The 130460-nt window shown below is 46.4% G+C and overlaps 2 protein-coding genes and 1 long non-coding RNA gene across 4 annotated transcripts; 1 reads left to right on the top strand and 2 right to left on the bottom strand.

Moving 5' to 3' along the window:
* Positions 1-46164: 46164 nt before the first annotated feature.
* LOC308647773 lies at positions 46165-50050 on the bottom strand. Its single transcript, XR_014021703.1, has 5 exons — positions 49902-50050; positions 49471-49562; positions 48563-48625; positions 48228-48296; positions 46165-46363 (listed from the first exon to the last, which is right to left on the bottom strand). It is a non-coding gene; the product is annotated as an uncharacterized lncRNA (long non-coding RNA).
* A 187-nt stretch (positions 50051-50237) lies between these two features.
* On the top strand, positions 50238-77321 carry ZNFX1 (zinc finger NFX1-type containing 1). 2 transcript variants are annotated; one of them, XM_081292242.1, is made up of 15 exons: positions 50238-50631; positions 51471-51655; positions 52883-52995; positions 57654-59462; positions 61415-61546; positions 63092-63240; positions 64426-64575; positions 65840-65954; positions 68033-68280; positions 69709-69848; positions 70873-71027; positions 71396-71541; positions 72466-72576; positions 73096-73191; positions 73833-77321. In XM_081292242.1, the coding sequence occupies exons 3-15, from the start codon at positions 52914-52916 to the stop codon at positions 76272-76274; spliced, it is 5775 nt and encodes a 1924-aa protein (XP_081148368.1). In that variant the 5' UTR covers positions 50238-50631; positions 51471-51655; positions 52883-52913; the 3' UTR covers positions 76275-77321. The 2 variants fall into 2 exon arrangements, with proteins under 2 accessions (XP_081148368.1, XP_081148369.1); XM_081292243.1 differs by lacking the exon at positions 51471-51655.
* A 1344-nt stretch (positions 77322-78665) lies between these two features.
* Positions 78666-97033, bottom strand: DDX27 (DEAD-box helicase 27). The gene is made up of 21 exons (XM_081292244.1): positions 96895-97033; positions 95572-95718; positions 94910-94969; positions 94505-94685; positions 93978-94021; positions 93802-93888; positions 92860-92965; positions 88610-88783; positions 87441-87591; positions 86010-86109; positions 85720-85861; positions 84495-84648; positions 83691-83772; positions 83412-83589; positions 82123-82229; positions 81899-82001; positions 80380-80474; positions 80165-80288; positions 79705-79792; positions 78991-79065; positions 78666-78854 (listed from the first exon to the last, which is right to left on the bottom strand). The coding sequence occupies exons 1-21, from the start codon at positions 96985-96987 to the stop codon at positions 78836-78838; spliced, it is 2310 nt and encodes a 769-aa protein (XP_081148370.1). The 5' UTR covers positions 96988-97033; the 3' UTR covers positions 78666-78835.
* Positions 97034-130460: the final 33427 nt, after the last annotated feature.

The following is a 130460-nucleotide window of genomic DNA, read 5'->3' as shown; positions in this document are numbered from 1 at the left end:
CAGGTGTGGCAATGCCCGTGGCCTGAGCTCATGGTCTGTTTGGGGACCAGCTCCTCTTGTCAGCCACATGGCCCCACAGCAAATATTGGGAGAGCTGTTTGTGCAGAGCCAGCTGGCGGTGCGTCTGGAGGGCCAGCCTGCAATGGTGGGGGCTGGTGACCGCCCCTGAGAGGGCATTGCAGGAACCGGCCAGCACACCATCTGGGCTTTTTCTTTTCTTTCTTTCTTTTTTATTTTCTTGTGTTTCTTTCTTTCTTTCTTTTTTTTTTTTTTTTTTTTTGATTTGTTTGTTGTTGTTTTGTTTTGTTTTGGTCCTGGGGATTGAACTCAGGGGCACTCAGCCACTGAGCCACACCCCCAGTCCTATTTTGTATTTTATTTAGAGACAGGGTCTCACTGAGTTGCTTAGGGCCTCACTGTTGCTGAGGCTGGCTTTGAACTCCCGATCCTCCTGCCTCAGCCTCCTGAGCCACTGGGATCACAGGCGTGCGCCACTGCGCCCAGCTGGGCTTTTTCTATAAACACAAGCAACCAGTTTATTCCCATCCCTGGCCTTTGCAGCGGGGACCCAGGGGGAGGAGTCTGCAATGGCAAAAACAAAACTCCTGAAGAACTGTGCTCCCCAGTCTCCAAGTGGAAAAGGGCACCGCACTGCAGACAGGAGGAGAAGGCTCCAATGATACTGAAGTCAGATGCGGGGGCTATGAGCCCCGAGCTGATCAGCAGGATGTTGCTAAAGAGGAAAGAGTCCTAGGGAAGGGTTTCAAGTTGCTCTCAGCCCAGGGGTTCAGACTGAATCTTTGGGATCCGAAGCACCTGAGTTCAGATTCTGTTCACACTGTTTCCTTGCTGTGTGGCCTGGGGCAGTCATTTCCCTTCTCTGAATCTTGGTGAGCAATAAGGGAGCCGTTGTTTGTTTCCACGGCAGACCAGGGTGTCGGTCTGTTCCTTCAGGAGGACCTGCTCCCAGGCTGGGTGCCTTGCAGGCCAGTGGTCACAGAGAACACAAAGCCACACTGATGGACACTCATCGAGCACTCACTGTCCGTCAGGCACTGCTCCCAGCCCTTCACCTCATGGGCTAACTCTGCGGACACAACCTAGGCAAGCACCATCAGAAGTGTCACAATAAAATGACCATTCTCAGCCCCGGGAACTCACCATCACCCTTAGCTTACTGACAAGAACCTGTATAGTTACCTACCGCTGTGCATCACATTACTGACACTAAGCAGCTTGAAACAATAAACATTTATTATCTCACACAGTTTCTGTGACTCATGAATTTGGGAGTATCTTAGCGGGACGGTTCTGGGACAGACTTCCATGAAGCTGCAGTCAAGGTGTGGGCCAGGCTGAGGTCCCCTAAAGCTGACTGGGGAACTCAAGGTGGCCCCCTGGTATGGCTGAACGGTTGGTGTGGAGGGCGGGCTGGAAGCACCACCTGACTCTCCACAGAGCTTCTTTTTATTTATTTATTAGTTGTAATTGGACATAATGCCTTTATTTATTTATTTTTGTGGTGCTGAGGCTTGAACCCAGGGCCTCTCACCAGGTGAGCACTGAGGCACAACCCCAGCCCTCCACAGGGCTTCTTGAGTGTCCTTACAATATGGCTGCCGGCTTCCCCCAGAGTGAGTGATCCCAGAGGCTAACAGAAGCCACAATATCTTCCCCCTCCCAGTATTTTTTTGGGGGGAGGGGATAACCAAGAATTGAACTCAGGGACACTCAACCATTGAGCCACATCCCCAGCCCTATTTTGTATTTTATTTAGAGACAGGGTCTCACTGAGTTGTTTAGCACCTCATTGTTTCGGAGTCTGGCTCTGAACCCATGATCCTCCTGCCTCAGCCTCCCAAGCTGCTGGGATTACAGGTGTGTGCCATGACACCCAGCCCAATATTTTTGTTATGGTCAAATACATATAAAATTTTCCATCAGAAACATTTTTGTTTGTTTTTTGTTTTGTTTTCATTTGTGGGGTTTTTTCTTTTAATTTGTTCTAATTAGTTATATGTGACAGTAAAAAGCATTTGGACACATTGTTCAGAACATTTTTATCAGCCTCAACATAAACTCCGCACCATTAAACAGCAGCTCTCGCCTCCCCCTCCCCCTCCCCTCCTCACTCCTCCCCCTCCCCCTTCCCCTTTTCCTCTTCCCTCCCCCACCCCCCAACCCTGGCAACCACCACTTGCTTTCTGTCCCCACCAGCTGGACTGCTCCAGGCGCCCTCCTGAGTGGGGCCGTAGGCCTCTGTCCCTGTGACTGACCCGCCTCACCAACAGCAGGTCCTCTGGAGTCCTCCCGGCTGTGCCATGTGTCCCAACTGTCTTCCTTCTAAAGGCTGAATAACAATCCATTGTCGCAATGCCTTTTTTATTAGTCAGCCTTGGGAGTCACACCAACTGTCCCTTCTAAAATAGCCCATGGGTCACACAGGTCGGGGATCACATAGAGGGGTGAGGACTGGGGGACGAGCCTCACCGGGCTGTCTTTGGAGCCAATAACCACAGGACTGAGCCCGAGAGGTTGAGTAACTCACCGAAGGTCCCACGGCAGGCAAAGGACACACCAGAACTTGAGCTCGGTCCACATGGCACCGGAGCTATGCGCCATTCCTGGGCATGGCTTCCACAGTGAAGGGAGAAGCCCCTGGTCAGGGGACCCTGTCCACCTGGAGCCTGGGGTCTGACACTAAAGCACCACGTGACCTCGAGCAGGCACACCCCCTCCAGCCTCAGCCCCCCCGTGGTCAGACAAGGAGAGATAACTACCTACTTGAATAAAGACAAAAGAACCTTACAGAAAGTTCAGTCCACAAACACAAAGAATTTGCCTTCTTCTAAGTGCTGAAAATGTTTATTTATGAGATGATAATTTCACAAGGTGCTCAACTGAAGAGCACCTGCGAGGAGCGTCCCCTCTCCACTGCCCTTGGCCACCAGTTCTCTCCGAGGCAGCCACTGTTTCTGGGGTCTGGTTGGGATGTCTTCTTCCTTTATTTCCTTAAGACAACCTAACTCCCAAGAACCTGCTGTCACCGTGTCTGTTGGGTTAAACGGCTCACAGAGAGCCCCTGTCCCGGCTGCCCAGCCTGCGTGTCCCCTGGCAACCCGGCACGGGTGGTGTTGGGAGGCACGGTCCCAGCTGTCTGGTTGTCCACCATCCAGCCACATTGGTGACTTGGGGAAAGGTCTTTGTCCTAGGCATGGAGAAGGCTTGGAGCCGAGTCGGGGAAAGTGCTAGAACTTGAACCCAGGCCCAAAGCCTGAGCACTGCATGACTCCAGCCAGCTCAGGGAATGGGCTCTTGCAACACCAAGAGAGCCTCAAATGACAGTGACACAACAGCCCAGCGATGAGGATAGCACTGCCTCTCGCGGGAATAATGTGTATTACTGAAAACTTTAACTCTGGGCGGGTGGAGATATTAAAAATTATTAAGCTATATGTAAAGTTAAAAATAAATGACTTCTAAGCACATCCAAGGCACCATGTCCTCCAGGGGGCCTCTCTCATCCCTTCCCCCATAAAATGCTGAATCCATGCTTCCTGCTGGCTCCTAAGCCTTCAGAGTCCAACCTCCACCATATCACAGCCCTCCTGGCACCAGGCTCCAACTTCCTGTGGCTTCTGTGAGCCATTTAACCCAACAGACACGGGTGACAGATGGCCGAAACTCAAATCCTAGCCCTTCTATTCTCTAGCTGTGGGACCTCAGACAAGTTACTTCACCTCTCTGTGCTTCATGAACTGATACAAGTAACAGTTGCAAGGTTTGCATTTAGGATTAAATGGGCTGTCTTTTATAAAACCCTTGTCACATTTGGTAAGTGTTAGTAACTGTAGCTTGTCCTTCTGCACCAGTGTGAGCTCCAGACAGGCAACAATCTCGCTTGTCCTGACCTGTGCTCCAGGCGCCCAGCTCCAGCCTCAGGAGCCTCCCAGGGGCCGCACTCGGGAAGGCGGACCCAGGCGCTCACTGCACGAACACTTGTCGCGCACATTCTCTGGGCCAGATCCTGGGTTTTATATTCTCAACAGGAAGTTGGCCAACAGACAAACGGGCAAATAACTAAACAGGAGAACAGGCTACCTCTCAGCACCAAGAAGAACATGAAACCAGTGGTGTGGCAGAGAGTAACTGGGGAGTGTCACTCCCGAGGGACAATCAGGGAAGGCCTCCCTGAGGAGGCAACTGTGAAACAAGACCTGATTGACACGAAGGAGCCTGCCATAGGAAAGTATGAAGAACAGCCTTTCAGACAGTGGGCATAGCAAGTGCAAAGGCCGGGTGGCAGGAGGCTCAAGGGAGGCTGGATTGGCTGAGGATCGAGAAGAGAGGTGGGCAGGAGGTGGGCAAAGCCAGCAGGGGCCCTTACATAGCACCTCCTCAGGCAGGGTGAACACCCAGGGCAGCAGGCAGCCAGCAGAGGATTTGAGCCAGGGAGCCACACCGTCCTCACATCCAGAGTCGCAGCCTGGAAAGAGGGATCTGCTCCTCCTGCGGCTCAGCCTGGGCGGCTCAGCCCAGGAGCCATCCATCCCTGTCTCAGCCTCCTCTGCAGTCAGACTCCAGACCCCATTAATATAAATGAGGCTCTTCCCTGACTCGATTTCCACATGAGCCCAGACGTTCAAGATCTCGATTCCAGGAAATGTGAAATTTATGTAACAAACGTTAAAAGAGAAACTGGGCCGGCAGCTCCTTAAGTGCCAGCTTCCTGGGTGAGTGAGTCAGGCCCTGCTTGAGTCTGGCAGAAGATAGATGAAGTGCCACCAAGGTCCATGGGGGCCTGGTGGCAGGAGAGACCCAGGCCACCGTCCTTCTCCAAAGGAAGGGCAATGGTGGCAAAAGTGGGAAGAGCTGCTGGCCTGGCCCCTCCGAGCGCCCCACCTGCACACGCCGCCACGTGACCCTTGCGGGGGCAGACACGGCCGTGTTCCTCGGGTTACAGGACAGGACACTGACCAAGACACACAGCAGAACAGGGGCCACGATGGGCTCAGGAGGACTCTGCAGAGCTGCCTGCCCAGAGCCCGGCCACGTGGAGTCAGGAAGTCCTCGCAGTCAGAAGGACCTGGTTTCACGTTCAAGCTCCAAGGACAGCTAGGAAACTTCTGAGTGATCTTGGACAAATCCACAGCCCCCACCTCACAGGATTCATCCCTGAAGGAAAGGAGGTGACGTGTGAAGAGGCCAAACACGGCGTCCCTGCCCGCTCGAGCTGGTTAAAACATAATGATCATAAATATCATAGAACTGGAAAGTCTTAAAGATTTCAGGTACAGCTGGATCCAGGGGACACTAAAGATGGCAGAAGGGCTCAGTTTCCTCTTTCCTTGTAGCAATGGCCCCTAACCAGGGCAACGTCTTTCCTACAGCGAGAAATATTAGGGAAGCTTCCAACACGGAAGCCAAGTCCCAGGGTTCACGCTGATTGGGCCAATGTGGGTCACGTGGTGCATCCCTTGCCTCTGCTGATTGGGCTAGCTGGGCCACGCCCCCGGGGGGCCTGGAGACCGCTGGGAAGGCCCAGGCTGAGCCCTCGGAGTGCGGAGTGCGGCGAGGGAGGCTCCCCGCAGGGAAGTCAGTGCTGCCACCGGAACAGCCGGGCCTGTGCCTGGCCGGCGTGAGCGCCAGACGGTGCTGCTGGCACACAGTAGGCCCTCCTCAGACATACGCGCATTTGAATGAGCAAACGTCTACGCAGAGAAGGTTGTTAGGAGGGAGCAGAGTAATGTATGCCGAGTCCCTGGCACATAGTCAGCGCGGAATAAATCTGGTCTGAAAGGAACGAAGTGTCCCCCGCCCGGGTTCGCCCCGTGGTCAGGGAAGGCCCCGGCTCAGCCAGGCCCCCACCTGCGCTCATCCCCTCCCGGGCAGGGCCAGGGCAAAGGGAGCCGGACACCCGCCTCGGACGCACGATCACTAAGGGCACCAAAAAGCTGAGAAATCGAGGTCGATCACATTTTAATGCAATATTTTGGGAAATCGATATTAATGCAAAATCCAAGGTGAACAACACATCCCCATTTTAAATAAAGACGTGCGCACGCCCCCCTCTGCAGACCGCTGACGTGCTCACGCCCAGGAGCGCGGTTCACAGACACGCTGATGTGGGTGGACTTACATGCAGGTCGCACAGCTCCACAGGGTCCCCTGCACCACAAGCTCCTGAATGGCTCCCTCCAACTGGCACAGGTCCACAGGTTCTGTGGTTGAAGGGAGCAGCCACGTGCGTGCACAAACACACGCATCACCACCCACGCGCCACGGAGCAGTGCACACGCAGACACACCCGGAGATGGAGTCACATACTTGCTCATGTTCCTACCTCAGGGCCTTGGCACTTGCTGTTCCCTCTGCCTGGAGGGACCTTTCACCTCAGCCATGTAGCTCAGAGGTCACTTTTTCAGTGTCTTCCCCTGCACAGTCGCATCCCCCATCGCCTTCTAAAACCGCAAGACACTCCCCCCACACAGCCGTTACCCCTGCCCTGCCCTGTGTTTCTCCACATCTGACGTCATGTGGTCCTTTTTATAGTATTTAATGTGTGCTTACCCCACTAGAAAATCAGCTCCACAGGGCAGGGAGGTCTGTCCACTTCATTTACTGCTGTATCCCCAGCCTCTAGAACAGTGCCCAGCACATACTGGGCGCTCAATAAATATTCGTTGCATGGATGAAAGAAGCCAGGTGAGTAGAGATCCCTGAGAATGCGATTCCCCAGACCCGGCAGGAAGGCACCTGGAGTCCAGTGTAAGTCGATGTCAAGACCCAAGGAACAATACAAGGGGCGTCCTCAGTGCTGCTGAGGTGCTATCCCTGCTCCGCATCTGACATAGGAGGAAACTAAGGCACTGAGAGGTTAATTCACTTGCTTAAGATGTCACAGCACAGAAGTGGCAAAGCAGAGATTCAAACCTGGCCCTCCCCCCCCACACCCACCCCTCCCCCCTCCCCCTCCCCCCCCCCACACACAGCCTGGACCACACACACACACACACAAATAGTACCACCAGCCCTCCCAGTCCTGAGCAACCCTAATAAATAACTCCCTTCCCCCAGTTGAGTGTGTGTGTGTGTGTGTGTGTGTTGGGGAGCCCCTCCCTTCTGCTACTGCCCCCCACTGTGTCCTTGCTGCATCCCAGCCAAAGTGCAACCTGCTTCCCTGGTGACGCAGGAATCTGTGGGCTGTCCAGTTGTCATGGTGACGGCCGCCAGCCCCAGCAAACAGTCTCACCTCCCGGCTGCCAGGCTGCCTGGCTCTCCACCCTCAGAAGCTGTTCCCGGCCTCACAGCACAACGGACCCCTCTGGGTGGCCGATGAGCTAATGTCCTCATGTCCACCCTGCTCCCTCCTGCAGGGGTGGGGCGAGGACAGCATGCCAGGAAGCAGAGAACCAGAGTCCCTGCATCCCTCCTGTCCCTCCCTGCCATGTGCCCTTCCTTCTCCATGTCTCAGGTCTCTGGTCCCTCTCTGCAGGGTGGAGCTGAGCAGGTAGTGAGTTCAAGTTCCTCCTTCCTTTCTTCCGTCATTCAACAAATAATTCTGGAGCAGCTACCATGAGCCAGGCAACGGTGCAGGTGCTGGACATAGAGCAGTGACCAAGAGAGACCAGGCTCCTGGCAGACAGACAAGCTCTGGGAAGAAAATAACGTAGGTGAATGCCCACTGACAGGTGACAGGCTACTCTTCTTAGGGTAGCAGGGCAGGCTTCTCGGAGGAAGGAACATTTGAGCTGGACAGAGTGAAAAGACAGCTAAGCAAAGAGGAAGGAAAGAGGAGTTCTGAGAAGCAAGGGTGAGCCTAGCCCACACCTGTCATCCCAGCCACTTGGGAGGCTGAGGCAGGAGGATCGCAAGCTTAAGAACAACCTGGGAGGGCTGGGCATGTGGCTCAACTGGTGGCGCGCTCGCCTGGAGTGCGTGCGGCCCGGGTTCGATCCTCAGCACCACATACCAACAAAGAGGTTGTGTCCACCGAGAACTAAAAAATAAATATTAAAAATAAAATTCTCTTCTCTTTCTCTCTCTCTCTCTCTTTAAAAAAAAAAAAAAAAAGAACAACCTGGGAAACTCGGCAAGACCCTATCCCAAAAGAAAACTAAAGTGGGACACCGTTGTAGCTCAGTGGTAGAGCATTTGCCTAGCATGTGTGAGGCCCTGGGTTCCAAGCCCAGCACAGAAAGAAGGAGACAGATGAGGAGGTAAAGAAGAAGTGTAGCCTTTGCAAAGGCCCTGAGGTGAGTTGACTTGGCCTATTTAAGGGGCAGAAGACCTCTCCCTAAAAATGATGCTTTGCATTCTGAGCTGCAGGGGTAGGAAGAGAAAGTGACATTGCCAAGGGATGTCACACAAGACGGCAGGAGGAGGAGGCTACAGTCAGCTACTACAGGTCCAGCCTCCAGCTCCTGGAGGGGCCAGCCTTGGACTTCACCCTCACCAGGAGACAGTGAAAGAATAGCAAAGACAACACAGTGTGTTCTAGATACCTGAGGTGTATTCCTAGTTTAACCCTCAAAGCCTTCTGGCTGGTATCATCACCGCATTTGACAGGTAGAAAACCAGGGAGCCGCTGTCCACGTCTAGTGCCTGCGGACTGACAGAGCCCAACAGCTCACCGGCTGCAGAGCCCACGGCCCAGCCACCGTGCTCTGTAGATGAGCAGAGGGACTTGGTCCAAGTCTCTAGGGATGGTGGGGACAGCGGAAGATTCCCTGTGAAGGGCACCAGCCCTGACCCATTGCGGCAGCATTGGAGGACGCACACTCTCGATGGCAAAATGAGCTCATTCTCTCTCTCTCTCTCTCTCTCTCTCTCTCTCTCTCTCTCTCACACACACACACACACACACACACACACACACACAGAGCTAGATGTTACATGCACTCTCCTGATTTGAAATGTTGGCTTGATGGTTATTTTCAATATCTGACAATCAAATAAGACAGGCTCTGAGCAGATGAAAACGTGGGGTCTCTTGTTCAGAAACCAAGAGTTTCAGGCCATGCAGCTGAATACGTCCAACGCAGGGTCCTTCTGGGCATGGGCCCTGCATAAGTGCTCAGGCTGCGTGTGCACGAAGCCAGCTCTGCCTCCAACGTGGGCACGTCCTAAATGCTCCTTGAATCACGTGGACGGGAGGGGAGAAGGGTGGAAAGTGACGGTGGGCCTGGCTGGGTATCGGCAGAGCTTTGTGAACTAGCTGACACTGGTAAAGCACGTTGCCCCGGGGATGGCCCGACGCACTTGAACTTCGTGCCAGCACTGTAAGACATTGCCGTTAGGACGGTCGCTTCTCAGAAGCTGGATGAGCCCTCAGAGATCATCACTGTCAGATGGGGAGACTGGGGCTCCATCTCCCTCGCTCATCCATGGAGCATGGGGCATGGTGGGTGGGGCCGTGGGCTTTGCAGCCAGAAAATTGGAGCTGGGGGAGGTGAGGGCATCAGGTCATGGCTGAAAGAAGTGGCCTGGGGTGGCAGGGGTGAGGCAGGGAGGGAGCGGGAGAGCCAGGCAAACGGAGGAGAAGCTCTCGGGCCTGTTTCCCATGCGGGGCTGTGCTCAGGTGTCTGCCAAGACCATGTGGAATCTGGGGAGGCCCCCGCACCCCGGAGAGGGGCCTGTGGCATTTCTGAATCACAGTACCATCCGCCCCAGCTTGGCTGCTCTCCGGCGATCCAATTACTAAATGTAGCCGCATTCTTTAAAAATGTCTTTCCTCTTATGTAATGCAACAGTGACAAACGCCAAGCAGATGGTGCTTTGACAAGCTCCATACAAGTTGATTAGGAGCTCATCTTTCAAAATTAATGTATGGGCATTTAAACGCGCTCAGTCGGCCACAGATTCCACCAAGAATCCAGATGGGACAAACCGCTCCAGGGACTGGCCGGGCTCCCCTCCTGCCCGGCCAGGCTTTGAAGTGAGCATTAGGGGGACGTTGATAGCGCAGGTCAGGGGGACGCCTGAGCATGGTCCCCTGGCTTGGAGCAGGAGGAGAAGTACAGGCCTCCCCAAGGCTGGACGGCGCAGCCTCCTGTCCGTTTACCAGGACCTTTTCCTCCCCCTAACTTTTACCCTGTCTTCAAGAGAGCGACGTCCCTCCCTGCCCTCGTCCCTCCCTGCCTTCCATAGGGAAGCAGGTTAGTCACCAACCATGTCAGCTGCGCCAGAGAGCTGCTCCCCCCACCCCTCCCCAGGGCCCCGATGAGATCATTGCATTTGGAGCCAACTCTAGAAGAGGATCGCGGGTGGGAAGGAAACCTCCAGGCCCTTCCCTCCACCCCCACAGGCTGCACCCTCGGGATGGGCAGGAACAGGGGCCAGGCCGGGCCGGTCAGCTCCCGGGTATGTGAAGACCACATGTGCCCAAGCCCCAGCTGGGAGCAGTCATGCTACAGGCTGGAGGAAGTGTGTTGGCCTCCAAGGGTCAGGACTGGAACAGCCCTCAGACATCGTCACTGCCCATGGGGGAAAGGGCTCAGAGCGGGAAGGTGGCCCACTCACAATCACGCAGCAAGCTGGTGCAAAGCCGGGTGGGTGGACGGCAGCCCCTCCACCTGGCATGAGGAGGAAGCCCAGGGTCTGGAACTGCCCAGTCCCTGTCCTGCAGCTTCTGACGCCAGCCTCCAGTTTTCCCCAGGGTGTCAACCCTCCTCATCTTGGTGCATGTGGTTCAAGGGGACCACCCTCCCCCACTTTCCCGAAAGCCCACCTGACCCCAGGGCCAGCCAATCAGAGCTCACTCACCCCACTCCTCACCCCACCACTGGTTCAGGAATATGAACCAGGGGTACGGGAAGAGGTAAACCAGGTCCGTCAGCAGCAACCCCAGGACCTTAGCTAAGGCTGAGGCCACTGGAAGATGCCTCCTTCCCCTCAGTGGAGACAGACTGGGAGGAAGACGGCCTGGAGATGCTGGCAGCACTCGATGCCACCACAAGGTACCTACCTAAGAACAAAGCTGACACAGGAGAGCACGAACAACCAAAAGAAAGTGACTCCCAGCTTCAACTTTTAAATCCCTGGGTCCAGCTGTACCTGACTGCAGCCTTACCCTGAATATTTCTTTTTTTTTTTTAAAGAGAGAGTGAGAGAGGGGAGAGAGAGAGAGAGAGAGAGAGAGAGAGAGAGAGAGAGAGAGAATTTTTAATATTTATTTTTTAGTTCTCGGCGGACACAACATCTTTGTTGGTATGTGGTGCTGAGGATCGAACCCGGGCCGCACGCATGCCAGGCGAGCGTGCTACCGCTTGAGCCACATCCCCAGCCCTACCCTGAATATTTCAATTGCATGAGTCAATTAATCTTGCCCCACACAGGGTTTTCTTGAGATGGGGTCTCGCTCTGTTGCCCAGGCTGGGCTCTAACTCTTGATCTCCACCCTTCAGCCTCCAGAGAAACTGGGATTATAGACTCTTGCCACCACCCCTGGCTATAAATTCCCCATTTTCCTAAAATAAGTGAGTCCCATCACTCACCTCCCCCCAAAGAGCCTCAACTAATGTAAAGACTTGAGATCCTTCGCGTGGGGCGAGCCTCCAAAACAGGCCCTCAAATGCTCCCGCTTCAGCCCCAACCCGCCCATCTTTTTGTTTAAGTACCAGGTGGATGGAGACCCCGGCCTCTCCGGACAGATTCCCTGTGTGAGCGCCAGCCACACATCCCAGAGCCCTGCGCCCAAGAGCTGGCCCCCAGTGGGCTGCTGCCCATCACAGCATCTGCCTTCCGTTGGGCCCACAGCACGATTCAGACCCCAGCCCCCACCCAGCACCCACGCTGCCAATCACAAGAGTCCACATGTCTTTCTGGGGCCTCGGTCTCCTTAACTGTAAATGGGACAGATCACCTACTTCGCAGGGTCCGGTCCTTGAGGGCATTAAAACAGGGACCACGATTTAGGGGCTGCAAAAGTGACAGCTACCAGATGCTCCAAACTGCCTGCACAGAGCCCAGCAGTCGCCCAGCCCTTCAGCCTGCGAGGGACAAAGGCCCAGGCCAGGGAAAGGGCTTGGGGGGCCTGTCCTGGAGGCTGCTCCCACAGCCCCTTGCTGGCCTCCAGGTTGTCCGCTCCTCCATCCCCTCCATCGCCCCAGCTCCCCAACTCGGAACAGGACACACGGGTGCTGCCAAAATGTCACTCGGTGACTCACTCCACAGCCAGACAGTGGGAACAGTGTGGTTGTCAGGAGCCCTGGAGGCCTGATTTAGGAAGGAGGATCGAGTGGCAGCCTTTGGGCCAGTTTCTGCCCAGCCCCAAGGACAGCTGGTCATGCACCCCGCCCAGCCCCGGGCAGGGAAGTCTGGGTCAGTGTGCCCAGGGTCAAGGCAGGCACTGAACCTCTGCCCGGGGTGGCAGGGTGCTCGGGAAGCAGGAGTCCCCAGGGAGGCTGGTCTGGGAGGCCCAGGGCCCAGCACAGACCCGCTCTAGGGCGGAGGCACCCGCAAGCCTTCTCCACCTGAAAGACGCCGGTCCTGGAGAATCTCGAATCCTGTGGCCCCATTTATATAAAGTGCCCAGAAGCAGCAAATCCATAAAAACAGAAAAAAAAATAGTCATCGTTTAGGGCTGGAGGAGTCAGAGGAATGAAGAGTAACAGCTAATGGGGACAGGGGTTCTTTGGGTTATTTTTTGGAGAGGGACTAAAGATGCTCTAAAATTAGACTCTGGTGATGGTTGTACAGGCCTTGGGATACCCTAAGATGACTGAGTGGTATACTTACAGTGGGTGAATGGTGTGGCAAGTGGATCCTATCTCAATAAAGCTGTCAAAAAATACAGCTGGCCGGGCACAGTGGCACACACCTGTAATCCCATCAGCTCAGGAGGCTGAGGCAGGAGGATCACAAGTTCAAAGCCAGCCTCAGCTACAGTAAAATACAAAATAGGGCTGGGGATGCGGCTCAGTGGCCAAGTGCCCCTGAGTTCAGTCCCTGGTACCAAAAAAAATAATAAAATAAAATACAATTGACACTCAAGGGGAGAAAATTAACCACCTTTGACTCTTGTAACTCTTCTAGGTTGTCCGTGAGGACCCCGTCCCTTGGCCCCTCTCCAGCACTGGCAGTTTGTGTGAGAAGAGAACAGGCATCAAGCTGGGCAACACCAACTCACTCAGGTCTGCTGGGTTTCCTGTGTTTATCTTTCTGATTGTTCTCTTCTCATGGCGACCGATCGTTCACGTATGCATTTGACATATTCCTTGAGCATGCTTGTGTGCCAGGCACCGTCTTAGGCCCAGGGACGCACAAGTCAACGAACACCTCTTGTCATGTTGGTGCGGGGAACCCGAGCAGTTGGTGTAGCTCGTGGTTCAATCCTGGCCCAGCCATTCGCTAGCTGTTAACCTCAGGCAAGTGGCTCAACCTCTCAGGCCTCAGCTCCTCAGAATTGCAGCCAACTCGGTAACCCATCAGGTGATACGTCAAGAGAAGTGCTTGCCCCACCAACAGGCTTAATAAGTGTTGACTGCTGTGGTTTATTGTCATTTATAATTGTCATCAAATATTTCCTTCTTAAACGTGTGTATTCAAGTTTCCTTTTAAAATAGGTTTATTTAAGTATAAAAGGAGGTGGAAAGTCAATTCTAAAAGCTAAGTAAGGAGCATAGAGCACAGATCACAAGAGCAGGCTGAGGAGGTGCGACCTGGAAGCCTGGGCTGAGGGAGACGTTCTCAGGGATGGGGCCACCAGCTCTGACTCTGGCTCAGCCGCCCTGCGGGATCCCACCATCCTATCCAGGACGGGACACTGCGGGGCAGGCACAGTCCTGGAGCTGCCCGGCCTCTCCCAGGTCCCTTGGCACCCAGGGTGACCGGCCACTTGCCACAGCACTGGCTGGTTCTGCAAAATATGGGCTGGCTCAGTGTCACCAACTCCCTGGGCACCAGCGACCTTCACCCTCAGGGCCCTCCCCAGTGGTTATGGCCGCACGGCGTGGAGAGCGCAACCCAGGCTGGACTTGCTATTGGAGATGCATGATTACATTAGCTCTTTCTTCTTGTTTGAAAAGAAATTAAAATTAAAACATCTTTGAGCGCCCTACAGGTGTGGGCCCTGGGCTGCTGGAGAGGTTGACCTTGGAATGGCCACAAGCTGCTCAGCCCTGAGGACACACAGGGTGATCCCAGGCAAGTTCCTCAGCCTCTCTGTGCCTCCTTTCCCTCCTCTGCTGGGGGACAACACAGCATAATGGCCAAGAGCACAGGCTCCGCGATTACGTAAGGACGTGGCGCAGCTCCTGGGAGCTTCCATCTCTTCCACGGAAAATGAATGTAAAGTGGAGTCCAGGGCCACGGCGCCCGCCTGGAACCCCAGCTGCTCCGGAGGCTGAGGCAGGAAGATCGTAAGTTCAAAGCCAGCCTCAGCAATGGCGATGCGGTGAGAGCCTGTCTCTAAATAAAACACAAAATAGGGCTGGGGATGTGGCTCAGTGGCCGAGTAGCCCTGAGTTCAGTCCCTGGTACCAAAAACAAAAAAGAATCGAAAGCGGCAAATGTGAATGCGGGGTGACCTGCAGATTCCACAGGGAGCTCAGTGGCTGGGTCCCCAAGGGCGCATCCTGCAGGGTCTCATTTACAGGAAGTTCAAAGTGAAATTCCACTCGGAGGCAAGTAAAGCTACCAGGGAAACAGGACCCTAAGAGCAAGACTGTGAGTCCCTCTCAGAGGAGGAGGTTAAGGGGGACCTGGGGTACGGGGCTCAGCTGCTGTCCCTGACGGGTGGCGACCTCGCTGCATCTCCTCCCCAAGCATCCACTGACCTGTTCCTAGACACTTCAGCCAATTTTCTGTAGAAATAATGTAAATCTTTTTTTTAAAAAAAAGGCAAAATAAGGCCGGGGCATAGCTCAGGGGTAGAGTGCTCAAAAAAATTCATAATAATGAGGCAAAATAATAACAATAATAAAAAAAACCCTCCGACTGAGCACCTATCATGCGCCAGCCACTGTGGTCAGCTTCTAAGCACGGCATCCACAGGGAAGAGGCGCTTCACAGAGGGTAGCATTTAGGTACTATTACTGCCATCATCATTACATACAATCAAGTTCATGATTCTTGTCCCAGAAGGGTGTGGGGGCCTTCATGAGAAGATTCTCAAAGAACCTGGCACACAGTAGGTGAGCAGCTCACAGGCCATGTTTCTTCCGCTTGGCCCCAAACTCAGAGACTCTTCTTGGGCTCCACAAACCCTTCTGCAATGCGCGGCTGGCGGGCTGAGCCCTCTGGGGACCGTGCCCTTGGTGCCCACTCTCACCAGCTGCCGGCTCAGCCCATTCTGATCTGCCCCCCTGCCCGGGCCTCCTGGTGAGCTCAGGCTCCTCAGAGCTCCCATCGCCTGTTGCTGCACCTGGCCCACATCAGGCTGGCTCTCCCTTCAGCTCCTTCCCATCCCTGGTGGAGACGGGTCCCTGTGACGGTCCTCCAAGCCTCACCAAGTACCCAGTCCCATGTCACAGAAGTACATCCAAAAACAGAAATTTGGGATTAATCAGAGCCTTAGAGCTGAAAAGGCTTATCCAAAGATGGACGGACAAACTGAGGCTCTAAGAAGGGGCCACCCTCCCAAAGAATGAACTCGTAGTCAAGAATCTCAGGCCTGCGACAGGTAGTGGGAGGGAGGCTGGAGGGAGGCTGGAGGGAGGCCGGCAAGAGGACTTCTGCAGTGTGACAATGCTCTCCGACAGTTATTCACTGAGCACCTACTATACACCAGGTCCATCACACCTAGTACATCTCATTTCCACAAGTATCATTATCCCTATTCTATGGATCAGACACAGAAGCTCCTACTACTGAGTACCTGCAAGGGGTCCTGCTGGGCACAGGGCTCAGGAGCCTGCCCACAATCCTATGTGAAGGACTTGCCTGAAGTCACACAGCTGGGTGACATGTGCAGCCAGACCCAATTTTCCCCTCTCCAGAAGCCTTTTAGGTAATTCAATTCACATCAAAAGGTTGCAAACAACAAAAAACTCCACTCTGGTTTTATGAACATTTAGAGGGCTTAGCGCAGGTCCGGCAGGCCCTGTTCTAAGCACTTTCTACAAAAGCCTACACAGCCCAGGTCTCATTTCTCTCCTTATTAGATTGCCCGCTCCACAAAGGCAGAGATTTTTGTTTTCTACTATGTTCAACTCCTAGAACTCCACCTGACTCAACAAAATTTGTTGAACAAATCATTTGATCCAATGGACCAGGGAAACCCTGGGAGGTAGGCACTGCCCCGGTTTACAGATAGGAAATCAGCAAGGGTCCGAGCAACAGATCATAGCTGATAAGGGCAGGACCCACCCCTTAAGACCCTAATTCACTCCACTGCATTCTACAAAAGGTCTTATCTTATAGGAAGATTTTCTGTGAGATTATTTAAAAGGGAAATTCCGAATTCCAAGGTATCTGAAATAAGACCCAGTCTGCCAAAATGTTCCTTCTCCCCAACTTTATCTACAAGTTCACTAGCAGTCCCTAGCGCCCCCTGCCGGAGGGCAGCCGCTTGGCAAGGACGCGCGGCGGCTCTGTGTGGCGCTGCTGCCCCCTGGTGGCTGCAGCCTCGGGGAGGCCCGAGGAGCCGTGACGGGCAGCAGGAAACCTGTTCCCGTCCCGGGAGGGGACCCCGTCGTCGGCCAGGAGCGTGTGGTAACTGGAAAGGTCTTCCCGACACTTGCCCTTCAGGTGGCTGGTTGGGGGAAGTCGTGACCTGGCCCGGCGGGGACAATCACCGGGCCCACACCTGTCACTAGAGCGGCCGATGGTGGGAGCTGACCAATCAGAGGCCCCGCATCTCCCCGGCCACGGCGATTGGCTCAGGGATGGCCCCGGATGCCAGCAGGACCAATCAGAGGCTCCTTCCTGACCGACGGACCGAGACTCGAGAGGGAGGGCCTGCGCCTGGTCCCCAAGATGACCACTGCAGGGACGGCGCCTGCCGGAGAAGGAAGGCAAGCCACCGAGTGAGGGAAAGAGGGAGGGCACGTCCGGCGTCGTTACGGACGCCCCTGGCTCCAGCCCCGCCTGAAGTCACTGTTTCAAATTCCCCTCCCAGTCACGACACCACGCGGCTCCTTTCCACCCGGGGCAGCCTGGGCTGAGTTTCTGTCCCGTGCAATCAAAAGAGACCTACTACGTTCTGCGGGCCCCTCCACCGCTGCCGCCTCGGGTCACCTTGTTCTCTCCATTGGGGTTTACTGAGTAGGGCCGGGGACCTGCCGCGTGCTGGTGCCTCCACCCTGCAGCCCCCGCTTCACCAGGTAACAGGGCCACCCACACCCTCACCTGGACCCCTGCAGCTGCCTCATCAGTGGCCTCCCTGACTTCCTCTCTGCAAACTGATCACCAAATAGCATCCAAACTTCAGTCAGATCATGCTCCTACTCTGTTCAAAACCCTGCTGTGATCCATCTCATGAAAGTGCTCAAGGCCTTACCACAACCTACAGCCCCCCCTCCCCACCAACACCTTATCTTCCTGACCTAATTTCTCCCTGCTCTCCAGCAGTCCTGGTCCTTCTGCTGATCCATGAACACACCAGGCCTGCCCTGCCTCGGGACCTTTGCACTAACTGTTCCCTCTTCCTGACATGTTCTTCCTCCAGGTCTTCATTCAAATGCTATCTTCTCGGTGAGGATGCCCCTGGCATCCCCACCCACTTCCCTGCTTTCTTTTTCTCCATTGCACTTAGCAGTATCTGACCCATTATTTATCTCTCTCTTCTCCCATGAGACTGTGGTGGCAAGTATTGCTGTCTTTTTGTTGTTTCTTGCTGTGTCACAAAGGCCCAGCACAATGCCTGTCACATAGTACTCGCTCATAGTGTTGAATGAAGGGGTGAATGAATGAAGTCGAAGAGGCCAATAATTGCAGAATTTTTTTTTTTAATAGGCTTTTTATTTTTAAAGAGAGAGTGAGAGAGGAGAGAATTTTTTTAATATTTATATTTTAGTTCTCGGCGGACACAACATCTTTGTTGGTATGTGGAGCTGAGGATCGAACCCGGGCCGCACGCATTCGAGGCGAGCGCGCTACCGCTTGAGCCACATCCCCAGCCCCAATAATTGCAGAATTTGAAATCAATGTTAGTGAGGTGCAGATGTAACAAGGTGGTAAGTGGGGAGATGGTGGAGTGATCAAAGTGAGGGACATGTAGTAACAGAAATTTAGTTCAAGGAAAAATGTTTATGAATTCTAATTTGAAACTCAGGATTTGCTGGCTCCACTTATCCAACTACTCCTGCTCCTGGGGAATAACTTCACTGTTCCCACTCCTTGCCATAGCTGCCCATGGTTATCAGAGCAGGGATTGCAGCAGAAAGCAGAGTTAGGTGATACAGTGCCCCAGGATGTGGCCACATAGGGACACCAGGGCTTCATATCCCTGGTATCTGAGTCACTTATGTGATCGGAGTCTCTAAGGAGTCCACAAGATCTGGGAACTGGTTGGTGGCCCCATGGGTACCCTTTGCACAGGGCTGGAAGCAGGAGCATGCTTATCTCTGAGACTCCAGGCCTGTTGCATAGTGAGTCTCAAAAAGGTCTTTTGAATGAGTGATATGGTGAACGAATAGGTGAGTGATCAGGAAAGAGTCAATGACTGGATGGATGGATGGATGGATGGATGGATGAGTGGATATGTGGATGGATGAGTGGATATGTGGATGGATGGGTGGATGGAATGAGTGGATGATGGATGGGTGGATGGTTGGTTGAGTGAATGGGTGGGTGTATGGATGACTGAAACGATGGAAGAATGAAAAGAAGGAAGAATGGATGATGCTGAAGGGATACATGGAGGGTAGAGGGCAAAGAAAGGGGAGTTGGGAGCACAGAGATGAGTAGGAGACTGGATGGTGAAGAGATGATGAATGGCCAGGAGGAATGAATAGGTGACAGGTGGATGGCAGCTGATTGGATAAAAGAAATGGATGGATGGATGGATGGAAGAAGGAAGGGAGGGAAATGGCTGAACAGGTAGATGGATGAAAAGATGAGTGAGCTAATGGGAAGATGGAAGGAGAGAATAGGAGGCCCCGGGTTCAACCACAGCACCACACACACACACACACACAGTAATAGTATCCCCCCATAGGGTAGCCTGGGCCTCCAACTAGATATGACATATCAAGGATTTGCTCCCAGCATGCAGCAGGTGCTCAATAAACACTAGCTAAGGCTTATAGCAGTGAAAATGACCCATAGCTACACTGCCCACAGTATGGAGTTGCTCCCTTTCCCAGTAGGAAAAGGAGGCACACCACCAATGTGATGCAATTTCTATACAGTTCAAAAACCTGCCAGGTGTGGTGACACACACCTGAAATCTCAGCGATCCGGGAGGCTGAGGAAGGAGGATCACAAGTTTGAGGGCAGCCTCAGCAACTTAGCAAGGCCCTAAGCAACTTAGTGAGACCCTGTCTCAAAATAAAAGGCTGGGGTTTAAGCCCCTTCTGGATCCAAACCCCAGTACCAAAAAAAACCTTGCAAAACAGAACTATAGAGTGGTATAGAAAATACATGAATATATTCAGTCAACCCCACTGTTTGCAGATTCTGTATTTGCTAATTCACCTATTTGCTAAAAATTATTTGTAACCCAAGTCAATACTTGAAGTACTTTTCAGTTACTTACTGACAAACAGAGTGAGCAAAAATTTCAAGTTGTCCAACAGGCACACTCCCAGCTGAAGTCAAACAAGGCCCTGCTCTGTCTCGTCCAGCCTCATTCAGAGATGACCACATGATGGAGACCGCAGGGGTGGAGCCCGGGGTCAGGGGGATGGACCTAGTGGGGCACCTCAGGCATCACTTAACACTTATCCCTCTGAAGGATTATAGACCTCCCAGCAAGCCTTAAGATTGCAATCCAGGAAGGATACGTGTGCACCTGTTTCCTCTGGGAGTCGGTTCAGCATTCATTCAGCGTTTTTAGACTAGAGCACCATGAATCTCGAGAATGGCCTGCAAGTGTGTATTGATATATTGATATGCACACAAATATGATAGGAAATACAAATGCCTAATTCAGTGTGTGTGACCTCTGAGGAGAGCAGCGAGGAAGGGGTGGGAGGAAAACCAGCTCCGGGGGCCTTTGTCAAGGTTTGTTTCAGAGCCTCCCTCGTAAAAGAAGGCAGGTGCTAGGGATCCGTGTCCTTGAGATGCTCCACACAGTGGGACATTCCTGATGATGGGGCCCCTGGCCCTTCTGGTCCACATTCCAAGTCCACAGTCCCCAGTCAGGACTGGAGACATCAGGGAAAGGCAGGCTGGCAGAACCACGGAACAACTCGGAGCCAGAAACATGAAGTCCGCCTCCAGGAATCGCACACCAGCTGCCAGACATGTCCCTGGTCAGCAAGGTGGAATGTGGGGAGGGCTTGCATCCAGGACCTGGGGTCACTGCGCTGCAAAACCGGACAGCCTTGCTTCTGGCAACTGCAAGTTTTGTGTAAATTCTAAGAGGTTTAAAATTTAGGCTTCCAGCAAGCCGTCTTTTAACCTACCTATCCTGGCAGAGATGAAGCACTCAGAGGAGGGAAGGAAGGAGGGAAGGAGGGAGGGGGGGAGGAAGGGAGGGAGGAAAAGGAGAGGAGGGCTCCCAGGGCTCCTACTGGCCAAGCGTGTGTGTCCGAGCGGTGTCTATCCCACACACACACACACCAGAACGCTGGTGCAGGGTCCCTGTCGCCAAGCACAGTGTTGTGCAGTGGATCCCAGGGGGACAAAATCTTGCTTCACAGCGAAGGATACAAACAGAGGCTGACATCGCCCAAAGCCACCGCAAGGTGGCGCTGTTCCCACATCAAGCCTGCCCAGTTTTTCTCTGATGAAATTCTAGTGCAATAGAAAAGGGGACAAGGGGCGGTGAGGCAACTGCTCCTGAAACCCTGGAGACCCAGATGACATCGTGCCTGCTGAGCTGGCAGTGGCCAGACCGAGTTTCCCCATTCTCCTTAGACACGCTCTGCCGCACCCGACAGGCCCAGCTCACCAGGACGTGCCTTTATCAGTGGTCCAGGCTGATAAAGTCCTCTGAACCTCACGGCATGGCCCCCTTGAGGTCCACCCTCCTCTCTGTCTACCCAAAGGACTTTTCTAGAACACAGTTCTGACCTGTCACCTGAATTCCCTTGGTGGTGCCTTTTTTGATGGTGGATCACAGATTAAGAACTTCCAGCCCTAGTGGCTGAAACCCAGATGCTCCTGAGAATTGTTCAAGTGTCAGCAGCCCTCCTATTTAACAGTTTACCCTAACTAGTTCTCTCATCCCCTTCAGCCTGCTTCCAGGGAAGGTGAAAAATTACTTTTCGGGCTGGGGATGTGGCTCAAGCGGTAGCACGCTCGCCTGGCATGCGTGCGGCCCGGGTTCGATCCTCAGTACCACATGCCAACAAAGATGTTGTGTCCACCGAGAACTAAAAAATAAATATTAAAAATTCTCTCTCTTTCTCTCTCCTCTCTCACTCTCTCTTAAAAAAAAAAATTACTTTTCCCCAGGGTATAGTCACAAGATCCTGGCTTGGCCTCACCCAGAACGGGGGGGGGGGGGGGGGGGGGGGGGCGGCGGCGGCGCAGGTGCCAAAGGAGCAAAACAGGAAGATAAAGCTCTGAGGCTCCCAGGCCCATCAGTCCTGCTCCATAGGAAGGGGACTGAGGGAGAGGGAGAGCTGATAGCACCGTGTGGCTCTGCAGGCCTGATCCCCCTGCCTGGTCCTGCTCCTGGACCCCAGGTCCCAGGCTATGGCAGCAGAGTCCCTGTGGGTGGGGCCAAACTGGGGCTTCAGCTCTTCAGCCCTGGTCTCCTCATAGAAGCAGACAAAAGTTGGGGGGTTTTGTTTTGTTTTTGGTGCCAGGGATTGAACCCAGGAGCACTCAACCACTGAGCCACATCTCCAGCCTTTTTTTTTTTTTTTTTTTTTTTTTTTAGAGAGAGACAGGGTCTCACTGAGTTGCTGAGGCTGGCTTTGAACTCGCCAACCTCCTGCCTCAGCCTCCTGAGCCCTTGGATTACAGGTGTGTGCCACCACCACACCTGGCAGACCAAAAGTTTTTCCAAGACATTTCTTCCCCAAATTCAATCAGGAGGAAGTCTCATTTGCTATGATTTGGGAAGAAAACACACTCAAAATCACTCTTTCCTGGCGCCTGCAGCCTGGACTCCCACCACTCTGAGAAGGCAGACCCTGTCCCTATGGATCACTGAGGGGGCCCATGCCCTGCCTGCTTCTTTCTCTCTCTCTCTCTCTCTCTCTCTCTCTCCCTCCCTCCCCTAAAGGAACCTCCAGCTATCTGGGTCTCCTCCCTGACACAGAACTGGGTCATATCCACTTTACAAGGGGACAGAGTTCAGACATTTGTCCCTGTGGAATTTAAAAAGGACCCTCCCTACTAGCGACTCAACTAGAAGATCCCCCTAATTTCAGATCCCAGTGGGTGGGTACTGAGGGACTTTTACAAGAAATGCCTGGACCCACCGGAGTCCCAGGGTCACAGGACGCCTCTACCTGCCCGTTTGCTTCACGCCTCCCTGATGTCGCCTTCGCTCTCCTCACCCCTCCGCCCTCCCAAACCCTCCCAAGCATCAGCCCTTTCCGGGCTCCTGATCACCTTCTCCGTTTGCCTCACGACCCCCACCCCCTCCTGCAAAGTAGCGCGTGCGTCCCCTCCTCCCTCTGACTCCGCGGTGCCCACCAGTCGGGGTCTGTGTTGCCCACGCTCGCCCCTGAGCTCCCGGGCTCAAGCGATCCTCCCACTTCAGCCTCCAAGTAGCTAGGACCTCAGGCTCGCGCCCCCGCGCCCCAGCCAATGATTTACAAGTATGTCCTATAGGGTGTTCAGGTCACGCCTAGCCTTAAAGAGGTTATTAGCGAATTGTCTGAAATTCAAGTTCAACTGGCCGTCCTGTATTTGTTACGCCCTAAATCTGGCAGCTGACCCCTCTCCAGGCTCTCCCAGCCCCCAGTCTCAAGTTTCACAAGGTCCCCCTTGTGAAGGGGCCTGTGCCCTCTTGCCTGCGCTTATTGCTCTTGGCTCCGGCGCCCTCTGTGCCCCCCACTTCTGTTCCAGCCCCAGCGCCCTGCGCCTGTGCTGGGACCCGCCCTCTCCAAGTCCCGCGCGCAGTCCTCGCGCCCAAACGCCCTCAACTCTCCACCTTCTCATTCCCGAGACCCGCTCGCCCAGATTGCGGCCCCGCGCCTCTTTCTCAGACGGCCACGCTTTCCTCCTAACCGTCGGTGCCCCGGTGGCCGGCGCGCTCTCCTCCGGGTCCCCTCTGCCCCCGGCTGGCGCGCCGCTTCCACGCCCTGATCCCGGCTGCGCCGCTCCCCCTCGGCGCCCCTGCCCCACTCCCCGCCTCGGCTCCCGCTGCGGCCCCGGGCACAGCAGCGCGTCGTCTGCTCCGCAGTCCCGCGCGGAGCCGCACGCCTAATCGCGGAAGTAACGCGGAGGCCCTTGGGCGATTAACGTCGGGTCGCGGCTACACGGCACCGTCCTTCATGGGCGAGAGAGCGGCCGGCGGTGCCACTACGGCCAGGATGAGCTCCAGAAGCAGGATCCGCGCCACGCGCCACGCGCCGCGGGACCCTGGCCGAGCTCAGGCAGTGCATCCGGACCTCCAGGAGGACCGACCCTACGGGGCCTCGCTGAGCCAGGGCGGAGGCTCCCGGCCGACCCCTCCGGACCCACCTCCTACCTGTCACCGGGCTGAGAGCCACCATGTTCGTCCTGTCCAAACTTCGCACAACTCCTTGTGGTGATGAAATGCGAAGATAATAGTCTCCATAACTTTGTAGAGCCCTCATTGTCCCCTAGTCCCGGAAGATAGAGGGATACAGGGGTCATCCAAAAATATTCTAGAAATATATTCATAAGGCAATGTATTTGTAGAAAACCACAGTGCATTGTTGAGGCAGTAACAGTAACAGCCACTGTAGTATAATAGCCACTGTTCTCTAATGATAGCAATACTACAAGAGTCACTGCTACTATTAATGAAATAAGAACAATAGCCACGACAATCGCCAGGTACAAGCCAGGAGCCAGGCTGTGTACTAGACTCTAATGTCATTACTGTCGCCCAAACCTGAGTCACCTGCATTTTTGCCACATTCCTACCATCTTAACTATCTTTTCCAGGATATTTCTTTTAGTGGACTCACTTTTTAAACTTCAAACAATTTAGGATTGCTTTAACTATAAGAGAATGAGAAAACAAGCCACAGAAAATGTCTGCCCCCAAAAAAAGCACATCTGATGAAGGACTGCTATCCAAAATAGACAGAGACATGCAGAGCCGAACAAGAAAACAAACAGCCTGATTTATACAAGGGCAAAGGAACTAAACAGACACCTCACCAAAGACGACGTACAGATGGCAACTAAGCATTTGAAAAGATGTTCAGCATCATATGTCATTAGAGAATTGCAAATTAAAACAACCAGCTACCACTTCCTAACTTATTAGAATGGTTAAAATCCAAAAAACGGTGGCAACACCAACTGTTGGCAAGATGTGTAGCAACAGGAACTCTTGTTCATTGCTGGTGGGAATGTAAAATGGTGCAGCCACTATGGAAAACAGTTGGGCAGCTTCTTACAGAACTAAACGTCCTCTTGCCATATGAACCAGCCAGCCTGCTCCTTGACATTTACGCAGAGGAGTCACAAGCTTGTGTGCCTTCAGACATTCACACCCAAATGTTTATAGCAGCTTTATTCATGATCACCAAAACATGCAAGCAGAAAAGATGTCCCCAGTAGGCAAAACAAACGGTGGCACATCTACCCAATGGGAGAGGAGCGCTAAAAGAAATGAACCATCAAGCCATAAAAAGACATCGAGGAAACTTAAGTACTGATTACTGTAAGAAAACAATCTGGGGCTGGGGCTGGGGCTCAGCGGTAGAGCACTCGCCTAGCACGTGGGAGGCCCTGGGTTCGATCCTCAGCACCACATAAAAATAAATAAGATAAAGGTATTGTGTCCAACTACAACTAAAAAATAAATTAATTTTAAAAAGAAAGAAAGCAATCCGAGTCGGGCACAACGGTGCACACCTGCAATCCCAGCTATCAAAAAGCTGAGGCCAGAGGATCCCAAGTTCAAGTCAGTCTGGGCAACTTAGCAAGACCCTGTGTCAAATGAAACATGAAAAGGGCTGGGGATGTTGGCTTAGCCTGAGAGCCTGGGTTTGATTCCCAGCACTGCAGTGCAGTGACACTATTCTGTTTGATACTATAATGATTGACACCTGTCATTACACATTGTCAAAACCCATAGAATGTCAAGGGACAACACCAAGAGTGAACCTAGTGTAAAGTGTGGACTTTGGGTGCTAACAAAGTGTCCCTGTAGCCTCATGGATATAACAAAGGTACCACTTTGGGGAGGGGTATCGATGGTGGGGAGGATGGGGGGGCAGGGGCTGTGAGGACTCTCTGTACTTTCTGCTCAATTTTACTATGAACTTAAAACTGCTATTAAAAAGATTGTCTATTTTCAGCCAGGTGCAGTGGTGCACACCTGTGATCCCAGAAGCTTCAGAAGCTGAGGCAGGGGGATCGCAAGTTCAAAACCAGCCTCAGCAATGGCAAGGCCCTAAGCAACTCACTGAGACCCTGTCTCTAAATAAAATACAAACTAGAATTGGGGATGTGGCTCAGTGGTTAGGTGTCCCTGAGTTCATTCCCCCATACCAAAAGAGAAAATAAAAAAAAAAAGATTGTCTATTTTTAAAAAGAAAAGGAAGAAAGATAATTATCATCATAAACGGAAAGCCTGCAATATTTTTTATAAACCAAGGGAGACAGAAGGTGGGTAGAAGGCAAGAGGATGATGCTCAATGTGAGCAAAACCCTCATGTGTTGGGGCAAAAATCAATAGTTAATATCTAAATCTGTTAAATCAACAAATGGCCACATAAGCTCCAGGGAAATAACTAGAAGAAACAGCTACAAAGGGCCAGAGCTGTGGCCATGACAACTGTGCCTAGGAAGAAGCTCGATCCCCTGGTAAGTTACTTTCGAGTGTAGAAGTGCAGACACATTGTTCCACCAGCCCAGTCCTGGAGACCTAAAAAGTTGGTCTGTATTTGAGGAGAACTGGGAAAGAAATGGAAAGGGGGGGACCTTGAGCATGAAGCTGGCAAACGAGGACATCAAGTGCAGTCTTTTTGGAGGATAGAGTGTTGACATCAAAATTACAAAATCCTGTACCTTTTGATTCAGGAATCCTTATGGATGGGGGGGTTCGTGTCTAGAAAATGTGAGTCCAAGGTTACCTTTTGCTCTGCTGTGATATCAAAAGTTTGGAGTCTATCTCGGAAGCTGGCCAAGGAGTGAGGGTCCATCTCTGGGTCCATATTATGAGCCCCTGAACATAATAAAGAAGCTGTCTATGCAGTGATCAGGAAGACCTCTACAATGCATTATTAGGTGACAAAGCAAGGGGCATGATGCCATCTCTGTTTATCATCTCAGGCTGTTTATATTATGCACTGATTTCAGTGCAGCCTGTGTCTGGAAGGAGATGCGAGGTTGCCCTTCAAGGTGGGGACCAGAGTAGGATGCTAGAGATGGAGGAAGAGGATCCAGCTTTTCTCTCTTTACCTTTGGTGGCTTTTGACATTTTAATCACATGCTTTGTATTATCTCTTCAAATAAATGTGGGAAAAAATGTAAAGTCATTGCCTCTGGAAAACTGAACAGGGAGTGGGAAGAAAGGGGTGGCTGCTTTTAATAGAGAGAGAGCACATATTAAAATGCAGTTTACAAATAAAGATTTACAAATGTTTCCAGAGAGAGGTCCCAGCAACACGGAGGCCAAGTGAGGACACAGTTAGGACCTCCTAACTGGGGTGTGTGCCCGAGACACAGCCCTGCGGTCTCCTATGAAGTCCTCAGCCTCCTTCGTCTGGTTTCTCTCTTTCCTGCCAGATTTGAAACATCCAAGTGACTGGTGACCCAGTTCCCAGAAAACCTCCTTTGCTGTCCTTTGCAAGGGCCCTGGGGGCTGCGAGCACTTGGCAGATGCAACATCTCCAGCCACAAGGAGAAACTTATCCTCCTGCCCACTGGACAGGGATGATGGACACACCCAAGTGTGCAGCACCCTGTCTCCGTGGACCTGGGCTGAGTGGGCTGTGCTCCGGGCGAGGGCAGGGTCCCCTCAGTCTCCTTCACTGTTCATTTCTGTGTCCTCATCTACTGCTGTGTAGTGCGCCGCCCCAGACCTCAGAGGCTTCTTGTCATCTCAGTGTGCTGAGCGTTGACAGGGCTCTACTGGGTGGTCCTCACTCCAGGGTCCCCCACGCAGTTGCTGTGGTAAAGTGGCTGCCGCTGAGGTCCTCCCAAGGCTGGACTGGGTGTCCAAATGCTTTCCATTTTCACACACATGGCACTTCTCAAAAGGTGGCTGGGACAGCCAGGGGCGGGTGGGGCATCCTTTCCCGTCAGCAGGGAAGGAGCCCGTGCACTGGGGTGCCCCAAACAGCAGTGAGACTTCAGCTTCTCCTCTATACAAAGGAGCATCTCAGGGCTGCCAGGGGTATCCAAAGCAAAACTCCAAATGTTCCAGAAGCTACCAGGAGACAGGAGATGGAGCAAAGGGTCATTGTGGGTAAGGAACTTCTTCTATCTTCAGCGCCTTTGGTGTCTTGGTGTCTTGTCTTGAGCTGACCCCTGCTGGGAGCATGAGTGGGGGACCACCTGCCTGGGAGCCAGGCGCTGGAAGCAGCTCAGAAAGAGGCCATCTTTTCTCAGTTTAAAAGAGGATGCAGTGCTTGAGGCTTGAAAGGAATCATAACAAAAAGACTAATTTACACGGCACTTTGAGTTTCATTCTTCATAACCACGACGGCCACACAGGGCATGGAAGGCAGCATTGAGCTTACATCTGTAAGAACTCTTACTACTCTGCAAGGATTCTGGCTGTGGATATGTACAGGGCAGCGCTCCTCTGGGGAGCAAATCCTGGAGGGTAACAGGTGACCTGTTATCCACATTTGGAGTATTCTATAGTTTCTCCCTGGAACTAGTAAGATGACTAATAAATGCTCAATGCCTAGCTGCTGTGGTAATGCCCTTCGCAAGGAGGCTCTCTGCTAGAGTCTTGTCAGCCAGGACCTTAATCTCAGACACTCAGCCTCTGGGAATAAAGGTGCTTTCTTAGACCACACCAGTGTGTCACTGGGCCTAAGCCTGCCCACATAACAGTCACTTTATACAATGAGCAGTATGTGCTAATGACCTCAATGACCTAATGTGACCTATGGATGTGAATAAAGCTGGCAGCTCAGATGAGCCCTTTTTACTTTGCCCTTGCCCCTTGCTTGCTTCTGTCTCTCTTTGTTTTTATCTACATTACTCAATAATAAGAAAGCAAAAAACTCAATAAGGGAAAGAAAACAAAAGTTGAATGGATGCTTCACAAAAGAATATATTAAAAAATTGGGCTGGGGTTATAGCTCCGTGGTGGAGCATTTGCCCAGCATGCACAGTGCCTGGGTTTGATCCCTAATAAGGAAAAGACGAAGAAAAAAGAAGGAGGGGGCTGGGGATGTGGCTCAAGCGGTAGCGCGCTCGCCTGGCATGCGTGCGGCCCGGGTTCGATCCTCAGCACCACATACCAACAAAGATGTTGTGTCCGCCGAAAACTAAAAAATAAATATTGAAAAATTCTCTCTCTCTCTCTCTCTCTCTCTCTCTCTCTCTCTCTCTCTCTCTCTTAAAAAAATATTAAAAAAAGAAGGAGGAGAAGGAGAAGGTGAAGGAGATGTGAATGGCCTATAAGCTCATAAGAGACGTCCACCAGCTAGTCATAGGGAAAATGCAAGTGAAAATCACAATGAGACAGCATGTCACACCGATTAGGACACTTTTAATTAGACTGATCACAGCAGCGCCAGAGAGGATGTGGAGCCCATGGAACTCACTCACAGCTGATGCCATGCAGAATGTGTCAAACCACTTTGGAAACCAGCCTGGCAGATTCTTGAAGAGTTAAAAATGTATGTTTCAGTGATATGACCCAACCACCATATCAGACCCAACCACTGTACCCAGGGGTGTCTGCCCAAGAGAAACTATAACATTTTTCCATGCAAAGGTTTGTATACAAATGTTCAAAGCAGCTTTATTTGTAATCCCCACCCTACCCCACTTCACTCCCAGAAAAAAAAAAAAAAAACAAAGAGCTGGTGATATAGCTCAGTTGGTAGAGTGCTTGTCTTGCACACACGAGGTCCTGGGTTCAATCCCCAGCACCACACATACACACACACACACACACACACTTTAAAAAAAAAAACCTAGAAGCAAACTAAAAAGTTCATCAACAGATAAAATAACAGACAAATTACAGCATACCCATACCATGGAGTACTACTCAGCAATGGAAAGGAACAAACTGTTGATATCGACAACATGCATGGCTCTCAAAATCATGAAGTGAGTGAAAGAGGCAAGGTGAAGATATGCACATGCATGTGTTGCCTGATTCTATTTATATAAAATCTACAAGGTGCAAACTAATTGGTAGTGACAGAAGTAATTACATAGAGGAGGGGCTGTGGGAGGGAGGAAGGGATGTAAAGGGATACAAGGAAACTGGGGTGCTGCAGGGGTTCTCTATTCTGATTGCGATGATGATTTCATGGACAGATCTACTAAAAAATAATCAAATTACACTCTTCAAATATGTGCTATCAGCTGGGGCTGGGCTCAGTGGCAGCGCACTTGCCTGGCATGTGTGAGGCACTGGGTTTAAACCTTAGCACCAAATATAAATAAATAAAGATCAAAAAAAATTTTTTTAATGTGCTATGTCGTGTGCTTCACTGATACTTTAATGAAGTTGGGGGGAAACTGAATCAAAATTAAAAAACAGCCAGGCACGGTGGTGCACACCACCCAGAATCTCTGGAGGCTGAGGCAGAAGGATGGAGACTTCAAAGCCAGCCTCAGCAACTTAGCAAGGCCCAAAGCAACTCAGTGAGACCCTGTCTCTAAATAAAACACACATTAGGGCTGGGGATGCGGCTCAGTGGTTGAGTGCCCCTGAGTTCAATCCCCAGAACCAAAAAAAAAGAAAAGGGGGGGTCCAGTTTTTGCCCCCAAGCCTCAGCCCATTGCTCAGGAGGACTGCCTCAGGCCCCCAAACGGACCAGCTCAGTCTTCCAAACACAGACACCTCCTGGCTTTGAGCCCAGGGTCTCGGGGAACAGATTCCCATCTGGAAACGATGAAAAATGTGAAGGCTCAGACAAGAACTTTACTTACACCTTCTGTCTACATTCCAGGAGGGCCACAGAGCAAGACTGCCCAGGGAGATAATGGAGTCATTAATCTCTGTCCAAGCAGGGCACCCCCTGCCAGCTTCCATCTGGGCAGTTAAACCAGCCGCAGCCCAGGGTCAGCCTCCATGGTGTCTGCCGGCAGAGGAGGAGGGCACCGCTGGACCCTGCGCATGGCTGCTCCAGACAGGCAAACCTCTGGGTGACTTTGGGACAAGCAGGCTGAGCCGTGCATGAGTCCTCAGTCCTGACTGCTTAGTAAGGAGACCCAAGACTCAGGCGGACATGGCCCTCCTGGGCAAGTCCTGGCTGGAGCAGATGCCTGACTTCAGACTGGTGAGAGGGCCCATTTGGGCACCCCTGTTTCTCTAACTTGACCCTAAATCTTAGCTCTTTGAATGCTGCCAGGTTACCTGGCTCACAGCTAGTCCCTGTTCCCCTACTTCCTTCTTTCCTCACTAACAGCACCGAGAAGTCTCAGGAGGTGCCCTGTCTCCCACCCTAGACAGCACACCTGGCCTAAGCTTCCCACGCAGAGCCCAGTCCAGCAGCCACAGCAGCCCTGGGAGTGTGTGGGCAGAAGCTCAGGGACCCCAGCCCAGACCTGCTGCATCTTCACCCTAACAAGACCCCTGAAGATATGCGTGTTCATTCACAAACCTGACTGAGCAGGGAAAATGCCTGCAGAGTTTTTACGGTACCAACATCTGGAATCCTCCACCAGAGCTCTTGCTGAAAGGGTAAAGTTTCTAAGCTGCAAGGCCTGAGTTAAAAAGTGAAGGACCAGGTATTGTTAAGTTCCTCTGCTACACCCAGAACCTGAAATTCCTGAGGCAGTTAAGACAACGCCCTACTGGCCATTTAGCCTAGGGCCCTGTGCAGCTTGTCACGTAGGCCTACAGGGCCCGAACCAATCTGTATGAATGTGTACCCTGCTTAGGAGTGACCAATCACCCCCGCCGGACCTGTTCCTGCCAATGAATGTGCTAATCATGTATGAGAGTTGTTGTTCAATTTTCCCAGCGCCTCATGCTGATTTGTTCTGATGTATGCAAAGCCCCCCCCCCAAAAAGTGTACTTAAGCACTGCTCGACCCCTCCCTGGGGCTGCTGGAATGGATCCTCAATAAACCCCTTCTGCAATTGCATGAGTCAGTCTCTTGGTGGTCTCTTCCTCCGACTTTTCGCCGGACCCTTACATTGTTTGAGTGGATCCAGAATATATCTGGACTTTAGTGTTTTTGAAGGTGGAGTGCATATAGTGTGTGAACTTTCACAAGACCCCTTGCTATTTTTTTACACATATATGCTCATTATCCACCACCCAGGCAAAGGCATAGAACCTTACTAAGACCCCAGAAAGTTCTCTCTTGCCCCATCAAGGTAGGATGACAAACGACCCGAAAGGTCCCTGGCAAACCAAAACAAGTCGGTCACAGTACTTCAAGGTCTGGACTTTGTTGGGTGTGTCAGAGTCACCTGGAGACCTTGCTAAACCAGATGGCTTCGCCTCAGCCTCAGAATGTCTAATTCAGTAGGTCTGAGGTGCAGCCCCGGAATCTGCACTTCCAGCAAGTCTCTCAGGGGATGCTGTGCTGCTCCCCCCCCCACCCCGACTACTGACTTTTTCAGAGATGAGATGAGGCTGAGATGAGTAAATTCACTTGCCTGAGGTCACCCAGCCCAAAAGTACAGGCAAGTACAAAAAAAAATTTTCCCCCAAGCACTAGGGATTGAACCCAGGGGTGCTTTACCACTGAGCTATATCTTCAACCCTTTTTAAATTTTTTTTTTTAAATATTTATTTATTTATTTTTAGTTTTCAGCGGACACAACATCTTTGTTTGTATGTGGTGCTGAGGATCCAACCCAGGCCGCACGCATGCCAGGCAAGCGCGCTACCACTTGAGCCACATCCCCAGCCCCCCTTTTTAAATTTTATTGTTATTTTGAGACAAGGTCTCACTAAAGTTGCTGAGGCTGGCCTCAAAATTGTGCCCCTCCTGCCTCAGCCTCCCAAGTAGCAGGAGTTGCAGGCTTTCCTCCTCACGCCCAGCCCATTGTAAATGTTTGTAAATGAGGGTGTTGAGTCAGTTAATGCCTGACTTGGGCCTTGGATCAAGATCCCAAAATGTTCAATGTGGAACAGCCACTTTTTCTGGCTGCCTTCCCGGTGCCCTTTGTGTGTCTATGTTTTAAGTAATATGTTTATTTAAGGACACAACTAATTCTAGGCAAGGAAGTTACCCAGGTGATGTCCTGCCTGGCTGGCCATGGTCTAAGAGACAGATGCCTGATCCAACGAGTTTTCCAGCTGCCTTTGGATAAAGCCCAGCCCCTGGTGCACATGGCACCCTTGGACATACAGGCAAATATTATTTCACCATTTTCTACCAAATGCTGAGCTGGCTGCACTGGTAAATGATGAAGTTTAGGTTGGAGCTGGTTGCGGCCCTTTCAATGGAAGCTTAGCTTTACAGCTCAATTTTCCTTCTTGACAGAGAAAGTCTGGGAAATTGGAGCCCCATGATTTAGAGATCAGCAAAATACTTCCTGCGCAAAGGAAACCTGTTGAGCCAGGTGTGATGGCACACGCCTGTAATCCCAGCAACTTAGGAGGCTAGGCAGAAGGAGCGGAAGTTCAAAGCCAGCCTCAGCAACTTAGTGAGGCCCTAGGCAACTCCCTGAGACCCTGTCTCTAAATAAAATACAAAAAAGGGCTGGGGAAGTGGCTCAGTGGTTAAGCACCCCTGGGCTCAAGCTCCAATTCAAAAAAAGGAAACTTGTCGAATGTTTTTGGAGAAATGTTTGGGGTTTAAAGTTTTGGTTCCACCTTAACAAATCCAGGTCCAGATAAGCGCGTGTTTGATGTTGGTTATGTGCATCAAGTTCATCATGGACAAGTTCCTCAACAGCTGTAGTAGAATGCAGGACAGAGTTCTGTGCGACTTCACCAAGTTCACTTCCATCTCAAAGCCTTTATCCGCCCTTCCTTCCTTCCTTCCTTCCTTCCTTCCTTCCTTCCTTCCTTCCTTCCTTCCTTCTTTACTTCCTTCCTTCTTTCCTTCCTTCCTTCCTTCTTTCCTTCCTTCCTTTCCTTCTTTATTTTTGGTACCGGGGATTGAACTCAGGGGCACTCAACCACTGAGCCACATCCCCAGCCCTATTTTGTATTTTATTTAGAGACAGGGTCTTACTGAGTTGCTTAGCACCTTGCTTTTGCTGAGGCTGGCTTTGAACTCGTGATCCTCCTGCCTCAGCCTCCCCAGCCGCTGGGATCACATTACAGGTGAGTGCCACCATACCCGGCGGCTTTGCACCTTCTGTTCCCACTCCCAATGCCCTTTCCTTTCGGATTTTCACATGCCCAACTCTCCCATCATTCACGTCTTGTCTTACGTGTCCCATCCTCGGAGGCCTGCCCTGAGTATTTATAGGCAAAATGGTCCCGGGTCATTTTCTTTCCCATCTCCCCATTTTATTTCCTTGATATCATTTACTACTGTTTGAATTATCACCTCTCTGTATTTGCTTCCTTGTCGACTGCCTGGCTCCCCAACTAGAATGAAAGCCTGAGGTCAGGAGCCGCGTATTTCCCGACTCTGTCTGTTGAAAGGCCTAGGAGCAGCCACACCCCTGTGACCACGAGCACATGGTCATGGAGATCTTGGTTTCCCCAGAAAAAGGAACCAGGGCTCCTTGGAAAGATGAGTGACTCCAAACCTGGAATAAGGAAAGTGCAGGGATCCCGTTAACAGCCCTGCCGGGACTTGGACATCAAGTGCCTCCTGACATCCTGGGCTGGGAAGGGCCCAACAGCACTTCTGTGCATTCAGGCCCCAAAGTGCAAAACCTGAATTCATTCATAGGGAAACAGCAGGCCACATGAAACCTAAACAGAGGGACATTCTACAAAAATCCTAGCCAACACTAAAGTGTCTCAATCATGAAAGGCAAATAAAGATCAAAGACAACTAACCGTGACAAGTGCTCCTTGACTGGATCTTGGTTCATAAAAGGATATTAATCGAAAAATCAGCAAAATTCAAACAAAGGCTATGGAATAGATCAGTGCTTGTTAAAATATAGCCTCTAGCACACGCCTGTAATCCCAGAGGCTCAGGAGGTTGAGGCAGGAGGATGGCAAGTTCAAAGCCAGCCTCAGCTCTGGTGAGGAGCTAAGCAACTCAGTGAGACCCTGTCTCTAAATAAAATACAAAATAGGGCTGGGGAGGTGGCTCAGTAGTTAAGTGCTCCTGAGTTCAATCGCCGGTACCAAAAATAAATAAATAAATAACATCTACAAGGTCAAAAGAATTTTCATAAAGACAATAAGATGTCATCGACCTTTCTCACTGTGTTGACGTTGGCACCAGTGGTACAAAAGCAGTGTGTGTGGCGGTGGGGGGGTGGGATGGGTCAGGGTAGCCGCACCAAACCGTACTAGTGATTGCTGCAGATAGGTATCTGAGCACGACGCACCAATCATTATGGCAACCCTATGAGATAGATGCCAGCAGCATTTAGACCATTTTGTATAAGAGAATATATGCAGATAAAGCAGTTCTCCCAAATCCACCCAGCTAGTAAATGGCAGAGCCAGAACCACTAATAGGCACAGGAGACTTGAGAATTAGTCACTTTCTTTTATTGCCACCACAACACTGTGATTTAAGGATCACCATGCCCAGGAACCCTGTGCCGCCTTGATCACCACACAGTGCTATTTAAAGGTTCAGGATAAAAATATCATTTAAATAATCCAGCGCCCCTGGAGGGGTGTTTTCTTTAGCATTTTTTTTAGGTTGGGGCCATTCACCCTGGAGCTGTTTTCTTATGTATCAAGAGCACTTTTAAGACCTTAGCACTGTGGAGAATTTTACATCAGATAAAACGTGTTGCATGGAAAAATAAATAAGCGGGTGAGCACTTTTCGAAACCGCATCTGAATTCACCACCTGGCCAGCTTCTCCAGGAATAATCAGTTCACTAGGAGATGTTCACCAGGGGCAAATTCTCAGCCAATGACTGTTTGCATAATCAAGAACTCCGCATATTAAAGAGCATGATCTAAAAGCAGGAGGGAGGGAGAAGAAAAACCACAATTATTCTCAGTGCATCTAAAGAAGAAAAAGGGAGAGAACTCCATTTTTCTACTTTTTCCAGATTAAACAATAATAACAATGCCCTGGGGGCAGGCAGCAGCCCGTGGAAAAATGGAATCAGCACTCATCAAGCTACCAACTCCTGTGTTTCCTGTTATTCTAGCAGCTGATGACAGCTATAAATTGCCAAATGGGGCTGGGGCTCAGCGGTAGAGCACTCACCTAGCACATGTGAGGCCCTGGGTTCGATCCTCTGCACCCATAAAAATAAATAAATAAAAAGGTATTGTGTACTACTAAAATAAATAATTTTTTTAAAAAAAGAATTATCTTTTTTTTTACAGATGATATGAAAAGTGTATTTGTGTAAAGAACTACTGAGACTTTACAGGTGATGCAAATTAAAGCAGGTGATACAAATTCTTTTTTCCCCCTTAAAAGCCATCAGCTAATAGAGCTAAACATACAGAGCTGACCTGCCCTCAGGTGAACTCATTAAGGAAATTCGGATCCAATGTTTGTCATGGAAAGTTGCCTTTTCTGTCAGTGCTGTGGTGGCTACTGCTCCTTCTGTCTTACCAGTTTATGGTTGCCCTTGCATTTTTAAAATTGTTATAAAATGTACATAACCCATAGTTTAGCCATTTTTAACAGTACATCTTGGGCTGGGGCTGGGGTTGTGGATCAGTGGTGGAGCAATTGCCTCGCATGTGTAAGGCACTGGATTAGATCCTCAGCATCACATAAAGAAATAAAGAAATAAAACAAAGATATTATGTCCATCTACAACTAAAGAAAATTCTAAAAGAAAGAAAAGAGTACATCTCAATAAAGTTTAGTAGGTTCACCTTCCTATGCAACCAGTCTCTAAACAAGCACTCTACTCCCACTGAGCCACACCCGGCCCTCTCCAGAACTTCATCTGCAAAACTAAAACTGTACATCCAGGAAACACCTCCCTAATTCTCCTTTCGCCTGTCCCTGGCAACTACCCTTCTGCTTTCTGGGTCTAGAAGTCTAACCACACTAGAGACCCCATAAGAGCAGAACCACGTGGTATTTTTCCTTTGTGACTTGGTACGCCAGAAAATAAGGACACTTTCAAAAACTAATGGTATCGCCTAAAAGGAAACAGGAGCCAGCCTGAAAGGGTCTCTACAGGCCAAAGTTGTGGTCATTTGAGCACCAAAAAAGGACAATGATAAATTAAGGTATGAGTTTAGAAGTCAGGACCTGGGAGGAGGAAGGTTGGGCTGTGTGTGCCCTGGGAGGTGGGTGGGTAGGGGCAGGTTCTGAATTCCAATCTGCACAGTTGTCACATGGCATGTTCTCTGTGGGAATTCACTGAGCTGAATGACCTGTCCTTTTCTATGTGCCTATTATACTTCAACCCAAAGATTAATTTAGAGCAGGGGATGGAGCTCCTCAGTAGGGTACATGCTTAGCACATACGAAGCCCTGGATTCAACCCCCATCACCAAAATGAAGATTAATTTTTAAAGAAGAATAATTCTAATGGATCAAAGCACATTCAATTAACAAAAGTCCATGAGTAGATAATACTCAAAACTGAGAAAGCCGGGGGGTGGGGGGACCAAGGGCTGGGGTGCAGCTCGGTGGTAGAGCACTTGCCCAGCATGCAGGAAGCCCCGGGCTCTATTTCCATTGCAGAAAATAAGTTAAATTTTAGAACAAACTTCATGTGTCCCCATTGAGGCTGATCACAAAGTGCCTTACTTTGGAAAGTGGCACCAAAGGGGAGAGATTCAGTATCCATCCCGCCTTTGCCGCAGGAACTGTGTCTGCAGTCACCCAGCAGCGTGCATATAGAGAGGACTCGATTACAGAGAATATCAGCTGAAGACGGAGCTGGAACCTCAGGCCCTCATGGTGCCTCAGTTCCCCGCCCGGGGACTAACAGGTGGGGTGTGTGGAGTTGCCGCGACACTGCTGAGTAGCCAGTCCCCCTGCAATCAGATGGAATAACACCTAAAAAGCCCCTTTCTCCCAGATCAGTATTCTCAAAATCAAAAATAAAAAGGGCTGGGATGTGGCTCAGAGGTTACGCACTGCCGGGTTTAATCCCCAGGACCAATAAACAGATAGATAAATGCACCAGGATGCCATACGACATGCGGTGTTGTCCACCACACTTCCTTGCCAAAATATTTAACTGGACTCCACCAAGACTTTAGAGCAAACACCCAACCTCCAGGAGCTGCAGGACGAGGAGGAAGCAGGAAAGACCCCGGGGGCGGGGGTGGGGGGACAATCAGATGGACCAGAAAATGAAAGCATGCCCCGGACAAGCCCATGTTGTGAGGGAAGGGATTGAAGGTGCTAGAGTAGCGGGCACCAGGGACACAGTGAGAGCGTGGGGTGTAAGTCCTTGTCAACTGCACAGAACTCTGGGGGACAAATGGGAAATTTTATTAACGTGGGAAAATGAAGAAGGTAACGGAGAGCAGGTTACAACAGCGTTACAGTGTGATGCAACTTTGGAAAAAAGACATATGGGATATAGAAACGCTAGAGAAATATCTAGAAAGATACGCAATAACATTTAACAGTGGCGTCTCTGAGTCGCTCTCTATATTTTTTTCTTTCTGTATTTCTGACTTTCTGCCATGCACATATTCTGATTGGGCAATGATGAAAGTATTTTTAACTCTTTGTTTTGAAGTAATTATAGATTTACAGGGAGCTGCAAAAAGAATACAGAGAATACCGCGTACCCTTAACCCAGCTGCCCCCAAGAGTGGCATCTTATATAACTGTAGTACGGTATGAAACTAAAGGGAATAGTAATTAGACGTGATGCTGTTTAATGAGATTCAGACTTTATTCTGTTGCCACCATTTTTGTACACACACATAATTCTATGCAACTCAATGCATATATAATTCACATGATTTTATCCCACAAAGAGATTTATATTTTCCTGTAACCACCAGCTCAGTCAAGATAGATCCCATCACTACAAAAGAATCTTTGTGCTATCCTTTAGGCCTGAGCTCCTCTCTCCCATTCCCGTCATGATTTCTTCTCCATCTCTATCAGTTTTCCCCCCGAGAATGTCTATCAATGATCATTTAGTTGTAAACTTTGAAACTGGCTTTTGTCATTAAACATATGTCCTAAGGTCCAAGTCTTTATTATCAATAATTCATTCCTCATAATAGTTATTTTTATTAAGAATATATTTGAGTATATATCCCACCTGAATTTTAACATGATTTTAATTTTTTTAATAAAAAAATTATATCCCTGTTTTCAAACACCACAGGTAGATGAGTGACTTGGTCTATTCTCCCTTGAAATTGTGTCCTGAACCAGTCAGGTGGTTGGTGACTTGGCTGTGAACTGCTGTAGGAGCCAGATGGGGGATGACTATCTTCCCTGTCACTACTCTGGCTCAGCGCAGTGCTTTCCCCCCAGGGAATGTTCTAGAAAGGCTTCTTAAAATGGTCCTAACGAAGCCTTTGGGGAGGGGCGGGAACACACGTTGACTAGGAGTTCCTTCTCGGAATAAGTCTTGTCAAACTCAACACATTTTGTGGTATTTTTAACTGGGCCAATTGCCTGGCGGGCACAGAGCATGTGTTTGGCAACATTTTCTTCAATTGTTGTGGAAAAGTGATAAAAATTAGAGCAGATCGTGGTCCAAGGCAGAAGGGAGATGCTTAGCCTGGCAGGAGCATCCAGCAAGCAGCTCTGGGAGGCCTTGGCAGAGGTTCTGTTGGAGTCAGGGGTTCAAACCCCAGCTCTGCCTCTGTACCAGCCATGGCCCACTGGACAGTCTGGCTCAAATGAAGCATTCCAGAAGGACTCAAGGGCTAGTGCAGAGCCCTGAAGCTGGGAACAGGAAGCACCCCCTAAATTGAAGGGGCCATAAAGGAGCAGTCAGTGGAGTCCTGAAGGAGAGTCAGTTAGAGGAGCCCTGGAGAGGTGGCCTTTGATGGAGGTGGCCTTCGATGGAGAAGCAGCCAGCCTGAGTTGTCCCGCAGGGCACAAGCCAGGGGATTGGGACCTGCACCTCACCTGCCAGCCTCCTCCCACCTCCTGCCGAAGCTCCCGCGGGGGACGCATTGGGAACCACAGGGCACAGACCTGTCGAGCCAGAAGCAAGCCCTGGGCAGACGGGGTGTGGAGGGGCAAAGGCAGACTTGGGCAAAGCCATTTACTACCTGGGGCTGAGGCAAGTCCCTTCCCCTCTCCTGACCTCGGCTTCCTTATCTGTAAAGTAATAATGTGGCCTCCCTGCTCCAGTCAAGGGGAGGAAAACGTGCTTAAAGTGTGTACAGTACCCAGCACTGAGCCTGGTGGGAAATATTCTACTGTCACTATGACTCCAGTGGACAAATTATGTGATAGAAAGATGGGACCAGGGGAGCAGTTTGAGACAGCCTGCCTGGTACCACCTGGGATAAACACCACCCTGCTCACCAGGTAGTCCCTCTACCTGTAAGAACATCAGGTACTCAGGCAGAGCCAAGGGGACATCCAAGTCCTAGACTGCACGCCCTGCCGTTTTAACCTGGGGGCAAAACAATGTTGGCATCCACTTGTGTCCTCCTCCCCCACCCACCACAGGCTCCCACCAGCCAGTGGTCTATTTTAGCAAAAGACCATTTGTTTAAGGAGCCTGCCAAATGCGAGGGTCCAGATTTCTCCTTTTCTTTCTTTTTTTAAAAAAAAGCCACAGATAAAAATAAACTCAAGATGGTCTGTTTCTGCCGAAGCTGGTTTATCCCCCTCCCCCAAAACTCATGTTGAAAATTTAATTGCCCTTGTGGGGGTGTTGAGAGTTGTGGCCTTTAAGAATGATTAGGTCATTAAGAGAAATGAATGCCTCTCTCACACAACGGGGTTATTCTCATGTGACTGGAGTAGTTATCATAAGAGCAGGTTCCTTTGTGTAGGGGGTGTGGTGGGGATTGAACTCAGGGTCACTGAGTTGAACTCAGGGGAACACTGAGCCACATCCGCAGCCCTATTTTGTATTTTATTTAGAGACAGGTCTCGCTGAGTTGCTTAGGGCTTTGCCATTGCTGAGGCTGGCTTTGAACTTGCGATCCTCCTGCCTCAGCCTCCGAAGCTGCTGGGATTACAGGCGTGCAACACTGTGCTTTGCTGAGAGTAGGTTCTTATAACGTGAAGCTGCCCCTCATGTTCCGCCTCCTGTACACAGGTCCATTTACTTTTGTTTTCTGCCTTTAGTTGAAATAGCGTAAGGCCCTCTCCAGCTCTACACGCTTAGGCTTTCCAGCCTCCAGAAAAGGGAGTCGAAATAAACTTCTTTCCCTTTAAATTATCCAGTCTAAGGGATTTTGTTATTGCAACATAAACTGGACTAAGACATCTTCTTTTTTTTTTTTGAATATTTATTTTTTAGTTATAGGTAGACACAATATCTTTATTTCATTTTTATGTGGTGCTGAGGTTTGAACCCAGTACCTTTTGTGTACTGGGCAAGCACTCTACCATTGAGCCATAATCCCAGCCCCCTAAGACATCTTCTAAACAGACTTGTAGTTAACTAACATCAGGACCATGGGAGGAGGGAGGAGAGGACCTGTCAGACTGGCCACTCAGCCTGCCAATTCCACCAGCCCAGGCTTTGAAGCCAGTTTAGAGACTAGCTATTGGGGGACTCCACAGCCCAATGCCCCCCAGATAACTTTGGAGGAAAAATTCAAGTTGACAAATTATATGAAAGTTACTCAGAAGATACCAGGTCCATGGAGCTGCATCTTAAAGAACAGATGCCACTGTCCCAAGCCAGGTGCCCCAAGACAGGGGTTGCCAGATTTTGCAAATAAAAGTACATAATGGCTCATTACATTAGAATATCATATACACAACAAATATTTTTTACTATGTCCCAAATATTGCATGGGACATACTTAAACACTAAAAAATTATTAGTTGTTTATCCAACATTCTCATCTAACTGGGCATCCCACTCAGGAATGACAAGGGCAGTGCTGAAAAGGACACAGTTACAGAGGTCTCAAACTGGTGGCCTCAGGGCCATGAGGCCCAATCATGTGTGTTGCCCAGTTGTTAGTTTATAAAATTGAATTCAGCTGCCAACATTTTAGCGAGTAGTAGCTGGTAGTAGCCGCCCTGCTATGAAAACATAATAGAACAGAAGGAAACCCGGAACCGTGGAAATTGATTACTGATTTGTTCGTCGGTTGCAAGATGAGCCTGGAAGTTGTGCGGTCTCAGGCCTGGGGAACCGGCTCCAACACTGCAGTCCACCCTTCAAGTGCTGGCTGCAGGTTCTGACAAACTTTCCCATCAGCAAGGTCCTAGCCAGGGCTACTTTCCCCTTTCCTGGCTGGGGATGGAAGCTTCTGGTCACATGTTGGAGAAATGTGTGCCCGCAGTGCCCCCTGCAGACGGAGGCTGCAGTTGCAGGTTCTGGGGAAGATTCGGCTCCATCCTCCCTGGTAATTGTAGAGCCACAATTAGGAGTGAAGCAAGCAAAATCCAGGAGAAATTAAAAGTAGAAATAAACTGGAAATAGCAAGCACTTGAGAAGTCCCTTTCCAGGCAGAGCTATGAGAGCTCTGTTCCCCAGAGGTGGTATCCTTGTCCTACCCCCAAAGAATTGAAAACAAGGACTGAAATAGATACTTGTATGACAATGATCACTTTAATAGCCCAAAGGTGGACACAACTGCCCATTCATCCATAGATGAATAGGTAACTAACTCTGGCGCAGACATGGGCACAGCGTTATTCAGCCACTCAAAACTCTGATATGTGCTACCCAGGGAGGAACCCTGAAAACAGAATTCAATGAATAAGCCAGTGAGCCAATTTCCAGATGAAGAAATGAGGCCCAGAGAGATGTGAATGGCTTCTCAAGGTCACATGGCTGCAAAGTGGCAGAGCTATGACCCAAATACAACAAAGCTACTTCCAAGGTGTGACTTCAAGTCAGTCACTCGTCTTCCCTGAGCTTCAGTTTTCCAATCTATAAAATTCAATAAGGACCAGGGTTGGGCGGAGACTGTTTGAGATAATACATGCAGCATGGGCCCATGGCAAGCACTTACGGGACACACTTATTGTTCTTTTTCTACCTCTCCACTATCAAACACCTCCCATCTAACTTTGGCAAAAAGATGTGTTTATTTACAAGATATGAATTGTGTCCCTACCACAAGCCAGGCCCGAGGCTAAGCATTTTACAGAAATGATTTTCTTTAATCATTTTTTAATATTTTTTAGTTGTAGGTGGACACAATACCTTTATTTTATTTTTATGAGGTGCTGAGGATCGAATCCAGTGCCTCACACATGATAGACGAGTGCTCTACCTCTGAGCCACAACCCCAGTCCCTACAGATGTGATTTTTATTGCGCCTGAAACCTTTCTGAAGGAGGCATTGTTAAGAACCCCACTTCACAGATGAGGAAACTGAGGCTTATACAGGTGCAAGAATTTGCCCCAGTTACCTCAGTTAAGAGGACAAAGAGGAGGATCATCCTAGAAGCATCAGGTTTTGGAAGAGACTGAAGCTGAGGGACAAGTTGTCCAGAGTGAGCCCTGGAGGACTGGCCCCGCCCCCAGGGCTTGGGAAAGCGATGACAGCAAAGCCCAGAGACTAGGGTGGTGGGCCAGGGGTTTTCTAGGGAGCTTTCCTGCCCCTGGCACTTCTGACCTCTGTAGTGTCTCCTTCACAGGGAAGTCAAAAGCATATGACCCTTGAAGGATCAGAAATGGGCTCCTTTCCTGTGTCTGCTGGACTGCAATGAAGCCAAAGGCTACCAACAGAGCCAGACTGACAGAGGGCTGCTCTGCCACGTATCAGCTGGGTGATCTCAGACAAGTCATGGCATTATTATTATTACCATTATTTTTTTTTGTGTGTGTGTGTGGTAGGGATTGTGCATGGGAGGCAAACACTCTACCAACTGAACTATATCCCCAGTCCCTTTAGTGTTAAGAAAAACAAAGAGACAGAAGCAAGGTGCAGGGGCAAAGTAAAAAGGGCTCATCTGAGCTGCCAGCTTTATTCACATCCATAGGTCACATTAGGTCATTGAGGTCATTAGCACATACTGCTCATTGTATAAAGTGACTGTTATGTGGGCAGGCTTAGGCCCAGTGACACACTGGTGTGGTCTAAGAAAGCACCTTTATTCCCAGAGGCTGAGTGTCTGAGATTAAGGTCCTGGCTGACAAGACTCTAGCAGAGAGCCTCCTTGCGAAGGGCATTACCACAGCAGCTAGGCATTGAGCATTTATTAGTCATCTTACTAGTTCCAGGGAGAAACTATATAATACTCCAAATGTGGATAACAGGTCACCTGTTACCCTCCAGAAGTTTGCTCCCCAGAGGAATGCTGCCCTGTACATATCCACAGCCAGAATCCTTGCACCTTACAGTGCATTATTTTCTATTCGGCTTCTCCCTCTACTGGCGAAGTCATCTCTGGCACAGGCAAGCTTTTTTTCTGGTTGTTTTCCACTATTGTATCTCCAGTAACTAGAATAAACCCTGGCATGTGGTAGGTACTTGAGAAACATTAATGGACTGATTGTGGGAATGCAGTTGGACCTTTATCCAGAGTTCCACACCTGTGGACTCAACCACAGCTCAAAAATATTCTTTTCAAAAACGCATTTGTAGCTGTGCCTTATGGTGCACACTTGTAATCCCAGCGGCTCAGGAGGCTGCGACAGGATTGTGAGTTCAATGCCAGTCTCAGCACTGGTGAGGTGCTAAGCAACTCAGTGAGACCGACTTTAAATAAAATACAAAATAAGGCTGCAGATGCGGCTCAGTGGTCAAGTGTCCCTGAGTTCAATCCCCAGTATTAAAAAAAAAAAAAAAAATTGTACTAAACATGTACAGACTATTTCCCCCCTGCAGTGTGGGGTACCAAACCAAAGCTAGCCCAGCACACCCACTGAGCTACAGTCCCATTCACTTTTTCTTGTCATTATGTCCTAACAATACTGTACTTCTATAGAATTGAACTTATTAGGCATTATCTAGAAATTATTTAAAGACTATTGGAGGATGTGCATAGATTCTAAGCAAATCCATTGTTTTATATGCCATGATATGCTCATTTAAATCAAGACCCTCTGCAAACTGAGGAGACAGCTTGCTTGAGCTGCCAGGCACTCCTACATCTTTCCCTTTGCCATGTGGGACTTCAGAGGGATCTGTGCTGCAGATGAGACCTGGCTTTCATTAGCTTCTGAGGAATGTGCATGTACATCTAAGGCAACTGTCAGTGATTGGATTTTTTATAGGGAGACCCTGTCTTCCACTCCCTGAAGTAGACCTGGATTCCTGATCCACAGCATTTATTTCAAGCTATGGAACAGTTATATGGCAATACCCCAGAGAGCCTGGCAGATGGTAAGATACTCAGTAAATATTGATATATATTGATACATATGAATCAGCTAGGCTGGGTTGTGGTTCAGTGATGAAGTATCCCCAGTTTTTTGGTATTTACAGGAGTCTCTACATTAATCCCCTAAGGACACTGTGGAACAATTATATATTGTTTAATAAAACGTTCTGTGGGGCTGAGGCTGTCAGCTCGCATGTGAGGCACTGGGTTCAATCCTCAGCACAACATAAAAATATACTGTGTTCATTTACAACTAAATATTCTGAGGCCAAACACAGTGGTGCAAGCCTATAATCCCAGCTAAGGCAAGAGGATGGCAAATTCAAGGCCGGTCTCAGTAATCCCCTCTCAAAGGGCTGGGATATAACTCAGTAATAAAGCATACCTGCCCAGAACAAAAAGGAAAAAACAAAATTCTGGGACTATGGATGTAGCTCAGAGGTAGAGCATTTGCCTAGCATACCCGAGGCCAAAGTTCTAGGTACTAAACCTAGAATTACCCCCCCAAAAAAACACCTAGCATTATATATATATATATATAATTTCTATGGTACTGAGGATTGAACCCAGTGTCTCACATGTGCCAGGTAAGCTCTCTGCCATTGAGCCACAACCCCAGCCCTCTTTGTTGTCTGCTTACTTAACACCCACTATTATGAGTAGCTCAAAAACCTTTGGGGCAAATAGGAAGTAATCATTCCTTGTTTCTCAGATGGAGCTGGGAACCACAGCTAACTCCTCATGATACCATTTCATTAGCTTAGGAGCCCTGCTGTAGCCAAACTGATTCATTTTTTGTATTGTAGATGGACACAATACCTTTATTTATATGGTGCTGAGGATCAAACCCAGTGCCTCACACAGGGTCTCGCTATAAAAATCCAATCACTGACAGTTGCCTTAGATGTACATGCACATTCCCCAGAAGCTAATGAAAGCCAGGTCTCATCTGCAGCACAGATCCCTCTGAAGTCCCACATGGCAAAGGGAAAGATGTAGGAGTGCCTGGCAGCTCAAGCAAGCTGTCTCCTCAGTTTGCAGAGGGTCTTGATTTAAATGAGCATATCATGGCAACCTACCAGCAGAAACCATAGTTCCTATGCTACAGATTTAGTAATAACTAAGTTGTGATCAGCTGGTGTCTTCACTAGAGAAGCACCTGTTGGCATGAATACCCCTTACTAATGGCTTCAAAATACCAAGTCCCCTGCCCCTTTCAACATGGCAGGCTGCTCCACCGAAGTGAGCAAAGAGACCTAGCAAGTCAGAGCTGCCTACTAGGCCACTGGATTCTCACATAAACCAAAGGAAATTTACAGATACCTGTTTGCTACTTGTTATCGCTGTTGAATATTTACCTCCCATGACAAAATACAAGTTTTAATTTCTTTTATTCTTTCTGCAGGTAGAAATGCTACAAAGCCAGAAATTTAATTCTTGAATTTTTCAAGAAAGGGGGAAGTACGGCCTTCAACTGGAGCTAGCTAAGTACACAAACACCTTGTGGGATTGGTTCAGCTGGAAACACAGGACTCCTTTTTCTTTGTACTCCAACTCCATGGTTGAGCAACTTCTAAAAGGAAAATAGAGAGTACATTATAATCTGTTCCATTTTGGTCAGAAAAGTGCTTTCTATCTGGGAATATGGCAGCATGTGGTTCTCCACATGCTGGCTAACTCCCACTAAGATAACCCGTCTCTTCTACACTGCCAATATTTGTGCCCATGTATTATTCCCACACTGGTTACAATTGAAATACTTAATCTAAATCCAGAAATAAGCCCTTCTGGGTAAAGGTAACAGTCAAAAAACAAATCCACAATGAGAAACTTTTGAAAAGTGAGGAATTAGCCAGGTATAGTGGTATACAGCTACCCAGGAGGCTGAGGCAGGAGGGTCCAAGTTCAAGACCAGCCTGAACAAGTTAGCAAGACTGACTAAAACTACAAACATGGGGTGGGGAGTAGCTCTGTGGTCGAGCCTAGTGTACCAACCAAGTGTCAAAGCCCGGGGTTCAACCCCTACTACTGCCCCAAAAACAATTTTGTTGATTCTCAAGTGACAACCTAAATATAAATGCACTGTACAATTAATACATATATGTGTCAATGTGTAGAATAACAGACTATGTAACAGAATATTCTCAGTTGTTAAGAGTTTTTCTGCATTGGAGATTGAACCCAAGAGTGCCTTTACCAATGGGTTACATTCACAGCACTTTTTAAAATATTTATTCTTTAGTTTTAGGTAATATATTTTATTTTACATGGTGCTGAGAATTGAACCCAGTGCCTCATACATGCTAGGCAAGCATGCTACCACTTGAGCCACATCCCTCCTTGAGAGGGTTTAAGTAGCTCAGGCTGGCCTTGTCCCAATCTCCCAAGTAGCTTTAATTATAGGTGATCACATACTACCATGCCTGGCTGAGGATCCTCTTTAAATGTCAAATCTTCACATGAAAGCCTGAAGCTATACCAGAACACTTCGAATCTAGGGTAATGAGTGACAACAATCTAAATTTCTACAGCTTTTCAGTCAGTGGTAGGGCACTTGCCTTGCATGTGCACGGCACTGTGTTAGATCCTCAGCACCACATAAAAATAAAATAAAATTATTGTGTCCAACTACAACTAAAAAATAAAGTTACGGAATGAATTACTAGGAGACATCTGCAATCTATAGCAGGTACACCATACTCAAGGAGGAGAGCTGTCACTGTTTACTCTTTTCACTAGTTAAAGGTTCTAAGCAAGTAAAGGAATACTCATTTGGCAAAAGTGGATTTTCTGTGTTAGGCACAATTTACTAAGGGATCATTCAGGTCAGCACAAGGAATGCAACTAAGGTCTGACTCAACCAACCAGATAAGCAAACTGCCAGAGAAAAGGGATGGTGCTGTTGCCTTCTGTATAAAGTAGTGGTGGGAGGAACAAACACAAACAGCCACCTGTGTCTATCTGCTTCTGCTTGCTCACTTTGTTGAAGCAAGTCAATATAATAAAGAGACCCATGTAGCAAGGAATTGAGGGCAGCCTCCATTCACCCAACACACAAATAAGGCTTACAATTGAATGCCACAAAAATAATCATGATCAAACAAATTCCAACTCATGTGAGACAAGTTCCTTGTTTTTTTAAATTTAGTAGTTGTACACAATACCTTTATTTATTTATTTTTATGTGGTGCTGAGGATCAAACCCAGGTTCTCTACCGCTGAACCACAACCCCAGACAAGTTCCTTATTTTAAAAGATGCAGTATTTGCCAGGGAAAGGAAACTACAATGCCCAGCAACTTTAAGACCTTCTAGTACCAACAGCCCAACATCACCCCTCATAAGCACAACTTTAAATTCATTCCCCCCTCCCACTTTATACACAACTCAGTACTGGGTCATAAGTGGGGTGTGACAGCTGGAAAGAAGAAACCTCACCTGTTGCAGGATGGACTGAAGCAAAGACATCAGATTAGACTAATGTCAACATAGTAGCACCCAGGACTCCTGTAGGAAGTGAACAAATAATCTGAACGCTGGAAAAACACCAACCAACAGAGCAAGCAACAAATAAAAACAGAAGTTATTTTGTATCGATGCATCAGATAAAACTGGCTTACAGGTTTAGTTAGATCAACAGGGTCGATCTGATGGGGAAAAAAGTTGTCATCAGCTGCACCGGCAAATGAGTAAAATTTGAGTCAAAAAGACAGTTCCACACTAGGAAAAAGCAGTTACTGTTCAGATAAGGAAGAAATGCCAGCATCACTTACCAATCCTTTCACACTCCTGGAATTTATCCTTGTTCATTCAAAGCCTGGTTTCTGGTAGCAAACCTAAGATAAAACACAGGAAGATTAAATCCCATCAGTTAGATGGGCATGGGATTAGGGGATGGTTGGAGCTCAAGCAGGCATATCAGACAGAAACTGGCTTAGAAAAGTTAGATCAACATTGTCGATCTGTCGGGGAAAAAAGTTCAGTCATCATATATGCCAGCAAGCAGCTCTTTGAATTTTTGGTGGGAGGGAGTACCAGGGATTGGGCCCAAGGGCACTCAGTCACATCCCCAGCCCTTCTTTATTTTAAAACAGGGTCTCGCTAAGTTGCTAAGGCTTGCAAACCTCCTGCCTCAGCCTCCTGAGCCACTGGGATTACAGGAGGCCTGTGGTGTGTTTTGCAGCTGCTCTTTGAGCTCTTAACAAGAGGAATATGGAACAAGATAAGTTGCTGCCACATCTCCTCTCATTCAGTGAGCAGAAATCACATCTGAAATCCCAGCCACTTGAGAGGACAAGGCATTGACTGGAAGGACTGCTTGAGGCCAGAAGTTTGAGTTATTAGCCTAAGCAATATATTGCCAGACCCTGTGGGGATAAGCTCTGCAGTTAGTATCTAGGTCAACAGAAATTCTTTTGGTTTTTCACAAATGGAAAAGCTCAAGAAAGCTCTTTGGACATCTAGAACTGTTTCTTCCTAGGAACCCATCCAATATATAAATTGTTATAAGCACCTAAGAGTTTCAACAGAACTCTGGGAAAAGTAGCTCTGTGGCAGAGCACATGTTAAGCATGCTCAAGGCCCTGAGTTCCAACCAGCACCAACACAAAAAAACTAACTTCAATTAAATTTAATCCTAATCCCCAAAGTTTGTCTTAGATCCTAAGACAAACGTGCTTACCCCAGAGCTCCGAAGACAGAAAGTGGGGTTCCCGTGGAAGCCCAGAGGTGAGCCCGTCTTGCAACATCCATTCTGAATCCAATCGCGTTAACCTAAAATACAAAAGGGCGTCAGTCGCCATTTTCCATGGCCAGGAAAAGAACATGGAGAGGAAGGGCCTCTTGAAGCTGGTGTGTCAGAATTAACTGGCAAGTGTTAAAAAAAGATCAGCATTGTCGATCTGATGGGGAAAAAAGTGAAGTCATCATTTACACCAGCCAAGGGCTCCTTAGAGTCAAGCAGAAGGCGCGAGTTTTCCTAGCTAACTCATCTCCCCACGGCCCTAACGCCTCTGCGCTGGAGAAGACGAGGCCAAGCAGGGGAGGCGATGGCACTAAGAGGACAAAAGAGGACCAAACTCGTGACGGGAAAACAGTGGAGTCCCCACTCACCATAAAACAAACGTGGTTAACAGCGATGGAAGACATGCCGAGAATCGCGAACAGAACCACCACAAACCACAAGCGCCTCCAAAGCAAAAGAACGAACGTGGCTGGAGCCTCCCTTATATAACCAGCCGGACTGGCGCGCGTGCGCACTGGCAGGAGGCCCGCCCCTTCCGGCCCGCCGCGACGGCCCCTGGGAAACATAGTCCCCGAGCCGCGCAGCCCCAAGCGCTCTAATGGTTGTCAAGGCCGCGCCTAGCCCCGCCCCCCGCCTCATACACACTGGGCAGCCGGGCTCCTAGGCCTCGCCGCCATGTCGCGCTTTGCACGCACCGAGCGGCTCGCCCGGTCCCCGCTCCCTCGGGACCGGCTGAGGCCTGCGTCGGCCCCGGACGCAGTTAGCCCGGCCCCCGCAGTCCCCTCCCCGAGGCCGCGCCCGCCTGCGCCCGCCGGCCCCGCCGCCTGGGGGAGCTGAGGCGACGCCCGCCTTCCGCCCGCCCCGAGGGCGGGGGCGCTCGGCCCGGCCCCTCGCCTGCGCCCGCGGCCCCACCGCCTCCTCCGCCTCCTCCTCCTCCCCCTCGTCCACCTCCTCCTCCTCGGGGCCGCCCGCCCGGCTCCTCGCCCCGCCCCGGGTCTGCAGGAAAGGAAACCGAAAGTGCGCGGCGCCGGGCGGGGCCGCCGACCTGCTGGGCCCGAGCCCCACGCCCGCCGGCACTGCCGCCGGAGCCCGCAGCCGGTGAGTGCCCGCCGCGCCCGCACCTGCCGCCCCGCGCCGCCCCGCGCCGCCCGCCGGAGCCCGCGGCCCCTCCTCAGCGCCCGTCACCCCCCGGAGTCCTTTCCCCTCCTCGGTCCCGTCACTCCCCGGAGTCCTGTCCCCTTCTCGGTCCCGTCACTCCCCGGAGTCCTGTCCCCTCCTCGATCCCGTCACCCCCACCCCGGAGTCTCGTCCTCTCTGCTCAGCCCCCTGTCACCCCCAAGCCTTGTCATTCCCCAGACCCTGTCCCCTTCTCGGTCCCTGTCACTCCCCAGAGTTTCTGTCCCCTCCAGCCCCCGTCTCCTCAGCCCCGCTTCCCCCAGTCCCGGCCCCTCTTCAGTCCCTTCCCCCTCGGTCCTTTCTCCTCTGCTCACCCCTGTTTCCCCCAGTCCTGTCCCCCCCACCGAGCTCACCCCTGCCCCCCCAGCTCTTCCCCCCCACCCTGTGCCTCCCCCAGTCTTGTCCCACCTGCTCAGCCCCTGTTCCCTCCAGTCCTGTCCCCGCTGCTCAGCCCGTCCCGCTCAGCGCCCCTCCGCAGTCCTAACCAGCTCCACGCCCCCAGCTCCCCGGTGGTCTCCCCAGCGCCCTCAACACCTCCCTCACCTTCGCCCTCCCTCAGTGCCGGCTCCCACCACTGCCCCTGCCTCACCATGTCCATCCCCGTCCCTCACCCCTGTCACCTCTTTCACCCCTGTCTGTTACCAAGTGCCCTCAACACCCCGCACTCCCCATCCCTCCTGGGGTCTCCCAGCACTTCAGCAGGTGGCCCCGCACCCTGCCCTGCCGCCTCCTGAAGCCCGCCCCCCCCTGCACCTCTGCAGCTGCCCCCGCTGAGCCTGGGAATGCGCCTTCCTGCCCAGGGCTGCCCCCAGCCCGCTGCCCCGTGACCCCACAGCGTCTCCCTCCGAACTGGGCTCCCGTGCACTAGAGACTTATCCCCGGACTCTGGACACTTCCCTGCAGACCAGCCTTCACCACCTTCTTCAGCCTCTTTCATTCCACCCTGGTAATTACCGTGCTCTCATTCTCATCCCTGTACCCGCTTGACCATCACCGATTTTCTTCTTCCTGCCCTCTTTGCCTTCATTCGCCCCCCCCCCCAAAAAAAAACCAAAAACATTTGTCTGTTTATTCATGGCATTTGCTCTTCCTATGTGTGCCTCCCTTTCTTGCTGATGTTTCTTTTTTTCTTTATTTCCCCTTACTACTTTTATTTCTCCTAAATTTCTGGGTTTCTGTTTTAATATTTTTCAAGAAAAGAAGAAATTTTCCCCTTAAACAACAAACAAACTATTGAACCTCCACCATGAGAGCAGGGTTTGATAAGATTAGGGAAGAGACTGGCCAAAAGTATTGTAGAGCCGTGGTGCAGGGGAGATTCCTTTTTCTGATGAGAATAACAGTGCCCCTCATATAATGCTAGATCTATTCACAGTTTCCAACTATGAATATTTTAAAACTTTGGACAGTCTCAAAATTTTTTTTGCTGAGGACTCTGAGTCACCTGCTTTTTCCCTAACCCTAGCCCACATGATATGCATGAGTTAAACTGAGATGTTCCCTTATAGAAGCTTCCTCTTACAGAACCAGTGTCAAAAATCATTTAGATAAAGGAAAGAGGAAAGAAAGAATTGCGGATTTCTAGTGGTTCTGAGGAAACAGGACTAATAGGTGCTAAGTTAATCAATAGCTTACTAGTTATTGAAAGGTAATTTCTTTCTCTTGATTTAGTACAGCAGAGGGTTTAATCACTTAGCAGTGTTCCAAAGAATAGGATAAAGGATAATTGCTCATTATTTTCAAACTCTAGAGGATTGAGAGGTATAGAGTACTGTATAATAATGCCAGATAGGGTGATAGTACATGGTTTTGGATTAACAAAAATGTACTCTTTTCTCCTGGCAACAATATTTGCTTTACAGGAGAGGAAAATAAAATCTAGCAACTGTTTAAGCAACTTAGCTAGAGGTATAAACTGAACAATAGTTTTGAATGTGAATTGACACTCCCTCATCCCCAAGGAAATGCAAGGAAGAATTTGATCCCTTGAAATCACCTAAATTATGAATTTAATGTTTTATTTTATAATTGGTTATTCACAAAGTTGAGCACTTTGTGCTCATGATTAAAATCTGCATTTAACTCTTAGTTAATCATTGAAAAGTAAAGGCAGAACTGGCTTGATTGTTATTAGATGCTGTTTCAGGGCACTGATAATTCTCAACCTGTGCAGTTCCAGATAACTGAAAGTAACGTGAGCGTGAATGAATTCAAGTGACTTAAACATGGAAGACAGAAGACCTCATCTGGAGGCCAGGCCCAGGAATCCCCATACCAACCACAGAGGTAAGCAAAGTTTCCTACCTAGTGAGAAGGAAATACTGAGCAATCAGAAGGAACCTGGGTTGCCTATCAATGAGCCCACCTGAGATTGCCTGCATCTTTCAAGTAAAGAATGACTTATTCCTTAACTATAGCATGAATGACTATGAAAAACAGATAAGTTTCTCCTTTCCTTAAGAGATGTGATAGATGGGTGTAGTTCAATTTACAAATACAGTAATGGGATGTCAGAAATGGAAATAACTCTTGGTTTGGCACAATGCTATTAATAGAAACATAATTTTTTAATTTTCTAGTAGCATAATTGAAAAAAGCAAAAGGAAGCAGATTAAATTTACTTTTAAAATTCAATACTAATTTCTTTCATATGTGAAGTGTTATGAATAAGCATAAAACATTTCAAGTGATTATAATCTCCTTTCCCTGTAAAATTGTGTTTCAGAATGGTGCATATTCATTAGAACAAAGTAAGGTGATAAACATATATCTTAGATCTACATTTATTTTATTTATTTTTTAAAATTTTGTTTAGATATTGATGGATCTTTATTTTATTTGGTTATTTATATGCAGTGCTGGAATCAAATCCAGTGCCTCACACATGCTAGGAAAGCACTCTGACACTGAGGTACAACCCCAGCCCCTAAATTTATTTTAATTTGGAGATTCCTTTGGAACATTCAACTAATGAATTCCAATTTTAAAATGTGTTTCTGTTAGTAGCCAGTGTAAAAGTTAATAAATAAAAACTTTTTAAAAGCATTTCTTGAAAATTGTTTTAAAAATTAACTTCACATTCAAATTCTAATACCCATATCAGAAAAGTACAATAGTTACTTTATAATAGTTACTTTACAATAGCACATTGAGTTAGACTATATGAAAATTCCAGCAGGTTTTAATATTATACAATTATCTCTTTGAGGAGGAATTTTTTTTTTAGCTGTTCATGGGCACAATATCTTTATTTTGTTTATTTTTATGTGGTGCTGAGGATGGAACCCAGTGCCTCACATATGCAAGGCAAGCGCTCTGACACTGAGCCAATACCCCATCCCAAGAAATTTTAAAACAGGGATTAGAAATCAAATCTAATTGGCAACAAAATCAAGAAGACCTTTGTTAAGATAACAAATACTACAATGAATTTCTAGCATATACTATTTGCTTGCCTGTCTGCATCCATATAAAATAGTTGACTCAATTTTTTTCTTACAAAAAATACTTTTTTTAATATTTTGGGTTTTGGGGGTTTTTTTTACTTGTAATTGGACACAATACCTTTATTTTATTTTTATGTGGTGCTGAGGCTCAAACCCAGCACACCACACACACCAGGCAAGCACTGTACTGTTGAGCCACAACCCCAGCCCCTTTCTCACAAAATGTAGTAAGAGTAGAAATTTTTTTATTTTATTTAAAAGTTGTGAGTAATTAATAAGAAATTCTTCATATGTGGTTTATTTCCAGAGTAGATATGCTTTATTCAAAAAACTTTAATGGTATTTAATAAAAATTTAATGATCTTTCTTACTTATTGTATCCAAATACTGTCATTTAAAAAAAATTTTTTTTTAGTTGTAGTCAGACACAATACCTTTTTATTTTATTTATTTTTATGTGGTGCTGAGGATCAAACCCAGAGCCTCACATATGCTAGGCAAGCACTCTACTGCTGAGCCACAACCCCAGCCCCAAATATTGTCATTTTTTTTTTTTAAAGAGAGAGTGAGAGAGAGGGGGACAGAGAGAGAGAGAGAATTTTAATATTTATTTATTTTTTCTTAGTTCTCAGCAGACACAACATCTTTGTTTGTATGTGGTGCTGAGGATCGAACCCGGGGCGCACGCACGCCAGGCGAGCGCGCTACCGCTTGAGCCACATCCCCAGCCCCCAAATATTGTCATTTTAAAATTGAATGTGCTTCATTATCATAATACTTTAAAAACTTTAATAATATTTTAATCTCCTCAAATACTTAAATATTAGCCACATTTTACTATTTTTTTTTTTGTACCAGGGATTGAATTCAGGGGTACTCGACCACTGAGCCACATCCCTAGTCCTATTTTGTATTTTATTTAGAAACAAGGTCTCACTGAGTTGCTTAGCGCCTCATCATTGCTGAGGCTGGCTTTGAACCCTCAATTCTGCTGTCTCAGCTTTCCAAGCTTCTGGGATTACAGGTGTGCACCACTGCTCCCAGCGCATTTCACTTTCTTAATAGCCATGTGGGGCTAGTGGCTAGTATAGGTTTAGAGTCCTAGTCCTCAAACCAAAGTTAATTCTAAGAGCATCACTGTACTGAAGAAATTATTGTTTGCTTAGAACTTTCTAACAAACAACTAATAGATTATTGCTTTTTTTTTTTTAGTTTGTAAGATGTCATTCAAATTTTTGTTGTGGAACAAATGAGGAATTACTGTGGAATTTTATTTTATGGACTGTGTGTTAAAAGAATGAGAAATGATACATTTTTTCATTCTTTCAGATAACAGTCTTCTAATCAGACCTAAATACTAAAATCAGGAATTTCTTAGATTGTGGGAGTTGGAAAAGTAAATATGAAAATAACTATAAAAATTTAGAGTTCAGATGTATAGCATTCATATTTGCCAAGTACTCTTTTATGTTGTCACATGAAAATTTTCTCTACAAAGTTGAAAATAAAAGGAAAAAAAAAGAAGTATATAAGTGTATTTAGTATCTGGTCTCATGAAATAATATGATTATCTTAAATATTTTGGGTACTTTCAGTTTTCATAACATTTTTTAAAATATTATTTTTAATTATAGATGGACACAATCCCTTTATTTATTTGTTTTTATTTTTTTGTGCTGCCGGGGATTGAACACGCACGCATGCTAGGCAAGTGCTCCACCACTGAGCCACAACCCTAGCCCCTTATAACATTTTTTTATCCAATCATTGTATACAGTCTTATTCTTAATTAATTAGTAAAATTTTTTTTCCAGGGATTGAACCCAGAGTTGTTTTACCACTGAGCCATATCCTCAGCCCTTTTTATTTTTTATTTTTAGATAGGATCTTGCTAAATTTCTAAGTTGCTGAGGCTGGCTTTGAACTTGTGATTCTCCTGCCTCTGCTTCCTAAGTCACTGAAATTACAGGAATGCACCACCATGCCCAATTTATAGTCTTATTTGTTTTTAAAATCACAGTGTCATTCTGATAAGTTGAGTTAGCTCCATTATCAGTTTTAGAGGAACAGAAAATGAAAAAAACTGGACTTTGGGTATGTTGGGTAAGGTCACTTATGAAATGTCTGGTAGAAGAAGGAAAACAAGTTTGGTGTCATCCACAAAGTAGCGTTCATGTTCCTGTGTGTACTGAGTGTGACCTCATTATCCCTCCTCTAGCTCAGCTTTCTGTGTGAGTGTTGGTGGTAATCAATAAGAACTGTGTTTATGAACTTCTTCTTAGAAAGGAGGAAAACTTCAGTTTCAGTTTCCTGGAACAAAACTTGATATCCATGTTTCAGTTTCCTTCACAATCTATTAGCTGAAAAAACATCTTGGTAAAGGAAGTCCTCCCTTCCTCTTTCCTGTTCAAACTGCTTTGGCTGATGCTGGGCAAAGTTCAGATAGTGTTTTCCTTCATAGTTTTATTCCATTTGATGTCTGTTGTTTATGATAATTGGTTAGCAGAACCAATAATCACAGAAATCAAGAGTATTCCCAGTGAAAAATAGTTATTAATGACTAGTAATAACTAATATTTACTAAGAGCTTCTCATGTGTCAGGTAATAATCTAAGTATTTTATAAACTTAAAAAAAAATTTGTAGTAGTGTATGGACAGCAAACCTTCATTTTATTTATATTTATGCAATGCTAAGGATTGAACCCAGTGCCTCACACATGCTAGGCAAGTGCTGTACCACTGAGCTACAGCCCCAGCCCTATAAGCTTTTTTGGGGGATGGGGGTATCAGGGATTGAACTTGGGGGCTCTCAACCACTGAGCCACATCCCCAGTCCTATTTTGTACTTTATTTAGAGACAGTGTCTCATTGAGTTGCTTAGGGCCTTGATAAGTTACTGAGGCTGGCTTTGAACTTGCGATCCTCCTGCCTCAGCCTCCCAAGCTGCTGGGATTACAGGCATGTGCCACTGCTCCTGGCTTGCCCTATAAACTTTTAATCTACGACAATCTAGACATTGAGACCTAGAGAAATTGTACAACTTGGTCATGGTTACACAGTGAAGGACATGGCCAAGCCAAGATCTATTCAGCCCTGAAATTTATGTTCTGGCCTTTACTTGATAGTAGCAAAAGACTAGAACCAATATATTAGGCATTTAACAAATGTTTATTCTTTTCCCTTTTTTTGCGTCCTTTGGAAAAATAATATTTTTATAATGTGTATGACACTCATAATAAACTTTCTTTTCTTTTTTTTTTTTTTTCTTTTGGTGTTGTGGATCAAACCCAGGGCGTTGTAAATTAGACAAGCACTCCACCACTAAGCGGCACCCCCTGCCCTATTTTTCATTTATTATACAACTTGGTAGGAAATTTTTGTCTCTACAAAACCTGAGCTCCTTGGTTATTTGGAAAATGAAAGCATATTTATTGTTGTCTCATTCAGTTTCTTTGCCCCTTGATTCTGTGCTTACCCAATATTCCCATTGTGTTTAGGGCCTATGGATGGAGAATTACCACCAAGAGCTAGAAATCAGGCCAATAACCCACCAGCCAATGCTCTCAGAGGAGGAACCAACCATCCTGGAAGGCATCCTAGGGCCAACAATCATCCTGTTCCTTACCGGCAAAGGGAGGAGAGATTTAGGGCCATGGGGAGGAATCCACATCAGGGAAGGAGGAACCAGGAAGGTCATACCAGTGATGAAGCTAGAGGCCAAAGACATGGTCCAGAGAATGATACCAGGCAGAGAAATGACAACCAAGAGGGTAGGAATCGCAGACCACCATGGTCCAATGAAAATTTCCAGCAGTGGCGGACCCCCCACCAGAAGCCTACGGAACAGCCACAGCAGGTTAAGAAACTGGGCTATAAGTTCCTAGAAAGTCTTCTGCAAAAAGACCCCTCTGAGGTGGTCATCACACTTGCCACAAGTTTAGGGCTGAAAGAGCTCCTATCTCATTCTTCCATGAAATCCAACTTCCTTGAGCTCATCTGCCAGGTTCTTCGGAAGGCTTGCAGCTCCAAAATGGACCGCCAGAGTATTCTTCATGTACTAGGCATATTGAAGAACTCCAAATTCCTCAAAGTTTGCCTGCCTGCTTATGTGGTAGGGATGAGTACCGAACCCAATCCTGACATTCGAAACCAGTATCCGGAACACATAAGCAATATCATCTCCCTCCTTCAGGATCTTGTAAGCGTCTTCCCTGCCAGCTCTGTGCAGGAAACTTCCATGCTCATTTCTCTCCTGCCAGCTTCTCTTAATGCTTTGAGAGCTTCTGGTGTTGACATAGAAGAGGAGACAGAAAAAAACCTGGAAAAGGTGCAGACCATCATTGAACATCTGCAGGAAAAGAGGCGAGAGGGCACTTTGAGAATGGATACCTATACTCTAGTGCAGCCTGAGGCAGAAGGCCATGTGGAGAGCTACCGGACCATGCCCATCTACCCGACCTACAATGAAGTGCACTTAGATGAGAGGCCCTTCCTTCGTCCCAACATCATTTCTGGAAAATATGAGAGCACTGCTGTCTATCTGGATACCCACTTCCGACTCCTGAGAGAAGATTTTGTCAGACCCCTGAGGGAAGGCATTTTGGAACTTCTCCAAAGCTTTGAAGATCAGTGTTTGAGGAAGAGAAAGTTTGATGACATCCGGATCTACTTTGATACGAGGATCATCACTCCTGTGTGTTCATCATCAGGCATTGTCTATAAGGTTCAGTTTGATACAAAACCACTGAAGTTTGTTCGATGGCAGAACTCTAAGCGATTGCTGTATGGGTCTTTGGTATGCATGTCCAAGGACAACTTTGAGACATTTCTTTTTGCCACTGTTTCTAACCGGGAGCATGAAGATCTCTGCAGAGGAATTGTCCAGCTCTGTTTCAATGAGCAGAGCCAACAGCTGCTAGCAGAGGTTCAGCCCTCTGACTCTTTCCTCATGGTGGAGACAACAGCATACTTTGAGGCTTATAGGCATGTCCTGGAAGGACTCCAGGAGGTCCAGGAAGAAGACGTCCCCTTCCAGAGGAATATTGTGGAATGTGACTCTCATGTGAAGGAGCCCAGGTACTTGATAATGGGGGGCAGATATGATTTCACCCCCTTAATAGAGAATCCTTCAGCCACTGGAGAATCTCTGAGGACTGTTGAGGGTTTGAGACGTCCTAGAGTTAATGTCTTAGACCCTAGTCAGTGGCCCTCAAAAGAAGCCCTGAAGCTGGATGACTCTCAGATGGAAGCCTTGCAGTTTGCTCTCACAAGGGAGTTGGCAATTATTCAAGGACCTCCTGGAACAGGTAAGACAAATTTTTTCAGAGCATTTGACATATACCCTATAACATAGGCAAGGGAGGCTTTGCTCTGGGTTTCTAGAATGTCTCGCTTAGAAACACTGCCCTGAAATGGCATACATTTTGTTTATAAAGTAGCCACTCAGTGACTTTCCAGTGGGGACCATGGGCATGCATAGTAACAAACTCAAATCACAAGGTTAGAAAAGACTGCTAGAGGTCAAATTCAGGGAGATGCGTTACTCTGTTTCATTGAAAAACTATTAATTTGTTTTAATTTTACGTTATTTATTTTTGTGGTGCTAGGGGTTGAACCTAGGACCTCAGGTGTACAAGGCAAGTGCTGTATCACTGAGCTACATCACCGGCCCTTTTATGTTATTTTAAATTAAATAGTACCAAATATATAATAATCACAGTATATGCCAAACTGTTTTACATGCCTTACATATGCTAACTCACTTCATCTTCATAATGGTCCTATGAGTTAGAAACCATTACTAAAACCATTTTACAGATGAAGAAACTAAGGCAAAGAATGGTTAAATTACCCCTTATTTAAGAAGTATGAAGCTCACACAGGTGGTAACAGACCTAGCACTTGAACTCAGATAGTCTGGCTGTAGAGTCCTGGCTCATATCTACCCCACTGTGCTTCTCATACAAGTATTCCTCTCTACCGCCACCTTCCCACCTGCAAGTCTCTTACCTAAAAGTCTGTAAGATCTAGGAGGATACCAACCATGTTTATTTTGCTCACTATTGTATCTGTTGTATCCACTCAGTGTCTGACACTTGATTGACACTAAATAAACATTATTTAAAGAAAAAAAGGGAGAAATTATTAATTATTATACTGTATTGAAATCTTTGATTTTCCAATATTGCTCCCTCACTAACTCTGAGTTATTGAGGACAGTGGCAAACTTAGCTTGAAACAATGCAAAAATTTAGCAGTTTGTAAATTTAATTAATGAGTCCATAGCTCTAACTCTTATGTTGATTTTCATAAGTTTTCTCTCTCGTCACAAAGACAAATTTACCATACTGTATGAAAACCACTTCTAAAGAATTTGCTCTATGAGATCTGAAACAATGTATGTGTCCATCAGTAGAGAACTAATTAGCTAAAAATTATCTTAGTCATGAAGACAGAGAGTATTCTTTGTTTATTCATAGAGAACTACTTCTAAGATATATAAAGTGAAAAAAAACAAGATGTGGAACAGTAAAAATAATCTTTTATCTTTTTTTAATATTTATTCTTAAGTTTTAGGTGGACAGAATATTTTACATTTATGTGGTGCTGAGGATCAAACCCAGTGCCTCGTGCATGCTAAGCGAGCACTCTATCACTGAGCCACAACCCCAGCCCTACTTTTATCTTTAAAAGGCATAGGGTGGGGGGATGCAGAAGGCTAAGGGAAAAAAATACATATGCAGGGCTGGGGATGTGGCTCAAGTGGTAGCGCGCTCGCCTGGCATGCGTGCGGCCCGGGTTCAATCCTCAGCACCACATACAAACAAAGATATTGTGTCCGCCAAAAACTAAAAAATAAATATTAAAAAAATTCTAAAAAAAAATATATGTGTGTGTGTGTGTGTGTGTATTCGTGTATACATAGAAAGACTATCTCTGAAAAGTTACACAAGAAATTGGTAACATTGGTTGCTTCTAATGAGATAAACTCTGGCATAAGAGACTTTTCACAATATACTTACTATGCTGTTTAGATTTTTAATCATCTCGATGTATTACCTCAAAATTTGAGAAGAAAGATAAAAGCCAGGCATGGTGGTATACAGTTGTAGTCTCAGCTACTGGGAAGGGTAAGGCAGGAGTTGAAGGCCAGCCTGGCAACATAGAGACCCTGTCTAAAAAATAAAAACAAATTGCTCTAAGTAATTAATTGTTCCTTTTCCTAGAATTTTTAGCTTCTTTTTTTTTTATTTTCTAGGCAAAACCTATGTGGGTCTAAAAATTGTTCAAGCCCTTCTGACCAATGAGTCCGTTTGGCAAATTAGTCGCCAGAAGTTCCCCATCTTGGTTGTATGTTATACTAATCATGCTTTGGACCAGTTTCTGGAAGGTAATGTCTATGGGCAAAATGATTCTTTATCAAAACATTTATGGTGAACAACTGCAATAACTTTATATTGCACTTTGAATACAAAGGCCACAGTCTTGACCATGACCTGCAAGGCCACATGTCCTAGCCTGACTCTGAACCTGATCTTTGTTCTCTTCCTTCGTTCTTCCTAACTCCATTAGCACTGATTGTCTTCAATTCCTTGAACTTTATTTATTTATTCATTTACTATTTTAATCATTTACTATTGTTGTGCTGGGGATTGAACTCAGGCCCTTGCACACACTAGGCAAGCACTCTACCACTGAGCTACTTCCCCAGCCCTCCCGGAGTTCTTGTACTTTCTCAATTGGCTCATGTTGTTCTTCTTTCCCTCTCTCTCTCTCCAACTTGAACTCTGTTGGCCTGTCTGGCTCTAATTTATTCTTCAGGTCTTACCTTAAATCTCTCAGGTGGATTTTCTCCATTGCCCCCAAACAAAGTTAAAGTCTCCTTTTGTACTTTTTCTTTTAATCTCTTTCATGTTTCTCCACACTAGATCATAAATACTGAGGACTGGTCAGGTTAATTACTGTATTCACTGATCCTGGCATATATTAGACACTCAAAAAATACTGATTGTTGCGTGGGGGTGTAGCTCACTGGTGGCTAACATATGCAAGACCCTGGGTTCAGTTTCCAGCACTGCAGACAACAACAACAAAAAATTAATGGCATTAATGAATAAGTATTTTTATTTTTGCTTATTTTCTAAATAAGTGTTTTTATTTTTGCTTATTTTCTAAATAAGTATTTTTATTTTTGCTTATTTTCTATTCCTCTGTAACCTCTTTTCAGCTACATCTTCTTTATTCTTAAAGTTTCAGTTTAAATAGTAGATCCTCAAGAATAGATCTCTACCCGGCCCAGATCAGGTGAGGTCCTCTACTATCCACTTGTAGCATTATGTACTTATAGGACTCATACTTACGGCTATTAAAATAGATTGTTATTAAAATAGATTGTTTACTGCGCATCTTCTTTGCTAGAACTTGAAACAGAAGAACAAGTAAAAACTGAGTTTGTGTTTTGACTGCTGTATCTTCAAAACCTGGCACTTGCCTAGGACATGTACACAGTAATCAAATCTGCAAAATAGATAACATTTACTGAGTGCTTGCTTTGTGCCAGGCCCTAGCTAAATGCCATAAAGTTATTATTTTTTTTTATCTAGATTATAGCTCTATAAAAAAGTTGTTACTATCTCCAAATCACAATGAAACTTAGACACAAATTACATAATTTACTCAGGTTACATAACAATAAGTATTAGAGACAAGATTTGTGTCCCCAATTGTTTGATTCCAGAGCCTGTGGTCTTAAGCACTACACTTTATAAGCTTATATCCTCTCAAGACCCTCTGGCTCATTAATTGGGTAAATTTCCTGTAAGCACAGTTTGTTCTCTAAGGGACCAGATGAGACAAGATCCCAAATGCACATAACTCTCATCTGAGTTAGTCCAGCGTAGGCCTTCTCAACCCTGCAATGTTCTTTGCTCCGCAGGCATCTACAAGTGTCAAAAGACCAGCATTGTGCGGGTGGGTGGAAGGAGCAACAGTGAAATCCTGAAGCAGTTCACCCTGAGGGAACTGAGGAACAAGCGGGAATTCCGCCGTAACCTCCCCATGCACCTCCGAAGAGCCTACATGAGTGTGAGTTCCAGCTGTGGCATATCTGAGGTAGCTCAAGGAACCTACACAAGACAGCAGTAGCATTCTGAGCAGGCTCCCCAGGGTAGATATGGAGGCTCCTCAGAGCTCTGGAGGACCCAGGTTCTTTCCAACATTTCATTCTGTGAGTCCCTTGATGTGATCCCTGCACTCAATCCAAAGTAGAGTAAGGATGAAGGGCACACTGCCCCTCCCTGCCCCTACCAGGACCTTCAGGCTACTTTCCCAAAGCCACCATAGCACTTCTGCATGTAGCCACTGGGCAGAGAAATGTCATCTTTAAGCTGGGCAGCATTGTGCCTGATCAAAATCTGAGCTTGGCTTAGTGGTGTGCATCTGTTTGTACTTACTCAGGAGGCTGAGGCAGGAGAATTTATTGAGCCCAGGATTTTGGGACCAGACTGGGCAACCTAGTGAGACTCCCTCTTAAAATTAAAAAAAAAAAAAAAAAAGAAAAAAGAAAAATGAGTTTTTTTGTTTTGTTTTGTTTGTTTTTGGTTACTGGGGAGTGAACTCAGAGGTGCTGTACCACTGCACTAACTCACCAACCCTTTTTACTCTTTATTTTAAGACAGGGTCTCACTAAGTTGCTAAGGGCCTTGCTAACTTGCTGAGACTGGCTTAAACTTGGAATTGCCTACCTCAGCCTCCCAAGTCACTGGGGTTATAGGTGTATGCCTTTGTGCCCTGCTCTGAGTTCTTATTTATTTATTAATATTTATTTTTTGGTTATAGGTGAATACAATATCTTTATTTAATTTTTATGTGGTGCTGAGGATCGAACCCAGTGCCTCACGCATGGTAGACGAGCGCTCTACCTCTGATCTACAACCCCAGCCCCATGAGTTTTTTATTTTTAAGGAAAAGAGAGAACAAATACTGCAAGACTTGTAGTCGATGCCACAATATCCTTGGCCTGTTTTTATTTCATGTGTTTCCTCTTCTTACTAACTGGAGGGCATCTTTTAGATCTTTTGGTTACTAATCCTTTGGTTTCAAGACCACAGTAATGTAATGTGCCTTGAGAAACTGGTTTGTTGATTATTGACTGATCATTTATTCTTTTTTCTTACTTTTCTTTTTTAGCTTTGTTTTCTCTTAGGGTAGGGACTGAATTTGAGGGAGAGTAATATGTCTTCATCACATCTTTCCCTGTCTTCTTGGCAGATCATGACAGAGATGAAGGAATCAGAGCAAGAGCTCCATGAAGGTGCCCAGACCCTAGAGTGTACAATGCGTGGTGTCCTTCGGGAACAGTACCTGGAGAAGTACATCTCCCCCCGGCACTGGGAAAGCCTAATGAGTGGACCGATGCAGGTAGGGCTCATCCCAGGGTCACACACATGGCTGCCTCAGCACTCAGAGGTGGCCTCCAGTAGAAGTAGCAGTACAAAGCTTTAGCTATAGCATGATCTGATGCTGCCATAGGCAAATGTTCCCTTTCACGATGAGAAGCAGTTGGACATGCTGGTCAGGAAGAAGACTCAGGAACCAACCTCTAGGTTTGAATCTTGGCTTTGCTTTGGGCAGGTTACTTTTTCTGTGTTTGTTTATCCTGTTAGAAAACTGGGAGGACAGTAGCATTAAAGTGAACCATATGAATTTGCTAGTACTTATAACTTCGTCTTGAGGATTATCATTTGGATCATTAAGTTAATATTTGTAAACTCTGAACTTAATAAAGGTCTGGCATGGTGGTGTATGCCCATAATCCCAGTGAGTTGGGAGTCTGGAGCAGGAAGGTCACAAATTTGAGGCCAGCCTCAGCAACTTACTAAGACCCTGTCTCAAAATAATAAAAATAATCAGAAAAAAAATGTCTGGGGACACAGATCAAAAGTAAAGTTCCCCTGGGTTAAAACCCTGAAATGGAAATTAAACCATAACCAGAAGTAACCTAGCACATCCAGAGCTTTGGCTCATACAGACTAACTATGTGACTTGGGCCAGTATGATCCTCACCAGTTAAACAAAGAAATAATAGTGCCGCCTTCAAAAGATACCATAAGATGTAACTGAGACCAAATTTATAGAGTGACTAGCCAGGAACCCAGTGAAATGGGACCTCTGTCATCACTGGGTTGATGATTTCCAGTGCTTGACAAACTCCCTAAAAAAGGGAATCAATCAAATTCAGTAAATAAGTCAAATAGTTTAGTATGAAATGTTAGGAAGGAGCAGGCTGTGGCAAACAGGGGAGAGAGTGGCACCAACCAGCTCCAGCCATTTGTTGCCATTTAATAATAAAGGTTTATTGTTGGTGTAGATCCTCATTTTGTCAAAAGATAGAAATTTTGATTTTTTAAGTTCTGTATAAGTCATATTAAATGTTCCAGTTGCCCAAGGAATGCCAGTTTGCAACTTTTGAATTTTAAGGGAATTTTGTTTGTTTACTTGTTTTTTGTTTGTTTGTTTTTGAGAACTTGGGATGGAACTAGGACCTTGCACATGTTAGGCAAGTGTTCTACAACTGAATTTCATTCCCAGCCCCTAAGGGAGTTATTTTTGATCATTTGAGGAAACCCTGCCCTCATACTGGTTGTCATGGAGTTCTCATCATTGATAATTCTTCCTTTCTTAGGACAGCGAGTGGATCTGCTTCCAGCAGTGGAAGCACTCCATGATGCTTGAATGGCTGGGTCTAGGTGTTGGTTCTTTCACTCAGAATGTTGCCTCAGCAGGACCTGAAAATGCAGGTAAGACGTACATGTCAACCTAGAACCACTTCTTCACTTTTAATATGGTAAAGACTAGACAGCAAGATTTAAAATTAGTGCTCAGAATAAATGAAAAGCTGTGAATCAATCAGTGAAAGTCAAATAGGAAAATAGATAAAAGACCTTGAATAGGCAAACCACAAAATAAGAAATCCTATTAATCAATTGACATATGAAAAGTGCTCATCAAAACTAGAGGAGTTGGGCGTGGTGGCACGCCTGTAATCCCAGCAGCTTGTAAACTGAGGCAGGAGGATCGCAAGTTCAAAGCCAGCCTCAGCATTTAACAAGGCCCTGAGCAACTCAGTGAAACCCTGTCTCTAAATAAAATAGAAAAAGGGCTGGTGATGTGGCTCAGTGGTTAAGTGCCCCTGTGTTCAATTCCCAGTACTGGAAAAAAGAAAAAAAAAAAAAAAAAGCACTAGCCTCAGCAACTTAACAAGGCCCTAAACAACTTAGTAAGACTCTATCTCAAAATAAAAAATATAAAGAGCTGGGGATGTGGCTTAGTGGTTAAGCGCCCCAGAGTTCAATCCCTAATACCAAAAAAAAAAAAAAATTAGAGTGTTAAAACAGCAATAAAATACCACACACCCACCAGGTTTTATATAACCCTTCAATGAAAATGTGCAGCAGTGGAACTCTGGTACACTGCCAGTTGGTCTATAAATTGGCACAACCACTTGTGACAAGTAGGAAAACAGAAAGAATTGAAATGTCCATCCACATTTGTACAACGGGTGGATCTATTACTGTCTGTTAAGATAAATACTGTGCAACAGTGAAAAGGAATGAGTCACATCATGTCTAGCAATATAGATGAATCTCAGAAACATACTGAAGGGGCTCAGCGGTAGAGCACTCACCTAGCACATGTAAGGCACTGGGTTTGATCCTCAATACCACATAAAAATAAATAAATAAAATAAAGGTATTGTGTACAACTATAACTAAAGCAAAAAATACTAAAAAAAAAAAAACTTAATAGAAAAGGCAAGCTAAAAAATTACAGATATCAGATATTGTGGTATTTAAACGACATATATATGTATAATTATATATGTACACGCTATTTGCATACGGAAATACATATTCACATGTATATGTATGTATATGTGTGTTTGTGTTTATACACACACATATATGGTAAGTTTTTGGGGTTTTCTTTTAAATAAGATAATGAGTTATTCGAAATTCAGGTTAGGACGACTTACAAGAGGGATCTTCAAAAAAACTGGTAGTTTCCACCCAGTTTGGGAGGATGGTACCTGGACGTTCATTTTTATATTTATTTATTTATTTATTGGTACCAGGAATTGAACCACAGGCACTTAACCACTGAGCCACATCCCCAGCCTGTTTTATTTTGATGCAGGGCTCAGCCTCCTGAGTCTCTGGGATTACAGGCGTGTGCCACTGCACCTGGCTTCATTGTCCTTTAAGTTGTATCTTTATATTATATTTACCCTCCTTTGTGTATTTTTAAATATCTTTTATTAGTTGGACACAATACCTTTATTTTTATTTATTTATTTATATGTGGTGCTGAGGATTTAACCCAGTGTCTTGCACGAGCTAGGCGAGCACTCTACTGTTGAGCCACAACCTCAGACCTGTGTATTTGCTTAAAAAGGCATTCAGTCGTATGATTTTTTAAATGTAAAATATGTGACAAAACATATAAGAAAAGTGAAGTCTTCCTTCCTCCCCTAGAGTCAGTCCTCCCAGTTTCCCTTTCCCCAGGTTACCATTTAAATCCCTTCAGAGGGCTGGGGATGTGGCTCAAGCGGTAGCGCGCTCGCCTGGCATGCGTGCGGCCTGAGTTCGATCCTCAACACCACATACAAACAAAGATGTTGTGCCCGCCGATAACTAAAAAATAAATATTAAAATTCTCTCTCTCTGTACCTCTCTCTACCTCTCAAAATAAATAAATAAATAAATAAATAAATAAATCCCTTCAGAATGTCTTCGTACACCTCAGCTCTTGGAGGTGCCCTCTTCCTTTCTTGACTTCAAGAATCTCCATCCCTGTTCTACCTACTTTCCTTTTTTAGCCCAGGCAGAAGGAGAAGAGGAGGAGGAAGGGGAGGAGGAGGGTTCGCTGATTGAGATTGCAGAGGAGGCTGACCTGATTCAAGCAGACCGGGTGATTGAGGAGGAAGAGGTGGTGAGGCCCCGGCGACGGAAGAAGGAAGAGAATGGGGCAGACCAGGAGTTGGCTAAAATGCTTTTGGCCATGAGGCTAGACCACTATGGCTCCGGAACTACAGCTGGACAGGAGCAAGCTACAGGAGAGTGGAAGGTAAACTTACTTCGTTCCATGAAAGTTTCAATGAGAAACATGTTCAGTTATTACTGCCAAATGGGCATGGTTAAGACTCTGCTGGAACAGGCCTGAGAGTATTCTGACCACTCCTGTCTTTCCCAGCTTCTATTACTTTACTTGGTCCTCACAGTTAGCTAATGTACCCATTTTGCTACCTAACCCTGGCCTAAATCCCAAGGGTATAAAAATTATTGTTCAGAGGGGTGCTGGCAAGAAGTACCTACCTAGAAAGACAAGAAGCAGGTAACCAAGTGCTTCTCTGGAACTTACAGAAGAATGTAGTATATATGAGTCAAATCAAACACAGTCTTAGTGCCTCGTGCCTATCTTCTCAATCACAAAATCTAAGGACATTCATTACATTTCTAGAGGCTTAAAGTAAATCCTTCAGGCTACATGGAATGCTTATTCTTCTTTCAGCTTGGAATTTGACATTTCTCTTAAAGCCAGAGTGGTATAAGTGCCCATACATTTCCATGTAGACCTTTTTTAAAAGAGAAACTCTGGATGCAGTTTTTCACCTGAATGCTGGCTTTGCACCTGATGTCCTAGTTCAGTTCAGGTGGTGGGTGGCATCATGATCTCAATCCTTGGAAGCATGTATTGAGTATATTTCTGCCATACAGCTTCTGGAGATGGGGATTTTTAATGTGGTAACATTCCTCTCACATGCCAATCCTTCTAAAGGCTCATGGCAGAGCTAGAGGGGAGCACTTTCTCAAACAGTGCCTTTCACCCACTTGTTAAAGGTATTGTGATGGCATTAGGACCACTTTAGCAGGCCCTATGCCAAGCCCTATACTAAACAGCAGATGCTAGACACTGATAGCATCCAATGAGGAAGCCCTGCCCCCACTACTTTCATGACAAACACATTTTAGGAATGAGAAATAGAGAAGAATCAAAAGATATTTGATGGTCTGGAGTTGTGGCTCAGTGGTAGAGAGTTTACCTAGCATCCATGAGGCACTGGGTTCAATCCCCAGGACCACATAAAAAGTGAACAAATAAAATAAAGGTATTGTGTCCACCTACAACTTAAAAAAAAAATTAAAGATATTTGGTGATAACAGTGCTGGTACTATTGTAAGTTTTTTCCATGTAAGGACCTCCAGAGATGTGCTATTAGTCTTCCCATTTTATTAAGGGAGATTCTGAGACACATAGGAGTTGAATAACCTGCCCTGGGGCCCACAACCTAATAATAGATAGAGCCCGGGCATTCTGGCCCTGGAGTCCTTGTTTAGCCAGTCTGTGGTAGGAAAGCTGTTGTGAGAATGTGAGACACGTGAAGTCTATCAGAGGTGGCAGCCCATTTTCTTACATGCTGGGGCTCCCATGTTGGGCTTAGAACTGGGCTTGCTTCTGCTCAGATGGTACCCTGCCTGGTATTGATGTCTACAGACCCAGCGTAACCAGAAAAAGAAAATGAAGAAGAAAGTGAAGGTTGAACTTCGAAAACTGAACACCATGACTGAGGCCGAGGCCAATGCGATCCAGGATGTCTGGCAGCTGGACCTGAATTCTCGCTGGCAGCTTTATAGGTACTGTGCCCCATGCCTAGCTGGCCCATGTCATTTCCCCAGGGAATTCCTTTTGTGTTCCCAGAATACTCTCAAAGACCTTCAACAATGTTAACTAATGACTGAGTACCACCACTGAACTGAGGGCTAGGGATGTAGTCATGGGATAGGAGATACTTGCTCTGTCATCATGTTCAGAACATAATTTCACAAGTAAAAAACTATACATGGCATAAATACTAGGAAAGATGAATAGAGAGTACTGAGAATATTATATGGGATCTTAGCTGGTTTGAGCTATCCAGGAAATTGACATTGGAGGCAAAATCTGTAAGATGAACAGACATGATCAGGGCAAAGGGGAGCAGGTGTGGTTGAGGGGACCACGCAGGGAAAGGCCCTGAGCTAGGAGGGAGAATGGCTATTTGAGAAATGGAATAGCTTTTGCACAGAGAAAGAGATGTCAAGTGAGTCTGAGGTGTGGACAGGGGTCAGACTTGTCAGGACGAAGTATTCTATGCAAAATTAAGGGAGGGCAGGAATGTGATAGGGAGAACCTATGAGAAATTCTTCCTGAAACTTTTGAAGTCCTTTACTTTCTTTCCAATAGTTAGCCCTTTTTCTTTCTTTGTGGTATTGGGGATTAAACCAGGGCCTCACATATGAGATAAGCGCCCTACCACTGAGCAACATCCCCAGCCTTTTAAAAAATGTTATTGTGAGAATGGGTCTAAGTTGCCAGGCTAGCCTCGCAATCCTCCTGCTTTAGCCTCTCAAGTAGCTAGGATTACAGATGTGTGCCACTATGCCCAGCTAACATTTGTTCTTTATCACACTCCCTTTCTTAGCTCTTGACCACCCTACACATCTTTTGGGGGGCATTTTGGACTCTTCTCTATATCTGGTTGTCTGTCTCTCTTTTTCTCTCACACTCATTTACCTAGAAGCTCCTCAAAGGTCTTGGGTTCACTTCATACATTGGCACGTGAAAGGGGGTTCCTGTACATTCTCATGGCCTCCTTTCCCTGATTGATCCATTCTCCAGGCTGTGGCTACAGATGTATCAGGCTGACACTCGCCGGAAGATTCTCAACTATGAACGCCAATACCGCACATCAGCAGAGAGAATGGCTGAGCTGAGACTCCAGGAAGACCTGCATATCCTTAAAGATGCCCAGGTTGTTGGCATGACAACCACAGGTGAGAAAACGTGGGGACATTTAAGCTGTTCCAGCCAAGCTCCATTCTGGTACCCAGATCCTATCAGAGTATCCGAGGCAGGTAAAGAGAGCTTCTTTAATAGGTTAGAGGAAAATACCATGAAAAGCTATTGAAAACAACCCATATTTTGGGACTGCTTAGTGAAATTCTCTCTTGATGAGTTTGCAACTCCCAACAATGACAACATGGGTACGAGGCTCTGGACCACCCAGTGCTCATTCTCTTATTCAGTGGTCGTCTCAGCCCTAGAGGACATAGAAGGACACAAGAAGATTCCGAGAGACCCAGTGGCCCTGTGGATCCTGTACCTCAGCTTAGAGGAACCTCTTGGCTTATCCTTATTCCAGGTGCTGCAAAATACCGCCAGATCCTACAGAAGGTGGAGCCTCGCATTGTCATTGTGGAAGAGGCTGCTGAAGTCCTTGAGGCCCATACCATTGCTACATTGAGCAAAGCTTGCCAGCACCTCATCCTGATTGGGGACCACCAGCAGGTAAGGCAAGAGCTCCTGGAAGATGGACTGCCTCTCTGTGGGGAGGAATCAAACAGGAAGACTCCCACCTCTCTGTTTAAAGAATTCACAAAGTGGGGCTGGGGTTGTGGCTCAGTGGTAGAGCACTCGCCTGGCACGTGCAGTCACTGGGTTCAATCCTCAGCACCACATAAAAATAAAAGGTATTGTGTCCAACTACAACTGAAACAAAATATTTTTTTAAAAAAGAGTCCACAAAGCTAGTTAATGGCTTTTTGTGATTCCTTTTTTTCTTTACTTCCCGTATTCAATTTAAGAACAGGTGCTGTTATATTTGGCATATAGCTTAGCATTAGTATAGTGGCTTCATCCATTCTCTGTACTTTCCTACCCTCCCTTTTAAGTAGACTGTTAGGACAGCAAGTTCCCCAGTCTTCCTGCTTCCATTTTTACTTCCATTTTTATTATCAGACATCCTTTATAAAGGAGCCAAAACAAATATTAAAATTTCAAATCATTGTCATTCTCCAGCTTAAAACCCTCCAGTGTTTCCCACTGCACTTCATATTAAAAATCAAGCTTCTTGAAATGGTCTGTAGAGGCCAAGAAAATCAGCCTGCTTTCCTGACTTCTCATTTGCTCACTGTATTCCCTCCCATGGCTTGCTTTTCAAATGACTGAATAACTGACAACTTCCTCCATGCTGGAGACAGCTCAGATGTCACTGTTCAGAGACACTTAGTTAAAGAATCCTCACCCTTGGACACTGTTGTCATGTTATCCTTGGTTCTTGTCTTCAGAGCCCTTGTCACTGTTAACCCTTAGCCTGTAAGCACCTAAGAGTGCCTGGCATATAGGAGGTACTTGAAAAACATTTGCTGGATGAATGAATAGTTGGTGAAAATGTTTGCAGTAAAGAATCCTCAGCTATGTTTCTTTTCTCAGCTGCGCCCCAGTGCCAACGTGTATGATCTGGCCAAGAACTTCAATCTTGAGGTGTCCCTTTTTGAACGGCTAGTAAAAGTAAACATTCCTTTTGTCCGTCTGAATTACCAGGTGAGAAACCGGTCATCTGTTATTACCAAATACCCAGGAGAATGCCCATGGGAACCTGCCAATTGTCTGAAAGAGAGATCTTATAAAAATGAAACTGGTTTAAGCCGGTATGGTGGTGCACACCTGTAATCCCAGCGCTTTGGGAGACTGAGACAGGAGGATCACAAGTTCAAAGCCAGCCTCAGCAATGTCAAGGTGCTAAGCAACTCAGTGAGACTCTGTCTCTAAATAAAAAATACAAAATAGGGCTGGGAATGTGGCTCAGTGGTTGAGTGCCCCTGAGTCCAATCCCCAGTACCCACCCTCCCCCAAAAAAATGGTTTAGTAATGAAATAACTGTCAAACTTATTTTATTTTCTGTTATAAAACACCACAAAGTCACTCTGGCGAGTTTTTGTTGAAGGAGCTGTTTATATTGTGCTTTTTCTCGCTATTTTTTTTCAAACATTACTTAAAAATTCTCTACCAACCAGAGAAATTGTCCTCTGCCTGTTTCTAATGACATATATGTTATTTCAGCACCGCATGCGCCCTGAAATTGCCCGCCTCTTGACCCCCCACATCTACCAGGATCTGGAGAATCATCCCTCTGTTCTCAAGTATGAGAAGATTAAGGTGAGTCTGTCTTTCCTGATCTGTCTTTGATGGTGTCAGCAATCTAGCAGGCTATCTTTTCTTTAGCATAGAAGGTTTCCAAAAGGGAACAGCCAGTTTTAAGAATTAAGCTGGTCTTGAGGAAGAATAGTACAGTAATGTAGTAATCAAGCATTCACACCTGGGGTTTTGAGTCTCAACTCTGCCACTGAGTAGGTGTAACCTTCAGCAGAATATCTAAGAATTTTGAGTGTCAGGTCTCTTGCTTCATCCCAGTACTGTGGGATGAGGAGGTAAGTACAGAAAGCCCTCAGTAAAGTGCCCAGGTTACCTGCTCTGTCATCTTCACCATCGTCACTATAGCTGCTGCTTTTGCCCTTGGCCATAATGGTTGGAGTTTGGATGGTTTTTTAAAGTATTAATATCAAACAAGTAGTTTGAAAAGTAAAGTAGACATAAATTCCTTGTCCAGCTCAAAATTTGCCCTGGCCCAAAGATAGCACATGGTGACCAACTTTAGAATTAAAGACCGTGGTATGGAAGGTACAGAAATTTTCCAAGGTCTCTTCCTGGAGCTGGGACAGTGGCCAATGCATGTGAAGATGAGCCAGGGGAGCCAAGGGCCATGAAGGAAACTTTTAACTTATTTTTTCCTTTTTCAGGGGGTCTCTTCCAACCTTTTCTTTGTAGAACACAACTTTCCTGAACAGGAAATCCAAGAAGGCAAAAGCCATCAGAACCAGCATGAGGCTCACTTTGTGGTAGAGTTGTGCAAGTACTTTCTGTGCCAGGAATACCTGCCCTCCCAGATCACCATCCTCACCACCTACACTGGGCAGCTTTTCTGCCTGCGAAAACTCATGCCTGCCAAGACATTTGCTGGTGTCAAGGTCCATGTTGTGGACAAATACCAAGGGGAAGAAAATGACATCATCCTCCTCTCACTAGTGCGAAGCAACCAGGAGGGCAAGGTGGGTTTTCTCCAGATATCCAACCGTATCTGTGTGGCCTTGTCCAGAGCCAAGAAGGGGATGTACTGCATTGGAAACATGCAGATGCTAGCCAAGGTGCCCTTGTGGAGCAAGATCATCCATACCCTTCGAGAGAACAATCAGATAGGCCAAACACTCCGACTGTGCTGCCAGAACCACCCTGATACCCACACCTTAGTCTCCAAAGCTTCCGACTTCCAAAAAGTGCCCGAAGGAGGCTGTAGCCTGCCCTGTGAGTTCCGGCTGGGCTGTGGGCATGTCTGCACCCGTGCCTGCCACCCCTATGATTCCCTGCATAAGGAGTTCCAGTGCATGAAGCCATGCCAGAAGGTCATCTGCCAGGACGGACACCGGTGCCCCCTTGTTTGCTTTCAGGAGTGTCAGCCTTGTCAAGTGAAGGTTCCTAAAACCATTCCTCAGTGTGGCCATGAACAGATGGTTCCTTGTTCAATGCCTGAGTCAGATTTCTGCTGCCAGGAGCCCTGCCCCAAGGTCCTGAGATGTGGCCACAGATGTAGCCACCCATGTGGTGAGCTTTGTGTGCAGTTGTGTTCAGTAATGGTCACTGTGGAACTCAAGTGTGGACACAGCCAACAGGTAAAGTGTGGTAATGTAGAAGACCTCAAGTATGATATGCCAGTCAAGTGTACCACCAAGTGTGACACCATCTTGGACTGCGGGCATCCTTGCCCTGGCTCTTGCCATAGCTGTTTCGAAGGGCGCTTCCATGAGCGTTGTCAGCAGCCCTGCAAGCGCCTGCTCATCTGCTCACACAAGTGCCAGGAGCCCTGCATTGGTGAGTGCCCGCCCTGTCAGCGGACCTGTCAGAACCGGTGTGTCCATAGCCAGTGTAAGAAGAAGTGTGGGGAGTTGTGCAGCCCCTGTGTGGAACCCTGTGTCTGGCACTGCCAGCACTACCAGTGCACCAAACTCTGCTCTGAGCCCTGCAACCGACCCCCATGCTATGTGCCTTGTACTAAGCTACTGGCTTGTGGCCACCCTTGCATTGGTCTGTGTGGGGAGCCATGCCCCAAGAAGTGCCGTGTTTGCCACCTGGATGAGGTCACACAAATCTTCTTTGGCTATGAGGATGAGCCTGATGCCCGCTTCGTGCAGCTAGAAGACTGCAGCCACATCTTCGAGGTACAAGCCCTAGACCGCTACATGAATGAGCAGAAGGATGATGAAGTTGCCATCAGGTTGAAGGTCTGCCCTATCTGCCAGGTGCCTATACGCAAAAACCTGAGGTATGGAACCAGCATCAAACAGCGACTAGAAGAGATTGAAATCGTCAAGGAAAAGATCCAGGGCTCAGCAGGGGAAATTGCAAGCAGTCAGGAGCGACTTACGGCCCTGCTGGAGAGCAAGAGCCTCCTCCAGCAGCTGCTCCCTGAAGACTTCCTGATGCTGATGGAGAAGTTAGCCCAGGAAACCCTATCAGTTAGAGACCTGGGGCTCGTTGAGAGCTACATCAGCTTCTATGACCACTTGGCCAGCCTGAGGGAGTCTCTGAAAAAGGTGCATGTCTTAGAGCAAAGTCGAGTGAGGACTCGACTCGACCAGGTCCATGAGTGGCTGGCCAGGAAGCGCTTGAGCTTCACCAGCCAGGAACTGAGTGACCTTCAGAGTGAAATCCAGAGGCTTACATACCTGGTGAACCTCCTGAGCCGCTGCAAGATGGCAGAAGGGAAGGTGAAAGGTAGCATAGCAGAAGAGGTCTCCAGTCTCCGGAACATCCTCGAGAAAACATGTAAGTTCACCCAGGAGGATGAACGGCTTGTACAGAAAAAAATGGATGCTCTGAAAGCCACCCTTCCCTGCTCTGGCCTGGGCATCTCAGAGGAAGAACGAGTGCAGATTGTTAACGCCATGGGTTTCCCTCGTGGCCACTGGTTCAAGTGCCCCAATGGCCACATTTATGTGATTACTGAGTGTGGAGGAGCCATGGAGCGGGCCTCTTGTCCTGAGTGTCAGGAGGTAATTGGTGGTGAAAATCATACTCTGGAAAGGAGCAACCAACTTGCTTCTGAGATGGATGGAGCCCAGCACCCTGCCTGGTCGAACACAGCCAACAACCTGATGAACTTTGAGGAGATCAGGAGGATGATCTAGGAAGATAGCGCACTGCTGCCTTTTGCCCCAGCCACCATTCGGCTGGGACCGGCTCCCTTATGGAGGAACTGAAGGGTTTTTTTTAATTACTGTCCTTTAGTCTTAGCACCTACTGAAGGATCCACTTTTAGGGCTTGCCCACATTTGATTCTAGATTTACCCCTGCGCTAGAGTAAGCACTTTACCTCCAGAACTGAGAGCAGAGTTAATAGAGCTCACCTCTTTCTTTCCTGCAAGTATGGGACAGACTCTCCGGAGCATGCGTGGGGCTTCCACATAGGGCTATCTAGTGGTAACTCTGGGTCTTGACTGGATGTTTCTTCTGCAGTGTTCCCAGGGCACAAGTATGAGCTCAGTGAAGCTGACTGATGCTAATTATCAGATCCTAACCTATAGACTAAATTTCATTGTAATAAGTGGCCCAGAGGAGTCTGGACTGCTTTTCCCTCCAAGGAGCACAAGAAACCCCACTTCCCACCTCCTCGGGCACCCCTCTTTAGAAGATGGAAGCGTGTGATGGACAAAGATTCTTCAGCTCACCCTGACCCACCGACATATTCAGAGTGGGGAAAGTGCACTACCCCATTAGGAGGCTGTGTGTAGGAGGCCCAGACTAGCTGGGATGACTTCTGTGCCCTTTCCTGTAACTTACACCTGGATAGTGGTTTCATTACCTGCCATCCAAGAGGTTCCATAACAGTGCTGGTTTCCCTGGCCAAATGGAGTCATGCTCACATTCAGTACCAGCATCACCTCTCCCAAGTGTAAGCCTTTGTCCCAGCACTCTCTCAAAGCTTTTACCTGGGCAGGGTTAGCATGCCAGCAGCTTCTGCAGGCCCCAGCCCCAGGCCAGAAGCCAACCTCAGGCCAGCCGCCTGTGTCCGCATTCCCTCTGTCCAGTGTTCCTTAGAACAGACACTTAGATATCTCAGGTCCTTTCTAATGTTGGCAAGAAAAAAATTCCCTTTCCTATGTATGCATTTTCTTTTCTGTCTTTACTATGCACTTTAGCCTATAAAGCCAATTAATAAAAACAATGACGAAGAATCAGTGATCCATTGTCTCTCCTTTTAGAAACAGCTTGGGAGGCCTAAGACAGACAATCAGGACAGGACAGAGCTGTCGCAACGTACATGTACATGGAAGCCATTCTTTTGTTTTTGTGGTGTGGGGTTTTTATTTAGCTGATGAGTCATTTTTACCTAGGGTGAAAAATTTTTTTTTTCAACCTGTACAACAGGGTACACAATGTTTCCTTCCCCAGTGGCCACCCCGCTCACTTCATGAGTCCTCCTAGAGGTGATCAGCTGAAGCAATGCATATCCCTTTTCAGAAAATTTGCACTCGGCTTTTCAAGCCTACTCAGGACCTACTTGGGACCCACTCTTTGTATACAGAGCCTACAGTTGTGAGTTTGAACTGCATTCTACGATATAGGTGTCCATCATTTTCTAACTCGGATCCTATGTTGGTGACTGTTAGGTGCAGCCTGACTGAATACTTTTGAACCTCCTATAGTGTCTGGCACATGTGCTACTGGAAAACTATTATTTTTAACCCACGACTGGGGCGGGGTGGGGGAGGCACGCGTACACTTAAATTACACAGGACGTGAATTACAGTTTCCCAAAGGGTATCCCATAGCTTTCATCTAATTCTGAAAGGGATCTTGTGATCCAGAAAAGGATGAGAACCATTCTGCAGAGTGAAAGCTGGTTTTTACAACAAGGAGCTAATTCATGGGGTCAGGGTCCCTCCTGCCCCGTTTTGGCTTCCATCTCTACAGCACACAGCAGTAATAAGTTAGGTTATGGGTGATTTCATAAACCTGAATTCCCAGCTGTGTAACTGTAGAAAGTTACTCTTTCCAAGTCTCTGTTAGCAAAATGAGAACAACAGTACCTGCCTCATAGGCAGCAAACTGAATCACAACTCAGCGCACCAAGTGTCTGACACACGGTTAGTGCCCAATGGTAGCCTTTTAGTTCTAGGGCATTAATAAAAGAACATTTCTCCAAGCAGTTACTTCCTGGCTGGGGACATGGTTCAGTGGTAGAATGCTTGCCTTGCATACAAAAGGCCCTGGGTTTGGTCTCAAGCACCACAAACAAACAAATGAATAAACAAATTCCTCACTCCACACCCAGCCCCTGTGAGCAAAAAGATACTCTTGCCCAGCTATCAGACCAGCCACACAGGTGAAATACCGGAGTTCTGCCAAACCAGACTAATGTTTGGTTGTACTTGTTATATGAAAGCTACTCAGAAGGGAGCCTGGGCGGGTACTTAGGGAACGCGTACTACTCTACCACCGGAACTATTTTATTTTTTGGCGGGGGGGGGCAGGGGGTGCTGGGGATTGAACCTAGGCAAACATTTTACCACCTAGCCACGTGCCCAGTTCAACTTTTTTTTTTTTAAACACACAAATGACAGGCTTTTTAAGAATTTTTTTTTTTAAACAAATGGAGAAAAGACAGATAAAACCAGCAAACCAGGATGACTTCCCACAGGGAAGGGAGAGATTAAGATGCCCTGCAAACTTCGTCAGGCTGCCATGGCTATTTCTTCCTCTTGTATCTATTAAAGAAAATCAGCAGGTTAAGACCAGAAAAAGGAAGAAGCAGCTTGTTTTCCACAAAAGGTTTGTTTTTCAACCCCAAACAATCACAGTCTCCAGCCTTCCAACACCCATGTGCCACCATGCCCAGCTTACCTGGACTTGGATTTGAAGTTTCCTCCTCTTCTCTGATGGGGCAAACCCAACTGTTTCCTTTCTTCAAAGGAAGGGCTGCAAGTGAGAGAAGGGAAAGCTGAACCTGCAGGCTGTCGGACAAAGGGTGATGTCTCGTGCCCACCCCTCCCCGCCACAGGAAGAGCAGCACTGCCAGGATCACGTTTCCAGGGCCTGGGTTCCAAGCCCTTCTCCTTCTACCTGACAACATGTGTTTCCGGAAGTCAGGCCCAGCTTTAAGACCAGCTTGGCGGAGGCCCTTCTTCCCCTGTGACTAGACTACTAAGACTCCCTGGGAAGCAGTCCAGCTGCCTGCAGCCCAGAGAAGAGTGGCAGGACAAACCATTCCCATGGGCAAACCCATGGACTCTTTTCTGGGGGGGGTTCTAATAGGACTGACCCTACAAGGTAAGATTTGTTAGTCTCCTGAGATAACTCTTTCTGAACTCAAAAACGAGTCATCTCACCTCCAAAGCAGGGGGGCCACAGCACTATGGAGCAGTGGTACCTTAACCCTGCTCCTGCTTTCACCCTGAGATCAACAGGTGGGCTTTAGGTGGGTGGGGAACAGAGAGGCATCTCTGAGTTCATATATTATTATGCTATGGTTATGTGAGAATTGGGAATGAAGAAAGAATCAAAAGATTCATAGTTTCCCTAAAATACCAAGGACTCCATGATAACTTACAACCTTACCCAGCTCGATACTGCTTCAGGGCCTTCTTGCTGGTGTTGGTGAGTTCTTCATCAAATACAGATTTCTTCTTTGGCTTTTGCTTCTTGGCTGTGCGCCAAAAGAATGAATGAGACATGGTCCTCTTTGGGCCAAGCTCCTAAACCCCCTTTAGCTCCGGGTAATGAATTCAAGTTCAGTGGATCTCTTGTGTTTAAGGACCCTGTGCATTTCCTTCTACCCTCACCAACTCCTCCAAGTAGCATCCAGGGAAGACTCGGAAGACTCTGAAAGGCCAGAGTCCAAATCCTAGCTCTCCCCACCAACCAAGGGTCACTCCACCTTGTGAAGCCAATACAGGAAAGTTATATATCCTGGTACATACCAGTTATTCAAAAAATGTGGCCTACTATCATCCCTCAAATTTTCTCCTTGACCATCATGAGAACAGGCGACAGTCAGGGAAGGATCCTCCCCACCTACCAGGGCCTCTCGCCAGTTCTTCCTCAGGCATCGCCCTGGCCCGCTTGGCTCTGCGGTTCCTCTTGGCCAGTCGCTCAGCAAACATCTGCGCCTTGAGGATTTCAAACTGGGACCTTTCTTCTGCCTGGGAGAAGAGGGAGGGGTGAATGCAGAACAGATAGGGCACTCCGAGCCCCAGAGGTGGTGGGACCAGACTCTGCAGGGAGGTCACTCACTGTCATCTCCCCCTTTTTCTTGGCATCCTTCATAAACTTCTTCCTCTTCTTTTTTCCCCTTAAGGCCAAGTCAAACTCCTGCAGAGCCTTGGCAACTGAAATGGGAAGAGACATGAGGTTTCAGGGAACATTTTGTATTTTTAAAATTACAAGCAGAACACACCTATTTTATTTATTTAAAGTACTTTTTAGTCGTTGATGGACTTTTATTTATATGCGGTGCTGAGAATCGACCCTATGCCTCACACACACCAGGCAAGTGCTCTACCACTGAGCCAAACCTCAGCCCCAGCACACCTATTTTAAATTAATATGTGACAATTTTAAAAATGACAAGGAAAAATGCATGATGATTTCCTCCACCTCACTAAAAAACATTCTTGTTTATTATTTCTTTATTAATCCATTTAAGGCATTCCTTATCTACCATCCTGTTAGGAAAGACGAAGGTTTGGTTCCATAAACTACCCACATCTTCCCACTGTTATAACTCTATCTTTAATACGAAAATTTAACGTATATACACCTTTTTTTTTTGGTCCCATCAAATAAAGGGAATATTTCTGAAATTGCTGGTACAACGAGAAACAAAGGATAATTTTACAATCTCTACCAGAATTAGAAATAACCATACACTCTGACCTATAATTCCACCTTTAAAAATTTCTCCAAGTCAAGTGCACTTGCTTAATTAACATATGAGGTTATTCACATCACTTGTTCATAATGGCAGAAAGTGGGAAACAATCTCAATGTCTTCCCTTAAGAAACTACTTAACTATATTATGATCTACTCACGATAAAAGCCCACACAGCTACTAAGGAGAAAAAAACAAAGCAGCTATGCATATGCCTACATGAGAAGAGCCCCAAGCTATGAAATATGTGAAAGAAGCAAGGAATGTAGAGTAGGGTTGGTTGGTTGGTTGGTTTTTAAATTATACACCAAGTATCTACTTTTTTGGAAAAATTTTGTTTGTTTTTTTGTAAAATATGTATCGCATAAAATTTGCCACTTCACCCATCCTGAAGTATGTAACTTAGTGGCATTAATTACAATCACAATGCTGTACAACCACCTAATCACAAAACTCCAGATCACTACCATGATGCCAAGCAGCAGTGCTGTAAGCCACTCAGTAAGCTCTCCCTTCCCACCCTCCTGGCCCCAGGATCTCTGCAACTTCTATGTCTTTGACGTTTGTCTATCTAGGTGCCTCATTTAAGTGGAATCATGTATTTGTCCTTCGTGTCTGGATTATTTCACTCAGCATGTTTGCAAGATTCATCGATGGGACACATTTTCACGCATCCTATGGCTGAATGATCCTCCAGCGTGAGTGTGAGGTGCACATCGCTTTGTTCATCCATTCATCTTTGATGGATACCTCCGTTCCCACCTTTTGGCTGTTGAGAATATCACTTCAAAAAATGCTGGCATAGGCGTCTGCCGGAGCCCTGTTTTCAGGTCCTCTTGCTACACCCTCGGAGTGGAGCTGCGGGGGCCTCCCTCACTTACTTTTCTCCTTCTTCCTCTCTTCTTTGGTCTGGAACCAGCTCCTCTCAGGCTCTTTGTCCACTGCCTCCTTCCCCTTTTCCAAGAGCCGCTTTGCTGTGTTTATCTGTGGGGACAGTGAGGGAGCAGCTGCCGTGGGGCTGTGCCTGCGAATCCACAGCACGACAGCTCCAGGCAGCCTCTCCCAGACTCCGGGGCAGATGACAAGCATCTGAGAATGCGGGCACCTGGGCTTCCGACTGCTGCATCTCTCTCTCCTCTGCCTCCAGCTGCAGCACTGCATACACGTCTTTCTCCATTTTCTCAATCTTGTCCCGGAATTTGAGGATGACATCTCCAGGGGAGAGAACAGAAAAGACATTAAAATATGGGTGAATACTAATAATATACTATGTAGCTAATGAAAACAAAACCGATGGTCTATTTACTGACAGAAAAGTGTGATTTTTTTTTAATGTGTGACTTCTCTACTTAACATCCCCACTGAGAGCAGGGAGCTGTGACACAAAACCTGTATGGAAGTCCCAGCTACTTGGGATCTGAGGTGAGAGGATGGCTTGAGCTCAGGAGTTTGGGGCCAGCCTGGGAAATATAGCAAGAAAACACAAAAGACCCCATTCTTATCCAGGACCCGGCAGAAGGCCAGCCTTTCCTGAGCAGCCTGCTAGAGCAGGGGCAGCTCCTGCCTCTCCACAGCATCAACCACTGACTTATCTTTGACTTCTCCACCAGAACATCAGCTGTTTGGTCCCCTGCTCTGTCCCCAGCGCCTGGAACAGAAGTGGAGCAGGGCACACAGCACCACTCAACAGCGATCCAGGCTGACCGCACCAAAGGAAAATGAGCAAGAGGACACCGTGACCCGGAGTGTGGAGGGGCGGGCACTGGCACACCAGGTGGGACCAGACACTGATCCCAGAGAAGCTGCTGCTACTAAGCTACATCCCCAGCCCCTTTTTTTTACTTTGAGACAGGGTCTCAAACTTGCAATCCTCCTGCCTCAGCCTCTAGAGTTGCTGGCATTTATAGGCATGCGCCCATGTGCCCAGCTAGCTCTTTTTTTTTTTTAATTTTAATATTTATTTTTTAGTTCTCGGCGGACACAACATCTTTGTTGGTATGTGGTGCTGAGGATCGAACCCGGGCCACTCGCAGCTTGAGCCACATCCCCAGCCCCCCAGCTAGCTCTTTGACATACACATTTGTATTTATTTACTCATTCCAGATGATGAATACATAACTACTTCTGTGACATTAATAAAAGTAACTTTTGAAGAAGATGGGTGGGCTTTACAGGACCCCACAGATCAGGAAAACCCCTATGACGGGCTCTGTGTTTTCATTCCTATTATCATGTCCTGTTATACACAGAAGCCTACAGCCCAGGGAAGTGAGGTAGACCTGCCCAGGAGCTCAACAAGGAGGTGGCAGAGCGGGGACTCAAGCTGGCCTGACTGCAGAGCACCACTCTCTGAAGCCACTCTCTGCCCGCCCTGCTCCAGCTGTGCCTCCTCACCCTGGGGAAGAATACGGGCCTTCACAGGGGCCTTGGCGGCCTTCACAATCTCCTTCAGCATCTTCCGCTCCTCCTCTCCCACCAGAGAGACCGAGCGCCCAGCCCTGCCAGCTCGTGCAGTCCGCCCCACCCGGTGTACGTAGTGCTTGATAGTGTTGGGCATCGTGAAGTTGATCACCTGCAGGGTCAGAATCGGCAGTCAGACCTGCAGCATGCGAGTGGGGGTGGGGCTGCCCTGGGGCAAGAAGAAAAACTCAAAAAACGATAGGACCTTCTCACCGTTTTGACTCCCTCAATGTCAAGTCCACGGGCTGCCACATCTGTGGCCACAAGGATATCAATCTGTTCATCCTTAAAGCGCCTAGAAATAGCCACAGAGATGCTTATTCAGATACCTATCCCAGTAATGCTCCCCAGGAGCCTGAGAAGCAGAGAGAATAGAGGGACGGGAAAGTCACCACAAAGCCTCCTGGAGTCAAGCAGCAGGGGATACATTCTAAAGGTCAGCCGGTGGACACTTACACTCACCTTTAACAGCTGCCTACATGGGGACATGCAGGTTTGTGTTCTATCTCAAGCACTAATTCCTATCCAGTTTCAAGTGTGAGAACCAACAAGCTAGACTACAGGAAACCGTGAGGCAGACGTCTCTGTTCAGATCATATTTGCTGTAACAACCCCTCCCAGCACCCTGTGAGGAACAGTGGCGGGTGGGGAGCTCTCCAGGGCTCCCCACCTAGAGGTCGACTCTGTTCTGTGAGAATCAGTGCAGCGAACACATGACCTGACAGTGCTCCAAGTCTTTGCTTTACTTTGCTTTTTTAAGGCTACGTGGCCCAGGCTGCTCTCAAACTTCCTGGGCTCGGGTGATGCTCCTGCCTCAGCTCCTGAGTAGCTGGGACGACAGGTAGCACCAGCAAGCTCAGTTTAGATTAAAAATTTTTAAGCAGGGCATTGTGCCATCTGTATCCCTGCTGCTGCTCTAACATAACCTTCTGGATCCTGTTTCCAGGTTCTCTGTCAGATGCAGAGAACCCTCTCTGATCAGCCCAAGGAGGAAAGGGAGCTGACATGGGAACATACCGGAGGGCCTCCAGCCGCTGGGTCTGGGACAGGTTGCCGTGGAGTTCGCCCACCTGCAGCCCCAGAAGCCCCAGGAGGATGTGCATGCGGTGGGCTTGCTTCTTGGTCTGGGTGAAGAGCATCACGTGGTCGGTGAAGGTTCTCGTCAACAGAGCTGGAGGGAGAAGAGTGAGCCATCACCGTGGGTGGGCTGCTGCACAACGCGCCTCCCTCACCTGAGAGCGAGCCTGCTGAGTGGCACAGGGGCACAGGCACGGTCCCTGCCGGGTGAACTCACAGGCCAAGGCAGACAGGAACTAATTCCCCAGGGTGATAAATGTCACAAGAGAAAGAGTAAAGGGAGGGTGGCAGAGCAGCATTAGAGTTGACCTCCTGGAGGGGTGACTGAGGCTGAATGACAAGGCAGACTATCCCATGAGGACAGGGATGCCAGGCTGAAGAAAGAGCAATGTCACGTCCTGGAGGTCAGAACGAGCATGGGGGATGAGAGGGCCCAAGCCGGCAGATGTGGCCCTCGAGGGTCCGGAGGGGTTCACTAAGGAGTCTGGATTTCCATAAGAGCAACGGGAGCTGCCACACCCAGGGTGTTTGTTCAGTAAGGAGGTAACGGGAGCAGGTATTCTTTTGTAAAGAACTGTTCAGCAGGGGCTGGGCTGGGGCTCAGTGGCAGAGCGCTTGCCTCACACATGTGAGGCACTGGGTTTGAGCCTCAGAACCACATGAAAATAAATAAACAAATAAAGATATTGTGTCCATGTATAATTTTTTTAAAAAAATTAATAATTTAAAAAACAAACTGTTCTGCAGAGGGAAAAATGAATTACGAAGAGCCAAGAGGAAGCAGGAAGAGGAAATTAAGAGGCTGCAGCAACAATCCAGGTAACATACAGTGACAGTGGTGTCTGCATTAAGAAGCCAGAGTGGCAACTGGGGCTGGGGACACAACTCGGCTGGTAAAGTGCTTGCCTCGCATGACAAGGTTCAATCCCCAGCACCACACACACACAAAAACAGAGCAGCAACTGGTGGCAAGTGGTCAGGAACTCAGGAGGACACACAGATGGACGGAGGGAGGAGCTGGGTGAGGCCAGCATGGTGATAAAGATGGATGGACAGCAGAGTGGCTCTGATTGAGGGGAAAACAGACGGAGGAGCAAGAAGGCAAAACCCTAATGCTTCAGGTGGACGCCCAGGAGGCCCAGCCTGCCCAGCCCTGGGCCTTCACCTGCCACAATGGCTTCCCGGTCCCCTTCCCGATTAGGCCGGATGCGAATAAACTCCTGCCGTAAGAAGGGAGCCACATCCGTGTTGCTGTTCACAAACACCCGGACAGGGTTCTTCAAGGAGACAGAAGCCAGATCCTTCACCTGCCGAGCACAGAGCCAAGGGCACTCAGCTTCCAGCGAGGAGGTGGGAAGGCAGCAACAACGCACACCCACGCAGCTCCTCAAGCCCAGCAGGGCCCTCTGCATGGCCCCCTGTGCAGACCTGCCACGGAGAAGCCCCTTGGCCCACCTCATCTGTCATAGTGGCTGAGAAGAGCATGGTCTGGCGGTGGTGGGAGCACATTCGGATGATCTCCTTCATCTGCTCCTCAAAGTATTCATCCAGCATCCTTGGGGCAGAGAGAGAAAGGACATGACATGACACTGGGGAACACGCTTCTGTCACAGCGAGAGTCACAGACTACCACGCAGGCTGAGGTTTGGCTGCCCCTGGTTGTGTTTAGAATTAATTTATTGTTATTTTACCCTTTAACCAAGATTCACCAAGAATTATCATCATGCAACACCTGCCTCATGACTCTTTTTTTGTTACTAAACTATATACCCGTAAGTCACAGATATCATGACCCCAAACATTCCAACACACAGTAAGGACAATGACCTTGTCCCACATAACCTGTCACAATCAAGACATGGCAGTGTTTGAGTGACATCTGAAGTACAGGCCACTTTCAGATGTCCTCAACTGAAATGCAGAGACGGGCTGTGCATCAGGAGGCTTCGAGAGGCCATCCCTCCACTGTGCTGGGGACACCTGACCCTCTCCCCTCCCTCCATCCCGCCTGCTCTTGCCCTCTGTGAGTTTACAGCCGCCTGTATTTGAGTCCGAGAGCCAGAGTTCCCGGGTTGCAGCTGCTGTCATGTCTTTTGAGGCTTCCTTCACCCAGGACGTCCCCTCAGCCTTGTTCACCCTCTAGCTATCTCCAGGTGACTGACTGGATTCAGAGAAACCCCCACTGGTTTGGGGGCTAGGTGAGGTCATGCCCTTCTCTCTCACAGAACCAGAAACCTGAAGGAGGCGGAGGAGACGGTTCCACCCTGAGGGACAGCACTGCGAGCCCCACAGCGGGGAGCTGATGAGTTGACTGTGGTGTCGCTGGTGTGAAAATGAGAGGAGCCAAGGACCAAGCAAGCACATGCAGGGTCAGATGCTCCCAGGCCTGCTAGTTCTGAGACGCTTCAACGTGAGAGGACTCCTCAGCATGCCCCTTGCCCGCTGTGCCATCAGCCCAGCTCACCTGGCTCAGGCATGAAGGAGAGAGGTGAGCAGATGGGACACTTGTGAGAGAAAGAGGAGGGACGGAGGGACAAGAAGGGGTCCCACCACAGCCAGGGAGATGCCTACTGAAGCCACCACGCACAGCCCATCCCTGCATTACCCTGCACCACTCACCACGACGGGGACACTACTCCTGAACCCGAATGCAACATCCCCGGATCTCAGTTAGGAGCAGCAGAGCCCACATGTGACTGACGTCACCTCCTAACCATTACTATTACAGAAAAAAAGGAGAAGCAGAAAAATCTGGACCACGCACCAACAGAGGCCCATGTGGGTGGGTGGAGGGGTGTCTCCACTTAGCTGAAGGTCCTGTAGAATAATGCAGGGTGGCAGCTCAGAGGGACCTCAGAGTACCCGGGCGGCACCCTCAGGGCTCACCTGTCAGCCTCATCCAGGATGAGCACCTCAATGCTGCTCAGGTGGAAGGAAGGGCAGTTGTGGAGGTGATCAATCAGCCGACCCGGGGTGGCAATGAGGATGTCAGGTGCCGCCCGAAGAGCTGCTTCCTGAGACTTTACATCCAAGCCACCTGCAAGGAGAGAGACACACCAGATGGCCAGGTCAGCCAGTCAGTCACCTGTGTTCTTACTAAGAACACCAGCCACCTGCCTTTGTCTCCTGTCAGATGAACAGGAAACAGCTACCAGCAAGACTAACGGGGGCCTTGCCCACATGGATGCAACACACAGGGAGAGACATATTATTTAATCACATTAGACGGAGTGAAAAATCCAAACAGGTGACAACCAACAGCATTTCCAGATAGAATGACTGGAACATCCCAGGACTGAAAGAGGCCTGGTAAAAACCGATGACGTCTTCACATGTGAGGACAGAGATCACCTTTGACTTCCAATTGCATAAGGAGAGTACACTGCAGGCTGCATGACACTCTCATGTAACTTTTGTGTGTGGCTGTAGATGGACAGCATGCCTTTGTTTATTTTTATGCAAAGCTAAAGATGGAACCCAGTGCTCAGATGTGCTAGGCAAGCACTCTGTCCCTGAGCTGCACCCCCAGCTCTCAAGTAACTTTATCAGGGAAATCCTGCCCCAAATAACATTTGACTCAACATTCATGCTAAGCAGAAATTATTTCCTAAAGTTGTTTAATACCCCGCAAAATTTTTTTTTCATAATTTTGAAGTTTCATTCTTCAAGAATAGTTAAGTCTCAATGAACTCTCTCCCCTCCCCAGTACCAGTACTATGAAAACACATCAGCCAATTTTTTTTTAAGAGACAGAGAGAGAGAGAGAGAGAAAGAGAGAGAGAGAGAGAATTATTTTTAATATTCATTTTTTCTTTTAGTTTTCGGCGGACACAACATCTTTGTTTGTATGTGGTGCTGAGAATTGAACCCAGGCCACACGCATGCCAGGAGAGTGTGCTACCGCTTGAGCCACATGCCCAGCCCCACATCAGCCAATTTTTAAGTGGACTCAAGAGAACATACAGGCCTTTCCTAGCCCCTGCTCCCACAGAGTGAGCCACATCCACCTTCCACCACATCACGGGTCCCAGGAACTGGCACCCACCCCGACTCACCCACAGCCAGACAGGTGGTGATGTTACAGAACTGGGCCAGCTGCTTGGTGACGGAGTGCACCTGGATGCCCAGCTCCCGGGTGGGAACCAGCACCAATACCCGGGTCACAGGGCCCTGGCGGGGCTTGTAGATCAGACGCTCCAAGACAGGCAGAGCAAAAGCTGCTGTTTTACCTAGAGGAGACAGCAGGGAAACAAGAACAGGTTTGGTTCCCTCCATGTTCAGGTTTTTTGCCCGAGTACAGAAAATCTGTAAGTCCGGGCAGGGGAACATAAAATACCTTAAAAAAGATTTTTTTTTTTTTTGGCTTTCAAACTATATGGTCTTAAAAAACTGCATAGGAAATGTCAAAAAAGCATGAAAATAAAGAATAAAATAAATAAAATTGAAAATTACTCAGAATTCAGGTAAACTATTTTCTTTTTTTTTTTTAATATATATATATATATATTTTTTTTTAGTTTCAGGTGGACACAATATCTTTATTTTATTTTTATGTGGTGCTAAGAATCGAACCCAGGGGGCTGGGGATGTGGCTCAAGCGGTAGCTCGCTCGCCTGGGATGCGTGCGGCCCGGGTTCGATCCTCAGCACCACATACCAACAAAGATGTTGTGTCTGCCGAGAACTAAAAAAATAAATATTAAAAAATTCTCTCTCTCTCTCTCTCTCTCTCTCTCTCTCTCTCTCTCTCTCTCTCCTCTCACTCTTTCTTTAAAAAAAAAAAAAAAAAAAAGAATCGAACCCAGTGCCTCACACATGCTAGGCGAGCAGGCTACCACCTGAGCCACAGCCCCAGGTAAACTATTTTCTTGAGTTGTTTTTGGTTTTTTGTGTATTGGGGCCTCATACATTCTAGGCAAGCGTTCTATCCCTGAGCCACATCCCCAACCCTCCCTTTTAAAAAATATATTTTTTTTAAATGGTTGCATAGCATTCTAGCATATGAGTATCTCTACTATAAATTAACTGATCCTTATAGTTGGATGTTTTGGTTGCTTTTCACTAATATACAATGCAGTGATGAACATTCCTTTTATATAAATTCTCTGCTCCCATGAAGGGCTTATCAGGGCAGGGCCAAGAGGTACTAGGTAGGATTAAAGAAAGACAACCTCCACCTGACCCCTTGACACCTGTGACCTAGAACTAGCCTAGACCTCCTCTACTGCCTCAGACAATCTAAACAAGCTCTACCTAACACAACTGTATCAACACCGATTTCCTGGTTATGATATTGACCTACAATAACTTAGAATGTTACCACTGAGTGAAGGATTCAAGGGACTCACTTCTTCTTTTTTTTTTTTTTTTAAAAGAGAGAGGTGAGAGAGAGACAGAGAGAATTTTTAATATTTATTTTTTAGTTTTCAGCTGACACAACATCTTTGTTTGTATGTGGTGCTGAGGAACGAACCCGGGCTGCACGCACACCAGGCGAGCGCGCTACCACTTGAAGCCACATCCCCAGCCCCCGGACTCACTTCTTTATTTTTGCTACTTCCCATTGACCTAAAGTAACAAAGTTATAATTTTTTAATCCACTGCTGTAGATATTAACTCAGTGGTAGATAAAGTATTTAACATATGCAAGACCTCAAATTCAATACTTAGTACCAAAAAAAATTTTTTTTAATTCTTTTTTTTTTAATATTTATTTTTTTTAAGCTGTAGATGGACACAATACCTTTTACTTTATTTATTTTTATGTGGTGCTGAGGATCGAACCCAGGGCCTTGCACATGCTAGGCAAGCGCTCTAGCACTGAGCCACAACCCCAGCCCCTTTTTTTAAATTCTTTACCCTCTGAATTGTGTTGGTTATCTCTTAATATCAGTTAAAAATATTAATTTGTCGTGTATGAAAGAAATAATTTTTTAAAAAATTGATTTGTGCTTGGTGGGGTGGCACATTCCTGTAATCCCAGCAACTCAGGAGGCTGAGGCATAAGGATTGCAAGTTCAAGGACAGCCTCAGCAACTCAACAAGGCCCTTTGAGATTACATACCCCTGGGTTCAACTCTAGTACCACAAATGATGATGATAATGAGGATGATTTGCTACGTGTAAACATTTAAAATATACAAGTAGGGCTGGGGTTGTAGCTCAGAGGTAGAGCGCTCACCTAGCATACGTGAGGCACTGGGTTCAATCCTTAGCACCATATAAAAATAAAGATATTGTATCCACCTATAACTAAAAAATATTTTTTAAAAATATGGGGCTGGGATTGTCGCTCAGCAGTAGAGCACTCGCCTAGCACAGGTAGGACCCGGGTTCGATCCTCAGCACCACATAAAAATAAAGACATTGTATTGTGTCCATCTACACCTAAAAAATAAATATTTAAAAATAAAATAAAATATAGGGCTGGGGCTGGGGCTCAGTGGTAGAGCACTTACCTAGCATGTATGAGGCACTGGGTTCGATTCTCAGCACCAATTAAAAATAAATAAAAAAATAAAGATATTGTGTCCATCTACAACTAAAAAAATAAATAAATAAAATAAAACATACAAGTAGATCACCAATATATAGGCATATATAAAAATTCACCAAGCTGCCAGGTGCAGTGGTGCACACCTGTAATCCCAGCACTCAGGCAGGAGGATTGCAAGTTCAAAACCAGCCTCAGCCCCTTAGTAAGGCTCTCGGCAATTCAGCAAGACTCTGTTTCTAAAAAAAATACAAAAAAGGGCCATGAATGTAGTCCCCAGTGGTTAAGTGGCTCTGGGTTCAATCCCTGGTGCCAAAAAAAAAAAAAAAAAAAAAATCATCAAGCTATATACTTTGGATGCAATATGTGAGTTTTACAATATATAAGTTATACTCAATTGAAAAAGCAGTAAATGAAAATTAGCAAACATAAAAGCTGCCACAAGACACAATCAAAGGAACATCCTGTGGGTGCACACGGACTGGCAGGAAAAACATCCAAGATTACCCATTTAGTGAGAAAGGCCACACGCAGCCACATGTAGTCTGCTACCTTGGGCCGTGGCACATGCTGGTGCAGCTCTATGAACTGCACTTAAGTTAAATGTATTGAATTGCATCTGCATTTGCCAAGAAAAATGCAAACACTCTGGAGTATCTGGTGGCAAAACACATTAGTGGGGGAGATGCAAATGGAGCAGATGGGGGAGCTTTTTACTGTCCCCCTTCCCAATATATTTGCATTTGAATCATTACAAAAAGAGAAATGTTGTAGAAATTAAAGAAGCTAATTATTACAAACCATCATCCCTAAAACCATGATTTTGTCCCATGTTCAAAATACTGAAGTGAGCCAGTCTTCTCGACCTCTGCTTACACATCTTTATTTTTTAGTGTAAATTAGTATAGATAACTAAAAAACTCTTTTAACACTTTGAAGAGTGAATCCATATATTGCCAATCTGCCTCCAAAAAGAGCATGTGAATAAACTATGACAATTCTCAATTTGTCACAGAAAAAAAAATGAGAAAGAGGCAGAAGTCTAACAAAACTTCAGAGTGCGACGTGGCAACTGTTGGTTCCCCATCGCTGGCTATGTGGTTTGAGAGAAGGGACTAAACACTGCAAAGAGTGCCCCGGAAGGTGGTGAGCATATTCTGCCCCCTGTCATGTCACTTGTGCCCTGAAGAGAGCACTGAGGCTCTCTGGCCCACCCCCTGGGGGTCAGAGGAAGGCGGGCTCCCAGGAACAGGCTGACTTGCCGGCTGTCCTAGTCCTGAGACTACTGATTTGTAGTAGATGGAGTTTTGATTTTGTCCTCTTCACAGCATCTTAAGGACTGAACTATTCAACCTGCTTTTCCCTCTGCTCCTTGCTGTGGCTGTAGGGAGCTGGGGCACAGAGGTGACCTTCTAGGAGGTCCAAGGCAGAGATGCCTGGTCTCCCACATGCACATGCCTCTGGGACTGGCAGTGCAGGCTGTGTGGCACTCTCTTGTGTCTTACCCCACCATAGAGGACCCTTCCGGTTTCCTCAGGTTCCCTCCAGCTACTGTCCTTTTGAGGGGGAGATGCCAGAAACAAACTCAACATTCTATAAAATGCAGCTATGAAGACAAAATGGAAACTCATCAACTCAAAATTCCTCCACACCTGCAAAAGCCATTAACATCACCCACTGAACATGAATTTCTGCAGACTTTGTATATAGTTAAGAAATCCAAGCACATTTAGCAAGCCAGCGTGTGAAGTCAACTAAAGCCCTATTTGGGTGTAACATCCTCTTCCACCACCCCAAGTCCCCATCCTTTCACCTGTCCCAGTGGCTGCACAGGCACAGATGTCCTTCCCCAAGAGACCCACAGGAATGCACGCCTTCTGGATCGGGGTGGGCTGCCTGAAGCCCATGGCTGTAATGGCCTGAAGAGAAGGAGACAGAGTCAGACCAGGCAGGGGAACAAAGAGGAGTCTCAGCAGGAAACAAACAGGTCTGCAGACAAGACCCTCCAGGACACTCATTCCAGACAAGACTGAGGGCCTGCAGGTGGTGCTGCGCTAGCCAGGGAGGACACATCCATAAACAATAGAAAACACAAAACCGGCCCAGGAGCCAGGTGCAACTCAGGAGGCTGAAGCAGGGAGAACATAAGTTCGAGGCCAGCTTCCGCAACTTAACAAGACTGGAAAGAACTTTGAGAGAGTCTCTCTCAAAACAACAAATAAAAAGGGCTTGGGATGTACTCAGTGGTACAGCAGCCCTGAGTTCAATCCCTGGTACCAAACCAAACAAATGAAACAAAACCACCCGTCCCTCAGGAAACTCACAACCTGGGAAAAAGGAACAGACAAAAAGACAAACACAGTCCTCGGAAGGCACGTGCTACAGACCAAGATCACAGCAGCAGGGGGCTGGGGAGGTGGGCGGAGAGGTGGGTGCACAGGGGTCTCAGCCAACACTGAGTGCGTGAGGGAGAACTGCAACCGATCTCTGGAAGAAGAGTCTTCCAGGGAGAGGAACAGCAAGTGCAAAGGCCCCGAGGAAGAGGCTCTCTGGCCGAACGAGGCAGTGAGGCCAGAGAAAGAGTGCCAAGAGACGCCACAGAGGGGACAGGGAGGGTGGAGCCTTACAAGACAGTATAAGGAATTTGGCTTTTTCCCCAAGTTAAAGTGGGTGCCACTGGGGGACAGAGAGGGGCAGCAAGGAGCCCACCTGGGCTGCTGTAAGGATCCACCCAGCTGCCCAAAGAAGCCACTACCTTCAGAAGTGGCCTCGACAGGTTCATGTCCTGGAAGGAGAGGTTTTCATCATACTGCGATGCATCCTCAAAGAAGCCGCCTGCTTCCTACACAGGAAGACGACGACAGTTCAGCAAACGGGGCCCATGAAAACCCAACGACCTCATGGCTGCCCGGGCCCCAAGCCCACGCTCACCTGTCCCTTCTTCTTCTTCCTCCGCTCCTTCACTTTGAGTGTATCTACAGAGAGGACACCTGCTGAGCACAGCGGGGGGGGGGGGGGGGGGGGAACCAGCACCTGCATCTGCCCGCCATGTCCTCAGCACCGGCCTCACCCAACCTGACACACGGGGCTTCTGCCACCAGCCCCACTTCAAACATGAGGACCCCAGGTGGCAGCGTGATGAAGTGACTCGCTAAGGTCAGGCAGGAAGGGAACCTGGCAGGTGTGGCCCAGGCTGCCCACACCGTGTCCTCTCCACACATGGTGACACCTCCGCACAAAGTTCTGCCCGAGATACCTCCTGGGCTACCTGGGTGAACCCCATGACGTGGTCACCTCAAATTAAGTCTGAGTCACAGAGGCAGCTGGCAGCTGTGTGGGACTGCAGATGGGGAAAGAGGAAGCCGCCATTCCATGTAACAGCAGCAAAATCCCAAAGACCCTGAAACCTAAGGAGGAAGTGCCCCGGGGTGCAGGGACCAACCCACCACCACGCACACCTGCTTTGGTGAGGATGTCCTCCTCAGCTGCCGAGTACTCGCTCTCAGACTCCTCCTCTGCCGAGCCTGCCTCCTCCTCTGTCCCCGCCAGGTCCCCCTGCTCCAGGTCCCCCAGCTCCTCGGGCTCCGGGCCCACCTTAGCTTCCTTCTCCTCCAATTTCCCGGCCTTGGCTTCTTTGTCCTGGGGGATAAAGAGAAGAAAGCAAGAGTGATTACAAGTTTCAGGAAATTCACACTCTAAAGGGGCAATACTGAGTCTGGAGTCTGGGCAGACACTGTGGGACTCCTCCATGCACAGCCCTAAAAGCCCTGCACGCTGCACCCCAACCCAGGCTTAAAGAGACAGGCACAGCCAGGCTCACAGGACGACGCCTGGGGAAAGGTGACAAGTGGCTCCTGTCTCACCTCCGTTTTCCTTTTCTTTCGCACTTTCTCAATCTTCTCATCTAAGGTAGTGGCTGCCCTCTGCAGATAAAAATAAAGAGAAAAAAAGAAATATGCATGTAGGAGAGATATCAAGCAAGGTTTCTGAAGGTCAGGTCTTAAACATGTAATTTTTTAAGTCAAACAAGGTTTGTAATGTTGGGTGCGCCTAAACCATTGGGCTGCTGTTACCAGATTTTCTGTAAAAAATGGGACCTATGTTGCCCAGGTTGGCTTTGAACTCTGAGGCTCAAGGGATCCTCCCACCTCAGCCTCCTGAGCAAATGGGAGTACAGATGAGCACTATAAAATCAAGAGGGCATGTCTTAATACGTCTGAGTTCATTACCCCCCATTCCAGAAAAAGCTGTCATGTAAATTTTATAAGAAAATAAATATTTTTGATACTTCTAAACGTTAACTATAGATTTATGAATGTTTGTAACTAGCCTGCAATCAATCAATTTTGCAATATCTTATACTTTAGTATTAATCAAGACTATAGGTCCCCTGTGATTTCCGTTCCCCATCCCATACATTTCACAGGATTCTGGTACCTGCTGAATGTCAACAGGGCAAGAGGCTGTGATGTCGGGCTAGTCCCAAGACCCACTGTCTGGAGCTGCCTGTGACTGTCCATCTCACCTTCTTCTTGAGCTGGCTCATGACATCAGCCAGGGCCCAGCTGCCATCATACATCCCCTCCTTCTCAGTGAAAACGAACTCAGGGTTGAAATCGGCACTGCGGTTCTTCTGCAAGGCCTTCTGCTTTCGGCCCAGCACAATGGGCCCCTGGGAAGAGGACAGGCAGGGTGATTGTGAGGTGAGATGAAAGAATAGTAGGAAAGGCAGAAGGAAAGGAGGATGTCCAATAAGAAAGTACAAACATACAAGGCTAAAATAGAGTGAGAAACCGACCAAGCTACAATTTTCAAGACACCTCTCACAGCAACTGACAGCTCAAGACGACCAAAAAATGAGTAGGTTTGAAGAAAATCTGATCGACACAATTAACAAGCTTCATCCCAAGGTACCTGTGCAAAACACCACACCTACCATATGAGAATGCACATGGAAACCAGAAACCTCGAACTCACAGAAACAGAGAATGGAAAGGTGGATGCCAGGGGCTGGGGTGTGGGAGAAATGGGGAGAGAAGGAAGAAGCTGTCAAGAATGACTCCAAGGGCTGGGGATGTGGCTCAAGCGGTAGTGCGCTCGCCTGGCATGCGTGGGGCCAGTTCGATCCTCAGCACCACATACCAACAAAGATGTTGTGTCCGCCAAAACCCAAAATAAATAAATAAATAAATATTAAAAAAAAAAAAAAAAAAGAATGACTCCAAGCCTTCTGGCAGGATGGGAAGCTGAGGGAAACCAGAAACTGGGCCTTGTAGGAGAAGAATCTGTAAAAGTCGTGGGACGTACAAAAGGCGTGTCAAGTAGGCAGGTGAGTCTCTGCAGAGGGAAACACCTGGGTGAGTCTCTGAACCGTAAGCACCTTCTTTGTGCTCACGGTCTGTAAATCATCCCACCTCAACGCAGGCGTCAGCGCCCATCTCGGTTCACTGCGGTCCCCAAAGTTAAACACCACATCTAGCACATGTACGTAGTCAATTAGTGGCTTGATGAACAGGTGAATGGATGGATAACATTGCTCTCTGCGCAGGAACCAAGACTGATTTCACCTCTGGATCTCTATTACCCAGGACCTGAATTAAATAGCAGGTCATTGAACGGATATTGAGTTCAGCAAAGCGACACATAATGGTACGGCCAACAGCAAAGGTGGGGAAAAGCTAATAGCGGGCAAACTGAGGAAGATCCCGGGGTCCGAGTGAGACCCTCCCCAGGGGATGCTGAGGATTCAGGGACAGCGACCTAGGAATCACCGGGAAGGGAAGATATCAAGGACTCCCGAGGGTCTGCACCCTGACCCAGCCGCGCCCCCACCCCCGCCGGCTCTTACCTCCTCCTCCTCGTCCCCGGAGTCAGACTCGGGCTCCACCGGCACCTCGTCATCTTCGCCTATGGTCCCGATCAAACCGAGCTCCGCCAGCATGCTGAAGCAGCAGCCACTTCCGGTGACGTGCGGAGCAGGCCCTTACTCTTCCGCAGTCTTCTCATCGACACCGCGCATGTTCTATACGTCACTTCCGTTCTGGGAAGGCCCGCCCACGCGGCTTCATTTCCCGAGCTCAGCGCGCACGCGGCTGTGGGGCGTGGCTTGTATGACGAAATCAAGGGGCGGGGCTGGGTGTAAATAAAATTCCATTGTCTGTGTTCTCAGAAAATATGGGATTCTTTGAGGAGGGTGCGAGACTTGAAGGAAAACTTCCAAAGAGGTGTTTGATAAGCTGTATATGACTGTATTTTTGGACAAAAAATTGTGGCAGAAAGTACAACAAACGATTAGCCGTTATTATCCCTGGGTAATAGAATTCTAAGTGATTTTTTTTCCTTAGATTTTTCACCCACAGTAAACATTTACTTTCATTAAAAAAAAAAAGTAAACATAAGAATAGCTAATGCGGGGATAGGAAAGATAGTGGCATGAACAGACACCATTACTGTATGTATACATGTGACTACATGACCAATATGATTCTGCACATGTACACTCAGAAAAATGAGACAATATATCCCACCTACATATGATATATCAAAGTACATAGATGCATTCTACTGTCATGTATAACCAATTAAAACAAATTTAAAAATTTTTAAAAAAAGAATAGCTAACGCTTACATAGCATTTATTATATACTAGTACTGATCTTAGTACTTTTGCACATATTCACTAACTTAATCCTTACAACCCCAGTCTGGAGGAACCATTCCTGTTGGCATTTTACAGATGAAGAGACTGAGGTTCAGAAAGGTCCCAGAGTCACAGAGACAGTTAATAACAAAGCCAAGAGTATAATCCAGGCAATAGCTTCAGTTCTTAGGAAAGAAGGACTCAAAGCATAGCAGAAATTTTCCCTTCATCTGCTTATGAAGATCTTACTTGTTAAGTCAGCTAAGAATACCTGATCCAGGCAATTCCCCCTGAGCACCACCTCCTAGATGAAATCACTGGTACTACCTAGCCTCCTTTCCAAATCAATATTTTCTTCTTGAAACAGACCACAAAAGTTGGATCCATTGTTTTTTTCTTTGTTGCAGTTTTGCCCATTTTTTTTTTAGAGAGAGTGAGAGAGGAGAGAGAGAGAATTTTTAATATTTATTTTTTAGTTCTCGGCGGACACAACATCTTTTGTTGGTATGTGGTGCTGAGGATCGAACCCGGGGCGCACGCATGCCAGGCGAGCGCGCTACCGCTTGAGCCACATCCCCAGCCCAGTTTTGCCCATTTTTAAGTGTACAATTTGATGTCATTAGTTACACTCACAATATTGTGCAATCACTTTCCAAAGCTGTTTCATCACCCCAAACAGAAATTCTGTAACCATTAAGCAATAGCTCTCTCACTCCACTCTCCTGCAGACCAGGCTAAACTCCAATCTACTTTCCATGCCATGAATTGACCTATCCTAGATTTCATATAAGTAGGATTATACAGTATCTGTGCTTTTGTGTCTGGCTTGCTTCAAAAGCATGATATTTTCAAGTTCATCCGTGTGCTAGCATGTACCAGAACTTCATTGTGGCTGAATGGTGCTGCACTGTATGTAAAGACCACATTTTGCTTATTCACTCATCTGTTAATGGGCACTTGGGTTGTTTCCACCCTTTGGCTACTGTGTATAATGCTGTGATGAACATTGTCACACAAACATCTATTTGAGACCCAGTTATCAAATCTTTAGAGTATATTCCTAGTAGTGAAATTTCTGGGTCATATTATTTCACCCAGCTTTCTGAGGAACCACCAAACGGATTTCCACGAGGTCTGCACCATTTTACATTTCAACTTACATGATGTATGAGGCTTTCCATTTCTCCACATCCTCACCAACACTTTTTTTTTTAATAACAGTCTCAAATGACTGTGTGTGTGTGTGTGTGTGTGTGTGTGTGTGTGTGTGTGGTGCTGGAGATTGAACCCAGGGCCTTGTGCATGCAAGGCAAGCACTCTACCAACTGAGCTATATTCCCAGCCTGCAGCTTTTTTTTTTTTTTTTTTTTTTTTTTTTTTTTTTGGTACTGGGGATAGAACCCAGCGGTGTTTTACCACTGAGCCATATCCCCAACCTTTTTTTATAATTTATTTAGATACAGGGCCTCATGAGTTGCTCAGGGCCTTGCTAAGTTGATGTGACTGGTTTTGAACATGTGATCTTCCTGCCTCAGCCTCCTGAGCCACTGGGACTACAGGCATGTGCCACTGGGCCCAGCATTCAGATGACTTTAAACGGTGGTGGTGGTGGCGGCGGCGATGGCAGTGATCTTCGAAGCTTGTGAATGAAGAGTAGCTAACACTTGGTTGAGTGATAGCTCCTGGGGCAAAGCTTCTTCACCTACAGATCCTAAGGGAAGGTCTCTCTCGTAAATTAAAAACTCCCTTGGGAGCACATAGGTACAAAATCTGCACAGCTTCCCAAAGTCCATCCCTTCAGTCCATGTGAAAACTCTTGTTCCAGACAGACAGTGGACAGCAGAGGCTTCCACCCAGCTCCGCCCTCCCCCAGCCAAGCTCCTGTCTCTACTCACGTCTCTGTGTCTCACTTGGATATCTCCAGCAGCCTCCCTGGTCTCCCTGGTCTCGTTCTTGTCCAGAGCCTTTTGCATGGGCTGTTCTGACGGCCTGGAAGGCTGTTTCCTTGCTTCACGCCTGCCTCTTTCCCATCCTCAGGATTCTGTTGGAATGGGACTCCTTGGAGACGCCTCACCACCCAGAAACTGAAAGCGTTCACCTTGCAGAGCCTCCATCTCATCGTCTTTCATTTCCCTCAGGGCATTTAACATACTTTGAAATCACTGTGTTTATTCATTTGGGGAACTCGCTTGTGGTCTGTCTTTGTAGGGAGCTCTGGGAGGACAGGTCCTACTCCACCTCGTCCACTGCGATGGTCCTACTGCTTCCTACAGTGCTTGCAGGGTGGGTGTTTAGTACATAGTAGGTGGATAAAGGAGGATGATGGACCTGGGTTTTCAGCCACACGTCAGTGTTTGCTCACCCCAAGTAGACGACACAGCGCTCTGGATCCTCCACCCCTACCGAGATCCAGAGAGCAGGAGTCATCTCTGCACAGAGGAGCCAGGCTCCCCAAATGCCCCTGGTGAAGGACCAGCACTTTGCATCTCCAATCCAGAGAAGACTGGGACTCTTCTAAAATACAAGAAAAACGTGACAATGTCAGTTTACCAGCAAATCTTCTGGATGCTTGTTCTCAACTTCTATATTTATATTGTCACAAGCAGGTGATAAGCAGTTGACAGAAGGCCCCTGTCACAGACCACTGCCTTAGAGCTCAGCACCACACGTAGTCGGTGTCAGTGTTGAGAGCACCAGCTTGGAACACTTGGGAATCCAGGACAGTCACATCACACAGGACTGAAGGCAAGGACGGAGCAGGATGCGGTGGCCACGCCTGTAATCCCAGCAGCTCAGGAGGCTGAGGCAGGAGGATTACAAATTCAAGGCCAGACTCAGCAACTTAGCAAGACCCTGTCTCAAACTAAAAACTAAAAAGGGCTGGGGATGCAGCTCAGTGTAAAGTGCTCCTGGGTTCAATCCCCAGTACCAGAGGCGGGGGGAAAAGGCAAGGAGGGGGATGAATAGACTCCATGAGTAAAGGATGAAGAGCAACTACATTTGTGTGCCCCACTTGGTAGCCACTAGCCACATGCAGCTATTGACCACTTGTAACATAGCTATAGGAGAAACTGAAGGTTTCATTCTAATTTTTTTTTTTTTTTGTAGAGCAGATTGACCCCAGGGCCTTGTGTGTGCTAGACAACTGCTCCACCACTGAGCTATGCCCCAGTCCTAATTTTAATCTTAATTAATTTACACAACCACATGTGGACAGAGACAACTGCTTTTGATGGTGCAGTTGCATCGAGTTATGCCACTGAACACTCAATGCCACTCTCTCCTTTATATCTCCTGATAGTTGATAGTGAATCCATTTCCAGGAACTATCCCTCCTACCTCCTCAATTCTGGTCCAGTCCTGTCCGACTGCTTTCTCTCTCCTGCAGCTCAAGGGAAGACAACACCCTTCCAGGGGCATGCATCCTTGATTTCTCTTCTGCCTCGGTGCTCCCTCCCCTCTGTCCCTTGTCATCACCATACTCTGCCAATGTCGTCTCCTGCAACATCTGGCAACTCCATTTCTCTCCCCGACCTCTCATAGTAATGAACTTCATACACGGCGCGGCTCCCTGCATCCAATCAGGGTGCTTCCCCTGCCCCATGCGCTGTTAAAAATCCTCATGTGGCTTCCCAAGTTTTATTAGGATTAGCCCATGCGCTGTTAAAAATCCTCATGTGGCTTCCCAAGTTTTATTAGGATTAGCCCATGCGCTGTTAAAAATCCTCATGTGGCTTCCCAAGTTTTATTAGGATTAGTCAAACCCCTTCCAACAGGGCCTAGAAGCCTCTCCTTGGTTCGACTCCTTCTCACCTCCAACCCCTGAGTCAAACCCTCCCCTTCTCCCTTCTTTTCCTTTCTCACCCTGACTCTCTCTCCTTTTAGTAAAAGGCTTTTATGGCGATTCTCCTTTGGAGCAGCAGCTGCAGTTGCAATTCTGCTTCCATTTGTAGCGAGCTGACTGAGGGGCTCCCCCACCAGATTGTCCGCAACATGAGAACCAGCGCTTGGTCTGCTTTGGCTCCAAATATGATTTTGCTGCCTGGCACAATGATGGTGTTTATTGGTGATTTGATATCAAGGCAGTTTAGCAGGGAGGTTGATCGCACAGCTTCCTGGGTTCAAATCCTGGCTCCACTTCTTATTAGCTGTGACATTGGGCAAATTAGTTTTGGGCCTTCGTTTTCCCTCCTGTACAATGGCAACAGAATAAGCTGGGCCTGGTGGCACATGGTTGTAATCCCAGTGACCGTGGAGGCCAAGGCAGAAGGATTGCAAGTTCAAGGCCAGCTTGGACAATTTAGCACGACCCTGTGTCAAGATGTAAAATAGAGCTGGGAATGTAACTCCGTGGTAGAGGCTCCTGGGTTCAAGTCTAGAAACACACACACACAGAAGGCGATAGAATGAAACTCGGGTCTTGAGTTGTTAGAGGACTACAAGTTTGGAAACAGCACTTGGCACATAGAAACACCTGATAATGTCAACTATTGCCGTTCAGTGAACATGCATTATTATGAAATGCAAGGATGCTCCCCCACCCCCGGGGCTGAGATCCTTTTCCCCTGCATGTGGCAGTAATCATGACACCATGGTCCTCGAAGTCTCTGCCTTCTACTTCCTTCTCCTCGACACAGGAGCAGATTTTTAAAAATGCAAATCAGATCCAACCACTTTTTTGTTTAATACCTCATTTAAGGGTCACAAAATCAAGGCCTGATGCTAATTCGGAGATACCAAGACATTTTTTTTCCCTTCATGTCAAAAAAGTTCTCAGTCTTGGCACTACGATGACATTTGGGTCTAGTGGGGACCGTCCTGTGTGGTTGATTATGGTGTTCAGCAGCATCCCCCAGCCTCCATCCACCAGACGTCAGTGGCATCCCTCACCCGCTGTGACAACCAAAAATGTCTCCAAATCCCCCTGGTCAACACCCTGCTGCTGACATGGGAGCCTGCAGGCTGCAGCCAGCCCGGGCTCTACTGGGGATTGTCCACGGAGGCCGCCCGCCGGCCCTGGAAATGGTTCAGTTTGTGTGTAAGTTTGCGGGGCTGCCATAGCAAAACACTATGAAGGAGCGACCTCAGCAACGGGGAATGGGCTCACAGTTCTGGAGGGTGGAAGTCCAAGGTGCAGACAAGGCTGCTTCCCTCTGAGACCTTCCTTCTCCTGTCACTGTAAGTGGTGTCTTCTCTCTGCGTCTTCTGCAGACTCCTGTGTGTGCCTGAGTCCCACAGTCCTCTTCTCACACCCCAGCTGTATGCAATTAGGGTTCACACTGACAGCCTCCATCCAGCTGAATGACCCCTCCAAATACCTCCCCTGGGGTATTTAAATACAGCGCCCTGAGGTCCAGGGAGTGAAGACTTCAGCACAGGAATGGGGGAGACACTGATTCACCCCTTCCTGCTCCCTACCAAAGCAGCACCCACATCGTGACCGAACAAAAAGCTTTACTTTAAAGACACATTCAAAACAGCATCAAGGGGATGTGATTCACACTTTGTCCAGTCCACACACTTGTGTGCACAGAGTCATGCCACCGTGATCACAGCCTAGTTCTCGGACACATTCTCATCACCACTTAAAGAGACCCTGTGCCAGTGACTCCTTTTCTCCCCCCTCCTGCTGATCCTTGGCAGCCACTCACCCACTTCCTGCCTCTAGGGGTTCACCTGCGCTGCCCGCTTCATATGAATGGACTCATGCAACCGTGGCCTTTTGTGATGGATGGGCTTCTCTCACCTACAGTGATGCTTTCAGGTTCATCCATGCTGGGTTGTGCATCAGAACTTTATTTCCTTTTATTGCCAAATAGTATTTCTTCATATGCATATACCATGTTCCATTTATCCACCATCAGTTCATGAACTAAAACTTATGTTTTCTTTTTTTTTGAGATAGGCTGTCTATGTTGCCCAGCTGGTCTCTAACTTGTGGGCTCAAATGATCCTCCTGTCTCCTGGGATTACAGGCGACTTTGAAGCCCATCTGGGCAATTTAGCCAGACCCTATCTTAAAATAAAATTTTTAAAAGGGCAGCGCATGTAGATCAGTGGTAGAGTGCTTGCCTGGCATGCATGAGGCCCTGGGTTCAATCCCCAGCCATACACACACACACACACACACACACAGAGAGAGAGAGAGAGAGAGAGAGAGAGAGAGAGAGAGAGAGCGCACTAATGTACTTTTTGAGACATTGATATTAATATGCAATGTTGGTGAAGGTGTGGAGGAAATGGGCAATGTCTTATAATTGTGGTGGGAATATAAACCTATAGAACATTTTCTTTAGAGGCAATTTAGCAAAATATGATAAGAACACTAACATGAGCATACTCTTTGACCCAGAAATTTTACTTTTTTTTTTTTTTGAGAGAGAGACAGAGAAAATTTTTTAATATTTATTTTTTAGTTTTTGGTGGACACAACATTTTTATTTTTTAATTGTATGTGGTGCTGAGGATGGAATCCAGAGCCCCGCGCATGCCAGGCGAGAGCGCTACTGCTTGAGCCACATCCCCAGCCCCCAGAAATTTTACTTTTAAGAATTTATGCTTGGCTGTGGATGTGGCTCAAGCTGTAGCGCGCTCGCCTGGCATGCGTGCGGCCCGGGTTCGATCCTCAGCACCACATACAAAGATGTTGTGTCCACCAATAACTAAAAAAAATAAATATTAAAAAAATTCTGTCTCTATCTCCTCTTTCACTCTCTCTTTTAAAAAAAAGAATTTATGCTTTAAAAACATTTGGTGCAGCTAAAATATTTCATTTCTATAGAAATCCTCACACTGGGTCTCTGGGAACACATTTTACATTAAAAAATGAAAACTCAAAAAGCACTTAGAATAATTTCTGGGGTATTTAAGAGCTATAAAAAAAAGTTTGTGAAGTAGATGAACCTAAATGTCCACATTAGAAGAATAGATAAATAAAATGTGTTAAGTCCTAATGGGAAATTTTGTTGTTGTTTGTAGTACTGGGGGTTGAACCCAGGGGCGCTCTACCATTGAGCGACATCCTTTATCCCTCTCCCTCCTCCTTCCTCTCCTCTCTCTCTTTCTCTTGTTATTGGGGATTGAACCATGGGTGCTTAACCACTGAGCAACATCCTCACGTGCCCCCCTTTGTTTACTTTTTATTTAGAGACAAGTTGTACAGGGCCTTGCTAAGTTCCTCAGGTTGGCCTTGTACTTGCAATCCTCCTGCCTCAGCTCTGAGTGGCGGGGATTATAGGTGTGCACCACTACACCTGTTTTGTTATTTTGAAACAGAGACTATTTAAGTTGCCCAGGGTAATTGGAAAATTTCCATCTTCCTGTGTCAGCCTCCCAGGTAGCTACCTGCCTGGCCCTAATCAGAAAGTTAATAGCAGTTTAAATGATAGAAATAAAACCAAGGGTATGAATATGGACAGATGTGAAAGCATGGTTGTAAATAAGAAATAATTTATAGGAAGCTATGTAATACAACACCAACTATAATTCATGTATGTAAGCATGATCCATAATGGTTAAAAAAGAATGGGCTTTGGAGCGGGGACAGCCTTGGATTAAACCCTGCTTCTATCCCTTGCTGTGTGGCTGTTAGTAACTCCCTAGCTTCTCTGTGCCAATTTTCTCATTTATAAAATAAGAACACTGTCAGGAAAGATGTTCAACAGGTTATTAGTGAGAGTCATAGCCTCTGGCTGGGTGTGGTGGTGCGTGCCTCTAATCCCAGAGACTCAGGAGGCTGAGGCAGGAGATTGAAAGTTTGAGGTCAGCCGCAGCAGCTTTGCAAAACTGTATCTAAAAATAAAAAAGGGCTGGGGATGTGGCTCAAGCAGTAGCGGGCCTGCCTGGCATGCGTGTGGCCCGGGTTCGATCCTCAGCACCACATACAAACAAAGATGATGTGTCCGCCGAAAACTAAAAAATAAATATTAAAAATTCTCTCTCTCTCAAAAAAAAAAAAGTTTAAAAAATAAAAAATAAAAATAAAAAAGAACAAATGTGGAATGTAGCTAAGAGGGTAGAGCACCCCTGGGTTCAATTCCCAGTACCACATACTCACACTCACAAAACAGTGATTGCCCCTGGGTAGGGAAACTACAAAATGGTATTGGGGAACATATTTTTGTTCTTTGATTTTGTGTAGCTTCATCTAATTTTTTCAAATTAATAAAGTATGTTAGGGGCTGAGGTGTAGCTCAGTGGTAGAGCGTCTGTCTAGCATGCAAGAGGCCCTGCTTTTGATTCTCAGCACTGCAAAACCAAAATTTAAAAATAAAGTTATTAAGCTCCTCTCAGCTTCGAACCAGCCGTCCTCTACCTTGCTTCTTGGGGCTGGGACAGGGCCTGGGCTGGGGCTGGGGCAGGGGTGGGGCAGGCCTCCGCAAACCGCCTTTGCACTTTGCCTACTGCCGGCTTGCTAGGACCTGCCTGTAGGGGGCGCTAGCAAGAGTCTGGCGACTTGGAGGCAGCAGGCACTAGCTCCTTTTTCCTTTTGACTGACATGCTCAAGTGGCAATTTATTCCAACTTGCAGGGACTTTTGTTTCTTTGTAGAACTCACAGAAGAGGTTCTCTGAACCCTCTCGAGGACGAGCAATGGTGAAGCAGAGCATCCTCCGCAGCTGTTTGGGTCCTCGCTCACAGGAGCTTCCCGGGACTCAGACGTAAGCACCAGATGGCTGGTACCTCTTTGTAGATCTGAGCTTCTGCTGCATGGGGCCCTTTCTGGAAAAAATAAATAAATAAATAAATAAATAAATAAATATATATATATATATATATATATATATATATATATATATATATATATATATATGTAGTGTTTGTGTGCATGTCAGGATTTGAAGCAGGGTCTCCTGTATGCTAAACCACCTGGCTATATTATGCCCCCAGCTCCCTTCTCTGTAAACTTCTGAGTTTTAATAATTACAGCCTTATTCCTCCATAATACTAATTGCAATTGTAATGCAATTGCCACCTCTGTAATACTTAATGTTGTTTTTTGCCTTTTACATTTCCAACATCTAGTATAGTGGTTTCAAGATATGTCTACAGATTCTTTGATTTCCTCCCTCCAAGAGGGAGAACTTAATTCCCATTGCTACTGGAGACTGTACTTAGTGACTTATTTCTTAAGAATATGATGGGGTTTCAGCCAGGCACAGTGGCACACACCTGTAATCCCAGTGACTAGGGAGGCTGAAGCAGGAGGATCACAAGGTCAAGGCTAGCCTGGGCAATTTAGGAGACCCTGTCTCAAAATAAAAAATAAAAAAGGTCAGGAGTGTAACTCACCCCTGTGTTCAGTCCTCAGTACTATATATATGTGTGTGGGTATATATATAATTTATTTATATAATATATTTATGTTTATATTTGTTTTTATCCATATATTTATTTATATAATATGTTATTTATTTATAAAATAAATATTTTATATATATATAAATAAAGACTGGCTGTCACCTTGCTTGCTTTCTTGAATTACACTCTGGAAGAAGTTAGTTCCACATTCTGAGGATCAAGCAACCCATGGGGAACTGAGGGGCCTCATGAGGAATGGAGGCCCTTTGACAACAACCAGTAAGAAGGCCTCTGCCAAGAGCCCCCTGAGGCACCATCTTGAAAGTTCCCCCCCTAGCCCTCGTGGGCCTTCAGATCACGCAGCCCCTCCTGACAGGTCGGCTGTGACCTCCTGGGTCCCGAGTAGGTCCCGCAGCTCCACCGGTCCTGGATTCCTCACCCACAGCCACGGTAAGCTTAGGTGATTTGTTGTGCAGAAATAAGTGGCTGATTCCTCTGGCCAACGACTCTTCACACCACAGAAGCACGGTCACTCCAGGTGGAGTGGGAAGCTCAACATGAATAAAAGACACTGGTATAAAGATGATTCCCTAGAAAGATGTGTAAAAAGGAAGAAAGAAGGAAAGAGCGAGGAGAGAAAGGCTGAGCGTGGTGGTACACCTGTCCTCCCAGCTACCTGAGAGGCTGAAGCAGGAGATCATTTGAGCCTAGGAGTTTGAGACCAGCCGGTGCAAAGTATGGGATCCTGGCTAAAAAAAAAAAAAAAAAAAGTATAAGTATTTGAGAGAAAGTATCAGAATTCAGTGAGAAAGAATACACTGTGAGAAAGGAAGGGGTGGGGCAGGAGCATGGAGAGAGGACAGTGAAGGGGACCAGGTGTAGCTGGAGAGAGCGAGTAACTTCTAAGTTCGTAGCACAGTAGAGTAACTATGGTACTGGAGATTGAACCCAGGGGCCCTCAACCACTAAGCCACACCCCCAGCCCTTTTTATTTTCAGTTTTGAGACAAGTTCTCGCTACCTTGCCCAAGTGAGTCTTGAACTTGAGACCCTCCAGAGTTGCTGGGATTACAGGTGTGAGCCACCACATCTGGATAATGATATATTTCAAAATTTAGCAGGGATTCGAGGTGAGCTGGCCCTGGCACCTGTCACCGCATGGATCACCGGCTGATTCGGCTGCTCTGGCTGCTGGGTGTGTGCCCCTTGCCCCCTCACACTCCACGTGTATCCCTCCTGAAGCTGCACTCAGTGAAGAGGACCAACGTCCCCATACAGGAAGACCAGAGGATTTCTTCAGCTGAGAGTACAGCAGTAGCTGTGCTCCTGGCCAGAACTCCACCTGCGTCCTTACGGCCAAACAGCTAGTAGAGAGGATTTTGCATGTTCCCTACACAAATAAATGATAAAGGTTTGGGGGATGGCCGTGGCAATCACCCTGATATGGTCATTATACATTGCAGACATGTGCTGAAATGTCTCGCGGTATCATCCTTGAAGAAAAGAAGGACGGTAAAAACCATGTACCTGAAATGCTCCTCTCCATCCCCAGGAACTTGGCCAAGTCAAGGGAACAATGAGGGTGGATCTGAGCCAGAATGTTAGGTAAATATTCTCCCCAAGGACACCGGTTTTCTCTCACATGTGCTGGGAGTGGGGCAAGCTAGTGTCACAGGTAGAAAGCGGCTCTCTTGCCTGCCTGCCAGGCTCCTTGGGTTGCTGGTCATGCAATGGGACAGAGCAAGCTAAGCTAGTGATGTCACTGCTTCTGTAGCCTAACTTACAAAACCTCTGTCCCCACGGTAACTGGTGTGGAATGGAGGGCGCTGTGAGGACAAGTGCCACTCTTCCAGCCATTGACCCCTGGACAAGGCACTGTGAGGGGGGAGCCTCTCTGTCCAGCCTGCTGCCCCTGGGCCTTCCCTGTAGGTGTTTTTCAATAAACCTCTTGTCTCACATGCCATTGTGGGGTACTCTCTTTGGTCTCTCAGCAACCTATACCAGTGCCCTAGCTGTGGACAGTACACATGCTGTACCCTATAAATATCTGCAATTATTATGTCACTTTAAAACAAGAACCAGGCACAGGGGCACATTCCTGTGATACCAGTTATTCAGGCGGCTGAGGGAGGAAGAACACAGGTTCAAGGCCAGCCTAAGCATCTTGGTGAGACTGTCCCAAACATTGATACAGAGGGTGGACGTGAAATGTAGCTCAGAGATGGGATGCTCCTGGATTCAATACCCTGAAGAAAATGAAGAAGGAGAAGGAGAGGGAGTGAAGAGGAGGAGGAGGAAGAAGAGGAGGAAGAGGTAAAGGAGGAGGAAGAGGAGGAGGACTGGAAAGTCTAAGGCAGGAGGATTACAAGTTTGAGGCCATCCTGGCCAATTTGGTGAGTCCCTCTGCAACTTAATGAAACCTTATCTCAAACTAAAAAAACAAAAAAAGTGCTGGAGATGTAGCTCAGTGGTTAAGCACCCTGGGTTCAATTCCTGGTACCAGAAAGAAAGAAAGAAAGGAAGAAAGAAAGAAAGAAAGAAAGAAAGAAAGAAAGAAAGAAGGAAAGAAAGAAAGAAAGAAAGAAAGAAAGAAAGAAAGAAAGAAAGAAAGAAAACAATTCCATTTACAATAACACCAAACAAACAAAATACTTAGGAAGAAAAGGAAGCAAGGAGGCAAAGACCGGTACACTTAAAACCTTAAACCTATAACGCATACTGAAATGAAACTTTAAAAACACAAACATAGTTGGGTGTGGTTACACATGCCTGTTATCCAGCAACTCTGGAGGCTGAAGCAGGAAGATCTCAAATTTGAGACCAGCGTGTGCAATTCAGAGAGACCCAGTTCTACAATAAAAAATAAAAAGAGCTGAGGATGTAGCTCAGTGGTACAGCATCCCTGGGTTCAATCTCCAATACCAATAAACAAAACAAAACAAACAACCTCCAAATAAATGAAAAAAAATCCCATACTTATAGATTGGAACAGTTAATATTGTTAAAATGTCCATACTACTCAAAGGGATCTACAGATTTAATACATTTTCTATCAAAGTCCTAGTGACATTCTTTGCAGAAAAAGCCATTTTAAATTTTACTCTAAAATTGGTGCATGCCTGTAATCCCAGCGACTCAGGAGGCTGAGGCAGGAGGATCACAAGTTCAAAGCCAGGGCTGGGGATGTGGCTCAAGCGGTATCGCACTCACCTGGCCTGCGTGCGGCCCGGGTTCGATCCTCAGCACCACATACCAACAAAGACGTTGTGCCCGATGAAAACTACAAAAAAAAAAAAAAAAAACAAGTTCAAAGCCAGCCTCAGCAATTTAGCAAGGCCCTAAGCAACTCAGCAAAACTGTATTTCTAAATAAAAAAGGATCTGAGGATGTGGCTTTGTGGTTAAGCATCCCTGGGTTCAATACCCTGGTTCTAAAAAATAAAATAAAATTAAAATAAATAAAATTCAGGGGAGCCCCAAATAACCAAAATTAATCTTGAAAAAGAACAAAATTGGAATTCTCACATTTTCTAGTTTCAAAACTTATTACAAAGCTGCAATGATCAAAAAAGTGTAGTACCAGCTGGGTGTGATGTCGCACACCTGCAATCCCAGCCGCTCAGGAGGCTGAGGCAGGAGGATCTCGAGTTCAAAGCCAGCCTGAGCAAAAGCGAGGTGCTAAGCAACTCAGTGAGACCCTGTCTCTAAATAAAATACAAAATAGGGCTGGGGATTCGGCTCAGTGGTCAAGTGCCCCTGAGTTCAATCCCCAATACCACAAAAAAAGTGTAGTACCAATATAAAGACATATAGACTAAATGGAATGGAATAAAGAATTCAGAAATAAATCCTGAGAGCTGGGGATGTGGCTCAAGTGGTAGCGTGCTCGCTTCGCATGCGTGCGGCCCGGGTTCCATCCTCAGCACCACATGCAAACAAAGATGTTGTGTCTGCCGAAAACTAATAAATAAATAAATATTAAAAATTCTCTCTAAAAAAAAAAGAAAGAAATCCTGAATATAAGTTCAAACTGTTAATTCCAATGTTTTTACTTTTATGATGATGGGGATCAAACCCATGGCCTCTCGCATGCTAGGTAAGCTTCTATCCCTGAGCTATATCCCCAGTCAACTGTATTTTTTTTAATTTGCAAACTATGCTTTTTAAATTTTTTTTTGTAGTTGTAGATGGGCAGAAAGCCTTTATTTTATTTGTCTGTTTTTATGTGGTGCTGAGGATTGAACCCAGGACCTCACGCTTGCTAGGCAAGTGCTCTACCACTGAGCCACAGCCACAGCCCACAAACTATGCTTTAAAAAAATTATTTATTTTTTAGTTGTAGTTGGACACAATACCTTTATTTCACTTATTTATTTTTTTTAAGTGGTGCTGAGGATCGAACCCAGGGTCTTGTATGTGCGAGGCGAGCGCTCTACCACTGAGCCATAACCCCAGCCCCAAACTATGCTTTCAATACATTCATAAATAAAATGTTTTCCAATTTTTAAATTAATTAATTAATTTTAATTAGGTATGCATGACAACAGAATGAATTTTGGTTCATTGTACATAATTGCAGCACAACTTTTCATTTCTACGGTTGTACCTGGTGGAGCGTCGCACCCTTGTGCAGTCATACCTGTACCCAGAGGCATGTCCATCTCATTCCACCATCTTTTTTAAAAAATATTTTTAGTTGTATATGGACACAATACCTTTATTTTTTTTATTTATATTTTTACGTGGTGCTGAAGATCGAACCCAGTGCCTCCTGCGTGCTAGGCAAGCGCTATACCACTGAGCCACAACCCCAGCTCCCTCATTCCACCGTCTCTCCTGCCCCCAAGCCCCCTCCGCATCAACTGACTTTTAACAGGTGTGATAAGAGCATTCAACAGGGACAGGGCAATTTTTTCAGCAAATGGTGTTGGGAAAAGTGGATAGTCTAGCTGCAAAGAAAAAAGAAACAGGAAGAAAAGAAGTCCTATTCTTACCTTATGCCACATCTAAAAATCAATATAAAATGGATCAAAGACCTAAACAAAAGAGCTAGAACTATAAAACTCTTGGAAGAAAACACAGGGACATGTCATGGATTTGGAAGTGATTTTTTGGGACATTTCAAAAAAGAAAGAGGTTTAGAGGCTGCCAGTAGCTTGGGAGAAGGAGAAGCGGAATAGAAAGTGGCTGCTAAGGAGTCCTTCATTTATTTTGGGGGTGATGCAAACATTCTGAAATTAGACAGTGGTGACCGTCCACAACTTTCTGAATATGCTAAAAATCTACTGAATCGTACACTTCAAAGGGGTGCCTTTCCTTTTATGGCATGTTAAATTACATTTCAATTAAAATAGATAAGTAATTCCATTAATTAACAATAACATGTTATAAAACATTGAATAAAAAAGAAAAATTGGGGCTGGGGATGTGGCTCAAGCGGTAGCGCGCTCGCCTGGCATGCGTGTGGCCCGGGTTCAAACCTCAGCACCACATACAAACAAAAGATGTTGTGTCCGCCGAAAACTGAAAAATAAATATTAAAAAAATTCTTAAAAAAAGAAAAATAAATGAAATTTAAATCTAATAAAGAATATAATATTTGCGTAGTTTCAAAATATCTCTGCACAAAGCTGGGTACAGTGGAGCATGCCTGTAATCCCAGGAGCTTGGAAGGCTGAGGCAGGAGGATTGCAAGTTCAAAGCCAGCCTCCACAATTTAGTGAGACCCTGTCTCAAAATAAAAATATAAAAATGGAGCTGGGGATGTGGCTCAGTTGTTAAGCACTCCTGGGTTCAATTCTTGGTACCAAAATAAAATAAAATAAAACCTCTGTACAAAAGGAGAAAGAACAATTGAGCAATTATACAGATAATTATACAGATATGAAGCCCTGCAGATGTCATCTCTCTCAAGTGATCAAAGTGAACACCTTTAGCAGAAGGACAAATCTCAGTCTTGTGGCATCTGATCGAATACAATGAGGACACAGCAGTATCTCGGTGATTTTGCAGCTAAAGATGTATAACCTGAATTGAATCATGAGGGCCCCTCAGTTAAACCCAAATGGAAGATCATGCTCCAAATAATTGCCCCCCAATCTTTGTAAGTGTCAAGGCATAGGGCACAGTGGCACATGCCTCTAATCCCAGCAACTAGGGAGGCTGAGGCAAGAGAATCCCAAGTTCAAAGCCAGCCTCAGCAACTTAGAGAGGCCCTAAGTAATTTAGTGAGACTCTGCCTCAAAATAAAAATAGAAAGGTCTTGGAATATAGTGCAAGGGTATAACACCCTTGGGTTCAGTCCCCAGTGCCACAAAAAAAGAAGGACCTAAGCAGCCAGGTGTGGTGGTGCATACTTGTAATCCCAGCGGCTCAGGAGGCTGAAACAGGAGGATCGTGGGTTCATAGCCAGCCTCAGCAAGGACAAGGCACTAAGGAACTCAGTGAGACCCTGTCTCTGAATACAATATGAAATAGGGCTGGGGAGGTGGCTCAGTGGTCGAGTGCCCCTGAGTTCAATCCCTGGAACCAAAAAAAGAAAAAGAAAAAAACTAAGACAAAACAACAGAACATAGAGTGTGCTTCTGAATGCAAAGTTTACAAGAACAACACTTGAAGAAGTTTGCTGCAAAAAAACATTATTGAACGAACTGGTAATACCTGAAAGGAATTTGAGGACTAAATGATACTACTCTATCATATTAACATTTTTATTCTATTTGTTTATTTATTTATCTATGGATTTATTTATACTGGGAATTTAACCCAGGGGTGCTTAGTCACTGAGTCACGTCCCTAGCCCTTTTTAAATGATTTTATTTAGAGACAGTGTTTTGCTAAGGTGATTAGGGCCTCTCTAAGTTGCTGAGGCTGACCTTGAACTTTTGAGCCTCCTGCCTCAGCCTCTGAAGCTGATGGGATTGTAGGTGTGTGCCACTGCTCCTGGCTTAGCTTAACATTTTTACTTTGATGGCTGAATCATACAGAAGAATGTACTTACCTGACAAACATCCACCGGAGTGTTTGTAGGCATGAGATGTTAGGCCAATATTTACTTTCAAATAGTTCAGACAACAACAAAAATATTTGAACCATATTAACTTTTCTGTAAGTTTGAGATTGTTTAAAAATAACACTAGGACTGGGGTATAGCTCAATGGTAGCATATATGCTCAGCATGCGTGAAACCCTAGGTTCAATTCCTAGCACCAAAACAAAACAAAATAAAAAATTCTTTTTTTAAAAAAAATTTATTTTTTAGCTTTAGGTGGACACAATCTTTATTTTTATGGGGTGCTGAGAATCGAACCCAGTGCCTCAGGCATGCTAGGCGAGCATGCTACCACTTGAGCCACATCCCCAGTCCCAAAAACTTCTTACACTCATTTCTAGTAAGGTTTCATACTTTCTCAATCAAATTACTTTAACATTAACCTTTTCCTTAATTCATAATCTTCTTCTTCTTCTTTTTTTTTTAGTTGTACTTGGACACAATGCCTTTATTTATTTTTATGTGGTGCTGAGGATAGAACCCAGGGTCTCACACATGCGAGGTGAACACTCTACTGCTGAGCCACAACCCCAGCCCCATAATCATCTTTATATATGGTTGAATATATCGATGTTTACTATTTCTTTGACACTAAAGTTTTTATACACAGTGACAGCATGCACACGGAGTCCTGTAAGCTATTAAACCAGTTCGGGCTAACTCAACCAGGAAGGGATTCACTGGAAGGCCAGGAGATAGGTGGTAGCCCCTGTGGGCAACAGCTCTGCCCCCTAGAGAACGTGTGATGATCTCGGGCACTTGATTTACCTACTCAGTGCCTCAGTTTCTGCATCCATAAAATGGAGAAAATTACAGTATGCACTTCAAATGTATGTGGTCAGGGTTAAATTAATTAACACATGTAAAGCAGGTAAAACAGGGCCGGACACAGTTAATGTGACATAAATGTTGCTTATTGTCATTTGAAATTGTCCAAACAAGCTAATCAGTGACCCGTGCAGGCTCTGAATCCAAGTCCACCTGGAAGGCGGACCCTTGACCACATGAGCTGAGCCTCGGTTCTCCCTCTCTTTTCCTGAGCTGATGTAAACCAAAGGATGTCCCTTGTGCCATCCCACCAACATTTCTTCCTCTTACATTCTCCCAGCATATAAACAAAACCTGTCCAGCCAGTCAGTCCCCTTGAGGAGCCCAGTTCGTGCCTACAGCCTCCAAAAGCTTTTGCTTCAACGGTGTACTTTGTTTGCCCTGGGTAAAGTTGTTCTTTTGAGCTGAGGACATTTAACCTAAGGAATTGCCTCCCTGGTCTTTGATCTAAGCCTGTAACAGCTGCAGCTGTGATGTCACCTTGCTTCATGCAATGTTTGCCTGTCTGTCTCTGAGATTAGTCTTCCTACTGGCATTTGATGGAAAATATCAGGTCGAGGGCTGGGGTGTAGCTCAGTGCTAGAGCAGAAGAAGCCACACCATGGGTTCAATGGGTTCAATTCCCAACACCATGAGAGAAAAAAGAAAGAAAAAAAAAGGAGGAAAGAAAAAAAATATCAAGTCAATATCTGAAAGAGTAATTGCTTAAATTTATTATGATTATTCCATTTTTTTGGTATCAGGGATTGAACTCAGGAGCACTGGGGATGTGGCTCACGTGAGCCACATCCCCTGCCCTTTTTATTTTTTTGTTTAGAGACATGGTCTCACTGTGTTGCTTAACATCTTGATTTTACTGAGGCTGGCTTTGAATTCGAGATTCTCCTGCCTCAGCCTCCCAAACTGCTGGGATTACAGGTGTGCACCACCAAGCCAGGTGGTTGTTAAATTTTCTGAATCTTATGCTTTGACATCCAGAAAAGCAAGCTGGCCCAGGAGATGCCACCCTCTCCAGGGTGAGCCCATTCTGAGAAATGGAGAAGGGGTCAGCAGGGAGCAAGTGACCCCAAGTATACAGCCCCAACCACTCCTTATTTAACTTTCACATGCCAAGCCCACTTGTCCCCTGCCCTAAATCACCCCAGGGCCGGGAACCAGGCAGTAGAGACCCCCTGATGCCCCTGATGACCCAGTGCCCTCTTGAACTATTCCACCTAGCCCATCCTCCTCGGCTTGCCCTGCCCTGCCTTTTCTATGACGACCCAAGTAAATACTGCTCTGGCTTTGCCCTCCCTCCTGCCTTCTGATTGATGGTATCCCACAGTCACACCCTGGAGCAGACATTAGGGACTGAGTATTTTTTTAAGAGAAAGTTTTATTTATATTCCTTGCTAAAACACTAAGAATATTAAAGAAATTGGTGACTGTGGATCTCTGGGTGAGGGTTGAGGTCACAGGACAGTGGGTGGAAGGGCTATACGAGCCAGATGCCAAATGCAGTGGGAGAAGGCAGGAGAGGGACCAGGACACGGCTTGATGACCTGTCCCTGCACTCCAGTCTCATTGCCAGCTTTCTAAGCAAGAGTGGCCACTTGGATGGAGTTCTTCAGTGTGACAATGTGGCTAGCCTCAGAAGCAGCAGAGGGACTAGAAAATGCCACTTTTTAAAAAATGAACATATAATTACTCCCTCAAATAAAGTAGCAGTTCTATTACAATTTTTTAAAAATGGAGTAATAGATATTATTAGAAAACAAATGGTCCCTTCCACATCCTAGAATACTTGTATCAGAAGATATTACAACAGAAATTCTAGTAGCTTCAAAAATTAAGGAGCCATCTAGAAAATATTTTAACTTATAATTTAACAATTAAAAGGCAAACAACCCAACTTAAAAACTGAGGAAAGGATTTGAATAAACATTTCTAAAAACATAGGGCTGGAGATGTGGCTCAAGCGGTAGCGTGCTCGCCTGGCATGCGTGCGGCCCGGGGTTCGATCCTCAGCACCACATACAAAAAACAAAGATGTTGTGTCCGCTGATAACTGAAAAATAAATATTTAAATTCTCTCTCTCTCTCTCTCTCTCTCTCTCTCTCTCTCTCTCCCTCTCTCTCTTTAAAAAAATAAAAATAGAAATAAAAACATTGTAACTGTGGTGATGGAAATATCAATTAATTTGATTGTGGCAATCAGTTCACAGTGCATCAAGATAGCAAATTGTTGACACTCCTGGAGTATACAAAATTTCTATTTTTCAATTTTACGTTAATAAAACTGGAAAAACAAATAGAAGTTCTCCAAAGATCACATACAAATGGTCAAAAAGTACGGGAAAGGTTGCTCACCATCATTAGTCATTAGTGAAATGCAAATCAAAACCACAAGGACATACAAGTTCACAGCACCCATGACAACTGCTGCCAAAATATGGAAAATATAAATTGTTGACAAAGAATGTGGAAAATTTTGAATTCTTTGTAGGTTGCTAGTGGGAATATAAAATGGGATGGCTGCTGTGGAAAATAGTTTGGTAGTTTTTCAAAAAAGAAAACATAGAGGGCTGGGGATGTGGCTCAAGCGGTAGCGCGCTCGCCTGGCATGCGTGCGGCCCGGGTTCGATCCTCAGCACCACATACCAACAAAGATGTTGTGTCCGCCGAGAACTAAAAAAAAAATTAAAAAAAAAGAAAAAAAAAAAAGAAAACATAGAGTTAGTGTATGAACCAGCAATTCTATTCCTAGGTAGACACCCAGAAGAATTGAAAAACAAGTACTCAAACAAATCCCTGTATGTGAATGATCATAGAAGCACTATTCACAATTACTAAATGGTGGAAAAAACTCAAAGTGTCCATAACAGATAAATGAATAAACAAATTGCAGTATATCCAAATAATGGAATATTATTAAGCTGTGAAAAAAATGTACTGACACATGCCATAGTGAGGATGAGCCATAAAAGTTCATTATAAGTGGAAGGAGTCAGACACTGAGGGTTAACGTTGTGTGATTCCATTTAAGTGAAATAGTTAAACCCAGTGAAAGCAGATTGATGGTTTCCAGAAGGTAGTAACTGTTTAATGGGTACCAGATTTCTTTAAGAAGGAAAAAAGCCAGCACAGGGGCACATGCCTGTAGTCCCAGTGACTCAGGAGGCTGAGGCAGCAGGATTGAAAGTTCAAGGCCAGCTTCAGCAACTCATCCAGGCCCTAAGTAATTTAGCTAGACCCTGTTTCAAAATAAAAAATAAAAAGGGCTGGGGGTGTGGCCCCTGGATTAAATCCTACCCCTCCCTCCAAAAAAAAAGATAAGGGGAAGAATTAGGGATGATATGGAAGTCATTTTAAGCTGGGTACAGTGGCACACACCTGTAGACCCAGATATGTGGGAGGCTGAGGTGGGAGGATCACTTGAACCCAGGAGGATCAAATGCCAGTCTGGGCATCAGAATGAGGCCTCAGCTAAAAAAAAAAAAAAAAAAAAGTAATTTTACCATTTATCAAGATACAAGCCATATTTTTTTTTAAAAAAAATATTTTGTTTTAGTTGGACACAATACCTTTATTTATTTATTTTTATGTGGTACTGAGGATCGAACCTGGCGCCCTGCCCATGCTAGGTGAGCCATCTACTGCTGAGCCCTGACTCCAGCCCCAACAAGCCATAATTTTTAACCAATAAGCAGGATGCATGTTTACATGTTTATATAAGGTGTGTTCTCTTTGTAAATTAAACCCAACAAAAAGTATAAGTGCCAAATCAATCAATCTCTCTCTCTCTCTCTCTCTATCTCTCTCTCTCTTTCGTGTAAATAAAAGTCTATGTTAGAAAAAGAGTTGTGTGTTCTCTGACAGCTCTAGAGTTTGGAAATCTAGTAATGTAGCATTTTTCTTCACCAGCAAGAGGAAGAGGGTGAGGGAGAGAAGGGGCAGAGAGGCGGGGGGACAGGGGAGACAAGGAGAGAGAGGGGAGCTGGTTTCCCATCTAGGTCTAAAGTAACTAGGAAACGCAGTTTCCCCTGGTCTGTGAAGCACTCCATTTCTGAAGGTGGCTGATTTCTAACCTGGCATTCCATACCCAGCCAAACTGTCTATGAAGTGTGAGGCTAGAGTAAAGATATTGGCAGGTTTGCAAGGAATCAAAAAATTATTTTTTATGTCCCTTTGTTAGGTAGTGAGTGGAGCATGAGAGAGAAAACCCTGCAAAAGAACTCGGGGAATCCCGGACACAGGGGCGTAGAGGAGGAAGCACCAGTGGGTGCCCCAGTAGCCCAGGGATCTAGAGTGCTAGTCAGTAGGAAATGGAATTAGAGGGTCCAGCATGTCGCCAAGGGAAAAGAAAGCAAGGTAGGGAGGAGGAAACTTAGAGGTTACCTGCTGTTTTTAATCTGTTGAGAAGTTTCCATTTCCTTGGGAGATTCTGTGGATCAACTGTAACAATACATAGACAACTAAGTGAGCCAATTTGTCGAACAGATGGACCCCATGGGGTGTAGGCAGAAAGTGAGTTTATTCTTGGATGCAAAGTTTATTCTTTGTTCTTTGCATGTTCAATTTGTCTTTGTGAAGTCAGTTCTCCCCACCCCCCTCGAAGGAAGCCTGGGGCAGGTCCTCTGCTGGTTTCAGTCACTGTCAGGTCATACAATTTACTGGGTTGCTCAAAACCCCAGACTGAGTTCGAAAATTAAGATGTCCCCACATCTCCAGGGCTGGGGTTGTAGCATGGTGGTAGACCACTTGCCTAGAATGTGTGAGACCCTGGGTTCAACCCCCAGATCTCCATAGGTGTGCGTTAGTTAAACCATATGACATGGCCACTTTTGTGAGTCATAAGTGGTTGAATGTTGGCAATTTCATTGATTTGTTTAAATCATCTCCCCTTTGGTCCCTTAGGCCTGCTGTGGGCTGGCCAGCTAGGGAAGACAGGGAGCCTGGGGTGGGGGCCTCTCTTTCCCTACCCAGGCTGTCCGCTCCCCCTCCACTCCTAGGCAACCTCTGACTCCTCCAGTAGCCTTGGAAGCCGGAGGGAAAAGAGGTGGCGGGGGCACTCTTTGACCTTGGCAGGTCTTACAAGAGCACTTGTGCTCATTCATAATGAGAAATGACTTCCATGAGGCCAAGGCCTCCATGAATGACCAGAACACGTTCAATCCTTATTGAAAGAATGAATCCCTTTGGCGTGGTCCCTCCTGTATCACACAGAAGTTCACCCTCCCATAGACAAGTGACCTTAAGGTAAACAAGGGATTCGGCTCCAGGATTGTTTTAAACTTATATTGTTTCTCCCCACATTGGGTTATTTGATATTAAATTTGAGAAATAACCAGTTCAGTTAAGCCAACAGGGGCTTCTTGTTGATCTGGAAGTAACTCACGGTATTTACTTCTCACCTCACTTCCCTTGAAACCCATAACACTGCTGTACAAATCCTGTCAGGTGTTTCTAGACCAGTAGAAACAAACAGATATGTTAAACTGAGCACTGTGGCCCAAGCCTGTAATCCCAGCAGCTCGGGAGGCTGATGTGGGAGGATCATAAATTTAAGCCAGCCTCAGCAATTTATTGAGGTCCTAAGCAACTTAGCAAGACTCTATCTCAAAATAAAAAATAAAAAGAGCTGTGGATGTGGCTTAGAGGCTAAATACCTCTGGGTTCAATTCCTGGTTTAAAAAAAAAATACAGTGAATATAAAATCTACCATTTGCCTGAGGAGGTATGCAAGAATGTTGATAATTGTTTACTACAGTAAAAAATGACATCAATCTAAATGTTCCTCAGTATAGGCTGGGTAGATATAAGATGGCATATCCATTTGATGGCATACTATGACAGCAGTGAAAATTAACAAATTATAGCTTTGTATATAAATATAGTTAAGTCCCTGCAGAATGCAGTGTTGATTAAAACGAGCAAGTCACACAAGAATTCAAGTGGTATGAGGTCACTAATATAAACACTTAAAATTATAAAACAATATTGTTTCAGGAAGTCTTCATTTAAAGTATAAGCATATAATTTTGCCATGCCACAGGACAAGCAAGCACTATGCTATTTAGACTTTTGGTTTCCAAAACTATGAGCTAAATAGACTTCTTTTCTTTTCCAAAGTCGGCATGCCTCAGATGTTTCATTATAGTAACAGAAAATGGATTAATACAATATCTCAATTAGAGATCACTTTCTTACTTCATTTCCCAGGTACTCAATTCTCTTCAAGCGCAAATACAGTTATCACTTATTTTTTTTTTTATACCAGGAAGTGAACCCAGGGGCACCTAACCAATGAGCCACATCCCCAGCCCTGTTTATTTTTTTATTTTGTGACAGGGTCTCACTAAGTTGCTCAGAGCCTCGATAAATTGCAGAGGCTATTTTTGAACTGGGATCCTCCTGCCTCAGCCTCCCAAGTCACTGGGATTACGGGTGTGGGTCACTGTGTCTGGCTATCACTTTCTTTTGTATAATTCCAGACCTCTGGAATCCAGAGGTGCTCTGGATTACTAACAAATGTGATGTATACCTGTGGAAAATTTTCTGAATTTTCCTCCCTTGATCAGTTTGATTAGAGGCTTATCAGCTGTATTGATTTTCCCCATCCCTCCAAGGAAGGAGAATTTTTAAAGATGAATTTTCTCTATTTTCCTGCTTTCAATTTCATCAATGTCTGCTCTTTATTTCTCTTTCTTTTTGCTTGCTTTGGATTTAATTTATCTTTTTCTAGTTTCTCAGGATGGAAACTTAGGTGACTGATTTGAGATTCTGTTCTTTTTTAACTTCACTCCCTCCTCCTTCCTTCTTTTCTTCCTTCCCTCCCTTCTCTCTCTTTCCCTCTCCCCCCACCTCTTTTGTAGGGATTGAACCCGGGGTACTTTACCATTGAGTTACATCCTCCCTTTTTAATATTTGAAACAAAAAAAAAATTTTTTTGAGACATCTCTCTAAGTTTCCCAGGCCAGACTCCATGTTGAGATCCTCCTGCCTCAGCCTCCTAAGTAGATGGGATTACAGCCATGCACCACCTTGTCCAGCTTTCTGTTCTATTATAAATATTTAATGTTCCAACCTTTCCTCAAAATATTGCTTTAGCTACATTCCAAATTTTTGATATATTGTAATTTTATTTTAATTCAGATCACAATACTTTTAAATTTCTCAACCGTGCTAGAAACAAACTTACCAACTAGAGTGTAGCGGGAGGTCCATTTTGCCGTGGCTGCAGTACCAGTCAGCACGCCGCCTTCTCAGGTTGATTGTTAGCTTAATTTTCCCACCCCCATCCGGGAGGTCCATTTATCACAGCCTTCTTTCCATCCTGGATCCTGGTACATTCTTGTTGACTTTCACACACTTTCAGATAGCAAAGTTTATTTTGTCAAGGATCAGAAATATTCAGAATCATGTACCTACCACTTTAGTAGCATATGGAATAGTTCAATCACCTAAACACCTAAAAATTCTTCAAGGTAGCCTTGCTGAAGTCAATGACATTTCCCTTTCCCAATCTTTGATCTCTGGTTTGTCTTTATGATTCCCCCCCCCGGAATGTCATATAAATTAAAGCAAATAACATATAGGCTTTTGACCTAGGTTTTTCTTTTCCCACCTAGAGAGGCATCCACGTTGTTTAATGAGCAGAGCTTCTATTCCCCATTACAACGGAGAAGCGGATCATTGTACAGATGTGCCACGTTTGTTTATCCATTCACCTGTTGGAGGACATTTTGGTTGTTTCCATGTTTGGGCTGCTATAAATAAAGCTACTGCAAATATTAGGATAAGGTTTTAGTGTGAACGTGTTTTCATTTCTCTTGAGTAAATGCCCAGGATTGGGATTGCTGGGTTGTATGGCAACTGTATCTAACTTTCCAAGAAACTGTCAAGGGCTGGGGCTGGGGTTCAGTGGTAGAGTGTTTGCCTAGCACGTGTGGGGCACTGGGTTCAATCCTCATCACCACATAGAAATAAACAAAATAAAGGTATTGTGTCCATCCACAAAGAAAAATATTTTTTTTTTTAAATAAAGGAAGTCTGTACCACCTTATATTCTCATGAATGACATGGGAACAATAACTAAAAGTGCTTGCTCTGAATTCTCCCATTTAGTATTGTTGTTCTGTACTGGGAATTGAGCCCCAGGGTCTTGCTAAGTTGTGAAGGCTGGCCTGGAACTTGTCATCTTTCTGCCTTTGCTGCCCAAGTTGCTGGGATTACCAGCCTATACCTTGTATAGGTATAGACTGCTATTTCTTTTTCTTTTTGGCAGTGCTGGGGATTGAACCCAGGGCTTTGTGCATGCAAGGCAGGCACTCTACCAACTGAGTACATCCCAACCCTCCTGTTGTTATTTCTAAGAACAATATGTTATTCCTTTCCCTGAGCCATCTGTTACTATGTTTCATTCATGTTTCTATTGAATTGTTAATCTTTTCATTATTCATAGAATCTATATGTTATAAAATTTGGCTTTTCTGTGATTGAAATGTAAACTTTTTTCCACTCGGTCATTTATTTTTTTCACTGCTGATTATATTTTTCTTTTAATGAAGTCAAATGTATACATCTAAGCCAGATCCACAGATCTCTTCTTTTCTCCATATTTTATATTGTCACATTGTAATTGTACAGAATGGTGGAGATTCCTTGTTACCTATTTGGACATATACACAATATAACAAGATAATTTGACCCATATCTTTTCCCAGGATTTCCACTTTCCCTCCCCTTCTCCTTCCCTGGGTCCCTTTCTCCTACTCTACTGATATCCCTTTAATTTTCATGAGCCAGGGGCTGGGGATGTGGCTCAAGCGGTAGCGTGCTCCCCTGGGATGCCTGCGGCCTGGGTTCGATCCTCAGCACCACATACCAACAAAGGTGTTGTGTCCGCCAACTAAAAAATAAATATTAAAAATTCTCTCTCTCACTCTTTAAAAAAAAATTTTCATGAGCCATAGATATTTTTATTTAAGGGTCCTAAATTTGTCATTATAAAGTCTCTTTCCCCTTTAGTCATGAAAGAATTCTTCCAGCCAGGCCTGGTGGTGCACACCTGTAATCCCAGCTACTCTGGGGCTGAGACAGAAGGATCACAAATTCAAGATCAGCCTGGGTAGTTCAGCCAGACCCTATCTCAAAACAAAATAAAATAAAAAAAACCCAAAGGGGCTTTGGATGTAGCTCAGTGGTAGAGCACCTTTAGGTTCAATCTCCAGTAATGTGGGGTGGGGGTGGGGGTGGGGGTGGGGAGAACTCTTCCAAGATTCTTCTGGCCTTTTATAGTATTCTTTTTTTTCCCATTTAAATCCTTTATTCATTCAGCATCTTTCTTGGTACACAAGATGTAAGGATTTAGTTCCTCCCCCTTCCTGAAGGCTACCTTTTGGTCCCAAGCTATTTAGTGAATGAAATCCATCTTTTCCTCAACAATTCAAAATAACACCTCCCCATCCCCTATACTGGGAATTGAACCTAGGGAAACTCTACTGCAGAGCATCCCATCCCTTTTAATTTTGTTTTGAGTCAGGTTCTTGCTAAATTGCTGAGGCTGGCCTTGAACTTGCACTTCTCCTCCCTCAGCCTCATGAGTTCATGGGATTACAGGTGGCGCCATTACACCTGGCCTCGAAATACCACTTTTACTGAAATATTAAATTCATATACATGTTATGGTCTATCTGGGAACTTCTCTTCTACCAACTTGTGGAACTAATCAGGCAATTAATTGTTTTAATTAGTAGTGCCTGGGCTGGGGGTATAGCTCAGTTGGTAGAGTGCTTGTCTTGCATGCACAAGGCCCTGGGTTCAATCCCCAGCACTTCGAAAGATAAAGAAAAATTAGTAATGCTTTATATTGTTTGCCATTTGCTCAGACATTTTCAGAATTTTTTTTTTTTAGTTTTTCTTATTAATTTTTCCATAAGGGGGCTGGGGATGTGGCTCAAGCAGTAGCGCGCTCGCCTGGCATGCATGCGGCCTGGGTTCGATCCTCGGCACCACATACAAACAAAGATGTTGTGCCTGCTTATAACAAAATAAATAAATAAATAAATAAATAAATAAATAAATAAATATTTTAAAAATTCATCTATTTACAATCCTGTTTGTGTTTTCACTGGGATCTCTTATATATCTATATGAACTGATATCTTAAAACTAGTCAGAGGATATCTAACCAAGAATATAGCTTACATTTCTCTTTTCTCAAGTCCTTTTTGGGTCCTTCTGTAGAATTTAATATTTTTCTTTATGTGTGTTGTGTACAATTCTTGTTAAGTTTATTCCTAGGTATTTTTTTTTTCATTGCTTTTGAAATGGGGTCTTCCATTGTGTCTTCTAATTATTGACTCCCTGAGCTTTCAAAGATCAGTGAAGCTATAGTTTTTCATCAGTGGCTGGAAATCTATCATGCACCTACTGTCTACCTAGTGCTACATTAGAGGCCAGGGACACCATGGTGACAGTCTGAGTCCCTTCTCGCCTGGGAGTCATCTGGCTAGTCCTACCGAAACAGTGATACTTGGCAAGTAACTGAATAATTATAAGGGTGCAAAGTTCTCTTAAGAGGCTAGGGGTGGTGGCAGAGCAAATCTGTCAGGTGTTAACATCTGGTAACATCCTCACCCAGGGCTCCAGTTACCACCCAAACTCACTGACTTACGAGTCTGTAAACCTGGCCGACTCTCCTGTGAGTTCCAGACCTGCCTGCTTGCTGGCCACTTCCACCTTACTGTACACAGGCATCTCAAGCATGAAACCTGGAAAAAGAAAATCCTTACCCTCCAGATATCTAGCAGTCATTATTTTTTTTAAATGCCTTATAATCAGTATTTGTTTGTTTATTTGTTTGTTTATTGGTACTGGGGATTGAACCCAGAGGTGCTCTAACACTGAGCCACATCCCTAGCCCTTTAAATTTTTTATTTTGAGACAGTGTCTTGCTAAGTCCTTAGGGCCTCACTAACTTGCTGAGATTGGTCCCGAACTTGGAATCCTCCTGCCTCAGCCTCTTAAGCTGTTGGGATTACTGGCGTGTGCCAGTCTCCTTGTAATTAGTTTTTTTTTTTTTTTTTTTTTTTTTTTTTTGTAGCAGGGATTGAATTCTGGGGCACTCAACCACTGAGCCACATCCCCAGCCCTTTTAATTTTTTATTTTGAGACAGTGTCTTGCTAAGTCCTTAGGGCCTCACTAACTTGCTGAGATTGGTCCCGAACTTGGAATCCTCCTGCCTCAGCCTCTTAAGCTGTTGGGATTACTGGCGTGTGCCAGTCTCCTTGTAATTAGTTTTTTTTTTTTTTTTTTTTTTTTTTTTTTGTAGCAGGGATTGAATTCTGGGGCACTCAACCACTGAGCCACATCCCCAGCCCTATTTTGTATTTTATTTAGAGACAGGGTCTCACTGAGTTGCTTAGTGCCTCACCATTGCTGAGGCTGGCTTTGAACCCACGATCCTTGTGCCTCAGTCTCTTGAGCAGCTGGGATTATAGGTGTGTGACACCACATCCGACCTGTAATTAGTATTTTATTTATTTATTTATTTATTTTAAAGAGAGAGTGAGAAGAGAGAGAGAGAAAGAGAGAGAGAGAGAATTTTTAATATTATTTTTTAGTACTCGGCGGACACAACATCTTTGTTGGTATGTGGTGCTGAGGATCGAACCCGGGCCACACGCATGCCAGGCGAGCGCGCTACCGCTTGAGCCACATCCCCAGCCTGAGCAAGGTACTTTCTGACCTTTGCTGGTCTCCAGTCTCCTCTGAGTCACATTCCCATCTACTCTGAATGGCAGCCACAATGGCTGTGTATGTGGTGTGTGTATTTTTAAAACCTGGGTCTTACTATGCTGCCAAGGCTGACCTCATACTCTTGGGCCCAAACTATCCTCCCACCTCAGCCTCCCAAATAGCTGAGACTACAGGAATATGCCATTGTGCCTGGCCCACATGCTGTCCTTGATCTTTGCTGCTTCCCTATCAGAGGTAGAGGTAATTTTTCTACCCTTGGATCTAGGCAGGATTGAGTCTCTTGTGCAGTCAACAAAGCACAGTGGATTTTGCTCTCTGTGATGTCCAAGGTCAGATCACCTGAGCAACGTGGCTCTGCTTGATGGGTGAAATATTTACCCTTAAAGCTTTCAGCTGCCATGTGAACAACTGGACAACACTGAAGCCACCATACCGTGAGGAAGCTCAAATTCACTCCTATGGAAAGATGAGATAGGTTGACTCTGTTGTAGTTTGTTGCTGGTTGCTAATAACAAAACACTGGAGACCCGGTGATTTACACAGAGGAGGCTGGAGCTGGGCACATGCAGAGGCACACGACTAGAATTTCAGCTACACCAGAGACCTAGGAAGGAGGATTGCAAGTTCAAGATCAGCTTGAGCAACTTAGCTAGACCCTGTCTCAAAAAAAAAAAAAAAAAAACAAAGGCTTGGGATGTAGTTTAGTAGTAGAGCATGCCTGGGCTTAATTTCAGGTATTGCAATAAAAAAATTTAAAAAAAAAGAGAGAGAGAGAGAAGGGGCTGGGGATGTGTCTCAGGTGGTAATGCACTCACCTGGCATGTGCAGGGCGCTGACTTCGATTATCAGCACCACATTAAAAAAAAAAAAGATGTTGAGTCCACCAGAAACTGAAAAATAAATATTAAAAAATTCTCTCTGTCTTCTCTCTCTCTCTCTCTAAAACAAAAGAGAGCGAGAGAAAAGAGGTTTATTTTCCCTCACTCCCAGTCTGGGAAGCCCATTATCAGGCAGCAGCATCTGTTCAGCCTCTGGTGGGGAAGGTGCTTTTTCAGTGCTTGGTGGAAAGTGGGAAGGCCAGTGGCTCATGAGGAAAAGGGAGGATACCAGGATGGACTTGCTTTGAACCAAATAGTTCTCTCAGTAAATCCAGTTCCACAAGCTGCATAAATTCGCTCATGGGAGAAAGGCACGAATCCATTTGTGAGGGCCCCACCCCATGACCTGACTGCCTCGCACTAGGCCCCGCCTCCCAACAGGCCCCTCCTCCCAACACTGCCCTATAGACAGTCAAGTTCCATCATGAGTTTCAGACCAGGAGTTTCCACCATGAGTTCCACCATGAGTTTCAGTGTTCACACTATAGCAGACGTTGAGGCCTTGGTCAGACTCATGTCTTACTAGACCTATGAAAGAAAGCAAAATAATGATCGCTATTCCTCTAAGCCACGGAGTTTGGGAGTGATTTGGGTTGGAGCAATAGTAACCAGAACCCGGGCTACATGCTGTCCTTCCCAGGGCAGCGTGCATGCCTTGCCCCGCTGGAAACACTCTCTGGGTCCTTTCTGCCTAGTTACCACTTACTTATCCTTGGGAGCTTTGCCAAAGCTGTAATGCTTCAGGGCATTTGTTCCCTGAACCCCTGTTATGGTTTGGATTTGAAGTGTTCCCCAAAAGCTTATATGTGAGACAATTCAAGATAGTTCAGAGGTGAAATGACTAGATTATAATATTTAACCTAATCAATAAATTAATCCACAGATATGGGTTACTGGGTGGTAACTGTAGGCAGGTGGGGAGCAGCTGGAGGTGGTGGGTCACTAGGGGCTTGCCTTTGTGGTTTATATTTTGTCCCTGGTGAGCAGAGCACTCTATGCTTCCTAATTGCCCTGTTCTGAGCTGCTGCTTTCCTCTGCCCTCCTGCCATGACCTTCTGTCTCACCTTGGGCCAAGAGCTATGCAGCCTGTCATCTATGGACTGAGACCTCTGAAAACATGAGCTTATCTGACCAGGGCCAATGAGCCCTCTGTGTTCTAAACCTGCCCTGGGTTGGTGCATTTACACAGAAGGGCAGGCATTGCAAATGCAAATGTCAACAGAAACAGGAAAGTAACATCACTGAGGCACCGGCAGGCCAGAGACTGTGGTGCAATGAAAAGGACACGTCCCACCTGTAGGGTGCAGTGCTTCCCAGTACGCTCTGCACAGCCACATGGGCCTCCTTAGTCCAGGAGTGATAGAGAACTAGATGATTATGTGTTAGAGTGATAGCAAGTAATTTTTTTTTAGATTTCTTTTTTTTTTTTTTAGAGAGAGTGAAAGAGGAGAGAGAGAGAGAGAGAATTTTTTAATATTTATTATTTTTTAGTTCTTGGCGGACACAACATCTTTGTTGGTATGTGGTGCTGAGGATCGAACCCGGGCCTACGCATGCCAGGCGAGCGCGCTACCGCTTAAGCCACATCCCCAGCCCATATAGCAAGTAATTTAAACTAAAAACAAAAAAGAAAAAGAGTCCCTCCCATGACAATCTCAAGATATAACACTCCCCGTTTTGAGAACTACTCTGAATTTTGGCTTTGTGTAACCCAGGAATTATATAATAGGGTTTCTTAGGCTTGTATTTTTCTATTTGGACCTAAAGGCTGAGAGTCAAGTTCTCTTCCAAGGTCCAGTTGACCTCTTGATTACTGCCAAGTAATTTAGGAATCATTTTTTTCAGTTGTAGATGGACACAATACTTATTTATTTTATGTGGTATTGAGGATTGAACTTGGTGCTTCACAGTGCTATGCAAGTTCTCTACAACTGAGCTACAACCCCAGACTGCTTTCCTTTTTCTTGGAAAGATGGAAATAAGAAATAGTGACTATAAAATATGTTACTCTAAATCCTGTGTTCCTTCCAAGATAAACTAGAAATATATATATATATATATATATATATATATATATATATATATATTTAATATTTATTTTTTAGGTTTTTTTTTAAGGTGGACACAATATCTTTATTTTATTTTTATGTGGTGCTGAGAATCGAACCCAGTGCCTCAACCATGCTAGGCAAGCACACGACCACTTGAGCCACATTCCCAGCCCTAGAAATATTTTTAAGAAGAAACGGGAATAAGCAAAGCTCATGAAAACCCAAGGAGAAGTTGATTTTTTTTAATCAATAAATCACCTTTCTTATTTTTTAGCGTTCCTACTAAAAAAAGAAAAGCAAAGGATTTTCCCATTTCTTTCAATGTAAACAATCACCTTCAAAGAGACTGATTGTGCCCATGACCCCAAATTTGCTTTAGGGAAACCCTTGAGTATCTGCATCTTTACTGGTGAGTTAAGGGATCCATTCTGCTTGGAAGTTAAATTTTGAAAGAAAAAAAAATCCCTTTCAGGAGAGGACTGAAATTCAGTTTAACTGAATTTGCTTAGGACTGTCTTGGATGGGCACTAAAGGGACTGACCTGTGACTGTTTTGGGTGTCATGAAATTCAGTGTCATTGTACTTTACACCAAGTAAAGTAAGGAGGCCAGGCGCAGAGGCGTTCTCTAAGGCTTGGGCAGCCTTCTGAAGATTTTTTGGAGGGCTTCAGCCACAGTATCTCATGTTGTAAATTTTACAAAGCCAATTACATTTATTTGGCAAGGAAGATTGAGCGAGATCGAAAGAGATGGAACTCGGGGCCTTGCACATGCCGAGCACGCTCTGCCACGGAGCCACCGATTTTATTTAAGAGTGAAGAAACAGGCCCTAGGGAGTCGCAGAGTTCCTCATTCACTGTTTCCGGACCTCGCTCCATCCGTGCGTCTTCCAAGAGCTCCACGAGCGCCCCCTCCACCGGCCTGGGG

Source organism: Spermophilus citellus (genome assembly GCF_964194105.1).
Source record: "Spermophilus citellus genome assembly, chromosome: 4".
NCBI lineage: Eukaryota > Metazoa > Chordata > Mammalia > Rodentia > Sciuridae > Spermophilus > Spermophilus citellus.
The sequence above is the reverse complement of the archived record's forward strand: the minus strand, read 5'-3'. Positions and strand labels throughout refer to the sequence as shown.

Bases quoted from the DNA above. Each gene is read 5' to 3' on its own strand.
- ZNFX1 (XM_081292243.1), top strand. From the start codon at position 52,914: ATGAATTCAAGTGACTTAAACATGGAAGACAGAAGACCTCATCTGGAG. The intron at 52,996-57,653 runs GTAAGCAAAGTT...CATTGTGTTTAG, and splicing joins TCCCCATACCAACCACAGAG to GGCCTATGGATGGAGAATTA. The intron at 71,542-72,465 runs GTAAGGCAAGAG...TTCTTTTCTCAG, and splicing joins TGATTGGGGACCACCAGCAG to CTGCGCCCCAGTGCCAACGT.
- DDX27 (XM_081292244.1), bottom strand. From the start codon at position 96,987: ATGCTGGCGGAGCTCGGTTTGATCGGGACCATAGGCGAAGATGACGAG. The intron at 94,686-94,909 runs GTGAGACAGGAG...TTTATCCCCCAG, and splicing joins GAAAGAAAAGGAAAACGGAG to GACAAAGAAGCCAAGGCCGG. The intron at 86,110-87,440 runs GTGAGCCCTGAG...CTCTGCCCCAAG, and splicing joins ATCCTGGATGAGGCTGACAG to GATGCTGGATGAATACTTTG.